Here is a 144,179-nt window from a genome sequence, read left to right as displayed (position 1 = left end):
TGGCAAGTGGTTGTGATCTTCCTAAGGTTTTCTCCATGAATAATTGCAACCGTCTCTACAATCCATCATTATGCATTGCTTCATTTCTTGCATATTTATCCTCCACAATCGATTTTGTGGCTGGCTCTTAATCTTCCTACTTTATTATTCTTGACTTCACACAAGTTGATCCACTCCACAATCAGTAAATGATTGTGTTTCCTATTTGCTTCTAAATTTATTCTCAACCAGGAACTGAATTTTGCATTAAACTGTTTTTTTTTTGTTTTGCCATGAGTTCTGCATCAGACGATTTGTCTTATCGCATCCTCTCTTCTTGTTTGACACGATCTAGCCTTATTTTCTTGTCTCGTTCAAGTAGCTTTTGATTACCTTGTTCAAAATTATTTTTATTCAAGAGTGTCATGGATAGGATCAGAACATCAATATCTCTCTCTCTCTTTTTCTTTCTCTCAACCAATCAGATATGATATTCTTAAGACCAAAAAAACGAAGCACTTTTTCTAGCCTTTTCATTGAAGTTTTTTTCTTTATATAAAAAATGAATAGGTAAGAAGGATGGACTGCATAAATGAACACCTTGGAGTGTTATTCCGGTACCAAATGATGAGTCTCTCCCGAGAATCAGCAATCTAAGTTTAGAAAAATGTTAGACCTTCAATCGATAGAATAGATCAAACGATGGTGGAACGAAGGATCACACAAAGGCTGGAAAACACCTTTGATCACCCGCTCCAAAGTCTCTGGATATGATGCAGCAAAAAACTTAAGGAATAAAGGATTCGACAAATTCAAGAGAATTTTTTTTATAAGAAGTTGTATGGTTTTACACAATGATAGCCTAGGATATTCATAGTACAAAATATGTATAAAAACTGGATAGAATGTGGTATATCCTTGGACTTAGAAAAAATAAATGTGACTAAACTTTTTAACTCAAATTTAAGCTTATTTCGAATGACTCTTTGGCTGTCAACCATTGACAATCTGCCATGAATTTAAGTTTGAAGAGTGGGGAATATGCCTCAACATCGGGAAATGCATTTGTCTTTAAACATGATTGAATTTGATATTTTCTTCAGCATCAGTCTTGTCGGGTTTTTTCTTTGTCACCTAAATAAGTCGAATCGTGGATCTATTTCCAAACCCTAAGGCCCAAAGTTTATTTGAACATCTTGGTGACTAATCATCTTTGTTTGTATGGATTGATCATTGGTCAATCAAAAATAAGTATGGCCGCTTGTAGATTCTTTAGTGTCTGAACTAGTTCACTTTGGTAAAATAGAGCTGATACTACCATCACTAGTTCTAACTCGGTTTAAGGACATTTTTTCACAACTTAAATCTTTCTCATGGTAGTTTTTTTGAGTGAAAACACTTCTTACTAATTTGAAATTGGATCCATTCAGTTACTGGCTCATAAAGGCTTTGATCTGGCCTTCCGCCACTACAAGAAAACAGGGGGATTCTGATGGCCGAAATCGTCGGAAATTCGTCGGAATAGACCGATTCCGACGAATTTCCGACGAACCTGTCCGTCGGTATCGTTTTGTCGGAAAAAAAAATTCGTCGGAATTTCGTCAGAACTTCCGACGACTTTCTGACGAATACCGAGAAACGTCATTCTGACGAACTTCCGACGATATTACGATGCGGACATAGGAGACCAGAGTTCATCGAAAAAACTATGTACCGACGGAGAACGTTCCTCGGACAATTCCGACGTAGTGGATTCCTCGGTGTATTCCGACGAACTTTGGGCGTCGGTATATTCCGACGGACAATGGTCGTCGGAATATACCGACGGATATTTGTTCGTCGGTATATTCCGACGAAAATTGGTTCGTCGGTACATTCCGACGGATATTTGTCCGTCGGTATATTCCGACGACCATTGTCCGTCGGAATATACCGAATTATATAAATTTTAAAAACGAATTAATTTTACATTTTTATATATTTTTTTATATTAATAAATTAAAAAATCAGAAATTTAAAACTAATAATATTATATAATTTAAATTCATTCAAACCGAAATAGAAAAAAAACATTCAGAAAGTTTAAAATTCATACAAACCGAAATAGAAAAAAAAAAATTCCGAAAGTTTTAAAAAGCCGAAAAAAACTAAGATGAACTCGAAGACATCAAGCGATCTAGCTTCTGCATTATCTCGGTGTTGAACTTCTTCTGGGATGCCAACTCAGCAAGGATAGTGGCATTCTCCGAACGGATAGTGGCATTCTCCGAAAGGATAGTGGTGTTCTGCTCCTCCAATGCCCCAATCCGTTCATCTTTGTCATGTAGCTCCTCGAGAATCATGGGATCGGCATACGGAGCTTGCGAAGAAGATGCCGGATACGAAGAAGCACGGCGGGCCAACCCAACTAAACGGCCTCCTTTCCTTTTAGGAACCGCCTACAAAAATATTTAAAGTAAGTAAATAGGGACAAGTTAGTAATCGACATTATAAAAAAAATATATTAATAAAAAAAATTACCTTTTCAACCATCTCATTTATTTGCAATAGAGACAAGTTGGTTGAAGCTCCCGTAGAGTCGCCGTCATCAGAGAGAGGCTGAGATTGAGATACTATTTCAGCTTCCACCAAATCAACGACACCTTTGATCACGGGGTCCTGAATTTGACCCGTCGTCTTGTTAGTGTGAGCCACCTTAATGAGTTGGAGACGATCAACGGGATTACCGTCATTTGCTTCGATCTAAAAAAACCGCCATTATTAGCCAAGGAATATATAAAATATTTATTTAAAAAATATAAAGATAAATAATAATAAAAAACTTACAAGTTCATCCTTCTTAGTAGACATAGAGCAAGCGCCGAGGTTGTGAACATACATACCTTTCCCGCCACGATCGCTCTTCCGGTTCTTGGAGTTCCTAGAAGACGTCTCTGCAGTTTCTTCCTTCTCCCAATGAGCTATCAACTGCTTCCACACCGTCCCGTTGATGAACTGTGGCCTCTTGTTCTTCTGCCAAACTGTCTTCCACGCGTTTATCTGCTTTGTATAAGAGTCTATGGCCTTTTCGTTGAATTTCTTACGGACTGTTTCCGTAAGATCGGAGTGCCAGTTGAACTCTTGCTACAAAACAAACACAATTTAATAAGTAAATATATTAAAAAAAATGTAAAAATTAAAAAAATAAAGAGTTACTATACCGCAAACTGACGAAACCACAACTCTCGTTCGTCGGAAGGGATCACACTCCACTTTGGATATCCAAAACGGAGCATGGAGTACATCATCTGGTTGATGCTCCGGCTAATGCCATTTTTCGACTTGGTGAACCTTTAAAAGAAATACAAGTTAGCAAGTTAATTAAAGGAAAAAAACATAACGGTAAAAATAAAAAAAATACTAACCAAGTGCTATGGCCTCGTCGTGGGTTGGGTTGGAAAACCGGGAGATGCTCTCGACCTGGTTGTTGAACCAATAGATGAACCGGCATGACCCCTGGATCCTGTTGAGCAGCAGCGTGAGGGGCAGCGGGAGCTGGAGCGGGAATATATGCGGGAACCGAGTCATGAGACGATCCCGATGCACGGGAACTGCTCACCGAACTACGTCGAAGACGGGCTGCGGGCGGGGTTCATCCTCGGCCCTAAAAAAAAAAATTAATACATCAAACATATTTTCAAATCATTTCTATTTTTAATGTTTTCATTTATATATTTACAAAAGGTTTTATAAACGTTTAAAAAAAAACTATTAAACCTTTTATTATACATAGTTTATTACTAGAAACTTATAAAAAATAATAGAAAAATTTTAAATTTTTTATTATACATTATTTATATATATATATATATATATATATATATATGTATACACAATTATAAAAAATTTATAAATGAAGAAAAATGTTGTTAAATATTTATAAATTTTTTTAAAAAATGTTTTATTATACATAGTTTATTAGTGGAAACTTATAAAAAATTATAAAAAAAATTAAAATTTTTATTATACATGATTTATATATATATATATATATATGTATGCAAAATTATAAAATTTTTATAAATATAGAAAAATGTTGTTAAATATTTTTTAAAAATTTTAAAAACGTTTTATTATATATATTTCATTACTGGAAACTTGAAAAACGTTTTTAAAAATAAATAAAAAAACGTTTTAAAAAATCAAAAAACGTTTTTAAAAATCAAAAAACATTTTTAAAAATCAAAAAATGTTCCAAAAAAAAACTAAAACTACAATCCAAACAACAATCCTAACTTATATATCCTAAACTATCCATTCAATCCTAAAATTTTCAATCAAACAACCTAAAATCCGAGATCTAACTTCCAAAACCCTAAACAATTGATATAAAAGAAGGTTTGAGATGATTCTTACATGATTTGGGGCTTGGGGAAGAGATATGAGGGTGAGAAGAGGATTCGCCGGTGAAGAGAGGTGGAGAAGGGCCAGAATCGCCGGAGAGATGGAGAAATCGCCGGAGAGAGTTCGTTTTGAGAGAGGCGGAGATAACGAAGAAGGAACAATGAGGGTTATTATATCTGAAGATTCCGACGGACACGGGTTCGTCGGTATTCCGTCGGTATAATTAAAATATACCAAATGCCGATTCGCGAAAATTTTCAAGCGGTTTGGTTCTCCCGGGCAAATTTAATTTCCGACGGAATGTGTCCGTCAGTATATTCCGACGGAATTCCGACGACATAGTGTTTAGGATGTTGATTTCAAGTTTCTAAATGCAAAATCCAAATCTTTGATAATATATATAGTATTTGCATAAATATTTAACAATAAAAATGTTTTATAACACGATTTTACACATCAAATTTTTTTGTAGTGTAAGCTTATATATGAATATGATTGTATAAGTATATAATGTTAAGATGAGATGTTATGAAAACAATGATATGCATACATAAATATTTTATGAGTTGTTATATTTGAACGGTTGCGATCTAATACTATACTAAACACTTATTATGTGTTATTTTCATAGTTTTGGCATCTAAATTTATAGATTTTTATGATTTGAAATTGTTTAGAAACACATGTCGTCGGTAATTCGTCGGAATATACCGACGACATTCCGACGAACTTGTCCAGTTCGTCGGAATGTCGTCGGTATATTCCGATTAATTACCGACGACCTTTCTAAATTTCAATGAAACCCAATTTTGTCGCTATGTCGTTGGTATATTGCGAGGGATTTCCGACGGACCAATAAAAAAAAAAAAAAAAACTAATCAGGATCTTCTGAATCTTCATCAAACTCCCTAACCTCGGCTTCTGGCTCTGAATGTACGACAGCATCATGTCCAAACACAGTCAAATTCTCAACGAGTTGAACATTTTCCAAATCTTCAACTGCCTGGGCGTTGCTGGTAGACTCTGGTTGCAATGGTTCATCATCATCAGAAGTTCCATCCACTTGTCCTCTTGGGTTGATTTGCGTTACAGTAACCCATGGATCGTCTCTGTACGTCACCCGAGGGTAACTGATGTAGCACACCTATACATATCAATTATACAAGTATTAGTAAAATATATAACATTAATTAATTATATTGGTAAAAAATTATGAATTGATTGACATACCTGATCAGCTTGCGAACCAAGAATGAAGGGATCATAATATTGAAGTTTCCGCCGCGAATGAACTGATGTAACACCAAACGCATCAATCTTCACTCCTCTATCTGGGGTGGTGTCATACCAATCACAATAGAATACTACACAATGCAATCCAACCATTCCAGGAAATTGGATTTCCAATATTTCTTTTATGTTGCCGTAGTAGACATCGTCACCAGAAGAACATGAAACACCAGCATCATATGTTGTCTTAGAATGACCTTTCCTTGTGAATGCATATCCTCGCGTACAAAATTTAGGATATGATTTGACCACATAGTTTGGTCCCTGCATAAATTCGCGTATCCAATCATCGAACACAAGACCTCTGGCCAAACCATCATTCACCTATAAATTAAAAACATATATGATTGAAAAGTTAATTAGTTTATATATATTAAATTTAAACTAATCATTTGCATAGGGTAATATGATATATGACTCACATAACTACGAAGCCACGCAGCAAATCCGTTATCTCTAAGTTGTCGAAGCTCATCTTCTGTTGCATGCCTGTGAGTCATACGCAACTCCGCCATATATACACTATATACAAAACTATTATCAATATGAAATAAATTTATTGAATATTAATCTAACAATAAATAAATAAATATTTTTACCTCTCATATTGTAGAACATCTTCACAGTTGGTGAGCAAATATGTTTGCAAATGAGCGTGCTCAGTGTCCGTAAGTCTCCGCTTCGTGAATTTTCCACTAAGGCGTCCTATTTCCTTGAACATGCTTGGGACAGTAACATGATATGTTGCTCTCTCCCCTCTATCATCATGCCCAGCAGGTCTTCGGTGTTTTGTATGCACTTCTGATGGAAAATAATTTTCAGCAAAGATTGCAGTTTCTTCATTGATCACCTGTGCCACTATAGATCCTTCCACCCTGCTTTGATTTTTGACCATCTTCTTCAGATGATGCATATAACGCTCAAAAATATACATCCATCTGTACTGCACAGGACCACCAAGTTCCAATTCTCTTGCGAGATGAATAGCAAGATGTTTCATTACATCAAAGAATGATGGAGGAAATATCTTCTCAAGGTTGCACATGCTGACTGGTGCGTTTGTCTTCAAATTATTAATACCCTCTTCAGTCACTACTCTGCTGCATAAGTCGCGGAAGAAAACACTAATCCCTACATAGATAAAAGACAAAATTTTTGTAAGTATTAAGTTTTTATAAGCATAATTGTTAAATATAAAAATAAATTAAATTGTAAAAATATAATATACCTGCAATTGCTTCATGAACATTACGTGGCAATAATGCTGAAAAAGCAAACGGAAGGAGGCGCTGCATAATTACATAACAATCATGACTCTTCAAGCCAGTAAACTTTCCTTCGCTTCTATCAACGCAGTTCCCCAAATTTGATGCATATCCGTCAGGAAATTTCACTTTATCTGTAATCCAATCAAATAACTCTTCTTTTCTAGCACCATCCAGCCGATAAATGGGAAAAGGGGCCGTACCGTTCTCATCAACGTGAAGTTCAGAACGATCACAAATATCGACTAAATCCAACCTTGACTTCAAATTATCCTTCGTTTTACCTTGGATGTTAAGGATTGTGTTCATCAGATTATCGAAGAAGTTCTTCTCAATATGCATGACATCTAAATTATGCCGCAATAGATGACTCTCCCAATATTGCAGATCCCAGAAAATATTCTTTTTGTGCCAGTTATGTAGCTCTCCAACCGCATTGACTTGAATGTTTTCATGTCCACCTACATCTGGCGTCCTTTCTGCATCAAAATACCTAAACTGCTTCAACAAATCTTTCCCACTAACTTCCTCAGGTGGACCATCAAACACCTGCTTGTTCTTCGTAAACGAAGTCTTACTCCTGCGGTATGGATGATCAGGTGGTAGAAATCGTCTGTGACAGTCAAACCAACACGTTTTCCTTCCGTTCTTTAGTTGGAAAGCATCTGTGTCATCTTGACAATATGGACATGATAGCTTCCCATGTGTTGTCCATCCAGATAACATACCATATGCTGGAAAGTCACTTATTGTCCACATAAGTACTGCCCGCATCTGAAAGTTTTCTTTGCACGAAACATCGTATGTCTCAAAACCATGCGCCCATAGTTGTTGCAACTCATATATTAGTGGTTGAAGAAACACATCTAGTGATCTTTTAGGATGATCTGGCCCGGGGACGAGAATTGAGAGAAACAAAAACTCTCGTCGCATGCACAAGCTCGGCCGTAAGTTGTACGGTGTCACAATAACTGGCCATAGAGAATACTGTCTTCCATGCTTTCCAAATGGGCTGAAACCATCAGTAGATAATCCAAGATAAACATTTCTTCTCTCTTCCGCAAATTCTGGATATGTTGACTGGAAATGTTTCCAAGCCTTCGCATCTGAAGGATGTCTAATCTCACCATTTGTGGAATGCTCTGCATGCCATCTCATTGCTTTTGCTGTGCGCTCACACTGATACAACCTCTTCAATCTTTCCGTCAAAGGCAAATACCACATTCTTTTGAATGGGATCGGAACTCTTCCCCTCGTCTCCTGATAACGAGGTTTCCCACAAAATTTGCATACATTCCGTGTCTCATCCGCTCTCCAGTAGATCATGCAGTTGTCAATACATACATCTATCACTTCATACGGTAGTTGAAGACCTGCAACAAGTTTCTGAACCTCGTAGTATGAACCCGGTGCAAGGTTATCCTCAGGTAGAATACCTTTGACAAAATCAGTAATCGCATCCATACATTCTTCAGCCAAATTATAGTCTGTCTTAATACCCATTAATCTAGTTGCAGATGATAAGACTGAATGACCATCTCTACAATTTTGATACAAAGGTTGTTTTCCTGCATCCAACATGTCAAAAAATCTCCTAGATTCGGGATTTGGTTCTTCCCCTCTATAATGATCATGTACCATCTGCTCAGTACCTACACCATAATCTATATCCGTTCTAGATTCTTCTAACCTAATATCAGGCTGAAGTTCACTAACAGGCTGAGGTTCGCTAGTACTACCATATTCATAACCAGTTTCCCCATGAAGGTACCAAACTTTATAATTACGTGAAAACCCTTTCATATACAAATGAGTCCAAACATCAAATTCTTTTATAACCTTATTATTATTGCAAGAAGAGCAGAGACATCTTAACATACCACTTTTTGCATCCGGTTGCTGTTGAACAAGCCTCATGAATTCTCCAATCCCTTGAACGTATTCTTCCGTAAGCAAATTGGTGTTCAGATCCAAATGAGGTTTATCCATCCACGAACGATAATAAACTTCAGAAGACATGATTTTCACGGAATTGTTATGACTAAAGAGAATGAAGAGAGAATGAAGTGTGAATGAGTTGAATGAGGAGGGGTTGTATTTATAGGAAATTGCTTACGGCCCTCCGACGACTTTCCGACGAAATTCCGACGGATGTAAAGCAGTCCGTCGGAATTCCGTCGGTATTGTCCAATCTCAAACGGCTATACAACGGTCATATATATTTGTCGGCAACGGTCACATGGTTCGTCGGAAATTCGTCGGAAAATTCCGACGGAATTACTGTTAATCGGAATGTCGTCGGAAATTCATCGGAATATACCGACGAACTTCCGACGACTACAACGGTTGCATTTTTTATCGGAATGTCGTCGAAAAGTCGTCGGAAAATTCCGACGATCCTTGTTTCGTCGGAATTCCGTCGGAAATGGCCGACAGAATTCCGACGACTTCAATTTTTTGGATTTGGTCGGAAATTGGTCGGTAATCCGTCACAAATGTCTGACGACATTAATGTCCGTCGGAACCTCCGTCGGAACCTCCGTCGGAATTCGGCGTGTTTTCTTGTAGTGCGCATTAAGTGTTGAACTGGTTAGGATCACATCAAGAGATGTCTTGAACAACGATTTATATCAGTCAATTCTGTGAGTTCAACATATATAATATCCTTGTTGCATAAACTGATTCTTTGAAACTAATTTTTGATGTTTTAATCAGATAAATGGATATCGACCTGGGTCTCCCTCATGGTCGATCGTGGAACCAACACCAAATTATCCTCCCAAATGCTTGCGCCCATCTAGAATTATTTTATTGGGATGGGATAGGAAATAAAGAAGACAAACAGCTCATGAGATGCATACTTGCAAACTGAAAGTGGTTAAAGGAAGTGACAATTATTTTGGTATCATTAACCGAATCTAGAAAAAAAGAGAAGACAAAAGGAGTTATATTTATGTATAGAGATGTAACATCCCGGTTTGTGGTATATGGAAAAGTTTAATAGAATTGATTTGACTACCTATGTCAATCAAAGTGCACTTATCTTTACGGGTACACATCCGTTTAGAACTCCAGAGTTAAGCGTGATTAGGCTGGAGTAGTAGAAGGAAGAGTGATCTATCGGGAGTGATTCGCAATACCGTGTGAGTGAGGCCAAGGCACATGGAAATGTCATGTGGTGATTTCAGGGTCAGTATGCAAAACTTTCGAGTATCGAAAAACTAACGCACCGTCTATCGGATGGGTTGGAGCCTATGGGCCGAGTGAGCGTATGTGGGTGGTCCATTATCTGTGGGCGGGCGGAGTGTTACAAGTGATATCAGAGCCAAACCCAGACGAGTGTGGAGTCAGTGAGGGGTCACACTAACATGGATAACGATCTTGGGGCGCAACGAGGACGTTGCGTTCTTTGAGAGGGAATGAATTGTAACATCCCGGTTTATGGTGTATGGAAATACTTAAGAGAATTTTGGCTACCTATATCACCAAAGTGCAATTACCTTTTCGGGTACACATCTGTGCTTGAGCTTGAGTAGTAAAATGATGGGTGACCTATCGGGAAGTGATTCGCGATACCGTGTGGGTGAGGCCAAAGCACAGAAAAATGTCATGTGGTGATTACAGTGTCAATATACAAGACTTTCAAGTTTTTGAAAAATTAACGCACCGTCTGTCGGATGGGATGGAGCCAACGGGCCGAGTGAACGGGCGTGGGTGGCCCATAGTAGACGCGGGGGGAGGGGGCGTTACAAATTTTAACATCCCGGTTTGTGGTATGTGGAAAGGTTCAAGAGAACTGATTTAGCTACCTATGTCACCAAAGTGCACTTACCTTTTCAATCACACATTCGTTAAAAACTCCAGAGTTAAGCATGCTTGAGCTGTAGTAGTAGAAGGATGGATGAACTATCGGAAAGTGATTAGCGATATCATGCAAGTGAGACTAAAGTACGAGAAAAGGTCATGTGGTGATTCCATGGTCAGTAAACAATGATTTAGAGTCTCTAAGAATTAATGAATTGTCTGTTGGATGGGATGGGGCACACGGGAGTTACAAATGGTATTAGAGCCAAACCCAGACAAATGTGGAGTCAGTGCAGGCTCACACTAACATGGGTAACGATCTTGGGTCCAACGAGGGCGTTGCGTTCTTTGAGAGGAGGTGAATTGTAACATCCCGGTTTGTTGTATATGGAAATGCTTAAAAGAATTGATTTGGCTAATTATGTCACCAAAGTGCAATTACCTTTTCCGTTACACATCTGTTTAGAACTTCAGAGTTAAGCGTGCTTGAATATGAGTAGTGCAAGGATGGGTGATCTATAGGAAAGTGATTCACGATATCGTGCGAATTAGGCCAAAGCACGGAAACAATTATGTGGTGATTGAAGGGATAGTAAATAATGATTTCGAACTTTCGAAAAATTAACGCACTGCCCGTCAGATGGAATGGGGCCCACAGAACGAGAGAGCGGACGTGCATGAACCATTAGCCGTGGACGGTAGATTTAACAATGTATCAGCATCTGTAAAAAGCTCATTCTCTTTACCATTCTGTGTCAAGACCATATATACAAATAATTAGTCAACCAATATTATTTCTAGTTAATTGTCTGTATGTCTACAATTGCTAACGAGTACCGACGAAGGAGTCAAAACTTCCTTTCCACCATTTCCTTCTGGATCCAAGTATTCAACATTCCTAACGAGTACCGAAATCCTATGGTAATAGAAGAAACATGTAGAGGACTAGGACAACTAGAGGGTCTCAGAATAGTTGAACCTACTAGAAAAAGTCCGGCTGAAGTTTGGATTAGAGTAAGATTTGATGCCTATCAACCACTTACTTTCTCAAGATACGCTGAACTGGAAGAAAGGAGCAGAGCAGACTCTCCTGCGCTTTGAATACGAAAGACTTAAAGAAATTTTGTCGCACTTGTGGCAGACTAAGACACGGAGAAGCAGTCTGCAATCAAATTATGAATCTTCCTCAACCACCAAATATTATCAATGATATGGAACACCCAGAGGAGCAACAAGATCCGGCTCAAGTTCAGCAGTTAGAGAATGACGAGCCTGTTAATGAGCTGGAAGAACATGAGAATCAGGACAAACTCGAAGCTGACGACCAAATCAGAGTGAACGAATATATACAAGATGTTACTCAGCCTCTCCTCAATCATGGAAATCTCTCCGTACAACATTACGATCCTATCCCAACACCACCATTCTCAGTGTTCGAGATAGGATCCTCATCCAACCAAGACAGAGGTACAAAGCTCAAGACTGATGACATTGAATTGGAGGAATTTAGCCCGTCTTACAGGCAACAAAATACATAAGAGGATCGGGATGGCGTGGTGGTCGCCAGAAGACCACCCATAGATCCATGAGAGTTATTGCACTGGAATTGTCAGGGATTAAAGAGGAACCCCCTGACAATTCCCTATCTCAAAGACATCAGGAAGTCTTCTAAACCTGATGTTTTGTTCCTCACAGAAACTAAAAACGGTGTAAAATATATGTGTTGGGGTCAAAATCGGTCACGACGGAATCAATGTCTGAAAGTCCCCGAAAATTATTTCTCGATTAAAAACAAAAAAAGAAGTCAAGAAAGAACGGAAAAACTATCAAAAAGTCTAAGGATCAGTTCGTCGAAACAAAAAAACTTGATCATCGAACACAGATTCAGCTCGGCTGTTCGCCGAGTTGGACCAGTCCAGTTTGGCGAACAACCGAGCTGGACCCAACACGGATTCAGCTCGGCCGTTCGCCGAGCTGGACCCAACACGGATTCAGATTGGCCGTTCGCCGAGATGGACCCACGACGGATTCAGCTCGGCCGTTCGCCGAGCTGGACCAGTCCAGTTTGGCGATAGCCGAGCTGGGGCCGAGCTGGACCCAACACGGATTCAGCCCGTCCGTTCGCCGAGCAGGATCAACCGCGGATTCAGTTCGGCCGTTCGCCAAGCTGGACCAGTCCAGTTCGGCGAAAGGCCGAGCTAGACCCATGACAGATTCAGCTCGGCCGTTTGCCGAGCTGGACCCAAGACAGATTCAGCTTGGCCGTTCACCGAGCTGGACCAGTCCAGTTCGGCGAACGGCCGATCTGGATCGACCGGAATCCGTCTTCACCTCGTCCTCGTAACTCCTCTCCCAAGATTGCTTCGAATTCACTCTTGCTTTGTCTCGATCGAAGGCATCATCAGAATTTTACGATTTAAAAACCGAAAGAACCCGTTATTTCTAGAAGAACGTTCAGATTGATCGTATAAAACGGCAACGGTTAGCCTAACACCCAAGCTTGCGTACGCTATACGAGGAATTTAAATGTTCTCCGGAATTGACGTCATTTCGGAAGCATTCTTGTTATAAAATCATAAAAGCACCGAAATCGGAAACAGACCAGAAAGGGCCAGAACACTGCAAAGAGCCCACTTATGATTTTATGAAACCAAGCCCAGTTGTTACGACGGGTTATAATTTGTCGCCCAAAAGAAGATAAATGTCAAGTTTCCGAAGATAAATGTAAAGTTTCCAAGGATAAATACAAAAATCAAAGGAAAATCGACTATTTCTGTGAAGCGATAAACTTGACTATGGGCAGAAAGGGAAATAGCAAACCGCCTCTAGGAGGAGTATATAAGGACGTCGCGGTTGAAGAGGCAAAGACACAATTCTTTTAGACATAGAACTCTCTGCATTTAGAAACTTTTAGGTATTATTTTCGACATGCTCTGTTTCTATGACTGGCACCCGATTACCAGACAAACCCGCACAAACAGTTCTATCTCTTGGTTCACTCTTGAACTACGTTTGGCTTGATCCTCCAAAGGGGTACGTAGGCAGCTTTTCATAAGGTTTATTCCGAAATCAAATCAAAACCTTTTTTCATATCTTTTTCGTTTGTTGTTATCGAGCTGTGACTCAACTAGGTTTAAGGTTTTTGGTCGTTAAAACTAGGGAACTCGCTGACAGCTCTTGCGGCCGAAGCTTTTGTAATCTTTTGCAATGATCGCAACCCTCTTACGCGGATTTGAAATAAGATCAACTCTTTCTAAACTCGCTTTATTATCTTTACATATTTTCCGCATTTATTTGGTTACTTGTCGTTGTCTCTCGCAGAGAATCCGAGACCTCTGGGAAAGTTTGGGTTTCTTGACTTTCCTAATTTAAACGGAAATCGACAGTGCGAATTTCGGTTCCCACAGTTTGGCACTAGAGGGGGGGGGGGTACGGATTACTCTAACTCATAGCCGCAAATAGCTTGATCAAAACAATGTCTGGAAATACGAAAGATAAAATCCAAGTTTGCAACAACGCTGGTAAGAAAACTCCCGCCGCCACTGCGCCTTTGGCCAACGCTTACGCAAACGCCACAGTTCTTGAGAAAATAAAAAGCCTAGCCGCGACTTTTCGCCACAGGAAGTGCAATGAAACGAGCTCGCCATTTCTCTTTCTAAACATAAAGGGAAACGATAAATCTTATCAAACCCTGTAATTTTGGCTCATTACCGAACTAAAGAAGTGTCAATGAGTAAGGGTTTTACCAAAACACGTTTTCCAAAAACTTTTCGGAAAAGGAAAACTTCCTCTCCCCAAAACCGCAGAAAATCCCTAGGATAATCGCGGAAAAAGGAAGCACAGCAAATCGGGTACATAACTCACCGCTGCACTTCTTCTGACTATCTTGCGGAAAAACCCTAGGTTAGTCGCGGAAAATAGGAAGCACAACAAATCGGGTACATAACTCGCCGCTGTACTTCTTCCAAATATCTTTCGGAAAAACCCTAGATTTATCGTAGAAAAAGAAAGCGCAGCAAATTGGTTATGAAACCCCCACAGCTGTACTTCTTCCAAATAACTTTCAGAGAAACAAAGTTAATTTCTATTGAATCACTCGAAACCTAAAACGGCTAACGAAGACTAAATAAAGCAAAACGGGAGATCGTATCACCACCGCTAAAACGTTTTCTGAAGCCTAAGGATTCGTAAGAATTCAAGTATCACTTCCATAGTAACAAATTCCACGAGTTGTCGATGTTTGTCACCTAAATCTTACTTCTGAAAAAACTACTCGAAACTTCCACGGATCAATCCCACGGATATGAGAAAAACTTCTGATTAAGTTTGGTTGCAGTAATTAACCTCGTCATGGCTCTCGTACAACCAAAACTTGAAAACTTCTTTACGGAACAAATCTCGTAGAATTATGCTCGACAACTTCTTGTGAAATAACCTTTGCAAAAATTAAGCTCGACAACCTTTTACGAAACAACTTTCGTAAAATTAAAATCGATAACATTTTGCGGAATAACTTTTGTAAAATTAAACTCGATATTATTTTTCGAAAAAACTTTCGTAAAACTAAAGTTGGCAACATTTGACAACCTTCGAAAATCTAACAACAATTGTAGAAAAATAATCTCGGAAAAGGAAAAAGATGGAGAGAAATCCGAGAATCAAAATTCGCCCATCCGCCTCTCTCCACGGTCTCACCATCCTTCCTCTCGCGCCTCGATCTGTCGCCAAAATCTCATCACCTGGAAAGTCTTCCTGATCATCCTTGGCACCTCTTGATCATCCCTGGCTATTCCTAAACGCTAAAAAAAAGTTTTCGACGAGATGCTCACTCATTTTCGTAAATTCAATGATACTAAGATTGAAACATGGATCACGAAAACCACAAATATTGGCAGCAGCCTAAACGCGGCCAGGAAAGCAGAGAAGTCCACGAAGAATCAATATTCTTGCTATTCGAAATGGGTAGACTGACACGAAAAGAGTAAGCGCAAATGAGAAAGGAAAACGGAGAAGAGGCTAACCCGAATCTTCGAGAGAACTAAGGTATTTCCGACTTGAAATCAGGCTTGGAATTTTCGTAAGAAATTACTAAGAAATAAAAACGCTTTTTAGACTGCCGTAGAACTTTAGGGAACCTAAAACCTAGGTGGATAGTCTAGCGAACTAAGTCTTAGGCGATTTTTCCTATCCCGGTATATTGTTCCATGAGTGTTCATGCAGATCTTGCAAACCGATCTAAACTCTCTGAAAATCGAGAAACGATCGCCATGCATTTTCATATCACTTCCTAAAGAAAGAAAGAACTAGAGACACGAATGCCGTCTTAAAACCGATTTGTTTCTAGCGATTTTCTTAAAGCCGACATATCCCAAGTCGTCAACATCCAAATCACAGTCCCAGCATCGTCTTTAAATCGACCAAGACTATCGATCATTCCAATCCTCGGAAGAAAAAACGTACACAACCCTTCAAAGTATCGGTTCAACCGTTTTCTTTCGTAAAACAAAAAGGGGGGAGTAGGTACATATACTATACTCGTATACTCCCAAACTTTAAAAAATTTTGCCTTGTCATCAAGAAAACGCTTTCGTCAAAGCAAACTCTCGCAACAATAGGCAGAAAAACAATTAGGCAATACGATGCCTCCATAAATCGTCCCAAAAAAAGCAAACGACAATCTAAAATTCGTCTAAACGCTAGCAACATATCCAGACGATCATGAACATAATCTCAAAGACTATACAACATTTCTTGTCGCAATCATGCGTATAGAAAACTTGTACCAATATCAAACTAAAACTCGAAGACTAGCCAAAGTCTTGAAGACCTTTCCGGCTTTATAAATCCAGTTTCGTATAAAAATTTCTACAAGAAATCTTCAAGCATCAAAGCATTTCTTTCAGTTTCCGTTGAACCAAGTGAGTCACGGAAAAGCTTTGAAACATTTGTGACGAAGTAAACTCAAGAATAAATGTAGCATTGAGCACATTAAAGGGAACACTTTCTTCCCGGTCGTTGGCTAGATCTACCTCTGGTTGACCAATTCGTTCCAGAAACGAATGTGTCATGAGAATCCTCTCAAAAAACCTATGAAAAATGTTCTGCGACTAGATAGTAGTGAAATAAACTTCGGTAACAATTCATGAGTAACTCCAAGCAACTTTCACCTAAGATCGAAATCACAGCAGAAACGTTTCTCGTAAAACCCACAGAAACAAAACTACTTTCACATGTGTATACATATTACCGATTTACAATCTTCGTAAAACCGGTCCCCATTACTTACACGAAAAATCCTTCGTACAATCATATCAAGTCTTACGAAAAAACTTTTGAAAGTAAACAAAACTGGTTTTACGAAGAAGTATATTTTGTATAGCAAACACAAAGCTGTAAGATCTGACTTTGGATGATCAATATAACTTTTATCTCTTCGCATTACGATCTAATAGATCTCATTTTTTAGCCATGCGGCTCGCTGACTTCTGCCTTTGTTTTCCCTCGGCCATATCCGAGAAGGCAATCCCACAGCTGACTCCGCACTGGTTCTGTATTAAACCTCTTAGGCTTCGTCTTCCTCGGGAAAAAACGAATCAATTTTCATAAGACTATAGGTAACATTATACGAAAAATTCATCGTATAATTCAAAACTAAAGCAGAGTATCATTTTCTATGACTATCGGCCATCTTAACACGAATAACTCTGGCAAACTTGGTCTATCAATCTCGACAAGCGCTCTTTGGCCCTCGGTCAATTACGCCTTCCAGTAAAGGTCCAAACCAGAGTTTGCCATCCCCTTTAAGGACGATCGAAAGTTTGCCATCCCCTTTAAGGACGATCGTAAACTAACACGACCTTAATGTTAAAGTACCATGGTCTAATCCTTGACCTACAACATCCTTGGCTAACTGAGTGAACACATCCTTCAAGCCAAGCCAAACTATTTGAGAAACCATCGCTCCATCACTTAACGGCTAAACGACAATCTACGATTTGTCTAAAAACGTCGTGTGACTATTAAGAGAATAATTATCGTAGCAGTTCACACAGAGTTAGATTACGAGATGACAACTCGTAGTCTTCCCTCTACACCCATATACAATGTCATCGGTAGCAACATGCCTGATAACCTCTACATATAAACTAGACCATAAAGGTCTCACTGGAAAACATGTCATAAGAACCTTAACTCCTAGACGAATTACGAAAGGCTTGATCCCTTCAACAAGGGTACGTAGGCAGCCGTCATAAGGCGCAGCCCCAATCTTATCGCGTTCCACTCTTAGAAGAGCGAGAAGACCACTTACCACATACCTTTTCAACCATTAATTCCGCCTAACTTGCCTAACTTGCCAAGCCACTCGCTAGGGGTTAACTGTTGGGGTCAAAATCGGTCACGACGGAATCAATGTCTGAAATTCCCCGGAAAATATTTCTTGATTAAAAACAAAAAAAGAAGTCAAGAAAGAACGGAAAAACTATCAAAAAGTCTAAGGATGAGTTCGTCGAAACAAACAAACTTGATCATCGAACACGGATTCAGCTCGGCCGTTCGCCGAGCTGGACCCAAGACGGATTCAGCTCGGCCGTTCGCCAAGCTGGACCCAAGACAGATTCAGCTCGGCCGTTCCTTGAGCTGGACCAGTCCAGTTCGGCGAACGGCCAAACTGGATCGACCGGAAGCCGTCTTCACCTCGTCCTCGTAACTCTTCTCTCGAGATTGGATCGAACTCACTCTTGCTTCGTCTCGATCGAAGGCATCGTTGGAACTTTACGATTTAAAAACCGAAAGAACCCGTTCTTTCTCGAAGAACATTTGGATTGATCGTATAAAACAGCAACGGTTAGCCGAACACCCAAGGTTGCCTACGCTATACGAGGAATTTGAATGTTCTCTGGAATTGACGTCATTTCGGAAGCAATCTTGTTATAAAATCATAAAAGCGCCGAAGTCGGAAAAAGGCCCAGAAAGGGCCATAACACGGCAAAGAGCCCACTTATGATTTTATGAAACCAAGCCCAGTTGTTACGACGGTTTATCATTTGTCGCCCAGAAGAAGATAGATGTCAAGTTTCCGAAGATAAATGTCAAGTTTTCGAATATTTCCGCGAAGCGATAAACTCGACCAAGGGCAGAAAGGGAAAGAGCAAACCGCCTCTAGGAGGAGTATATAAGGACGTCGAGGTTGAAGAGGCAAAGACACAATTCTTTTAGACTTGGAACTCTCTGCACTTAGAAACTTTTAGGTATTATTTTTGACATGCTCTGTTTCTATGACTGGCACCCGATTACCAGACGAACGCGCACAAGCAGTTCGATCTCTTGGTTCACTCTTGAACTACGTTCGGCTTGATCCTCGAAATGGGTACATAGGCAGCTTTTCATAAGGTTCAGTCCGAATTCAAATCAAAACCTTTTTTCATATATTTTTCGTTTGTTGTTATCGAGCTGCGACTCAACTAGGTTTAAGGTTTTTGGTCGTTAAAACTAGGGAACTCGCTGACAGCTCTTGCGGCCGAAGCTTTTGTAATCTTTTGCAATGATCGCAACGCTCTTACGAGGATTTGAAATAAGATCAACTCTTTCTAAACTCGCTTTATTATCTTTACATATTTTCCGCATTTATTTGGTTACTTGTCGTTGTCTCTCGCAGAGAATCCGAGACCTCTGGGAAAGTTTGGGTTTCTTGACTTTCCTAATTTAAACGGAAATCGATAGTGCGAATTTCGGTTATCACAATATGCAAGGCGTCGGTAATGATCTAGGCTACGCCCACAATTTTCTTGTACCATCAAATGGGCTTACTGGTGGAATGGCTGTTTTTGGGATAAATGAATCAGCATCAGATTTTTGCAGAACCCGACCCTCCACCACACAGATATGTACATATTGGAACCAGGAAGACCTACATTTTGCCTTACGTATATATATATATATGGAAACCCGAATCAGCAAATGAGGAACAAGCATTGGAAAAGAATGATAGGACTGGCTGAAGCAGGCATTCTCAGTAGCAAGCCAAGAGTAGCCCTTGGAGACTTTAACGACATAAAGAGCAATGAGGAAAGGAACGGAGGTCCAAGAAGAGCAGAATACACTTTCAACACACTCAGAAGAATGCTCAATGCAACAGGCCTCCACGAGCTAAAAACAATAGGAGGTAACTTCACTTGGATAGGTAAAAGAAAAAATCATACAGTTCAATCAAAAATGGATAGAGCTGTCGCAATGGCTGAATGGCAGGATCTATTTCCCAGAGCTTATGTTCAATTACTTGACTGGATTGGATCTGACCACAAACCTCTTATTCTCCATACACGAGAAAAGAAATAGAAAAGGATAAAGCTTTTCAGATATGACAACAGATGGAGGTTCAACAAGGAAATCAAAAAGGAAATCAGCAATCTCTGGGAAAAGAAGTGTATGAGCATTCCAGGACCTCAACTACATATTGCTCTGAAAAGATGTAGGGTCTCCCTTGCTCGGTGGAAATCAAAGACTGCAACGAACTCAGCAAAAAAGATAGAAGAACTGAAGAATCTTCTTGAAAAAGCGTAGAATTCCTATCCCTTAAAACTTTTCCTACATAAATATGTTAAAATCTAAACTTCAAAAAGAATATAAGCTAGAGGAGGAATACTGGAGATCAAAAAGCCGTATCTTGTGGTTGAAAGCTGGAGACAGAAACACCAGATTCTTTCATATGGAGCAAAACAAAGAAGATGTTTCAATCGTATAACAACAATATACGATAACTCTGGCAAGATGTGGAACACAGAAGAAAGAATTAATACAACTTTTGTTGACTATTTCTCTAATCTCTTTTCCTCAAATGTAAACAGAGATGGGGAGGAAATCCTACAGCACACAAGGCCCATAGTCACAGAAGAAATGAATAAAGCTCTGATAAAGCCATTCACGGAAGAAGAGTTGCTCAAAGCTCTCCAACAAATGGATAGAGAAAAGGCTCCAGGGCCAGACGGCTTAAACCCGGGATTCTTCAAAGATCATTGGTCCTCAGTAGGCAAAGGTGTGTTAAAATTTGCCCAATCTTTTTTTGAGTACCATGAAATAAATCCGGACTCAAATCATACACATATATGCCTCATCCCAAAAATAGAATCTCCAACCAGTCCCAAAGACTTTAGGCCCATCAGCCTTTGCAATGTTGCTTATAAACTCATATCTAAGGTGCTAGCTGATCGCCTTAAACCATGGCTCAAGTTTATTATATCAGACAATCAAACAGCTTTTGTCCCTGATAGGTTAATCACAAATAATATACTTATAGCTCACGAACTTCTCCACTCTTTAAACACCAAAAAATCTTTCACAACCATACATGGCTCTAAAGCTGGACATTAGTAAAGCTTTTGATAAAGTATAGTGGAGATTTGTAGAGGCTATTATGAGGAAACTAGGGTTTGCAGATAAATGGTGCAAATGGATAATGAAATGCATAGCTAGTGTCTCTTATTCGATTTTGATAAATGGGAATCCAGTTGGACCCATCCATCCAAAGAGAGGCATTAGACAAGGTGATCCTATATCACCATATATATATCTTTTGTGTACTGAAGGACTCTCTGCTCTCATTCAAAATACTATAAGAACAAGAAAACTTCATGGTTTTAAGGCTAGTAGAAATGGACCACCAATCTCTCATTTGTTGTTTGGAGATGATTCTCTTCTATTCTGTAAAGCTACTGAAGATGAATGTGAGCAGATAATCCAAATCCTGAAGATATATGAAAAAGCTACAGGTCAGACTGTTAATCTTAACAAATCGGCTGTAATTTTTGGAAAGCGATTAGCTTCTGATGTAAAAGAAAATATCTGCAATCGCTTGGGAATTACTAAAAGTACAGGATTTGGTAGATATATAGGCTTGCCTGAATTTATAGGAAGAAATAAATTCAATGCTTTCTCCTATATAACTCAAAAATTGGAGAATAAAGTGTCTAGCTGGTACTCTAAATTATTGTCTCCTGCAGGCAAAGAAACTCTCCTCAAAGCAATCGCAACAGCCATCCCGGCCTATAGCATGTCATGCTTTCTCCTCCCCAAAAGAGCGATTGACCAAATGACCAGAGCCATGAGAAGATTCTGGTGGTCCAGTACAAAGGAAAAACATGGAATCTCTTGGATTGCTTGGCGCAAAATAACAAACTCAAAAAAAACAAGGAGGATTAGGTATAAAAGATTTGAGAGACTTCAATATTGCCCTGGTGGCAAAGCAAAGCTGGAGAATAGTTCAAAATCCACGATCCCTCCTAGAAAGAGTTTTGTGGGAACCGAAATTCACACTGTAGATTTCCGTTTAAATAACGAAACTAGGAAACCACTAATTTCCCAGAGGTCCCAGATATTTGCTAATACCACACGCCAGGGAATCAGAACACAATAATAACAACGATAAAATATAAGAAATCGAAAAAGAGAGCAAAGTATATCTTATTCCGAATTCGCGTTTGAGCGTTACAACAAGGTAAGAGCCTGGGCTACGAGAGCTGTCGGCGAGATTCCTAGTTCTAAAACCCTAAGACGGCAATAACCTAGTTGAGTCGCAGCTCGAATAAAAAAAACGGAAATATGTCTAATTGCTCTAAATGCTAGGTTTGCTCTGAAAAATCTTCCCCCCATGCCTCTCGCCTAGGACCCCTTATATACTGATTCCAAGGTCGGTTTACGCCTTTCCTCTTCTGCCCTTATGCCGCCATAGCATAAAAATGAAGATATTCCATTTTTTCGATCTTTGTAATTATCTTCAAAATTTCGTATTTATCCGCGGAAACTTGACATTTATCTCCCCTTGCGGACCAAGCGTAAACCGACATGCGGTTTACGGGCTGTTGGTTAAGAAATCGTAAGTTGGGCCTCGAGTCGTGTCCTAGGTCCCTTTGGGCCGTCTTTCGACTCGAAGCGTTTATTACGGCTTCTAAAGAATGAACTTTCCGCTGTTTTTACGGTAAAGTTTGATTGATAACTTAGAAATGGCGGGGAACGTGAGATGGGTTCGCTACGGTATTCGGGAGATAGCATCGAAGGGTAGACGAGAATGCATGGACTGATGTCGTATCGACGTTTCGGAAGAGATCGGTCGCTACATAGCGACCGAGCTCCGGCTCGAGCTCGGTCACTATGTAGCGACCGAGCTTCTGCTCGAGCTCGGTCGCTATGTAGCGACCGAGCGGAATGAGCGTCTGGTTGTTATGTAGTGACTGAGCTTTGGCTCGAACTTGGTTGCTACGTAGCGACCGAGCGGAGCACGCGTTTGGTCGCTGCGTAACGATCCTTCTCGAGCTCTTGTCCGATGATTCGCGTTTCTTCCGCAAAGGTTTTTCGTAAAGAAGAATCTATTTTGAAAGTATATTTGTCGAAGAATTTTTCTACGTTTTTTCTTCTTCGGGAATTTGGACGTTAACTTCGTCGTAACCATTTTTGACCCCAACAGTTAACCCCCCAGAACATTGGGAACGTGGATTTCTAGCGAGGTCCCAATGCGTGGTATGACGAGTTTGGACGAGATTGGTGTATTTGGGCGAAGTTCGTGTCCAAAAATCCGCAAGTAAATAGTAATTTCTCATGCCTATAATTATAAGAAGGGAGGTAACTTCTTCATAACCTTCACACTTACTCATTCTCATACTCATTCTCATAGAGAGGTTTTTCTTGAAAAGTTCTTTCTCTTTCTCTCCGTCATTTCCTCCTTGATCTTAAAAAAAAAGAAAAACACGAGATGTCGAGTAAGAAGAGGAGTTCGAAGAAATGGTCTTTGCCCGCGAATGTTTCTGAAGAGCTTCGAGTGCCGAAGATGGAATTCGTTCCTCATTCGGTAGACCCCGCCGAGAATGAGGCATGGTGGGTGGCGTGTTACGGTTCGATCACGCCTCCCTTTGAAAAATCGTTCCCGGTCATGAACCGTCGTCTGGTGGAGGCAGGCGCGCCGAGTAGGAGCACTAGCGGATTTCTCGAGGTCATTCGGTCGTTCTACCATATTTCGGACGCGGTGGAATTCAGGATTCCTTGTCAAGCTCGTCGGTCTCAAGCTTATTCCTGAGTGCCTCGAACTCCTCAAAGTACTCCTCCACAATCTTAGTTCCCTGCGTAAGTTTACGAAAACGTTTTAGCACATCACGCTGGTAGTAAGATGGAATGTACCTCGCGCGAAGCTTGGTCCGCATCTCGGTCCAATTACGCGCTCTCCACACTGGCCCGGACTTAGCAACGTCTCGATCCCAGCACGAAAGAGCATTGTCCGTCAGCTGGGCTGCTGCTAGGGCAACCTTCTTGGCCTCACTATATTGGTAATAGTTGAAGATGTACTCCATGCGCTTCTCCCACACGATGTAGGCATCCGGATCAACCTTGCCGGCAAACGTCGGGGGGGTGAAGCTTAAGCGCCTTGCCTCCCAACCAGGGCTCTTCCTCCTCTCGGTCTCGACCTCCTCTATGGTCGCGGCCTCCTCCTACTTGGGCCCGGGGTCCTCGCGCGTTCCTCCTACCTCCCCGGTTCGGCCTTTCCTCGTCCTGACTGCGCGTATCATCGGTACTGTCCGCGTCCGAGTCAGTGTCATGCGGGTCCGGCTGATGCCTTCCTGGTGGTCGAGGTCCGTTGGGCCTGCCTCCCTGCCGTAGCTGAGCAAGCTTGGCGGTGATAGCCCTAAGGCTCGCCCTCAGCTCTTCATTGTCAGCTAGGAGCTGAGCGTTTATGGCCGCTTGGTCTTGACCTACATCTCCCATAGTTCTCTGAAAAGATACTCAAAGAAAGATTAGAGGCAAGAGGGGATTAAATAGTTGCTTGGGTCGGATACTTGAGTATCGACCAAGACTAGGAGTAAATGCAAAAAAAATTTAAGCTAAAATCGAATCAAGTTTGAAAAAGGAAAGAGGGAATATTTTTTTTTTTTGATTTTCGAAAACTTGGAAAGAAAGTAAAACTTCTTTAATTTTTTTTTTTTTTAAATTGCAAAAATCGAAAACTTGGAGAACAATCCGAAAATTTGAAAAAATAAGGAAAGTAAATATATTTTTTTTTAAATGCAAAAATCGAAAACTTGGAGAACAATCCGAAAGTTTGAAAAATAAGGAAAGTAAATATTTTTTTTTTTGAATTGTGACGGCTAGGGTTCAGAAAGAACTGAGTTTCGCAGGAAACTTCAGCTCTGATACCAAATGTTGCAGGCTGGGATTCGTACTACACGGATGGCTTGACTGAGGTTTGGTTTTGGCTAGGCTTGGACAGATCGGACGGACAGACAGACGGAAGATCGGCTAGACGGGCGCGATGGAGAGGGAGATGGCCGATCTGGTTCCTGAAACGAAAGAGAGTTATTTTTATGAGTTTTTTTATGAATCAAAATGATGACAGAAGAAAACTAAATGTTGAATGAAGAACGGAAGCAAATGTGACTTTTTATGGGTTTTTATATTGAATGGAAAATCTAGAACTATATGATGCAACTGAAACAAAACAAGAGAAGGATAGAAATATGAGGGATGGATCCTTGTTGCTGGATGTGTATCTCTCTCAACAAGAACAGTGGATGGAGGTGGATAGCTATGGGATTTGTCTTGCTGGATGTGTATCACTCTCAAGGCAAATCGATGGATGGAATGGAGGTGAAGAATCGCCACAAGCTTGGTGGTTGAAGCTTGATAAGACTCGGCTGCTCTCTCTTGTTTCTCACAGAAAAAGACTTAGGGTTTTAGGTTTGCAAAGGCAAAATTATTCATAAAAGACCTGAGGCCAAAAATCGCCAACTACAAGGAGTTATATAGGGTTTATCCCTTATGAGACTCAAAGATAAAAAGGCCTTAAACAAGCTGGCCGAAAATTAAGGCTGAAACAATAGCCCAAACCAAATAAATTAAAATAAACCAGACATCTGGTTGTCGGTTTGAGAAGTCCGGATCAGAATTCATAGTATGCTTGCATGTTGCCTCGTTAAAACCTTTCGGGAAAACCCAGTGGGACAAAACCCGATAAGGAAAAAGAGTACAACAACATACTACTCCTTCTGAAGGCGGCTATATCTCTGAACCGGAAGCAAGTTGGTTGGATGGATTGAGGATGAAGGTGGAAATGGTCAAGCCGGCTTCATTCTGGCCAATGGAAGAGAACTGACTTGAATGAATGGAGTCTGGAACCTCTAATGGTTCGCTGGTGTCTTCAAGCTTTAAGTCGGCCAACTTCTGGATCAATAGTTGCTTGAATCCGGTTTGTTCCTGTGCATGCAACTCCTGGATAGCTTTGGCAAATCCAGCTCTTATAACCCTTGAACCGGACCTTGTGGTAGGACCTTTGCGGATGATGGGAACCTCAGTTGTGGGGACTGCAACAGAGGCGAGTCATAGAGAGGCCATGATCTATCTCTTTAAAGCGGAGAAGACGGAAAAAGATCTTGCTCGCATGCGAGACGAGATGTTGGCGCGAGATGCTCAACTCGCTCGTGATCATGCCAGGGCTGTTTGCAGGGCGGAACGGAAGGGCAAGAGGGAAATTGTCGAGGTGATGAAGACTCACGCTTCTCAATTTCAGGTTGAGTACGGGAATCCTAAAGGGGCTTTCAACTCGCTGGGCGACTTCCGTGAGTGTCACGGCTCCGTCGGGAGCCTTTGGAGGACACAGGAAGATGACTACGTCTTCGAGAGGGAGATGGAGTTAATGAAGGGTGGCATGAAGGATCATGCTCACGCTGAGGCGACCATTCCTCTGATCGACGGGAAGATCCAGGGATTCTGGGATCCTATCCCGGTTTCCTCTGATACCGTAGAGACTACGGCTGATTTTGCTGGTGATGATGAGGAAGTGAACTTTCCCGCGGATGCATTCGGGGCTTCCTTGTCCGGGAGTTTTAACTTTGACCTGTGAGTGTTTTGGCGGGAAGGAGTTTTTCCCTTTATCTAGTATTTAGCGGTCGAGTGTGGCCTTTGTTCATATATGTCTGGCCGAGTGTGGCCTTGAACTCCTACCACTATGCGGTTTATATAATGGATATCTGTTTGGGTTTACTTTGTTTAGAGCGGGTTTGAAGTGAACATGAGTTGTCGTCTCATATTTATTTCCGTTGAGGCGTTCAATCTGTTAGTTCGTTCGAGAGGTGAGTTTTCGTAGAAATCACTTACGATTTTTCGGGAACGTTGAGTTATGAACGAAGAGACATGTTTTAGGAATCTCGTATCGTTTAGATATCATGTCTTTGAGATGTTTGAGACCAATGCGATGGGTTTAGGGCAAGACCTAAGTTTACTCTCGGTTTTAAGGTTTGTGCGGTGACTAGCCGGCTATCGGTTTTCCTGTTGCGATTTCTACCTGATTCGTACCGATTTAAAGTCCGCGATAGGTTCTCGGCTTATACGACTTGTATGGTACGAATCGAGCATCTTTCCAGAGACAATTTTTAAGCCAACTGGAAGTGCTAGACCAAAATTTCGGATTTTTTTTTGTAGCGCGCTTTTGTCCTTGTGTTAGACGTTTGAAGATCAAAAGAGTGATCAGGTTGCGTTTGTTTAAGACGGCTGATGTGTTCGTCGGGGCCAATCGAAGAACGGAGTGTAAGGTTTGTAGTGGTCACGTTTGGACAATTTGTTTGTATTATCTCGATTTTTAACTTGCGACGTCTCGCAGTTATTTCGAAGACTATACGTATATTTTTGAAGTGAGATTGTTTTGCGATTTTGTCTTAAAAAGAGTGACGCATATTTTGTAAAAAAATTTGAAATCTCGATAGAATTCGATTACAATAACGCATCTTTTCCTATGTGGGAGTATACGAGTATACGCACCCACTCCCCCCCCCCCTTTTTGGAGAGGGGGATAGCTGAACTCGTCCTTTCGACGAGCTGCCTACGTACCCCTTTCGAGGATCAAGCCATCTCATAGTTCCGTTTTATGCCGCGAGCGTTTTTACTCGGCGGTTGTCGCCGTGCTGACCGCCTTGATCGAGATGATCGTGGCAGGGTCAGCGTTCTCCTCCGGATGTTCCGGTCGAATTGTAGTGTTGGCTTCGGCCTCACGTTGAGTTTCAACGCCCGAAGCGTCTGCGTCAGCAGAGATATGAAATCGTCTTTTCTCGAAACGTTGTTGGTCGAAGATTTATCGATCTTCGTGCGTTTGCGATTTGCCGTTGCAGAGATTGTCATTTGTCTTAACTTGTGTTCTGCAAGGAAGCACAGTCGCGACTGGTTCTGACATCCCCAGATAGCTGCGACTCCATTTGGGGTCGGGAATTTGACGCCCAGGTGGTACATTGATGGAACGGCTTGCATAGTGTTGAGCCACGGGGTTCCCATGATCACGTTGTAGATGGCAGGATGATTGACTACCGCGAACTCTACGATTTTTGTGACCTCCTTGGCCATGACAGGTAGCTGAATTGATCCGAGGGTCATCGATACTTCGCCAGAGAAGCCTGTGAGCGGTTTCGGAGTTGGAGTTACTTCTCCGAATTCAATGCTCATCCGTTTGAGAGTGTCGCGGAAGATTACATTGACCGTGCTCCCCGTGTCAACTCGTATGACGAGGTCTATGACGAGCGGATCGCAGTGAGGCTGATCAATCCCGCTGGCTTCCTCCTTTGTGAAGGTGATTGAGCAGTTCTGATCATCTTTGGTAGGAGACCATGTAGGCCAGTTTTCGCTCGACTCCGCCTTCCGCTGGTAAGCCTTGATGGCGGAGACCGTATCGTTGCAGAATTGCGATCCTCCGATGATCATGTTGACCCTACGACGGTTGTTATCGTTTCCCTTGTCGTCTGGCCTCCTGCCGCGTTTATCCCCGGATTGGTTTCTTTGGGGAGATCTCTCCGCGGGTGGATTTCTGTCCGGCTTCGGGGGGCGATCAGTCTCGAGGATGAGATCTTTCACGCTGGTTGCTTCCGAGAGTTCTCCGGCTAGTAGCTTCGCGGCCAGCCTCGCTCCCAAGACCTTGCAGTTAGTCGTGGAGTGTCCTCGGGATTGGTGGAACTCGCAGAAGGTGTTTTCGTCATATCCTTGGTTGCGAGTCCACGTATTACCCGTGGTTCGGCCCTGGTCTGAGTTGATCGCGTAATTATGTGCTCCTTGGAGTTCTTCCCCCTCGTGATGGACATACTTGTCGTTGCGAGGGTTCTTCTTCCTTGTCTTCGGGTCTATATCTTTCGAGGATGATCTTGCCGACTTATGCATCTGCGATAAGATTTTTTTCTTTCTCGATCATGATGTAGTCTGTTACCTTGTGGAGGGCGTCTTGGATCGTCCGTGGTTTTTCGAGGGATATCCATTTTCTGAATTTCGACTTGTACCAGAGCGCCTTTCTGAGCGCGTCGATGGCCACCTTGTCGCTTATCCCACTGACCTTGGACATCACCAACTTGAACCGGCTGATGAACTCGCGGAGGGGTTCCTCTTCCCTCTGGGACAGACTACAGAGATCGACATCGGAAGTTTCTCTATCTATGAACATAGAGTATTGCTTGAGAAATTCTGATGCGAGCTGTCGGAAACTCCCGATAGAGTTTCGTTTAAGGCGCGCGAACCATTCGAGGGCTGCTCCTTCTAGATTCTTGACAAACAGGCAGCAGTAGCCGGCGTCTCTCTCGCCGTCCTTCAGCCTCGCTCTTCCCATCGTGATGTGAAAGCCTGAAGGTGCGCTCTCGGATCGGTCGTACCATCATACTTCGGTACTTTGATCTTTCCTGGATTGGACACCCTCGTTTCTGAGATGCGAGCGGTGAAAGGGGTTTTCCGAGCCCCTTCCAGCAGTCTGTCAATCTCGGGGGCCGCGCTCGTAGCATGATGGATTTGAGATTTTACGGCTCTTACTTCTGCCGCAGTCTTGGTGATATAGTCGCGAAGATCGCGTATATCCGACGTCTTGTCAGCAGGTTTCTGCGCTTGTCGGCATTTACTGCGAGTGAGCTCGGTTTGTTTTTCAGCCAGCTCTTCCTGTTCGTACCAATAGAGGATTTCCTCCTCTTCTGTCATTGGTTTGTCGAACGGAGAGCTTTCCCGAGTGAATCGGCTTCTGGTCCTTCTTGGATGTCTGTCAGCGTCTTCATCAGTATTGTTGGAGACATCGCTAGGATCCAGGTCGACTTGCTCGACTCTGTTATCCTCCGAAGCCTTCGCGGGAGGCGGAGGGCTTTTGGAGTTTCCCTTTTCGATGGGAGACTTCTCGCTAGGGTTTTGACCCGAAGGTCGTTCCTGGGCGCCTCCAGGCCTGTTGAGTGGGGTCGTAAAGTCGAGTCTTTTCCCGCGGACTTTAGTGGTTCCACGGGGGCGGATTGCTCGAGTCCTTGCCGTTAAAGTTTCAACTTGTTTGGTCAAGGAGCTCACGAGCTTATCCTGTTCTTCCGACCTTTTTTCGTAGGTGGCGAACATCTTTTTAAACTCCTCGAGCGCCGCGGCGTTGGCCGCGGATACGTCCGCTGCGGGAGTGTGGAGATCAGTGCCACTGCTTCCGTTAAGAGGAGTCTGCACGTTATCCGCGTCGTCAGTTGACATGTCTGGTTGAGCATGATGTGGTTGAGAGTTAGATTGATCCGTACCCCCCCCCTCCTTCTAGCGCCAATCTGTGGGAACCGAAATTCACACTGTCGATTTCCGTTTAAATAAGGAAACTAGGAAAACCCTAATTTCCCAGAGGTCCCGGATATCTGCTAATACCACACGCCAGGCAATCAGAACACAATAATGACAACGATAAAATATAAGAAATCGAAAAAGAGAGAAAAGTATATCTTATTCCGAATTCGCGTTTGAGCGTTACAACAAGGTAAGAGCCTGGGCTACGAGAGCTGTCGGCGAGATTCCTAGTTCTAAAACCCTAAGACGGCAATAACCTAGTTGAGTCGCAGCTCGAATAACAAAAACGGAAATATGCCCAATTGCTCTAAATGCTAAGTTTGCTCTGAAAAATCATCCCCCCCATGCCTCTCGCCTAGGACCCCTTATATACTGATTCCAAGGTCGGTTTACGCCTTTCTTCTTCTGCCCTTAAGCCGCCATAGCATAAAAATGGAGATATTCCATTTTTTCCGATCTTCGTAATTATCTTCAAAATTTCGTATTTATCCGCGGAAACTTGACATTTATCTCTCCTTGCGGACCAAGCGTAAACCAAGATGCGGTTTACGGGCTGTTGGTTAAGAAATCGTAAGTTGGGCCTCGAGTCGTGTCCTAGGTCCCTTTGGGCCGTCTTTCGACTCGAAGCGTTTATTACGGCTTCTAAAGAATGAACTTTCCGTTGTTTTTACGGTAAAGTTTGATTGATAACTTAGAAATGGCGGGGAACGTGAGATGAGTTTGCTACGGTATTCGGGAGATAGCATCGAAGGGTAGACGAGAATGCATGGACTGATGTCTTATCGACGTTTCGGAAGAGCTCGGTCGCTACGTAGCGACCGAACTTTGGTTCGAGCTCGGTCGCTACGTAGCGACCGAGCGGAATGAGCGTTTGGTTGTTATGTAGTGACTGAGCTTTGGCTCGAACTTGGTTGCTACGTAGCGACCGAGCGGAGCACGCGTTTGGTCGCTGCGTAACGATCCTTCTCGAGCTCTTGTCCGATGATTTGCGTTTCTTCCGCAAAGGTTTTTCGTAAAGAAGAATCTATTTCAAAAGTATATTTGTCGAAGAATTTTTCTACGTTTTTTCTTCTTCGGGAATTTGGACGTTAACTTCGTCGTAACCGTTTTTGACCCCAACAAGTTTTCAAAGCCAGGTAATTCCCCAAAACAGAGCTGTTTCAAGCCAAAGCAAGGGCCAACTTTAGCCATGCGTATTATCAAAGGTAATGAAATCCTCTCAAAAGGCTTAAAAAGTGATAGGAAGTGGTAACCAAACACTTACGTGGACGGATAACTGGCTTCCGACTAACCCACCAAGACCTCCAAAAGCTCGAGAGAGCAACATAAATTGGAACACCAAAGTGGCTGAATTTATTGATCCTGTTACTTAAAGGTGGGATATTAACAAACTTAATGCTTTTGTAGTTGGTGAAGATCTTGACATTATCAAGACAGTGCGTCCAGCAGTGACGAACGCAAGAGACTTCACCACATGGATTCATACAAAGGATGGATATTACTCAGTAAAATCAGGTTAGAACCTTCTCAGAAACTCTTTCATACAAACTAACTCAAATCCACAGGGTCACGAGAATTGTAACCGGCAAGAAGAAACATTAAAAAACATGTGGAAACTAAATGCTCCTCCAAAATAAAACACTTTTGGTGGAGAGTTATACACAATGCTCTCCATGTTGCAGGAAATTTGCGCAGAAGGAAAATACAGATTGAGGACACCTGCCAAAGCTTCGGAGAGGAATCAGAAACAGTTAACCATATGCTCTTCCACTGTCGAATCAGTAAAGAGATATGGAACCTTGCTCCCACACCAGTGAACTCAGGTCTGTTCTCTCCTCAAAACTCACTTCTAGAAAACATAAATATTCTCCAGAACATTGGAAAAATCCAGGGAGAGGATGTAAGTTTTTTCCCTTTCCTTGGTTGGTGGATATGGAAAATGAGAAATGACCTAGTGTTCAATGGAAAGAAATGGGCTATCCCAGACACCATTGGTAAAGCTTTGATAGACAGAAATCTTTGGATGGAAGCTAACAATACAGAAACACAAGACCCATACCCTCCTATAAACATGCCAAACCACACCATCCAAGAAAATTCATTAGAAAAAGCCAAAGACTCTAATGAAGTGATACGTAACATTGATGGCTTTTGTTGTTTTGTAGATGCATCATGGACTTCCTCAGAAGAAAAGGCGGGAATAGGATGGGCACTGTACAACAAAGACGCAAAACTGGTGTTACATGGCAAGGCAGCTATAGAACCGATTGGCTCACCACTTGAAGCAGACGCCGAAGCATTGCATATGGCCATCTCCCAAATAAAAAGAGTAGGCTTCCACCCAGTAACATTTTGTGGTGGTTCAGCCATGCTCTACAAGCAGCTTCCCCAGCACAAAGAGCTAATTCCTATGGTTCCAAAACCAATGAGTCTATCATGCCCAACATACATCGAATACATTGATAACCTCATCAAAGAAGGAAAAGCTAGCTTCAGCTTTCAAAAAGTCCCTAGATCTTGTAATACTCAAGCTGATAATTTAGCTAGAGAAGGTAGAATGAAAAACTTAAACTATGTGGTTTGTTGGAACCTTTATAAAACTAGACCTATATAAAACCTTTATGATATTATGAATATAAATTAAATGGTTGACAAAAAAAAAATTATAGAAAGGTGTAAAACATCTTCGGTGGGAGATTTTTCAAGTGAATATTTCACTATTTAAAAAATAATAGAAAAGTAAGAAAATAAGTAAAAAGAAAAACTCTTGAGACGTCCATAAGAAAACTCACCAGACAATTGTTTTTCATCAACCAGTGGTAACTTTTAAATTAAATTTTAATTATATAATAATAATATTATAATACAATGGTAACTCATTTGTTTGAGATTTTTTTAGAGGTCCTGGCTGATGGAAAGACCGTAAGTAATGACTTAGAAATTTTTGGAGAATGTTTTTTTTTTTTTTTTTTGGGAGAATGTTGCCAGCTTTAAACGACGACATCTGCTAAAATGTACTTGAAAACTTTAACTCCGATCCAAAATCTTGAGAAGGGATGATATCATTTGGGAATAAACATTTTCAGTAATTGAGTAATTACAGACACTAATATTTTTATTGATATATACTAATGTTTTAGATATTTGGAATTTTTGGTTCGTTCGAGAAGTTTGGTTATTCTTCAAATAAAAGAATTTAGATTCGCTTTATATGTTTGTGTTGGTTATGGCATGGTTTGATATTTTTTTATTTTAGATAGAATTCATATTGGTTATTTGGATCCAAATATATATTTCTTCCGAAGCCTAAAAGAAATTCTTAAAGCTGAATTTTGAAACAAATAAAAACATAGCCTACAATATGAGTGGGAGACATACACTAATTTATAATTTAAATCACTACGCTGCATGTTCCTGTGTCGAATAGCCGGATATTACGATTGCATTACGATTGCATGTTGGAGGGTGTGGATTTACGTCCTCGTTCAAGATCCATTAGAAAATAAATTAGGTTTATTTTACTATAGAACCCTACTTTTTTTTCATGTATAAATAAAGAGATACTTCTCTTTATCTTCTTTCCATTTTAAACCTAGAACACATCTTATAAGGATTTTATACATTTTTTGAATCATTTTACATTAGAAATCATTCTTGTAATGCAATTTTTGATCAATAAAATTTTTGGATGTTCTTTTTTCTCATTTGATTCTTTCAAGATTTTTCATAAAACTCAAAAATCTAATCATTATCTTTAGATTATTCCAACAAACATCACCAGCATAAACACTATTTTTGGATCAAACAGTTGGCGCTAGGACGAGGGGCACAAGGAGAAATATCATCAAAACATATCAAATTTGGGAGAATCCTAGATCTACCTTCACCCAAATTAATTTCTAAAAAAAAGAAAAAAAAGGGGGGCTTTCTCATGAAAGCTTAGCCCACCAAAGAGCCCAAGATTCTCATCATCGTCCCGTCTCGTCAAGGTGAGAACTGGTCGTGATGATCGGATGATTCCGATCTGGGCATCTCGTCTTCATAGATGACGAACTCGTCAATTCGCTTCTCCACCACCACGTCGAGTTCAATCACATGCCGAACTCACCTTGATCCACCGGTGACTGCTCGAGCTTCTTTCCAGTCCGTGAAGAAAACAGTAACGATGAACCAAATCATCTCGTCACTTTGTCGTCTCTTCACCGTGGCAACCGCTCATCTGACTTCAAAACCAAAGAAGAGCTTTCGGGGAGAAGTGGTCTGAGATCTCCATCCCCTGCCTTCACCGAACATCAAGCGAGTGGGTCAGCTCAACATCTCCAGACCAAAGAACTTCAAAGGCACGAGCTTTCTGTTCAAAAAGAGATCTTTCTTGTAGGATTTTAATCGAACACTTGGTGGGCTATAACAAGATGAAGCAACAATGGCCGTTTCTCTCTTTGTCGACTTCAGCCTCGACCTTGCCGACGAAGATCACGAACTCGTCAACTTCGAAGATTTCTGGTTGTGGCCGTGAGGAACAATCAATCATCTCATCACGGCGTCACCTCCTCACGAGGGTTCGATCAGTGAAGCTAGCAGAACGGAGGGTGATGATCAACGCATAATGACAAGCTGACGTCATGCCTTTATCAAGCTCCTAGTTCGCCATTTCGTGAACGTTATAAGAGCACATCAACGAGCTCTGTGGCATTGGACAAGCTCAAGCTCATTTGCCTTCTCTAGGGCAGCTCAAGTGTTTGCAAACATCAGCTCTGTCTATCTCTTCCTTACGATGAGACCACTGTTTCTGCAAAGTGTGATGTTCAGTTGCAGGTTTCTGCAAAAACAAAAGGCTTTGTTGCTTGCGAGCAGGCCTGCCGCAGCCGACTCAATCTTCTCAAGAACAAAACGAGATGGAAATAGTGAGACGCTGCCTACAAGGAAGCTCGGCCTCCTATGCTCCATCAGTGGCGACGTCTTTAAGATCCGCAACACCAAGGAGCCAGAGCTGGACACTCAAACACAGATCCTATCTTATCTTGTTATGACGTAACAAGATCTTGAAACAACGTCGACGGTAACTTCTTCGCAAAGATACAAACCACAACCTCGGACGCTTGTTTCCTCTTCACCGCAAAGATAAGCTTTCTTATTAAATTACCACATGCTTTAATGATTTTTAAATTACGCACATGTGGTAGACATTATAGCTCTGGTTTAAACTAATTAAACAACTCTAAGCTGTTCATTCATCTCATGTTGTGGTTTTACTGTTGGTAGCCTATGATGTTAATAGTTTGATAATTATTTATCATCTGCAACTCGTGAACATTTAAAAACAAGTTCGCTTGCTTATCAATTATACAGTACTTGGCTATATCTTTTGGTCAACACTCATCTGATCATCATATTTTTCTTTGTGAGCCAGAATCAATTAGCATGCTAGACATGTGACACGCTCGGATCAGTCTCTTGTCATTGCGCCACAAATGACAAGCCCAGATTCTGATTCTCACGAAGAGCTTACCGCAACCAGCACAAGCTTAAGACAAGAAGAGTTTGATGAGAACAAGCTCTGGAGTTGACCTGCTGATCTGCTCCTGCTCACGATTAGAGGCTTAGGGATTTCAGTTCCCGACACCACCATCATACATTCTTGCTCTGCCTCTTGCTGCCATTTCATGACTTGGCTTGGGCTTGTGCTTATGAGGATTGGAGCTTGAGCACCCGCTTTGGCATGCTCCAGCCTATTACTGCCCATGTTATGATTCTACTCATCTTCACAAGATCACTACGTGAGACAGCTCACCACTCCCGTTCAAAGTTCGTCGGCGACTCGGCACCAGTTCAACCCCAACAGTCGCGTGAGCGATCACCTATTAACAGATCAGCACAACTTGCTGGTTCCAGTAACTCGGCGAGCATCTTAAAGTTTGGTCTCACGAGCTCGCGATCACATGACAAGTTGATATCACTCAAATTACCCTAAGGAGTGATTTATACTCTCTCAAATAAGAGGTCGAGTTGTAGTACTTAGGGATCGAATTCACAGGGAGCTAGGGAACCAAATAAATCTAATTAGTTTGATTAAGCTAGGCTAATAGGTTTAAAGCAGTAAATAAAGATATGCAAAGCAGTAAACAGTAAACAAGTTGAACAAGACAATTGTTCAGCTTGGCAAAGAGTTGTTTGATGGAAGGATGGTTACTAGACTTAGGGTTTCATTCAGGTTATTAGAACTCTAAACTATAGATTCTAAGGATTGATTCTAGAACTCGATATCTAATGCAAAAGACAACCAGCTCTCGCTGTGAGTCTAATCTATTGACTAAGTTCAGTGTTTCAGCTCTCCATGTTAACACAGTTCGAGCGTCGATCGATGCTATGGTATGAGCGTTGATCGATGCTACGGATTGAGTGTCGATCGATGCTATGGTATAAGCGTCAATCGACACTGCCTTAGGCAAGTGTTATCGATCTGATCGATTATGTTCAACTAGATTCCTAGACCAACTCTCGTATGCACCTAGGTATCTAATCCAGCAGGATTCGGGTTCCGTTAATTGATTGCACTCTCGTGCCTCTCAATTGTCCTATGATTCTAGGTTCAAGCAATTAGTCACACTCTCGTAGTTTTCCAACTACTCTAGATCCTAGTATTACAAGCTATCCTGATGTAGAGATCTTTAGATATCCTAACAATCATAAAATTCAGAAATTCATTCAAAACCCTAGAAATTCCTAAACCTAGCAGGTGGATCTACTCATGCATGATGTTTGTCACAGAAATCGTAGACGAATAGATGAATAACATAAAATATAACTAAAACCAAAATAATGGAGTTCCAAGAGGACTCTGAAGGAGTTCCTCTCTTCTATCCGAACCAAGAACTATGAATAAAATAAAGCTTAGATAGCGTAGCCGTCAACAATGGCTTATAAATAACATAAATAGAATTTTTGGTCGTCCAAGGGTATTCTGGTAATTTTTGGTTGCTTTTGGGCTTCAGTCGGTCATAAAATATGCTCAGCCCATATTATGACATCTCTGTCGACCGACACAAATGTTGTTACATCGATTGACAGTCATTCATCTCCTTGACAGCTTCCTCTCGCGAGGCAGACTGACCACCCTTCAGTAAAACGGGCATAACTTTTGCTACATGATGATGATTGACCTCAAACCGGTGGCATTGGAAAGATAACTCAAAGATCTATCTTGTATCAAACGATTAGCGTAATCTAACGGTCGCAAGGTCTCCAAACATAGCTAGACATCTGACGAGTCTGTGCAGCTCTGCACTCAAAAGGCTCCAAAAGACACCAAAATCACCACATTCCTCCAAATCGTCCTTGAACCTGTAAATACTCTAAATAGACTCTATATAGTAGTAAATATATATTAAAACATTTATAGACCATGGCTAAAAGTGGGTAAAATTCATGGTCTATCACAAGTTCGGATTGAGCTTGGCTTAGGACATGTTCACAAGCCAAGCCCTCTTTTACTCGCCACCATTTCACAAGACGTCATCACCGAATCTGGATAATGCCGGGAACAAGAGCTCTCATGCTCTCTTTGATGCATCGAAGGAACGTTATCATAGCCTGACGAACATACAAGCCAACAACTTGCTCGGCACACACGATCTCAACACGAGACTTCGGGCCGGCAATAGTTCGGTAAACTTGTATTTTAGGCACGAGTTTAAATTGAACTTGCTTGTTATTAGGCACGAGTTTGCAGTCGACTCGCTTATTGTTAAGACACGAGTTTACAAAAACTCGCCTTTGGCTAGGCATGAGTTTACAGAAACTCTCCTTATACTTGGCACGAGTTCTCAGTAAACTCGTCTTTCTCTCAGCGTGAGTCCAGTAAACTCGTCTTTCGTTAAGCACGAGTTTAAAGAAAACTCGCCTTTTACTAGACATAAGTTCAAAGTAAATTCGCCTAAATCGTCATAGACATGAATGTGTCTAGTTGATTGTCTAATAAACCCTATTCGTAAAATTCATAGAGATCGACTTCATCTCTCTCTACGAACTTGGGGGGCTTACTGTTGGGGGTGGATTTACATCCTCTCTCAAGGCTCATTAGACAATAAATTAGGTTCATTTTACTACGGAGCCTTAGCTTCTTCTTTGTATAAATAAAGAGATACATTTCTTTAATCAAGTGATCTTCTTTCCATTTTAGACCTAGAACACATCCTATAAATATTTATACATTCTTTGATTCACTTTACATTAGAAATCATTTTTCTAATACAATCTTTTGATCAATAAAGTCTTTGTTCTTTTTTCTCATTTGATTCTTTCAAGATTTCTGCTAAACCTCAAGAATCTAATTATTATCTTTAAATTTTTTATTGTATGATTCCAACAAACATCAGCAGCATTAGCATCGTTTTTGGGTCAAACATTGATCAATATGAAAACAAATAAAAAGTACCAGTCCCCACACACCACACATCAGTAGAGAGAGAGACCAAACCAAACACAATAAACCACTTAAAGACATGAAAGATCCTTGTTACTCAGTCATTATCTTTTGCTATTTATTTGCCTAGATTAAAAGACAATGAGGGAAGAGAGAGAAACAGGAAATAATGTATTATCATGGCCTCTAATCGGAGAGAAAGAGAAGAAAAGTAGTGTAAAAGAAGAATTGAAGAAGCAGCTATGGCTATCGGGTCCACTAATCGGCGTCAGTCTTCTTCAGTTTTGCCTTCAAGTCATCTCTGTCATGTTCGTCGGCCATCTTGGCCCTCTTCCTCTTTCTGCTGCCTCCATCGCCACCTCTTTTGCCTCCGTCACCGGCTTCAGTTTCCTCGTTAGTTTTTTCACTTTCACTTTACATATATCTCATATTGATTTCTACTTAAGCATGTATCTTTAATTTGTTGAAATTTTATCATAGGAAATTAGCGAATTCTAAACTGATTGGCTAAAGGGTAACTTTATTTCCTTTCTTATGCACCTTTGGATTTTAATCTACCTTTTAAACCATTGATGTATCTCTAAAAATAGAAATAATAATGATTTATACTTATCAAAAAAAAAATAATAATGATTTATACATCATTCATAATATAAATAGAAAATTATATATTATGGACGTATCAGGTCACCTTGTTTGAATATTCAACTTGCGTATGCATCTTTTCTACCACTCCTTTTGAATTTTAATAACAACAAAAACAATTGTCATTTTACGGACAAAAGTGAAAACGCCAAGCTATCAAAGTTCTTCTTAAAACATTGTGCATATATTTTTTCCCCTTTTCCTACTTAAACTTGAAGCCAATATGTCAAGCACTAAAACAGTGAAATGATGTCATTATATCAAAATTTTAATATTCACGTATTTGTTTACAAATTGCGTTAACAGAAACTTGTGAAGCAAGAAAACTACACTAAATCCACCATTTTTCATTTCCTCATGAACAGATGGGAACAGCAAGTGCGTTAGATACCCTTTGTGGCCAATCATTCGGGGCAAAGATGTTTGGAATGTTGGGGATACAAATGCAAAGAGCAATGTTTGTTCTTACACTACTCTCTGTTCCTCTCTCCATCATTTGGTTTAACACAGAACACCTTCTTCTCTTCGTCGGACAAGACAAATCCATTGCTACACTCGCTGGCTCCTACGCAAGATTCATGATCCCAAGCATATTTGCCTATGGTCTACTTCAATGCTTTAACAGGTTTTTGCAGGCACAAAACAATGTGTTTCCTGTGGTCATCTGCTCTGGAATCACCACCTGTCTTCATGTCCTCCTATGTTGGGTCTTGGTTTTGAAATCTGGTTTAGGTTTTAAAGGAGCTGCTGTGGCTAACACTATCTCGTATTGGCTTAATGTCGTACTCTTGTTCTGTTACGTAAAGTTATCGCCTGCTTGCTCACTGACTTGGATCGGTTTCTCTAAGGAGGCTCTACACGACATCCTCCCTTTTATGAGACTTGCTATTCCTTCTGCACTTATGGTCTGGTAAGTTAAAAAATAATAAGAGATAACAAACTTTTATAAATACCCTCAAATAACACTAAAATAACACATTAAAAGTAATTTCTAAAATAACATTTATTAAAAGTTAAAAAGGCTTTTATATAATATTTGGGTTTATGTTTAGTAATCAGGGTTTATGGTTTAGTATTTAAGGGATGGTAGGATTAGAGTTTAGAATTAAGAGTAATTTAGTTTTTCCCCCTAAAAATGAGTGCTATTTTTGAGATTTTGTCTCTTAAATACTAAATTTATGATATTTAAAATGTATTGTATTGGAGAGTTACCCGGAATAACTAGTCTGCTTGCGGTCACGACCGCCTTTTTGTTCACAAGTTTGATTTGTTTGAGTGCAGCTTAGAGATGTGGTCCTTTGAGCTTCTGGTTCTCTTATCAGGACTGCTTCCAAATCCGGTTCTCGAAACTTCTGTTCTCTCAATTTGGTAAGAACAAAACATATAACTGAATATTTTTATCTTCCTAATCCAAGAGTATTTAGTTAAATTTTGGAAGTAACTAAATTTTGTTTACGTGCAGTCTTAATACAGCAGGAACAGTATGGATGATCCCGTTTGGGCTTAGTGGTGCTGCAAGGTAATTAAACATATATAACCCAAATCACGTAACCTTAATATCAAACTCATTATAAAACCATATCGAATTTCCTTTAAAATACTTGCAGCACGAGGGTGTCAAACGAGCTAGGAGCGGGGAATCCAAGAGTGGCTAAGCTTGCGGTGCGTGTGGTCATTTGCATCGCAATCGCAGAAAGTATAGTGATTGGATTGGTTTTGATACTGATAAGGAATATATGGGGAATGGCTTACAGTAGTGAACCGGAAGTAGTCACCTATGTAGCCTCATTGATGCCGATTCTCGCCTTAGGCAATTTTCTTGACAGTCTTCAGTGTGTTCTCTCAGGTTCCTTTTCTTTCTTTGCGTACAAGTAAAGACACTTGGTTAAGTATGGTTATTGCTAATTAATTTTTTCCGGTTTATAAATAGGGGTTGCCAGAGGATGTGGATGGCAGAAGATAGGAGCATTCATAAATCTTGGGTCATATTATTTTGTTGGAGTACCTTCAGGCTTGTTACTTGGTTTTCACTTTCACGTTGGTGGTCGGGTAAATTAAAATTAAATCAACTCAAATTTCATAATCTTTTCTCCAAAATAACCATTAATTTTAACTGTAGTAATCTAAAAGAAAATGTGATAATCATTTTGATATGAAGGGCCTTTGGCTTGGAATCATATGCGCATTGGTTGTTCAAGTTATATGTCTTTCACTTGTCACCGTCTTTACGAATTGGGATGAAGAGGTAAGAATAAAGCTTTGTTGTTCACTTACTGTTTTACCTATAATATATGATAATTCTGTAATTTTAATGGATAGGCCAAGAAAGCAACAGAAAGAGTCGAGTCTTCTTCAGGTGTGAGGGATGCTGCCATCGATAACGGGCCAACTGTTGTATGCTGAGAGATGTTATGAAACTTTATTATAACGCTGGAGAGAATCAAAGTCTGGCAGGCTCTCACAGGACAAAAAATATTCTCATATGCTTTCTTTCCTTTTTTGATTTTATGTACCCAATCACTGTCGAAGTGTTCCTTCATCTTCTTCATCTCCCTTTTGTTCGTTTTCTCCTCCAATGGATCCATAATGCTAATTCGTTAATTAGATCTCGGTTCGTGATGTGAGAGGGTAGAGAGATTCCTAGGAATTGAGAGGATGAAATGAAATGAAATGAACTGGAGAGCAGTTTCAAAAACTTCTATCTCTGTTTTTTCTATTTTCTATCAGTGGTATCAGAGGAGTTCTGTTCTTGTTGACGGCATTCCGCCGAATCAACGTTCAGCAGGAACCAAACTATCCTTGGAGGCATAATCTATGGACCTCTACAACGAGATCTATGGAGCTCCTATCTTTGATGTCTATGACGATGAAGAGCCAAGCTATGATGTCTACGATGATGCGGTTCCGATCAATGGTGATGAAGACTCACCGTTTCTAGGCTTTGCGTATTTTGAAAAAATATTCAAGCCATGGATTCAAAGATTGTTGAGGACTCAAGCTTTACTCCTTTACCGAACAAGGACTTATTCAAAGAATTCATTGATGTGTCCCACATTGAAGCCGTTATCACACGACTTTGGATCCGAAGCGTTGCCCACAAAACATATGGGCGCTCCATTACTGCTCCTACGCATCCAATCCAAAGCCATGAACTGCCGACCTCAAAACCAAAGATGCTCAACGAAGAACAACCAGTTCCTGGTAAACCACCACCGTTACGAGATAATTAAGAAGTTCACACCGTCATGTGTATTCAGAAAAGGGGTTCTAGCTACAAGTCATTCACCTCCACTCCGCCACAATGCGATTCTTCTTATCAAACGCGTCTTCCAAAGTCGGCTTGTGAGACAAGAAAGCGTTTGTTTTCTGAATGTTTTATTATGTGGAAATTATTTGCTCCTCGGAAAGCTACGTGGATTCAGAGAAGATTCCATGTTTTGTGTCAAACCTTGAGGAAAAGGTTGTTTGGAGGAATGGAGTATTGATAAGATACAACTTGGAGAAGAATATGACGTGGCCATCTTCACCATGATCAAATCAATAGTTTCAATAGTTTATCTTTATTTATTTTATGTTTAGTGTATTCGTGTTTCCTTAGTTAGTGGATGTGTTAGTTGCCCACGTTGAAGTGTTGGTTAGTTAATCTATTTTGTATTTAAGATCGGTTCACGTTGAATGAAAGGAAGAAGAGAAAATTTGCAGTAAACTTGTCCCTGAGAACAAAAGTGTTCTTGTTCTTGTGTTCTTGTTTTGATCAACATTGATTGCCCTTGTCAAGGGACCTATCAGTGGTATCAGAGAAAACTCTCTTAGCTCTAAGGAGGAGCTTAATTGGCATCAAAGTATGTTTTGTTTTTGATCCGGACCACCCTATGGTATCAAAAACTTCTATATGTGTTTTTTCTATTTAAAAAAAAAAAAAGAAAAAAAAAATTGTTGTGATATAAGTGTGTGTGAGGAGAGAGAGAGAGAGAGAGAGAGATATGAGATGAGATGAGGGGAAATGCTGTTGGGAGGATCGTGAAAATGAGAAAACCCTAAAATAGTTGTTATACTTTACAACAGAATTACATGATTTGGGGGTGTTTAGAAAATGGGAGGCAAAACTGGGCGGAAATATAATAAAAACAAATTTCAAAGTTGAAATTTTACTTTTCTATTATTTTCATTTTTTCTAAGTTTTACTGTACTCAAGAGACTTATATTCAATTTCTTATAATCAAATCTCATGTAACCATCTAATAAAATACTTAATTTCATGAAATATATAAGTTTGTAATATCATAATTTCATTTAATTTAATTTTTATTCTACAAATTCACTATCAGGTTCAACTAATACTAAGTTACTAGGATATGATAAATTTATATGAAAATTATTTAAAAAATATCGTATAGAAAAATAAAATTTATATTCTTGATCGGATTAATATTTTTGGCTCTTAAACAATTTTTCAAAAAAAAAATTGTTAACTACATAATTAGTTTATTGATGAGATGATCTTATTTTTTAAAATATTTTAGTCAAAAAGTCACTTATCGCATAAGAACCTAACGTTTAGGCCGAAGAATCTCAGGCCTACTATTTGGTTAGAATGAAACTATGTCAGCTCGGTTTTATATCATGATTTAGAAATTTAAAATTTAATTATGGTCATGAGAAGTTTACGTTCACGTTCCAATCATGTCTATCTTCAATATTTTTCTCATTTTTGTGTCGTTTTTTTTTCATTTTGGTTAATGCTCAATATAAATATTGATTTTTGAGTTTATTCTCATTTTGTTATTTTGTTTTGGCCTGAGATTTAGAAAATATTTAAGATTTCAAATTATTAAAAAGATACATACTTAGGTTAAGATATGCGCCTTGTGCAGAATAGCTATTTTATATTTATTACTTATTTTATATTTTTTTGCATATAATAAAATAATAAAATAATAATTATATATTAAATAACTAAGAAATTAGTTACTACTATGTAATAAATTGGCGTGCGCATATAAATCAAATGACGGCTCTTGTTTATTCGCAATCATTTTAGGGTAAATTAGTCAAAACAATCAATCTTATCTATCGTATATGATATATAATTAAATTTAAATGATATTAACATAGATATATAGTATACTTTTAATATGAATATTTATTAAACGAGGTTTCTACTCATATAATTTTATGATTATTTGCATATTTGTGTAACAAATTTTACACCAAAGATTTTTTTAATGTAGAATGTTTAGTGGTTTCAATAATTTATAATCACTTAAAAAAATTAGCAGGATTTCAAAATTAAAATATTACCTTTTCAATATATGTTCAACGCATATATCAAAATATAAATATGTGTTTTCATATGATGTATAGTTTAATTTAAACGATATGAAATATATATATATATATATATGTATTAACATAAACACCTATTAAAATAAAATTATTTATTCATATGATTTTATAATCATTGTATATTATTATAGAAAAAAATTTAACATTGATCACAAATGTTTATGTGAGAGTTTTAACAGTTTTAATAATTTATACTCGTTTTGAAATTTTCAAAATACAACATATACAAAAAAAAATCTAAATTTTTATTATATGATTAATGTAATTTTGTAATTATTTTAATAATAAATAATTAAAAATGATAGAAAGTATACAAATTGTTAGCAAATATTTATTATTTAAAATCATTAATTGACATATATATCTTAACCACATTAGGTAATTCCGTAGGTTTTATTTAAGTAAAGAATATATAATAATTTCAAATTGATAAATGAATGGTCCATAATGGACATACTATATAATATAACATTACCTAGAAATTTAATTTTAGACTAACAAAATTCTCAATTGATTTTCAAGCCGCCACATAAGCAAAATTAGCATTTTAATTACGTGACAAGTCAGTACGACACTTTTTTAATTAGTACAAACTACATGTTATAACTTTTTAAATGTTTCTTTATTAATATGTAGGGGATACCAGTTGTACCAATATAGTTGTGCCAAGTTATACAATTTTATACCATTATTGATGGGTACGAATTGAATCAATTGGGAAACATCTAGTGCTTAATGTAGCGTTGGATACACATGTAGTGTCACTTATATTCACTTTATTATAATCAATTATCATCTAACCATCTAATAAAATACTTAATTTCATGAAATATATAGGTTTTGTAATATCATAATTTTATTTCATTTTTTTTTCTACAGTTTCACTAATCTAGTTATACAAGTTATACGATTTTATGGTTCAACTAATACTAAGTTATACCAGTTGTACCAATATAGTTTTGTCAAGTTAATAAAAAGTTATACCATTAGTGTTGGATACAAGTTGAATCAATCGGGAAACATGTAGTTCTTAAAGTAGTGTTGGGTACACATGTAGTGCTTAATGTAGTTCTGGGTATGAATGTACACTTATAATTTGTCAAATTTGCTTACTGTAGGGTTGGGTATGAATTGAATCAAATGTAAAAAAAGTCCGAAACAATGGTGCTCGAGAAAAGAGAAAAAGAACAGGCCGAATAGGAGAGGAGAGGGAAGAGGAGGGACGAGAAATAAATAAAACAAAAACACCCGACTGATTAAATAAAATAAGGGCATAATTGACTTTAACCACATTTCTTAAGAGTATAGATTAAATGAAGAGTATGATAGATTCATTAAGAATATGTGAGATTATTTTTTTGTCTTTAAGAGCACATGAGACTCTTACCCCGTTAGAGATCATAACTTATACATTTTGATTATTTTCAGTAAAAGAAAGAAAAAACTTTTCTGAACAAATGTAGTCCAAGTTTGGTTGTCATCAATGTTTTTAAAATTAGATCAAACCAGCGGCCGAACCAAGTTAAACCGTAAACTGTCAACATATTCTGATTGGATAAATATATTAGTGAATAAAAATGAATCTGTTTATTATGGTAGAATTGCTAAAACTAACATAAATATTCATGTCAAACCTAAAAGTATACCCCACTTTCAGTCAAATGCAAAACCAACCTAAAGGGGTAGTAAAAATACTATGTAACCCTTATGACCAAACAAAAAAAACAGAAATGTATTTTACAATTATTTCCTTAGTAAGTCTACACGTAATAAAAAGAAGTCTACATATATGTAGACCTCCTAAGAAGTCTATTGTGTAGACTTATTATGTAGTCTACATCGTAATTTGATCTATAAATAATTATGTTTTTGAAATGTATAAAAATAATTATTGTGATATTGTTAATTAATCATCAATATAATGATCAATATGAAGTAAATAAATTAAAATTTTATATAGCTAAACAATTTTAAAGAATATACTCTAATTTGGTAACCATGTGTTAGACAATATGGTTTAGAAACAAAAGGTTATAACATGTTATGTATTCTAGTGGTAGACTTCTTAGGGTTAGATTTATATTTAGATTTTTTTTTTTCTGTTTTATTGACTTAAATTTGTATATTAATGTTTAGTAGTTTATATTTTGTATAATTTGATATTTGACACAATAATTAATACTTTTTATTATAAAGAAAAAAATTTAGGGTTTGAGATTTGTGGTTTAGGGTTTCGTAGACCTACAATAAAGTCTATTTATCTGGTGACGTCTTTTTCAGTCTACATTTTTCAACTTTTTTTTTACAAAAAAGTCATTATATTTAAACTAATTAGTTGAGTTCCTTAAGAGTAAAAAAGTGAAATCATATACTATAACTATTAAAAAATAAAGAAATAAATTTAGTAAATCATATATTAATATTATTAAAATAATAAAGAATAAACAACAATAATGAAATTATTATAGTAGACTTCCAAAAAAGTCTACTATGTTACAGTAAAAATCTACTCCAACATTTTAATTTTAGTAGACTTCAAAAGAAATCCACAATGTCGTAAATTTTAACCTAGTTATATTTTGTCTCCCTATATAAATAAAATTTATACACTCCCTCTCTAAAGTGGCTGCACAAATTTTATTAAACTCTCTCACTTCTCTTCAAAACTCTCTCCCTTCTCTCTAAAATTCTTTCCTTTCTCTCTAAAACTTTTTCATTTCTCTTATTTCTCTTTAAAATTTTCTCAAGTCTTTCTCACAATATTATCTTGTCATTTTAGGTATTATCATTCATGGTTTTCATCTTCTCCTTTAAAAAATGTAAGTTTAGATCTATAGATGTTAAATGTGTATTTTTATGTTATTTACTTCTCACAATATTATCTTTTTTTTTGTAGGTATTATCACTCATGGATTTCATCTTCTGCTCTAAAAATGTAAGATTTAGATTAATAGATTTTAAATATGTATTTATATGTTTATATTCAAATAAATTTATAGATCAAGCTCTGTGCATTAACTTGCTACTATTTTATCTTATTAATTCTATATTGTGAAATATTATCAGATTTAAAATTATTTTCACATTTCAAAAAGTATATATTTTTTCAGATTTGAAAATTATCAGACAGTGTAGACTTCTAAAGAAGTCTGCTTATAAACTAAAGCTAGTAGATTTCATATGAAGTTTACTAAACCCACAAAGTTTAAGGAATCTACAAAAATATGACTTTAATTTTATTTTCTATGTTTTTTAATAATTTTATCTTATTTTGCAGGAATTTTCTTCCATGGTTGTTCTCTTCTCCTCCCAAAATGTAAGGTTTACATCTATAGATTTTAAATATGCATGTGTTCTAGTATTTATTGCATATTCAAATTTTATGTCTTTAATTTATTACTATTTTATCTATTAAATTATATTTTTTAAAGTTTTTTAGATTTAAACTTATTTCATATTTTCAATGTATATATTTTTCAGATCTAATTTCTTTTTGATAGAGTAGACTTCAACTTAAAAGTTAGGGCTGAAGTCTACTAGCCTTGACTTTTAAGCATATTTCATTAGAAGTTTACTCAAATATGATTTTAATTTTTATCTTATTTTTCATAATTTTATTTTATTTTGCAGATATTCTCTTCCAAAGTTTTAAAATCATCTTCCCAAAAATATAAGTTTTACATATATTCATTATAAAATATTTTGTGTTTATATTGAACTAAATTTATAGATTCATACTTTATGTTTTTGCTTTGTTACAAGGTTGACAAAAAAAACTATTTTAAAATATTTTTCAGAACAAAGTATTTTCAAATCTTCTAAATTTACACTTTTAGATATGAAAATTTTCCGTTAGTGTAGACTTCAACTAAAGTCTACTAAATAATCAATTTATATCGACTTTATAAAAAGTCTACTAAAATATGATTTCATTTTTATCTTATGTTTTCTCATAACTTTATCTTATTTTGCATGTACTCTTTTTCAAGACTTTATTTGAGGCATCAAGATTATTAAAAATCAAACACACTCAAGAATACTTTTTAATATATTGCTCTGTAATAATTTTTCATAATAAAATATTAATTTTTAGTATTAATTTTTAGTTGTGTTTCAATTGTATGATATTATTAATTTTTTGTTAGATATCATTTTTTTCACAAGATCTAATCAACCAAACAAGTAAAACCACCTTAAGCTAAAATAATAACTAACACACATGTGAGAAGAGGAAATTCTATACAAAATTCTTAAGAAGTTTCAAGAGTAAAACTAATCACAAATTTTTGCAATAAGCTTCAAGTGTATAATTATAACACATTAACTTTTCAAATTCATCCAAGACCATTAAAATTTTACTAACATACACTGTAAAATAAATAAATCGTGAAAAAAATATGATGACTAATACACAAATGCACTTTTAATAGAATTTACGACGTAGACTTCAACTGCAGTATACATTTGTAGATTTACAAAGATGTCTACACTTATTATCTAACATATAGTCAATCCAAAAATTTCTAGTGTAGTTGGCGCTGACTTGATACACAAAGGCGTACAAAATGAGTCTTAGATAACTCGATCAAGTTCTGCACTTGTTGATCATTCGTGACAGGCATAAGAGGAGTATTCGCCTATTCAGAGTCATTTGTTGTAAAATAACGTCTGCTAAGGAAAATGTTAGCACCATCTTCTCGATTTTCTTGTCCAAATCATAATCTTCTTGTGCCATTTCAAGAAGTTCACCATGTGTACAGCCATCATGCACAAGGAACATTCTTCCTCCTTTCCGATTATTGACCACAAACTCTCACAAAGAGTCTTTCACCACTCATTCTCCGTATACAACAGGTAACAGAGCTATTTTCGGAAAAATACAGTTTACATAATTAGCGGAGAAATATTTCATGTTTCATAAAACTATAAAGGTAGACTTACAAATACGTCTACAATTACTAGCTAACAACATAGTCAAATTAAAAGTATTATACTTTCATAATTATAACAGATTTTCTTTTCAAAATCACTCGAACCCGTTAGGATTAACTAATACACACTGTCAAACAAAAAAAGTCTTGAAAAAACTTAATGAATAATACACAAATTCACTTTTAATATATTTTCAATGTAGACTCCATATTCAATCAACGAAGATGTAGACGTTATTTTCAGTTTACTAATGTAGACTATCAAATAGGTCTACTCTTTGGGTTAGTTTTTGCAATTGAAAATTTTACGGGTTACTTTCTATATTTGAAAAAAAGTTGTGATTTTACACATGTAGACTTCCATTTCAGTCTACACTTCAAAATGATTAGTTTTTTCAATTGACCAAAATTTACCCATGATTTGACTTCCGGGAGTTGACTTCATATGCAGTCAACATTTTTGAGGTTTTTTGAAAGATGTTAGTTCTACGAGTAAATGGAAACGAACATCTACATATTTTTAGACTTCGTTTGAAGTCTACTATCAAATTCGACGGGTTAGTTTTTCATTTGACCAAAATAAAATAGTAGACTTCACATGTAGTCTACCTTTTTTTTTAAGATAAGAAGACTGCATATGAAGTCTACGATTTAATAAAATTTTAATTAATTTTTCAACTTTTTAGTAAACACAAAATTAACATATTCAACGAAGTCAAAGTTTTGGTCAAATGCAAAACCGACCTTTTGCAAACTTCTCAGGCAGTCTACACTTCGTAGACTTCCGTTGAAGTCTACAATAAAAAGTAAAAGTTCAGTCAAATGTAAAACTAACCTCTTTTACGTAGATGTCTTAGTAAGTCTACCTAAATTTTTGTTTTTGTTGTCAAAGATAAAGACGAAGACTGCTGGGGAAGTCTGCGGTACAAAAAAAAACTTGTTTGGTCAAATACAAAACTGACATGTGCGTTGACAAGTAAACTGCATCGTACGTCTGCATATAGGCGTAGACATACAAAACAGTCTACTATCTCGACACAGATCTGAAAAATGATGAAAACCATGTAAATAGTTATCTTTTTCTGATGTAAAGCTCGTTTCCAACCTTCTCAACCGTTCAAACTCCAAATATGAACAAAAATAACCGCCTTTAACTATTCACTAATGAAGAAACTCAAAAATATGAAATTTGTGTTTATGAAATTGAAAGTTATGAGAGTGTTTTAGATGGAAATGTAGAGGAAATGAGAGGAAATGAAGATTTGTTGGTTTAAAATGAGAAAAAAAGTGGTTGAAAATTGAATTCTAGAGCTTTAAGAGCTCAAAAATGGTGGTTTATGATGGTTGGAAAAATTGATGATAATGGTGTTATTGTAAATAAAAAGAAATGGTGTGGGTGTATTTGGTTTTTCAGTGAATTTCGAAATTAATAAAAAAATAAATAATAATGGCAATTTTGTAAATAATTCAAAAACATAGGGATAATATAAAAAATTCATTGATGAATAGTAATGACAAAAAAAGGTTGGTTTTGAGTTTGACTTGAAAAGATGAGTTAGTTTTGAAAAACTCCTGTTTATTATCTACTACTATAAACAAAATTTATTAATTAGTTTTTCTTCTTAATTTCCTTTAAACAATCATAATTAAAATTTTGAAATAACACTGTCACAAATATTTTTTTCATTTTTATTATCTTTGTTTTAATTTTACAACTCACAACTATGTATCTATAATGTTAAGATATTGATTTTTATAATTATTTTCATTTGATGTATTTTAATTTTATTTCATGATTATGTCTACTGGAAATATTAATAAATAAATTTAACTAAGTTTGTATAAAATATGCAGAAGAAAAGCAGAAAACTTATATATCTACTTCTGATTTTAATTTTAGGTTTAAACTCAATTGAATCAGGTTATGTTCAAAGTTTCACTTTCCTTTTTTCAAATTTCTTAGTTGTAACTCAAGAGAATTATTTTAAGGTTATATCACTTATATTCAGTTTTATACAATCATTTCTCATCTAACCATGTAATAATATAGTTAATTTCATGAAGTATATTTTTATGGATCCACAAAAAGCCAATATTAAGAGAAAAGTCACAAAGTATAAGGTAATACTTGTAAACAATCAAAAAGAATCACAATTTTTAATAGAATTATTATTTTGAATTTAAATCTAAAATATGTTTAAAATTATTACTACAATATGTGCATACTTGTAAACAAGCAAACAAGTTTAGAATTTTATCTCCATTACTTTTTTTTTGGATTTTTAGCAGTTTTACTAAGTTTCGCTCAGTTATACAACCGTAAAAACACAAACATTAAAATGTATATCATGAACTGCTATGTGTTTTTCTCTCGAAGCTGTAGAGGAAAACAATTATACACAAACTTTTCTTTGAACAAGAGTGATGAGAGTTTTAGGATTTGGGATTTCCATGTGGAGTTTTCTACAATCATTTCTCAACTAGCCATATAATATTAGAGTTAATTTTATGAAATATATAAATTTTAAAATACCGATGGACAATATTAAGAATTTGATCCTCAAAGTTGTTCACAATTATTAGAATAATACGTGTATACTTTTGTAAACAACAACCAAGTTTATAATTTTATCTTCAAAGCTGTAGAGTAAGTCATTGCATTAACTTGATAGAAGTTCAAATTACTTGTAATACCAAATCCCTAGAACTATGACAACATGGATTAAACAACAACCTACAACTATCCTTCCATTATTGGTTCCTTCAGTTCTTGTGGTCGCTTTGAGAAGTTGAAGTTCTTCTTCTAGCACACGAACTTGGTAGTCCAAATGTTGCATCTCATACTTGAATGCCTCATCGACCCATCTGAAGACACGATTGTCGTTCATAAGCTACAAAATAGAGTAATTAATGGCGGTTTATAGAAAATTTGAAACACTAATAACTAAAGTTAAATGGTTTTACTTTCCTTTGAGCCGCATGGAAACATCGATAATTAATGGCGGTTTATAGAAAATATGAAACACTAATAACTAAAGTTAAATGGTTTTACTTTCCTTTGAGCCGCATGGAAACATCGATAATATCGGCGGAAAGGGTTTGGACCAGATTTGGAGATGAGCTCGATGACACCTGAACTGCAGTAACCTGATAGGGATCCCCTGACTTCTGACTCTTGTCCAGCCACCACTCGTGGAAGAGGAACCCGACCGATTGCTCATTATGCAAAGAGAGAGAAAGAGAGATGAGATGATGGAAAATGTGATTGAGAGGATTGGGAGGATTGTAGAAACAGAAAAAGCCTAAAAATAGTTGTATGCTTTACAAAAGAATTACATATGACTTCGGGGTGTTTAGAAAATGGGAGGCAAAACTGGGCGGAAATATAATAAAAACAAATTTCAAAGTTCAAATTTTACTTTTCTATTATTTTCATTTTTTTCTTAGTTTTACTGTACTCAAGAGACTTATATGCATTTTCTTATAATCAATTCTCATCTAACCATCTAATAAAATACTTAATTTCATGAAATATATAAGTTTTGTAATATCATAATTTCATTTAATTTCATTTTCTTCTACAAATTCACTATCAAGGTTAACAAGTTTTACTATTCAACTAATACTAAGTTTTACCAGTTGTACCAATATAGTTGTGCCAAGTTATACAAATTTATACCATTACTGATGGGTACGAATTGAATCAGTTGGGAAACATGTAATGCTTAATGTAGTGTTGGATACCCATGTTGTGTTACTTATATTCAGTTTATTATAATCAATTCTCATCTAACCATCTAATAAAATACTTAATTTCATGAAATATATAAGTTTTGTAATATCATAATTTCATTTCATTTCTTTTTTTTCTACAGTTTCACTAATCTAGTTATTCAAGGTATAGGATTTTATGGTTCAACTAATAATAAGTTATACCAGTTGTACCAATATAGTTGTGTCAAGTTATACAAAGTTATACCATTAGTGTTGAGTACAAATTGAATCAATGTACACTTATAATTCGTCAAAATTGCTTACCGTAGGGTTGGGTATGAATTGAATCAAATGTAAAACAAGTTCGACCTAAACAATGGTGCTCGAGAAAAGAAAAAAAGAGCAGGCCGAATAGGAGAGGAGAGGGAAGAGGAGGGACGAGAAATAAATAAAACAAAAACATCCGATTGATTAGATAAAATCAGGGAATAATTGACTTTAACCACATTTCTTAAGAGTATAGATTAAAAGAAGAGTTTGATAGATTCATTAAGAATATGTGAGATTACTATTTTGTCTTTAAGAGCACATGGACTCTTACTCCGTTAGAGATCACTACTTATACATTTTGATTACTTTAAATAAAAGGAAAAAAAAAACTTTTCTGAACAAATGTAGTCCAAGTTTGGTTGTCATCAATGTTTTTAAAATTAGATCAAACCAGCGGTTGAACCAAATTAAACCGTAAACTGACAGCATATTCGGATTGGATAAATATATGAGTGAATAAAAATGAATCTGTTTATAATCTACTACTATAAACCAAATTTATTAATTATTTTTTTTTCTTTTTAATTTCCTTTAAACTATTATAATATAATTTTTGAAATAATACTGTCACAAATATTTTTTATATTTAAATTATATTTGTTTATAATTTTATAACTCACAACTATAGATCTATAATGTTAAGATATTGATTTTTATAATTATATGTATTTAAATTTTATTTCATTATTATGTCTACTGGAAGTATTAATAACTAAATTTAACTAAGTTTGTATAAAATATGCAGAAGAAAACCAGCAAATCATATATATTTGGTTCTGATTTTAATTTTATGTTTAAAACCACTCGAGTCAGGTTAAATTCCTACTTTTCCTCATGGTCAGAACCGTTCTTATGATCAGAGCCGTTCTTCTGATTTGCAGAACCTTTTTTAAGGACTGTAGTCAACAAAAACCTTTATGTAGAAATCTGCAGTAGTTTTCAATTGATTTATCTTCTGCAGTTTTTAGAGTGTTAAATCTAAGAACAATTTCTCTCGGTTGTTTAGAAAGAACTCACAATGCAAAGGTTTGGCACCGACAAAGAGATAAGACATTGAAACAAAACTTTCTTTGTGAATGTGAAAAGTGGGTAGAAGGCCAATGAATTTTTTTTCCGGAAAAAATAGATGGTATTTGTTTCATGTTTATAGTCCACGACGATCCATATTGTATATTTATTAAGTACCAAAATTTTTATGATAAAAAATGGGTCAATTGTTTAATTTAAATTATTCTTGCTTTATAAAATTAGCAAAATTCAGTACTTATTTTTTCGTAACTTTCACGCACTATTTTTAATGTTTCTGACTGAATAATGTATTTGTTTAAAAAAAATATCAATATAAAATTTTAGTAAGGATATTCAACTTTTAATCCGAATATTAATATTATAATTACATAAAACCAACAAACTTGAAACTTCTACATTTTACACTTTGATTTTACTTTACCAAGTAGAATCAATAAAGCACTATAAATGAGAAAACACACTCTCATAGTTTATAAATGGACGCTAAACACATCGAACAGGACACAACATTGTCAAAAATTATGAATATATAACTAGAATATAAACAATTATGTTTACGACATTTTTAAAAGTTGCAATTATAAACAAACATATGCACGGGCGCGCGGGTTAAAACTAGCTTTTTTATTATAGGATCAGGTTTCCGTGAATATTACCTCCAAGATATGAGGTTATCCAAATAGGAAATAACATTGTGTATCATTCAATAAAGCTTATCAATTTATCATACAGAATTGTTTGGTCTTTATTAAATGATACAAACACTTTATTTGCACACAGGGGCAGACCTAGGTGAATACTAGGTGTGGCAAGTGCAACATACAAAATTTTAAACTTCCGTTAGTTGTCGTGAAATATTTTTTTTTTTGGTAAATTTGTTTTTTGAGTTGTCGTGAAAATTGAGGAACTCAAATGGCTTAATCTCCTATGTCCCATGCCCTTTTGATTGAAAATTTTGTTTTTATTATGGTGTGGCCCATGTTGCAATGCTTGCTAGATCCGCCCCTGTTTACCCAGTTTGATTTCTTAGTTGATTTATTTGTTGTTTTGGTGTATGAGTTCTGTATATTGAGGTTCATAACTTTTCTCATTAAAAATAAATAAATTTATTAATTAAAAGGATTTAGTTTCCATTTTCTACTCTTTTCTGTCAACTTAAATTTGTTTCATGTTATTCAAGTTTACTAAGATTTGTGATGTTAGTTAAACAATTACTTTTGTAACATGTTTGTTGTGGATGTAATAAAATAGAGATACAACTTCTATCTTAGAATATAACCAAATCTAAAATAATATTAAAAACAATATTATCTTGGTTATTTCTAAATAATTTATATATCGATATAAATTATTAGTTTATAAAATTAATATAGCCGTATTTATTTACACAAAGATTATATATATATATATATATATGTATTTGTTATCGTATTATTTCATTGAGTTATTTTATTTTTTTACCAATCTAAACTAAAATAATATTTTATTTTTATTTAATTATATTTATTATTTTCCCAAATATTGATATATGGAAGTTTAAAATATAGTAAAATCCATATATATTATACACGTAAACTAATAAAAGTCTTAAAAATAAATTATGGCTGATTCAAATTATAATTAGTGTAAAATTGGCAAAATTTGATAATTATAATATTTTAAGAAAAGCAGGTATACAAATATATAGTCACAATAAATAAATAATTACTATATATAATATCAGAGATTCATAATTCACATAAATATATGCATATATATTGTCAATAATAAACTAAAATTTACTATAGTTTTATTTGTTTTACTTAGAGTAGAGATGTCATTAGTGCTTATCTCTAATTTTACTTATTGCATAGAAAATATTTAGTTTTGGGTTTTATACATGATTTATAAGGACTCATAATTTGTAACATGAGCAACATGAGACTCATTTACATTCGTATCTAGGTTGCACGGGAAGCTCTTTCAGATGTATGCTTTCCGCTTCGAAATCAGAATCGGAATCGGAATCAAAAATTTGTAGGAGCTTTCGAAATCTCGTTTCTAAAATTTCTTTAAGAACAGGCTAGAAGCTTATGCTTGTATTTTAGAATCTCGCTTCCGTTTTAATAAATCCTAAGTTATAAATACGTAAAAACTATAAAATTATGTTTTTAATTTATATAAAATATAAAAATCAATAGTATTGAAATAGAGAGAATAAATATACTAATATATTAAACTAATATTATAAATTATCTTGTGCACGATATTTGTTATACATTATCTAACATATATCTTTACTCATAAGTTTACAAAATTATTATTATATTTTGAATAAATATATACACTTTCAACATATTTCCGCTTTTAGTTTCTTACAAAAATTTTGCTTCTATGCCTTTATATGATTTCGTTTCCACGTACCCAGTTCTGATTTCATGTAATATAAATTCATACTTTAGCTCTAAAAAATAGAATTTAAGTTAGATTTAAGTCATCTAACGAAAATGTAAGAAGAACAAGAGAAAGTGAGTAGAATTGTTTTCTTTATTGAGTTAAAAGGAGAAAAAAAATGGAAAAGGTAAGAAAAGAGAGGTAAGGAGTTCTTTTTTTGTCTAAATTTTTTTAATTCAATATTGTTTATCGAACACAATAACATAAAATTTGATATGATGCACTACATCAATAGAGCCAAAACAAATTCTTGAAAAACAATCTAACCCGTTAGAAAATATGAACTGACAAATACGACAAAAAAAATCAATGATGAAGTCCAAAACGAAATTTTTGGATGTTGCCAATACATTGATATCAAAATGATCTTGTTCCGCGCTTTTTAACAATTGAAATTGTTTTCCGCTTCACAACAGACTGTAATCACTTTCATTACCTACACGATAAAAGTTATTTAGATGAAAATAGATCTTTTTATTTGGTTAAAATTGTTCTGGACTAGATCTTTTCCAAAAAAAGATTCTCTGGATATCAGCGAACAATCTTGGTACCCGTCGAACAATCTGCGATAATCATTACAACGAAGATCGGAGCAAAAAATATATATATCTGATTAACAAAACCGGAAAATATTCCAAAAATTTTAGAAAAACACAACCAGAATGAAGTCATCCTTTATATACTAAATCACAAGTCACTTGACCAATTATATTTTGCCACATATTTAATGTTTAAGTTTTTAAGAGAATCAATTATTAAAAAAAAAAATGAAACGAATCAATTCATTTCTTTTCCACGTAAAATAAAAAAAAATTGGTTTTAACTGCCTTAACCACTACAAGCACGATCTCCACCTCCTCTATTACATCAACTATAAATGAACTCTCAAACCACTTCGACAACAAATCTGTTTATAAAATTATTCCAAACTGCTTAATATTTTTCCACAAAGTAACCTTTGCTTTTATCTTTCATATAATTTCTTTTCCTCTTAAAAACGTTTTGAAGTTGCAGACACAATCGATATTGTGCACAAAATGATTTTGAAAAGGATGAAGCAAATTGATAGATGGCTTTCAGAAATTCGCAGGTGTACATTGGTTAGTGGTGTAGACAGTTTATATGATAGTTTTTTTTTTTTGTGGTAAATAGTTCATATAATAGTTGTTTAGCAAGAAAATAAGTAATAAAGTTTTAAGTGATAGATGACATTTAGTTATCTTCCGCTATGCAGTTTTGAGTTCTTTTTAACTTTTTTTTGCAGAGGGATAGTTGTTACCACGTCATCATGTGATGAAATTCTTTCTCGAACCAAATGTGCTTGACTCAAAATATATCTATGTTACTATGTATCAGATTGAAACCACAGAAGAGTGAAATGATGTGAAGAAGAATAATCTTCAAACTTACAAGGAGATTTTCTACTTAATAAAAAATGTCGACGATGGTTAAAGAAGAATGAAACAGAAGGAGATTCTCAACCCATGCGTTGCTCATATTTTGATTGCTAGGTCAGATCTATAATATTGTATTCGAAGGGGTATATAACAAAACCTTTATCAATAATTTTTTTTCTCTTTAATAATTATGGCTGAAAATATTTTATGCTTGAAAATTTCTTAAATCTTGAATTTGTACAACCCCTAAAAGATAATTCCCAACAGTAGTTAATATAACAAATATCAGAAGCTTAGCATATTGTATGTCTTGATATTCTTGAGGTCATTTGAATTTAGTAAAACAGAAATAAATTAAAATTAAATTAAGTAATGAGTTAAATATGTTTACATCTGTTAAATTATTAGTATACTATCTCATAATTTGGTCAACCAAATCTAAATTATGCAATATCACTAGTAAAAAACAGGGCCACAGCCACGTTAATTTTCGTGGGTATGACCAAATTTTCGTGGCTATACGGAGCAGAAGCCACGAAATGCTACGAAACGCAAAACGTACGTATACGAGCGTAGCAAAAACAGCGCGTGTCAAAAAACGTAGCAAAATGCCACGTATTGCCACGAAAATTTTCGTAGCAACTTTGCTACGATTTGAGACGAAACATGCGTGGCAATGTGCTACGGTTTGACACGGATGGTAATGTAGCAATAAGCTACGGTTTGCTACGATTGTTTTCGTGGGTAGTTTTAATAATTATAAAAAAAAATTAAAAACAATTATAAAGCACCAATTTGAAATTTTTATAAAATGCAAAATGCGAATTAAAAGCTAAAATATCATAGAAACTAAAATATATTACATAAAAGTTGCAGTTTTAAACATTCAAAAGATAATACAACTTGAAACAAAGTACACAAAAGATTGAAGCTTAATATATCAACTGACCAAACCTTACATACCAAGGTCTTGGCACCACCTATCTAACTCAGATGGGTTATTGATCGTGAGATGTTGTGGTAGAGCCATAGACTGACCTTGAGCTTGTGGCTGATGTTGAGATTGAATTGGAGCTTGGGGCTGACCTTGAGGTTGTGACTGAGCTTGAGGCTGAGATGGTTGTGCAGTTGAGGCAGGAGTGGAAGCTTGAGATTGGAGAGTTTGCAGAATAATGTTGAGAGTTGCTTGGCTAGTTGACATCCCCCCTGTTACTTGAGTCTTGAAAGCATTGATTTCTGCCTTCAAAGCACTGAAATCTTCCTTGACTCCAGCAATGTCTTCCTTGACTTCAGAAATAGTGGTCTCAAAGCCAGACATGCGCATATCAACGTCTAGGTTGCGCTGCAGTGAGACAGGAATTGGCACAGATGGACTGCTGTTCTTGTACTGAACACTGCCAAGGCCGTAGATTGTACCATTTTTTGTCTTTCCTCTCTGCAAAAAGACAGGAAAATAATCATAAGCATTCATTCCAATCACAAGCACCATAACTAAGATAGTATCAATTCCAATAATTAACTTAGACAATCACAAGCATCTTAACTAACTGAGACAGTCTCCAGTTCAATAATTAACTTAGACAATCACAAGCACCATAACTAACATAGACAGTCTCAATTCCAATAATTAAGTAAGAGTCTCAATTTCAATAATTAACTTAGACAACTAGTAAGCTGAAATAAATAAGAAGAGATGACCTTGATGTATTCTTGGTTGAGAAGATAGCGCTTTGCATTTGAAGCAGCAGTGGAGTCAGTTTGACTGTCTCCAAGTGGAGATCCATCTTGTAACATCTCTTCAACGGCTTCCTCAACCTCCATCACCAGTTCCTCAGTACGTTCGTCTAGGAAGGAACCATCTTTACCCGTGTGAGTCTTCCTTGCAAGGGCTGTGTATGAAGGTGGTTCATCCAAACCTTCATCAACCATCTACAAGAAAGGAAACAGATGGAAGTTAGACAACACTTAAGGCAAAAAAAATTATGAAAAAAAGGCAAAACTGACCATTTGATACGCAATGTTCAGGAAACAGCGTGGGCCTGCACCGTGCTTGTGCATCTTCTTCCCAACTGGAGCAGACTTACGAGATCTTGCAGCTTTTGCACTCTTCCTTTTTGCTTGCTCAGTGTTGTACTTCTCAACCATTGTTGCCCAGTGAGCGTCTAACATGTAAGAAGGTTGCCTATTATCTCTCCTGTTCTGGCTGATGCGGCCACAGACGGTAACCTGAGTTTGTTTCTTCCACTTCAAGTAGATTTCATCATGGAATTGGTCATCCCAGTAGTAGTTTTGCTACAAAAGAATATAAGACAGAGTTAAACATTATAGCTTCCTAATAGTTGAGAAAGGGAAAAGGAAAGGGAAACAAGCACTTACAATGAACGCATGCCACCACTGATCCTTCTTCTCAGGTGGAACGAAGTTCCAGCTTGCCCACGACCCCCAGTAGTTTCCCTGCCATGTTGCTCGGATAAAAGCATGGACTTCAGGATCAATACCAAACCTGAGACAAGACAATGGCAAACATCAAATAAAAATCAAATATTAAACTCTACACTTAATCTTCTAATACACGGTTCAACTAGTATTGACAAAATCAAATATTATACTCTACACTTCGTCTACTAATACAAGGTTCAACTAATACCACAACACAATATTTTTTATTTTGTATTTAAACAGAACAAACCTACTTTAAACTTACTCTAACAGAACATAACTACTTAACAGAGCTAGTATTAAACTTACCACAAAGCTCCATTGGTCTTGTCAGGGTAGAGGTGTGGCTGGTTACGTCTGGATGGCGCACGTAGCAGAGCATCTTCTCTTCTCCTGACATAAGGGGCAGGAGCCACAGGCACAGCACTTGAAGACCCGACAGATGCGTGAGGAACAGCTCCAGGAGGTACAGCTCCAGGAGGTACAACTCCAGGAGGAGAAAAAGATGGGGCCATGGCAGAAGGATCCGATAAGGTCATTTGTGGTCTCCCTTGCCGCATACCTGTAGACAGACAGAGAGTATTAAGAGGAATCAAAACTTTAAAGGGAGACAAAACCGAAAAACAAAAACTTGAAATCAAAACCGTAAGAAGTCTAAATCGAAACCCTAAGAAGTCTAAATCAAAACCCTAAGAAGTCTAGATGGAAGAGGAATCGAGACAGAGACGAGGGGCTCACTAACCTGGGAGCTGTAATTCGGTAGGGCGAGGGCGACGACGTGATTCGTTGGGGATTCCAGTCGAAGGAGCCATCGTTGAGAGAGAGAGAGAGGAGTCTGTGAGAGAGTATGAGAAAGAATGAGAGAGGCGGTGAAGGTTTGAGAGAGAGAGGAGGCTGTGAGAGTCTCGTGAGAATGGGAGAACGGCGAAGGTTTCAGAGAGAGAGAGAGAGACACGACAATTTTTAGGTTTAGAGGAAAAAAATTGGTTAAGTATAGAAATTGGGCTTTAGTTAAGTGGGAAAATTTTGGGTTTGGAGGCAATTGGGTTTTGGGTTTAGGAGGGAAATTTTTTGGGTTAATTATGTGGTGGGAAATGGGTTTAGGGTATAGATAGGGTTTAGGGTTTTACAAGAATGTAATTTTTTAAAAAAAATCTTAAAACTATTAATTAGAATTTAAGAATATAAGAAACTAAATTTAAAAATTTCATATAAAAATTAAGAATTTAAGAATTTAAGAATTTAAACTATATATTACAAATTTAAAAATTTCAAATAAAATTAAAAATTAAGAATTTAAGAATTTAAGAATTTAAACTATATATTACAAATTTAAAAATTTCATAACTTACAAGTTACTAATTGTTTAACTTATTTATATTACAAATTTTTTAAACTTCATAAATTACACATTACTAAGTGATTACTTATTCATATTACAATTTTAAAAAACTTCATAAACTACAAACTTACTAAGAACTTGAATCAGATTCCGAATCCGAATCAGTACAAGCCACATCTAATTCATCTTCTGAAATGTATTCGTCATTAGGAGGAACAACTGGTGTAGATTCATAATCTGAATCATCTTCGACAACATACGTCTCAATGCGCAGCATCACGCTCTGTGCAACAACTTGGTTGTGTGTATCATCTTGTAATGCAACAAGAGCATCCTCGGAGGTTTCTCGAACCCCTCTAGGCATAACTTTTGTACATGCCCACCAATCGTTGGCTGATGTATGTCGTATCCGCGGATAAGGAATAAAACAAACTTGATCACAATTACCAGATAAGATAAATGGATCATATTTCTCATACTGCCAACGCGGAGACACATCAACGATTCCTGATTTATGTTTTCGAATTCCCCGTCCTTCAGTTGTATCAAACCACTTTCATTTAAAAACCATGGCCTTCAGTCCAACGGAGCCAAAATACTCAACCATTATTATCTCCTCGATCAAACCGTAATAGTCAGTATCTGTGGTTCCACGAACTTGGACGCCGTAATGTTGGGTTTTCTTATCTTGGCCATGGCTATGTGTGTGGAAGCAGTATCCACGTGAATGGTAAATCGGCCAAGATTTATACTTACGTTGCGGACCTTTTACAAAATCTAACATCCACATCGGAAACTCATATGTGTTACTCGCTTGCACAACCTGTCAATTAAATTTATATTTATAATTGATAAGTTTCTAATTCAAATTAAAAATCAAATAATATCATAAACTCACATAGTTTTTCACCCATTCAGCAAAATGTTGGTTTTTCAGTATTTGTAGATCATTAGTAGACATATATGGGTTTCTCTCTGTCATAAACTCCTCGAACATCCTGTTATTTTTAAAAGAGATTATGATTTCAGGTATCCTGAAAAATAACAAAAAAATAAAGTAATTGAAGTACCTTTCGTAGGGTTCGAATGTATCACAATTGAGCATCAGAAAAGTCTGGAGGACAGTGTAGTCTTCATCGGTTAGCCATTTCTCTTCAGATTTTCCACTAACCCGACCTTCGTGATAAAACAAGTTAGGCACATCTGGATATTGATATGTAAACCAAACTTCCCCGGGAAGTGGAACCTCAGGTACCACATGTGGATTACCAAAGAAGTTTGCAGAAGCGGTAGATATTTCTTCATTCACATATTGTGCAACGATGGAACCTCCAATGTGTGCCTTATTTTTAACTTTCTTTTTCAGATGGTACATGTATCGCTCGAAAGGATACATCCATCTATATTGCACTGGACCACCTAAAGCAGCTTCGTCTGCTAAATGTACGGCCAAATGTTCCATAACATCAAAGAACGACGGTGGAAAAATCTTCTCCAAATTACAAAGCTTCACCGCAATGTTTTCTTTCAAAATAGCAACATCTTCGTGCTTAAGTATCTTCGCAGAGATATCACGAAAGAAAAGTGCTATCTCTACAAAAAAAAATTATAAGGAGTTAGTCAATAATAACATGTATCAAACCAATTGTTAAGATTATGTACCTGAAATGGCAATGTGAACACTTTTGGGAAGTAATTCCTTAAACGCAAATGGGAGAAGTCGCTGCATAATGACGTGACAATCATGACTTTTGAGACCTGAAATCTTGCTATTCGTCTCGTCTATACACCTACTAAACTTTGAAGCATACCCATCTGGAAATTTTATATCATTTTTCAACCATCGCAGAAATTCTTTTTTTTCTTCCTTCGACAACCGGAAAATCGGGACAGGCATCGTTCCATCAGCCTTCATATGTAACTCAGACCTTCTGCACAAATCAGGTAGATCCATCCTCGACTTTGCATTATCTTTTGTCTTCCCGGGAACATTAAGCACCGTGTTGATAAGATTATCAAATAAATTTTTCTCAACGTGCATGAAGTCCACGTTGTGGCGAAGAAGAAGGTTTTGCCAATACGGCAACTCCCAAAAGATACTTTTCTTCACCCAATTGTGGTCTTTACCGTAGCCGTTTATAATGCTCGCAGGTTTCTCGTGTCCATTTCCTCCACAATCGACAGTTTTCTTCAATCCTTCGATGTTGTTGATTCTTTCGCGAAGAATTTCTTCTCCCGTCAACCATGGTGGAGGATCATCAGTTACTGTCTGCCCCTTTCGAAAAGCTTGGACATTTCTTCTGTAAGGATGCTCCTTAGGCAGGAACATTCTATGGCAGTCAAACCAGCTATGCTTCCTTCCATGTTGCAACCAAAAAGACTTTGTATCATCAAGACAATATGGACAAGCTAACCGGCCATGAGTCATCCATCCGGACATCATGCCGTAAGCGGGAAAGTCATTAATTGTCCACATTAGTGCAGCTCGCATCGAAAATTTTTGCTTCTTCGAGACATCATATGCTTCAACTCCATCGCTCCACAAACTTTTTAGTTCTTCAATTAACGGCTGCAGATAAATATCAATGCTCTTCTTTGGATGCCTTGGCCCAGGAACTAGTACTGATAAAAAGAAATATTCTCTTTTCATACACATACCAGGAGGTAGGTTATACGGGGTTACGATGACGGGCCAGACCGAGTGGGCTTCTCCACTCATACCCACTGGATTAAATCCATCTGTTGCTAATCCTAGATAAACATTTCGACTTTCCTCCGCAAAATCAGGATATACCTTGTTAAAATGCTTCCATGCTGCAGCATCTGAAGGGTGGTGCATTTCTCCTTCTGGCGACTCATGTTCTGCGTGCCATCGCATTTGTGATGCAGTAGACTCTTGTTGGTACAGACGCTTCAACCTCTCTGTAATAGACAAATAGAACATTCTCTGTTTTGGACGTCTCTTTCCCTTTCCATGGTTCTTGTGATATCTATCTTTCCCACAAAACCGACACGCCAACAGCCCGCTATCTTCTTTCCAAAATAACATGCAATTATCCTCACAAATATCGATCTTGACAACAGGGAGACCAAGCGACTTCGTCAGCTTCTTCATCTCATAATATGACTCAGGAGCTATATTTGGTTGTGGCAAAACATCTCTAAAAGTTTGTGATATCTCATCCATACATGACTCCGCCAAATTATGATCAGTTTTTACTTTCATTAAACGAGATGCCAAATATAGTTGAGAAATACCTTCAACACATCCATCATATAGTGGTTGATTGGCGGCTTCAAAATCTTCAAACACTCTTTCTTCATATTGCTCTTCATTGGGTTCTTCCATCAAATTTTCCGGTATTTCAGTTGACCCAAAGTCTCCTCCAAGAATGGTCTCTTCATATGGGCCGTCTTCTACATAACTTGCTTCATTTCCCATACCCATAAATTGACCTTCTGTCGATGATTCTCCAGCGTCGTAGTTGCTTTCTCCATGGCTTGACCATACATAATAATTACTTTTGAAGCCAACTCGGTAAAGATGGCGAGATACGGTTCTTACATCACGTTGCTTTCGGTTTCCACATGTTACACAAGGACATAACATGGTTTTTCGTTCCAAAAAAGAATTTTGACTTGAGGCAAAGGCGATAAAAACTTCAACACCTTCGCTAAACTCTCTTGAAACATGATTAGTACTTGGATCAATGTGTCGATCCATCCACTCTCGATTTTGAAAATAATAAGACATTGAAAACTCTCTTTTTTTTCTTTTTTTTTAGACAAATCGTCTGATCTCACATTTGAATTGTGAATTGTTATGGTAGTTGGTTGCAATGTGAATGAACTCTCATGTGTTTGCTTATATAGGAAAAACATTGCCACGTTTTTGCTACGAAATGCCACGAAAATTGCTACATTTTTTGCTACGAAATGCCACGAAAATTGCTACGATTTTGCTACGTTTCTTTTCGTGGCAACCTATCAGAATCTTTCCTGCACCCAATCAGACCGATGTGATTAAACTGAAAAAACCTGCCACGAAATTTCCCACGAATGATTTTCGTGGCTTCATTTTTTGTATTTATCCCTGCCATATGTGCAAGATGTGATTGGGGTGATTTTTTTCGGTGGGCTTGCCACGGTTTGCTACGATAAAATTCGTGGCAATCACTTTATTTGTTTTTTCTGGCCGACTAAGATATATTAATATTATAAATTTCGATAGCCACGGTTAAAACGTAGCAAAACGTAGGAGTGTTTGCTACGAATTGCATACCCACGATTATTAAGTGGCAATTTCGTGGCTAAGACTGGCCACGAATATATCCGTAACAATTTCGTAGCAACGTCTGCTACGTAAGTTTACGATTTGCCACGTTTTTCTTTCTCGTAGCATTTCGTAGGTAGAACGTAGCTTTTGCTTTTTTGCCACGAAATACGCGTGGCATTTTCGTGGCTATGGCCCTGTTTTTTAGTAGTGTATGGTTTAACTATTTTTTACTAATAGATAAACTGCAATATCATGTTATCATCAATCCTTTATATGCTATTGTTTTGTTAATATAACTCCAGAAAGTAACGCTTAGCTATAATTATTTTTTTCAATATAACTCCAGAAAGTAACGCTTAGCTATAATTGGTTTAGTAAATGTAACTTTAAGTTTTACTATGTATGTAAATATAATTGATTTGTTTCTTAAAAAAGCACTTGATTTTACATTGCAACTAGTTGATGTCCCGCACCGTGTGCGGATTAATATATCTGTACATCTAACACTTTTTAATTTTTAATTTCTTTTTTATAAAATAATAATAATTAAATTAGATACAAATTTTAAATTATTATAAATTATAAAATTTCAGTATTCATATTGGTAATCAATGTATTAAATTGTATTATTTTGTTTCTTTTAGTACCACATGATTAATATGTGATTTCTTTTCAGTCCAAATTTCAGTATACAAATATAAAACATTAACAAACCATTCAAAATCAAACCAAACCGAAATAGAGAAAATAGTATATATGGATTTCGAAGTACCGAGGATGTTATTTTTAGAAAAAAAAAGTATATGAATATGGATCAGTATATTAAGGGATCAAACCGAATAAACAAAAGAAACCAATTAATTCCGATATATTAGTATACTTATATATAAATTTTATAATAATCTGTATTTGATCAATATTTTCAGTAAAAATCAGAGAAATTGGCTATAATATTAGTCATTAAAATTATAAAATAAGAGAAAAGTAATGATGATATTATCGGTAGATATTGTTAATATCTATTTATTAATTCTTAAATATCATGATAATTATATATTAAAATATGTTTTTAAAAATATTAGTATATATATTGGTAAAATAGTTTAATGTTTATTAATTATTTTAAATATCATGATAAATATATCGACATCAAAATAAATAAATACATTAAATAATAATATTAATTAAACTAATGATTTATCCTAAAATTATGGAAAAGATGAAAAATAAGCAAATTAACCAAAGAAACTGATTAATTCAGATATACTAGTATACTTATATATAACTTTTATAACAATTTGCATTTGATCAATATTTTCAGTAAAAATCAGAGAAATTAGCTATAATATTAGTCATTAAAATTATAAAATGAGAGAAAAATAGGGAGAATTGCCAAGTGTGACTCAAAACTTGGAGTCAAACCCAAAACAATACCCCAACTTGGGTCAAAGGCAAAAGTAACCTAAAAGGCTATTGAAATTACAACTATCCCCTTGTGACCAAACAAGAAAACGGAATTTTTTTTACGTTTCTACCCCTCGCAAGTCGTCTGTTTAGACGACTTGAAAATAAGTCGTCCAGACGACTTAACTGAAAGTCGTCTGGACAGTTAGTCTTAAACATAATTTAAAAATTTTGTAAAAAATATTTTGATAAGTGAAAAATGGGAATTATGTAATTAACATATGTCTTAGGAGGTATAAATTAAGATATAACAAATTTCAATTGTTTTCAGCATAGATGAGTGAAAGTAGTGAGTCATGATATTCTTAAGTTTATGTTTCATCAACATATGTTGTAGTATTGTATGTGTTCTTAGGGTTAGATTTTGGAAAGCATTAAAACCGTTTTTGAAAATTTTTAAAATTACTTATGCGTGTTCATTTCTGTGTATAGTAAACACTATTTAAGTATAATTTGATTTTATAACGTGGTTAGTTAGTTAATCTAGTCATTTTAGTTTAGGGGTTCATTTTAGGGTCTAGGACGACTTAATATTTTGTCGTCTGAAAACAGACGACTAAATATTAAGTCGTCTGTTGTACATTATCAGCCAGAATAAGTCGTCTAAACCGGACCAAACCTTAAAGTTTACCAATGTACTTTTAAAGCTAACCGGATTATTTACCCAATATATAAGGTGATTTTTTTTTTTTGTTTCATTTTTCGCGAAATTCAGAAACCCTAACAGTTCTCTCTCAAAGGCGATTTCGAATTCCCACGATTTCCGAACAAACCATCGTTCTCAACGTCGGCTATCTATCTCACTTGTCGCTGCAGCTTCTTCTAACCCTAGCGCCGCCGATTCTCTAACCCTAGCGCCGCCGATTCCTCTAAACCCTAGCGCCGCCGCTTCCTCTAAACCCTAGCGCCGCCGCTTCCACTATTTCCGAACAAACCGTCGCCCTCGCCACCGTGGTCACCAACGTTCTCACCGCCGCTTCCTCTAAACACTAGCGCCGCCGCTTCTTCTAAACCCTAGCGCCGCCGCTTCTTCTCTGTAAACCTTAGCGCCGTTTCTCTGTAAACCCTAACGCCGCTAAGTCATCAATCTCGAGGAAAAGATGAACATAAAACGTTGTCTCTATCAATTTACTCATTCTCACCGTTTCACGTTTATTTTTTCAGATCTATAACCGCAATGACGAGTACTCCAACTCCTTCTGCGACTGGAAGACTTGTAAGTAATTTAAGTCGTCTGGAAAGTCTTCCAACTGGACGACTTAGTAGATGACTTAAATATAAGTCGTCCATTTGGAAGACTTTCCAGACGACTTAATTATAAGTCGTCTACTAAGTCGTCTGGACTTATATTGTTGTCTTTGATTATTTTGCAGACAAAAAGGATGGATATTCCAGAACTCCCCCGTAGGTTATACACATCAGGGGAAGAGCCAGAAGCCCACAATAGCATTTCGTATCATACGGATAACAGCAAGTTGCATACTGCTCTTAGGAAAGCTCTTACTGATGACGAATTTGAAGAGCTCAAGGAGTCGAGTTTGGGAGTTTTCATCAAGTTCAAGGAGCAGGGATTTGGTTGGGCTTCAAGGCTGGTTCACTACATGCTCAGTTTCAAGCTGGACATTAAGAAGAAGTATGAGATGTGGTCTCTCGTTGGTCCAGAACCTTTGAGGTTTTCACTGTTAGAGTTTGAAAACCTCACTGGTCTAAACTGCGAGTACATCGAGGACCTTGAGACACCAAAATGTGACGTTACCCCAGAGATGGTTTCTTTCTGGGGGATGCTGGGAGTTCATCTGGAAGCTGGGCCAACTACTGATCAGATAATAGCAGCACTGAAGAGATGCGGGGATTGGTCCAGGGAAGATCGCAAGCGGCTCGCGTACCTCTCCATCTTCACTGGATTCATTGAAGGGAGAAAGTTTTCAACCGCTACACGATCTACTCTGGCAAGGCTAGTGATGGATTTAGAACGGTTTGAGAATTATCCATGGGGGAGAGTCGCGTTTAAGGTGCTGATGGACTCTTTGTGGAACAAAGAAATTGCTGGCTGTTACACCGTGGATGGGTTTATACAAGTTCTTCAGGTCTGGACGTACACAGCTATGCCGGAATTGGGTGCTAGTATTGGTGGTCCCAGAGCAGACAGTCCGTCTCCACCGATACTGGCTTACGAGGGCAGCAGAGGCCGCAGATCAATGAAAGCTGCTATCTTGAGTCAGGTATTTACTTCAATCCAAAAGACTGCGCAGACGACTTATTATAAGTCGTCTGGAAGGTCGTCCAGCTGGACGACTTATCGGACGACTTATAATAAGTCGTCTGGAAAGTCTTCCCAGCTGGACGACTTATCGGACGACTTAATTAAGTCGTCTGGAAAGTCTTCCATCTGGACGACTTATTAGACGACTTATTATAAGTCGTCTGGAAGGTCTTCCAGCTGGACGACTTAGTAGACGACTTATAATTAAGTCGTCTATTTAGTATTTTTTTTCAAATATCTAACTCGATTCTTCTATTTACTGCAGACCCGCGTGATCAACTTTGTTGAGAAGGACATTAGTGAAATGTGGCCAAAATGGGACTCTGAGGTTGAGGACCTGCCCGCGGAGAACATCATTAAAGTCATGTATGAGCGGAGACCGTGGAAGTGGACCATGGATTGCTGGGAAGTCACTGGTACTAAGGTCAATACAAAACCTAAGGTTGTGACTCCATCGAAGAAGGCCAAAGAGATGGTTGTGTTGGAGGAGGAGGAGGAGGAGGAGGAAGACAATCCAAGACCTCGGAAGAAAGCTCGTAAAGAGGCTCCTAAAGTGGCTAGTGAAGAGGCTAGAGAAGAGGCTAGAGAAGAGGCTAGAGGGGTGACCAGAGAGGAGTTGGAAATTATGTTCAAGGGCGTAGCTGACTGCATGAAAAAAGGGTTTAATAAGTGCATGAGGGAGTTTAGGAAGTTGTCCGATAGATTGGAAGCTGTGGAGAAGAAGGTTGGTGTCACCAATCAGGCTACCCCTCCACCTCTAACCAATCAGGCTACCCCTCAAGATAAACAGCCTACCCCTCTTGCCAAAGAAACCGGGGGTAGAAACAAACAGGCTACCCCTCATGCCAATGAAACCGTGGTTAGTAACCAGCCTCCTCCTCATCAAACCAAACAGCAGCCTCCTCCTCCTCAAAAGAAACAGCAGCAGCCTCCTCCTCCTCAAAAGAAACAGCCTCCTCCTCAAAAGAAACAGCCTCCTCAAATCAAAGAGGTTAGTATCAAATCCAGGGTTAACTAGTTGTCCAGACGACTGTAAAAGTTGTCTGGACGACTAGTTGACCCTGGACGACTTAAACGTAAGTTGTCTGGACGACTAGTTGACCACGGAAGACTTAATTTTAAGTCGTCCAGGGTCAACTAGTCGTCCAGACAACTTTTATTTAAGTCGTCCAGAGTTAACTTGTGTGCAACTTTTATTGCAGAGATGGTTGCCGGAGGATACAGCAACCGAGGCGAACTCGGTAAATAAGATCTTGCCGGAGGATAAAGCTTCCACCGAGCCAAGCGATCCAGTTTCAGAACCGAGCCTGGTTGTATTGGACAAGCGTGCAAAGAGTAAACGAGCGAAGAAACCTGCTCTCACTGTGAGATCTCCTTATACGGCAGAGAAAAAAAAAGATAAAGTGGCAGCCTATAATCCATTTCCGCCAGTAAACAAAGATAAGTTGAAGGAACTCGCTGATTGGTTGAAAACTGATCCGTAAGTGATTGCTTTACCCATAATAGCTTGATTTAGTCGTCCAAAACTGATTGCTTTTTTGTTTGCAGTCATTATTTAACTAAGACCGAGGACAAACCACGTACATCACCAACAAGGTGGTACCACTTCCTCCGGACAGCCAGAGGATGGCTGGAAGACTGCGTAAGTCTTCTGCACACGATTTAAGTCGTCTACAAAGTCGTCCAAGTAGACTACTTTCCAGACGACTTAAAGATAAATCGTCTGGAAAGTCGTCTACTTGGACGACCACGTAGACGACTTATATTTAAGTCGTCTGGTAACTTCTAACTTGTTATATTTAATATGCAGCATATAGATGCTTGGATTAATGTGCTAAGGCAGAGGTATCAGGAGAACCCACAAGCTTTCAGGAGCGAGCGAATGTGCTTCCTGGATCACAACTTTTCCCAGTCTTGGAGAGAGCAGTATCAGCTCTTCAAAACATCGGAACCTGATCACAAAGGTTTAGGAAGAGTTCTACCTGGTGGGGCGTCGAATTTTTATGACGGATCAATACCTTCATTTTGCCAATCAAACAAGAAGTGGGGGGAGGACATTGATGATATCTATGCGCCAGTGAACTTGGACGACAAGCATTGGGTTGCTATTTGGATATCGATCCCTAAGAGGCACATAGTCGTCTGGGACAGCATACCTTCATCTAGTGTACCAGACGCATGGGATGCGATAATGGAGCCTTTTCTCCAGATGGTCCCTTATCTGCTTGTTGAGTGCGCAGCCACCGACGAAATACGGGTCAAATACGGGTTGGAGCCATACACATATGAGAGACCGCTGAAAGGTGTACCCACGGCCAACAATGGTGATTGTGGCGTGTACGCTGTAAAGTACATTGAATGTCATGCTCTTGGGGTCTCCTTTGACCCTAAAGACTTTGCTAGGTGCAACGCGAAGAAAATGAGGGATAATATGGCGGTGGATATATGGAAGGAGCTTGTTGATCAGCATCTGAAAGAAAATGTGGATGGTGATAAGTTCGTGGGCATGTATGATTAGATTTGAACATGATTTTTTAACAAGCGAAGTATTTGTATTTCAGCTTGTCTTTGTATAGATTTGTAAATATATAAGTTGTCTGGAAGAAATAAGTCGTCTGGAAGGTTTTCCAACTGGACGACTTACAAATAAGTCGTCTAGAAGGTTTGGACGACTTATTATAAGTCGTCTGGAAGGTTTTCCAACTGGACGACTTACAAATAAGTCGTCTAGAAGGTTTGGACGACTTATTATAAGTCGTCTGGAAGGTTTTCCAACTGGACGACTTACAAATAAGTCGTCTAGAAGGTTTGGACGACTTATTATAAGTCGTCTGGAAGGTTTTCCAACTGGACGACTTACAAATAAGTCGTCTAGAAGGTTTGGACGACTTGAAGGGATAGTAGAAGGTAGTCTAAAAATAAAATACACTTGAAGGGATAGTAGAAGGTCGTCTAAAAATAAAATACACTGGACGACTTAGTAGAAGGTCGTCTAAAAATAAAATACACTGGACGACTTAGTAGAAGGTCGTCTAAAAATAAAATACACTGGACGACTAAAAATTTAGTCGTCTGGACGGGTAATCAAGACTGGACGACTTAAATTTAGGTCGTCTGGACAACTAGTCAACTGGTTGTGTACATTGTGGTTTCGTATGGCCAGTTTCCTTGCAGTTTGAGCATCTCCGTGCCCTGTGTTTCTTCCTGGGTTTGTGTCCTCTCATCCTAGATAGCTCCAACCAAGATTGCCATCTTGATTTCTTCGGTCTCCCCCGACCACGCTTTAGTTCTGGAGGAAAGCATTCTCGTTCCTCAATATGTTGTGACACGATAGGATATATATTCTCTGAGTATCCTGCATACAGATAATTCTTTGAGTACAGTGGACATACAAGTGTGGAGATATGCAAACCAGCATGTATTCCAGCAGCTATAGCATGAGAGCAAGGTATTTTCTCCACTCCATAGACACCACAATCACACTTTGCATGTTCCAAATCAACCACACAGTCCATTTTGCCACCTTTGACAAAGAAATGCCATCCATCAATTGGTTCGACCGTCATCGTACCCGCTATCTCTTCTCGAACAGCAAGCAAGTATTCAACACCCCCGCTATGTTCAGTTGTGAGACTCAAAGCATCTTGTCTCCTTTTCCAATACCATTTTCCTAACTTCTGCCTTATGAACTCCAGCAGGAACGTAATCGGAAATCCTCTTGCTCGCTTCAGTGCGGAATTAATAGATTCAGCAATGTTGCTTGTTTTTATGTTGAACCTGTTCCCCTTACAATAAACCCTTGACCATAGCCTGACGTCGGCTTTCTCCAAATACGTTGCAAGTTCCGGGTTTGCACTCCGTATCTCAGCCATGTACCGGTCAAAATCGTAAACCGTGTGAGCATAAGCAGCCCCTTTCACCAAGTACATGAGATGTTTCCCTTTAAACTTTTTGACAATGTTATCTTGAAGGTGATAATAACATATTCCTCGGGTTGCCCAAGGAAACACCTTATCACACGCACTTTTAATGGCCTTGTGCCGGTCGGAGACTATCACCAGAGGCTTGTCATGAGATATACAACTAGCCAATTTTGTGAAAAACCATTCCCAAGAAGGTATATCTTCCTCATCCACGATCCCAAAAGCCAATGGGAATATCTGAAAATTGCCATCTTGTGCGGCTGCAACTAACATAGTTCCTCCATACTTTCCACTTAGGTGAGTTCCATCCACCACAATGACCCTTCTCTGATACTTAAAACCTTTGATAGAAGCTCCAAAAGAGAGAAATAGATACTTAAATCTTTTCATAGAATCAAGTTCTATCGCCGTGATAGAATCAGGATTTGCAATGGAGATTTGCTCGAGATATGATGCCAGACGCGAATACCCTTCTTCTGCTGATCCTCTCACCAATCTTTGTGCATATAACAGTGCTCTGTATGAAGTGGTGTAATCAAGCGCCATGCCAAACATGTTCCTCATTGCATCAGTGATATGCTGCGGAGTTATCCCATCAATGATTCCAACACGATCAATGAAAAGACTACCTACATACTTCGGAGTACAGTGTCTCCGCTGAGCGATTCGGTCTCCCGCTGAGCATAAATGTTTTTCCACATACTTTGTTACCCAAAACGTGTTTGTCCCATGTTTGACACTCGCTCTGACCTTCCATCCACAATAGCTAACCGGACATGTTGCCACAACGAGAGTTTTCGTTGATTTGTATAATCTGAAAGAAAACTTACCCCTCACTGCTGCCAACCGCAGCTCTGAAAGCAGTGCACCCTTGCTAACAAAACTCTGGTTGACATAGATACTGGTACCATTCGATTTTCCTCCTTCAATAGCATTTGTCTTAGCATATGTCTTTTGGATTTCTTCAAAACAAATATTATCATCATCTTCCTCGTCCTCATCTGGAACCTTTCCATAAAGACTGTAATCCCCACCATTCTGATCCGTTTCACCAACAATAGAATTATCAGCATCCTCCTCCCCATTTTCCTCCTCCCCATCTTGATTTTCATCTTCAACAAACTCATTATCACCAACATCTTCAAAACATTCATCAGCTTCATCATCATCACCAACATCTTCTTCCCATTCACCAGCTTCATCATTATCACCAACATCTTTTTCCCATTCACCAGCTTCATCAATATCCCTTTTCTCTGAAACCGTTTCGACCTTGCTGCGGCTTGATACACAAAGACATACTCTATGGGTTTTGAGTATCTCCAGCAAGTTTCGAACTTGTCTATCACTTGTAACATGAATGGGAAGACTGCCTGGAGCCATCATCATTTCTGCTGGTAATGAGTAGCTAATCTCCACACTCACTGTTCTCATGTCCAGGTTATAATCTTCTTGAGCCATTGCAACAAGTTCAGCATGTGTTGAATCTTCATTCAATAAAAACAATCTTGCTCCTTTGAGATCATCAACCACAAAATCCCAACGGAAATCTCTCAACAACCATTCTCCATACACTGCATGTAACTGAAAAATCATCTGCAAATATTCAAAATAAAACACATTAGTAAACATAGAGAAAATGAAGAAGTTCAATAAACATTGCCGCAGACGACTTAGCATTAAGTCGTCCAGAAGACTTAAAGGTAAGTCGTCTAAAGAGGTCACTTTTGCAATTGAAAATTAAAAGGGACGACTTAATTCTAAGTCGTCCGGCTTTGTTTGTTAAAAAAAAAACTTCAGACGACTTATATATAAGTCGTCTACGAGAAACGGGCTAGTTTTGCATTTGACCGAATCGTGTCAGATCTTTGACTATTTCTGGACGACTTATAATTCAGTCGTCTCTGGGAAAGTTAAAATTTCAATATTTTATGAAAACTTGACGACTTACGTGTAAGTCGTCCTAGGTTAGTTTTGTAATTGAAAAATAAAACTTGAAATTTAACTTTCTCCAGACGACTTAGATGAAAGTCGTCCAGCTAAACGACTTAATTTAAGGTCGTCCGGGATAAGCAAGGTTTGACCAGAAAATTGGGAAAAATTCTGGACGACTTTGCTTTCCCCGGACGACTTTAAATTAAGTCTTCTGGAGGGACGACTTTATATTAAGTCGTCTGGTTAAAGTTAAATTATGAAGTTTTATTTTTCAATTACAAAACTAACCTAGGACGACTTACACGTAAGTCGTCAAGTTTTCATAAAATATTGAAATTTTAACTTTCCCAGAGACGACTGAATTATAAGTCGTCCAGAAATAGTCAAAGATCTGACACGATTCGGTCAAATGCAAAACTAGCCCGTTTCTCGTAGACGACGTATATATAAGTCGTCTGGAGTGTTTTTTTTTAACAAACAAAGCTGGACGACTTAATTTAAGTCGTCCGTTTGACCAGAAGACTCATCAGTAAGTCTTCTACATACAGATGACTTACTAGTAAGTCTTCTACGCGAACAGATCTTGAAAAAAAATTCAAATTCGTACCTTAAACTAGGTGAGATGACTTCGTTTGCACACAGGGTCTTCTCCAACCACCCAGAACCTCAAACGAAAGCAACCGTAAGTCAAAACGAAAGAAATATGGCTCTGTCAACCATAGCCCATATTTTGAATCAAAAGCTTGAGTTTTTTGGATGAATATAGAGAGAAAGTGAAAGAAATGTTGTTTTTAGTTCATAACAATTGAAACAGAGAGAGTGTAAAGAGATTTACGTGCATTAAAGGGCATTAAAAGCTCCAAACAGTTCGTACAAGGTTGTTGCCACTATTCATTGCAGTGGCAATATTGTAAATACTTGAAGAAGATGAGGTTGAGACAGTAAAGAAGCCATTTTCGAAAAAAAAAAAAAAATGTTAATGGCATTTTCGTAGATAAACTGCAGGTGTGGGGTTAAAATCTCAAAAAAAAAGGAGTCAAAAGAAAAGGTTAGTTTTTTGTTTGACTCCAAGTTTTGAGTCACTTTTGCAAAAAGCCCAGAAAAATAATGATGATATTATCGGTATATATTATTAATATCTATTTATTAATTAAATTTCCTAAATGTCATGTTTATTATATATTAAAATATAGTTTTTTTAAAATATTATTATATATATCGGTAAAATAGGTTCATGTTTATCATGATTTTAAATATCATGATAAATATATAGATATCAAAAAAAAAATATATATTAATTAAACTATTGATTTATCCTAAAATCATGGAAAATATGACAAGTAAGCAAATTAACTAAAATCATGGAGAATATGACAAATAAGCCAAATCAATTCATAAATAATAGTATAGATATGCATTAAAAACAAGTCAATCCCCGCGATAGCGCGGAAAATATCTAGTAGTAATAAAATAACAAAAAAAAAACTATTAAACGAATTCTAGCGCCGGTACTACAAAAGCCATTGGCGCGGACAAAATAAATCTTTCGTCCTGGTATTATTAAAATCTAGGGAAAATTGTTTTTTTAGAGCAAAAAAATGATAACTATGTCCATTTAGACTAATTTTATATATTTTATGTCTCATTAGGCTAATTATTTTCAAAAAGGCCATAATGCCCTTAAAATTGTAATTTTTAAATATAATAAATAATGGATTCGATCTAGCGGGATCGATCGATCCGAAATTACAAGGTCGAACGGATCGATCGATCTTGATCATTATGCAGAACAAAAAAACGCGGAGCATATACTGATCGACCTGGTCCATTTCACTCGATCGGCAAAGGTAGATTTCATACAGATCGACCGATCTCGAATTATAGACCGATCGATCTCTTGCCCAGGTAAGTATTCCAAATCGATTTCCTGGTTTTCTTCGGTTATATCCGGTTTGATTCACACTTTATTTGATCTGACCAAACACGATTTCAACTCTTTAAACTCGATTTTTTTGAGATGAAACCCATAATTTCTCATCTCCTTCACGAACAAAGGGGGAGAAAATCAAAGTCTCAAGTTCATAAACCCTAACTCACTCAATTTCACGTTTATTTGGTAGAAATAATGTGAAATTTTGTGAACAATCAATGGAATATAGAAGACGGCGTGAGAAGAAGGTTACCACGTTTTTTTTCGTTTTTGTTTTGTTTTTTTTTTAAATTGGTTTTTTTCAAAATATGAAAGTGAATATTCCCAAATATTTTGTTTCCATATTTTTAGGAAACGATTTCTTATCCGTAGAATACAACTAATTTGTAGAAACCGATTTCTACAGGTTTTTAGAATTATAGTAATGTGTAGATTTTGATTTCTACATGTTTTAGATTTACAGTAAATCTGTAGATGTCGATTTCTACGTGTTTTAGATTTATATTAAAGTGTAGATTTTGATTTCTAAAGATTTTAGATCGGTAGGTTAAGCGCGGAATGTGTATTATAAATATTTTTAGAATACTCTTATTTACGTAGATCATGTATTCTAAACATTGTAGATTCAATGAAAAAAGTGGATTTTGTTTTCTACTTCGTAGAATGTCATTTCAATTTTATTTAGAAAAAAATCTAAAAATTATGATTTAAATATTTTTAGAACTGAAAAATACCACTAAGTTCATATAGGTATTTTATCAATAGTTACTATTTTTCTAATTTTTTTGTTTGTAAAACTATTTATTAAATTTATTTTCAAAAATATTAAAAAGTATTATAGAAAAAAATAACACAAAATAGATATTAGTTTAAAATGACATAGTTATCATTTTTTTCTCTAAAAAAACAATTTTCCCTAAAATCTATTAATATAAAAAGAGTTTCACACACAAAATGGTGTGCGCACGTGCGGTTATTTATTTTTTATTTTTTTATCCGGCCTTTCTCTTTCATATATCTAAGTTATTTTTCCATTGACTATAAACAAAAGTTCATCAGACCATAAAAACACTAATATACTGTGAACTAAAAAGTAAAGTTTAGAAACAGTTGACAAGAAAACTGCAATTCAAAATTATTTTTTTCTCCGCGTGAAATAATGCAACAGACGTTAAAATGAAGAATAAGAAACACAAATTTAGATGAGTCACATGGGAGTTCCAATGATGATCGGCTATAATCGGTCCCCATCCCAAATGGCATATGCAGTTCATAAGGCTTGGTCAACTCTTGGCACAGTAATATTTTCTTCTTTTTTTACTGTATATTCATCCATATGAAAGGTTTACATTAAGAATTTAACTAATAAAGAAACTAAAAATAGCCACTAGACAACGTTATTAAAGTTCTAGAAATATACTTACATTTTATTTCTAATTGAACAAATACAACTAAATTATGTTGTCGTTGTTGTCAATAATTAAGATTTACTAGCGGCAATTTGTTAGTAATTGCAAGTTATTAAAAAACGAAAATGGACCAATAGTTACTTGTAACCAAAACTCAACAATACAAATTCTGCAAATTAATTTTTGATAAATTAATACATTTATTGGTTAAATTGGACTGAGTTAAAATATGAAACAGTTCAATAAATAAATAAAATAATTTTATTTTTTTTATACATTATTAAAATATAAACTAGTGATTAATATATTCAAACTTTATATAAATTTAATTAAATTAAATTTTTTTCTTTTATTTACATTAATTTTTGAAATTTAAAAATATTTTAGTATTATATATCAGATTATATCTAAAACATATTTACATTCCATTGTATATATGTTTTTATAACTCCAAATATTTACTTTAAAACAAAAAGAATTTTTTGAAAAATTATTTAATTATAAATATAAATAATTAAATTGAATTTTTGAATATATTAAATTGAATTTTTTATAAATTAATAAAAAGTATTTATCGAGATTGTGCACAATGATGGAAAAATGATAAATCATTTTTACATAAAAATAAGAAAGGGAAAAAGGAAAGCGCGTGGGATGGAACTGTGTATACTGATGACGTGGCAAGAGCATGTGGAAAATTGAATGAAAGCTGGACAAGATAACGACGGGAGAGAAAGAGTGGGACCCTTTCGGGAGAGATGAGAGAGCGACTCCCAAATCTCATATCATTCATTATACACAAACACTTTGCTTTTGATTTACCTTTTTTTCTTTTTTTTTCCCTTTCTAGTTTAATTTTTCTTTCGAGATCCAAGTAGAGTAGCAGCGGTGTGTGAGTAGAGTAAATCTTAATGTGATTGTGGGTGAATCTGAGTCGAAGATGAGAAACAGCGTTGAGACTGTGAACGCAGCCGCTACCGCCATCGTCACCGCCGAGTCTCGTGTTCAGCCCTCGTCTGTTCAGGTATTCTTCTTCTTTTATTGATTTTCTGAGTTCGAAATGTGTCTAATACAGATCACTAGTGTTGTCCGAAACTCTCAGATCGTGATTCCGAGATCTGTAGCTTTTTGATTGAAAATGATTTGCACAGACTAAGATCATGATTGTAGATCAGAGCGGGTAAGATTCAGTTTGCGTGATTTACCTTTTTATATTCTTGGTGTCACGACTTTGATGATGATCTTTTACTACTTTATATCCTCGTAAAGGTAAAAAAAAAAAAAGACACTTGTTTGGTTGCTTGATAAAGGTAAATTATTGGCCTTTTTCAATCTGATTGGCTTTACAAGGTCATAATAGCATTCAGTTCATGATTACAAAGGTCAATAATAAAGAGATGTACTTTGTAAAGTCATGTTCATAATAGTTATGTTCTCTCTTTATTTCAAACTACTTTGGTGAAACAGTAGGGGGAATCTAATTTCTTGGTGTTTGACTTTTACAGAAGAGAAGGTGGGGAAACTGCTGGAGCTTAAACTCCTGTTTTGGATCTCAAAAGAACAACACACGGATTGGTAACGCCGTCCTAGTACCTGAACCCATTGCATCTGGAGCTCCGGCGATTTCAATCCAAAACTCAACCACTTCGATAGCACCTCCGTCATCTCCAGCTTCGTTTCTTCAGTCTGATTCCTCATCTGTCTCTCATACCCCTGTTGGTCCACTCTCTCTTACAAGCAATACATTCTCCCCTAAGGAACCTCAGTCCGTCTTCTCTGCTGGACCATATGCTAACGAAACTCAACCCGTCACTCCTCCGGTCTTCTCCGCATTGATAACCGAACCATCCACTGCCTCATTCACTCCACCTCCGGAATCATCACTCCATATAACCACGCCTTCTTCCCCTGAAGTTCCCTTTGCTCAGTTGCTTACATCTTCCTTGGAGCTTACTCGGAGGGATAGCAGCGGGACGAATCAAAAGTTCTCGTCTTCACATTACGAGTTTCGGTCTAACCAAGTGTGTCCGGGGAGTCCTGGTGGCGGTAACTTAATCTCCCCTGGCTCAGTGGTTTCAAACTCCGGTACATCTTCTCCTTACCCCGGTAAATCGCCCATGGTTGAGTTTCGTATCGGTGAGCCTCCAAAGTTCCTTGGTTTTGAGCATTTCACTGCTCGTAAATGGGGATCCAGGTTTGGTTCTGGATCAATCACTCCTGTTGGCCACGGTTCAGGGATGGGTTCAGGCGCATTGACACCAAATGGTCCTGGGATGGTTTCTGGAAACAACACTGCATGGCCACAGATCTCTGAGGTCGAGTCTCTGGCTAATTCGGATCACGGGTCTGAAGTCATTGTAGCGGATCACAGAGTCTCGTTTGAGTTAACAGGTGAGGACGTTGCACGTTGTCTTGCTAGCAAGCTGAACAGATCACATGACAGAATGAACAACAATGACCGGATTGAGATAGATGAGAGAAGAAGCATAGAGAGATTGTCAGATATAGATAGATTGACCGAGCAGCAGAGGATTCATCAGCTCAGTTCCTCGTCGGTTGGATCTAGCAAAGAATTCAAATTTGATAACACGAAGGAAGAGAATAGTGAGAAAGTCGCAGGAAACAGCTGGAGTTTCTTCCCGGGGTTACGATCTTAAGTCGGCTAACAAAAGTAGCTTCTTTTACATTACCAAAGACTATATATATAAAAGAACCTATATAACAAAACAAAACCATTGAACATGGCTCAGTGAGATGGTGAAGACAAAGGTAAGAGAGTGGGTTCTGACAACTTATATTATACACTGAATAAGTGAATAAGTAAGCTAGTTAGCTTTGGTTTTGCAATTGTTGTAAGAACAACCTCTGTACTGATGTAATTAGGAACCTTGGAATATTATTTCATCTCGTTACATTGATATATCGATCGTTGTGAAATAAAAATTATATTTCGTTTCTTTTATGTTAGTATCCCTACGGAAGTATTTTGAACTGAGATGGTGATTGCTCTATAAAAAGAACTCTGACAAAAACAAGAATCACTGAAACTGAATTCATAAAAGATTGTAAAAGAGGAAAGATAACAAAAGCTGGGTGATTAAACCGGCTAATACATTATTCTAAAGCTACCAGGAGATAAACCGGTATCACATAACCAAAGAGATTGAACAACAAAACCCTTGAGTTCACTTTTAGATCACGGTTAATCCTACAACCGAACCGGACTAATTAAACAACAAAAGCTGGAATTGGTCTTTTAACCAGACTCAATTCTCCTTGCTGGAGCCGTAATACCTTTTGAAAGCTCTCGGTAGATAAACCGGGATCAGAACACCAAAGAGATTAAACGACCAAACCCCTAAGTTCACCGCCGACAAAACTTTCCCGGCAAACATACGCCGCTCCGAAACCGTCCCCACCCCCGTGGCAGACGCCGGAGATTCCCTTGAGAACTCGTCCATAATCCACTCCACGAGAGTAAGGACCCTCCTAGCGTTGTAAACGATCGGTACGAGGATCCGAGCCGGAGAAGAGAAGCCAAACGTGGCCGCTAATCCCTCCATGAAAACCTGACTCGCCAGAAGGAACACGTGCGGAGCAGCTGCGCTCACACCGCGTTTATCGTCCTCTAGGAGTCCTTCGAAGATGTAGCAGATGGGAAGTAAGAGCCCGACGATCCCCGCGCAAGCTACATAGAAACGGAAAAACTTGTTGGTGGAGCTTGTGAGAGGCGCGTCTCGGTTCGGATTCTCGTGTGGAGGGAAGACTACTTTGGCGATGAAGAAGAAGTAGATGAAGGTGAGGAGTGCGAATAGAAAATCTATTATTGTGACGAGACCGCTTGCGGAGAGGACGAGGATTATTGCAAGGACGTTTAGTTGCCGGAACGAAAAGAATCCGGTGGTTTTTCCGACAGCGTGATGGTATTCGTCTTTTGGCAAGGCTATGTCGTTATAAGTCGGACCGACACCTCCAGACATGGTTTCGGGGTTTGCGTAAGGTCCTTTCTGAGAAGACAAGATGCGTTTTGGTTTTCTTTTGCTCGGGAAAATGTGGCAAGTGAACAGTTTTGAGCGTCGAGGGAAGATAAAAGAGAGGAAAGAAATGGACACGTGGAGGATGAGTGGAAGAGGTTTAGATACGTGGAGGATCGCGCAGAACCGGTGGGTTTGTTCTCTATTGTCTATTTTAAAATGTTAACTGATGAGAGACTAACAACGTCTGCAGCAGCGGCATACTCTAATCAACCTCTCATCTTTATTTCCTCCAATTGATAACATTGATAACATGTAACATTAGCTTTGAGCTATCATAAATATAATTCAATATATTTTTTTTATTTGAATGACATAAAAAATTAATTCATATGCATAATGTCCAACTTTGCTTTGTATTTACCAAATTTTACAATGAAAATATAATTATTATATTTTTATTGTGTGCATATATATTTTAAATACTATTGTTAGTTCTCTTAAATGCATATCGAATAGTATAATATCTAGATTTAGATCTTAATCATAATAAATATTTTGATAAAATTTAAATAATATTAAATATTTTTGTTAGATATAAGAAAGGGGAAATATATATATATATATATATATAAAATTTTAAGAAAAATTTCTTAGGATATCATTTTTAAAGTTTTTGTCACAAAAATAGCCTTCAATGAAGAAAATGACCAAAATAAATTTTATTAATTAATTTAGATTTAGGTTTAGAGTTAAGGGGTGGTGAGATTTTAGAGATAGGGTTTCAAATTTTAAAAATTAAAAATAAAAATTAAAAATTTCAAACTAAAAATGGGTTATTTTGGTCATTTTCTTTCTTGAGTGCCATTTTTGTGACAAAAACTTAAAAAGAGTTATTTAAGATAATTTTCCTAATTTTAAACTAAACATTAAGTAATATTTTATTCAGTAATATAAAATATATTCTACTTGATCTAGAATAGTAGATACATATTCAACTTGATCTAGTTACATCTAATTTATTAAAATAGAATCCCATTTTTTATCTATCATTGAAAGTTGTCATTAACTTTTGGACCTTTTCTAGAGTGTTACAATAATATTACATACACGCTACTTAATGATTTAACCAAAATATTTTTAAATCAGACCAACACCGGGTTATAGAACAAAACCGGTGTTGTAAGTCTAAATTAAATTATTAATGAACCGTTGGTTGTATATTAAAATTAATATACAGTACAGAACTCTTATCTATAGATTACATCTTACGTACATAAGTGAAGCAAACCTGGTGTCTAGACTATCTTGCTGTCCAAGAAAAGTCTGTACGTAAGATGTAACATAACAAATTCTTCTGTGTTTGCTTCTGTTCAGATCATTAACTGCAACATAACACATTCAAATTAATTCATATATTGTCTATCTCAATCTTACTAAACAACCAAACATTTGATACACTTTTTCATGATAGGGCTGTTCGTTTGGTTGCCGCAGGTACCGGCGGCAGCGGCAGCGTCAACATTCTGCGTCAACTCTTGTTCGTTTCGTTGACGCAGGAAACTGCGTCTGACGCCGCGTCCGAACGCCGTGTCCTGCGGCTGACGCCGATAAAATCTGCGGTCGCGATATAGTATGCGGCAGCGGCAGCGGCAGCATCAGCGTCTGCAAAACGAACAACAACTGTCCTCATTGACGCTGCCGCTGACGCCGAAACCTGCGGCAACCAAACGAACAGGACTTATATCTATCGTACATTTGTATCTGTAATATGGCATACGATCTGAAATCACTTTATTATATTATAAACTTTCAGAAACCTGCAATTATGAACACAATATTGTCCTCCCATTATGAACACAATATTGTCAAGCATATAAGCTTTTATAATATGGAGATTAGAACCGTTTCACCATTATAGATTAGATAAGTTTTGTCTTTTGATTATCATACCTAAACGTAGAAATCATACACGTATATGTAGAGATATTAATATGTTCATTTATATATTAGCTTTTAAATAAATAGTTGTATATGTATATGTATATCTAATTATATCTATTTAAAAAACTTAACTCGGTTACTATATTTTCCTTATTCTTTTATATTTGAAAACTGAATATATTTTTATACGATTTTCTTCCTTACCAACAAGCTCCCTTTTTTTTGATCAAACCAACAAGCTCCCTATTAATCAGCTTCCCATCTACATTCATTAGATTTCATATCTTAACTTCATATAACGGTTCCTAAAAAATATGCAAATCAAATATAGCTAACAAGTCAATAGATTATGGAAATCGGAATATATCTTTCGATCCTCATTATACCTAACATTTAGTACCAAATCACTATAAATAATCTTCCGTCACCTAAACATTTCTCTACACCTCACAAAAAAAGCAAAGAGAGACTGATATGGCTATGGTTACATCCAATGAAATCACTGGCTTGAACAATGTCAAGCCATTTGAACAATGTCAAGCCGTTTGAACAATGTCAAGCCATTTAAAATTATTTGGAAGGTTGAAGTCAAAGTTCTTCATTCATGGACACAAAACTCAAATTATTCGGGTGGAGACTCTTTTGAGTTCATACTCGCAGATAAAATTGTATGTGTGTTTGATAAGTTCGTACAGATAAGTTCGTACTAACTACTAACCTTTGGTATCTGAAATTCTCTTTTTTCTCTGTTTCTTCGAGATATCCATATATGACACAACAATCTCTCAAAGAGATTTGTATGAAGCTGGCCGAAACAGATTTAAAAAAAGGTCAATTAGCTTAAGTATAAGAAATTTAAAATCTTTTCCGGTACAAACAGATAAAACGTGGAGTGTATAAATTATTTCTGTCACAGTTATCTATTTTCAAAGACTCCAAAGTATGACTTTCGGTCAAAATGTCTGACCAGCCGTTGGTGATGGTCGAACCAGAAAAAATCATGTCTTCAAAGATGATAATGATGGTCGATCTAGAAGTATAGGTGAGAGATCTATCAACATGAGAAAAATATCGAATCTAATTGTTGGTAAAAATTTGTAATCGTTTACAAAGAAGGTTTACAAACAAAAATAAAGAGTCTAACCTTAAAGTACTTAGATCGATTGACTTTGGTGATAGAGTGAACAATTTGATTTAGACTCAAACGATTTTTTTTTATGTTTATCAAGGAGAACGATTTACTCCAGAACCACCGAAAGAGAAGACAAAGAAAATAAAGTTTTTAAACTTTCGAGGTTACACGTTACAACTTACAAATAGTTGACCTTGCCGGAAAAAAAAATCTTTAATTTTATTTTGATCAAACTATAATGTTTTTAATTAATGGGTCAATTTCATAGACGAAAAGTATTGTTACTTTGAAAATTAATGGGTCTTAACGTCTATCAATTATTTTTGATCCAGGCCATATTTGTTTAAATTTTGGGTTTTAACAAACAAACATCCAATATATTATATAAACGTCAAAAACAAAATAATAGTATATTGTATCCACGTCTTATATTATAAACAAAATATATATAGAAAAAAATATAGTCCCAAAAATCATGATTTCTAAAGATTATATTTTCTAATCTCAATAACAATTAGGAAGATTTGTCAAAAATATCCGCGCACAGCGCGGATTAGTATCTAGTTATATATTATGCCGAGACTATTATGTTTTATTAATTCAGATGTACTTTTTTCTAATTGTTAAAAGTTTGTCAAAATTTTTTTTTTTCAGTTTTTGATTAATATTCTTAGATAATATATTCTTAATTGACGAATGTAGAATAAATATTCTCTTTCTTTTTTGTTGTTGCTGGGGATTATATTTTAATGTCAATATATAAAAAATATTAAAATTTTTAACTAATTTGTTTGGAGCATACATAGATTTTATGTTTTCGTATATTTTATTAGAATTGTTCATCAACTATCTTTTTTTAATGGAACTCATGTGAGATCATTTTTAATATTGTATGTTATGTTGATTGCTTTAATAAAGTTTTATAAGAATGGATCATTAGATTAAAAGCTTATGAAGAATCATCATGTATTTTGGTTTACTGTGTGTAACTTTATTTGAAAAAATCTTGTAGATTATAATTTTTTTAAAGTTTGTTTCATGAAAGCCTATTTGATAAGTTTACTGATGATTTGAATTACAATTTTCTAAAAACATTGTGTTAAAACATAATATAATACTGTTATTAAAATTTTAATTGTCTATGAGTAAATATTTCATTTTATTGATAAAAAGCAGTTCGAAAACACATTAAAACAAACAAGACACAAACCCCAAAATAACCCAATCTCTTCACAAAATTGATTGACAAACTTGTATGATAACAAAAAAATACAAACATATAACAAAAACTAATCTATTTGCTTTTCAAAGAAATTAACCACAATTTAAGAACATGTAAAGAAGAATGAAAACAAAATTTCGACGAACATATATCCGGTAAGTTTCTAAGCTTTTAACAAGTAGGCAAAACAATGATATTATTAAACATGAGATCTCAAAGTATGAAAAACGAAATAGGAAGGAAAGAATCGATGTTCCTTTCAATTTAGACATGATAAGAAGATGTTATGCCGGAGAAGAAGAGGCTTACGATGTAGAAAACCCGATTTATGACGGAGTGGAAGTGATTTACGTTGGAAAAGAAGAGATTTTTGTCAGTGTCTTCGTTGCCCCACTGAGAGAGAAGTTTTCTTTGTCGTTCACAGAGAGAGAGATGCAGAGATAACAAGAGACTAAATAAACTAGGGTTAGAAAAATTGATTCAGAGATATTTTATAAGATATTGTTAATTGTAATTGGTTTATTTATATTATACTAGGGTTGGCCCGCCCTACGGGTGGGATATGCCTTACTTGTGTGTTTTCAAAAAATAGTTTGTAAGTCAAACCTTATTCCTTAAATGACATTGAACAGTTTTAGAGAAAGGAAAAAAAGAACATTTACCAATGTTTGTGCTGTATTAATATCGCTTTTTTTTAACTTTTGAAGGTATTAGTTTCATATAGTTGTTTACTTAGCCAACCTAATCTGAATTATGTAAATCCATTATGGTGAAACACTTTTGTCACCAAAAAAAGTTATGATAAATGATAAGTACATTTTAAAAATGCATAGTTTACAAATCTATTTGCATTGAAACACAACACAATGTGATGTTTTAGATGTAGGATCAAGCAGCATGAAAGAATCACTACACACAATATAAAGTACATACAACACTTTTGAAACTTGTGATTGGGCGGTTCGGATTCTTGAGCCCAACACATGCACGTTGGATCACCCATATAATAGCTTTAACAGCTGTCTTGGCCAATAACTCGTGTGAAGGCTCTACGCAATATTGGGAAGACAACTAAATTTATCATACAATACTTTCTCTACCAGTATTCCTGTCTAGGTGGAGATGATGTGTAAGACCCGATCCCGGCCTACTAGGCCGCGGTCGATGCCTCACGTTGCTCAGTCCATACCAGGACCGAACCTCTAAAAATTTTTGCCCTTTAATTAAAACATCGCCCATAGGCGAGGGCTAACTCAGATCTTAGCTCAAGACTACCTTAGTCATTCCCTAGCTTAGATCATTTCAACTTATGCACAGCGAAATAGTATCTACTTAACCATTGGTCTAAAACCAATCTAACACTTGTCTGGTCAGATCACCTCAACTACTGGTCAGTAAACGCAACTGCCAGCTAGCTCCAAGGTCAATCCTGAACCTAGACCAAGTCATACAATCAGAGGTTCCGTTCCCCTAAGCCATTCTATCTAGATCTATGCAACATTGACATATCATACCTTTGCCACATCCACGGAGCTTGTTAGCTCATCGGCCCAGCTACACTAGCTGAATGAACTCATAAACCAGCTGATCGAGCTGCGAGGTAGCCTTGCCCAGCTCCCCGTCCACTCGTCCAACTCCCTTATACCTGCATAAACTCTTCCCTTGGGTACTTAGTCATTCAGCCAACCATCCCCACAGACATAAGTAACCCTTGAGAAGTCTTCAAACAGCTAAGGACATGCATCTGGCCCTTACCGGCTCATGCACTGTCCCACATCCTTTTTGCCATATCAACTTATGATACCAAGTCCAGCTCATGGACTAACAATGCCCATCAGATCCTGAGTCAATCAACCAACCACCCCACATGACTCAGAACTGATGAGTCTTCATACTTCCTAATCAGTCATGGAACTATGTCCCACTGAACCTGATTAGTGTCGCTCTTACCACCGGTGCATCCTTCGATCAATCAGATCAGACACCTTGATCCATCATCCAAGGATCAGGTCGTCTATCCTTGCCCATGATCAGATCACACACGGCCTGCCTTACCAACACCAAGGTTGATAACCAGCAATTCCTTATGATCAATATCATAAGTGACAATATGTTCCAGCACACAAACATATGATCAGATATCCTAACACAAGGATCTGACCCCAATATGCCCTCAGGTGCAATTTCGACCGCAAGCAAACCTGCTCCAAAAACATAGCCAATGCTTTGCACATAGTTTACCAACCCAAGGTTGATAACTAACATTCCTTATGATCAATAATCATAAGTGACAAACATTTCACAATACACAAGCATATGATCCGATAACCTAACACAAGGATCTATCATTGCATGGCTGGTTCCATAACTAATCGATCATTTTCTCATTAAACCCAAATCTGGCCGATTTCAAATGTGATCCAAAAACTAAATAAAATTCATGTAAATTCATGATAATTCCCAACTAAGAGAATGCCATAATCAGAATTTGCAGAACCGGCCTCGATCCTAGAGATCTCGGCCACGAACAGCCAAACCGGCCACACTGACCATCTCTAAATCAATTCGATAAAACCCAATAAAAAACATGATAATTCATTATAAATACCCACTAAGAAGAATCAATCATCAGATCCCCTGAAGTCCTTCAGGAACTATGAGATCTGATAATACCTTCCAAACCAAGACCATGGAGGATTTCTCCTAACCGGCCAAGGCCATGGTTTAGTGTCATCAAGTCTGATCCAACAGACTACACCATAATCATTCATAATATATATATTCCTCAAGGACGTGCCATACTTGGCCATGATCAATTCCTCAGTCAACAGAATTGGAATTCAAAAGGTAATCATAAAACCGGTTACCTTATACATGATCTGATTAGATCATGTGTCACTCCTTATTATGTTCGGCCATGCTCCTCCAGTGCACGCCTCTATCAATCCTTATCATATACTTCCAGTATTGATAAGTTCCATTCATGGGTCGCACCCATCAGTCATTCCATGGAACTTCCATGAAACCACTTTCTACACTGCATCTACCTTCAAGGCTGTCTTGGCCTGTAAGAGTGGAGTCTGGCCTTCTCCCTTCTCTCCTGGTTAAATGCGTGTGTTCCCAAGACACAGAGGAAGCCCAGGATGTGATCATCCATGATCAAACATCATCACAGGGTCGACCATCACTTCCCCCTTCAGTGCCCATGAAACTGCCTTTCTACACACATCTGCCCTTAAGGCTGTTCATGCCATTGAGAGTGGAGTCCGGCCTTCTCCCTTCCCTCCTGACCATTTGAGTGTGTTCCCAGGGCACAGAGGAAGCCTAGGACATGATCATCCATGATCAATCACCATCAAAGGGTCGTTCTCAACTCCCCTTGTGATTGCCCACAAAACTGCCTCTTTGCTGCCTTCACACCACTCTTGATCTTGGATGGAGCAATCCGACTCTCTCTCTCTTTTTCTCTGGTTTTCTTTGTGTTTCAGGGTGTAGAAGGAAGTCCTGGTGTGCCTGGAAAGGCACGGACTTGCCTGCCTTTTATAGAAGAAGGGGTGGTTACTTTTTGGTGGTTACTTTTTAACCATTGCATCCCTTCGGTTTCAATCCTGGCCATTGATTTAATCAATGGTCCAGATCACACCCTTTTGCCTCTGGCAGTTACCACACGCCCTGGAACTGCCAATCCACTCCTGTACAAGGCCAAACAAGGCCCAGACTGATTGCCCACGCCCCTGGCTCAATCCCAAGAGCCCACCAGCCCATCGGCACACACGGGTCACCCACATGGCCCGGCCACTGTCCAGACCCGGCCCAACTGCCGATGACTTGAACACTCAGTCCAGCTGAGTTGAGCTGATCCCCAACTGTCCCAGCTGAGTGAGCTAGTCCATCTAGCTCAGGGAGCTGACACACTCTTCAGTGAGCTACACTGAGCTGCACTACACTTCACCTAGCTGGTCGAGCTTGCTTACTGCATCGCCCAGCTGTTATACACTGTGTCCAACTTGTTTCCTTTATCTTCTTCAATCCTTCTAAGTCCCTTGGTCAATTTCCAGACCTAGACTTAGTTTTTCCATGATCCATTCTGATCACTCACTTCATCGAGCTTCACCTGGATCTTGTCCAGCTACCAGCTTGCTTGTCCAGCTCCTTTGAGCTTGTCTCCTTCTTGGATTAGCTATGCCTTAGCTTCCTGATGCCCTTAACCTTACTTCCAGGCTATGACACGCTTGTCTTTGGGCCATATGACCATACTGGTGCATTTCCACGCACCGCAGTCCGTCCGGACAATCCTATCCAGAATCGGGGACATTACATGATGTGTTGGATGTCGGATTCAGTGACAGTAGGTCCTGCTTTTCCAGCTTCAGTCTCAGCTTTGCTCACTTCTTTGCCTTTGACTAAAACAACAGCTATCTCGTCACTAAGTTCTAGTTCTGGTCATACTTTCAGCCTGTTGGAAAAGAACTCATGGAATTGTAAACATTAATGTTGGGTTTATAGATAGTCAGACAAACTCGAAGACAATACCTTCTCAAATTCTTGGCCTCGCACAGCTTCATTCTTCTCCTTAGTGGGTTGTCTGAGTTGCTTTTCAAGCTCTCTAGCTTCCTCAGTGATCTAAACAAACAAAACTTCCATTCTGAATTAACTCAAATTGATAGAAAAATACATTTTCTGATAAGAACAGAGGAAAACATAAAACATCTAGTCTCCCCTGTTGGGCCTATTGTATGGTTCTTATCCAAGAGTGGCATTAGTAAGAACAGAAAAAACATAGAACATTTAGATATATGTAAAATAACAATAAAAGAAAGAAAGAAACTCACGTTATAGTTTTCGTTGGCGTCTTACATGTGAGAACTCTATATTCTTCGTGGCAGCAAAATCTCATGAACTACGACTCTATGATAATATTCAATACTTCTCTTCTAAGCTGCACAATAAAAATAGACATATGCCCATTATATATCTTCAAGATCTAGCCCATAATATTTTTCTCAGATTCATTTAAATTGAAGGAAGCTACTCTACTTTAAAACCATATACATACCATCATTGTCGCGATCAATTCCATGATAGATTCCAAAGATCATCAAACCCTTATAAGCAGAACATTCATATTCGAATATGTGTTTATTTATATGCAGTGTTTTAAATATTATTGAAACCTGAATTAATCTACCGGCCTTGACCACGAAAAACATTAAGCATGTGCATGTCGGTGAAGCTAATGCACATGCACGGTGCTGGCGCAGGTTCAAAATCCAATCTGTACAACATAAAAATGTCAGATTTGTTAAGTAGTTTAGGTTAAGCAAGGAACCTTATAGAACTCATCAGCTTTGAGATGAGAGCAACCAAAAGGTTTTCAAAGGTGAAATGCGAGTATGATCTATACATATGACTTGAAATCTTTAAGCCTCAGCTTGTAATCTTCTTTGTAATCTTCTTTCTATTCATCAAAAACATCAATTCTACATGTAACTTCAGCCATAAAAAAAACACCTTTCATCTGGATTTTAACATGCTAGTTTGAATCTCATCAAAATAAGAAACTCCAACTCTTTCAAATCTCTATCTCTAATCCACATATTTTTGCGAAATATGAATCTCTATAATTCCTAAAAACATATAGGAAAGCAGTATTACGATTGGATGATCATACCAGGGATTTAACGGTAATTAACGATCTGGGTTTTGCCACCGCAGGCGGATGAAATGAAGACGACGCCGTCAATTCTCTCCTGACTCCTCTGTTTCCCTTAAAACGACTTTCTCTGTTTGAAGAAACTTCATGAATTATCTTGAGCACCTTGACACCATATATATGCAGTAGCTCTGGTTGATGAGGGGAGGTGAGAAATCTTGATTGATGAGGAAAAAGGTGGGATGAATTGATTGACTACATTGGTCACTGGACTGAATTGAGGGAAAGAGGTTATGCTTTATACCCAGTCAACCATACTTTGTATGTGGGCCTGAACTAAAAGAGTTTTTATGGCTTGTCGACTAAAGCTTCACATGAAAGTATCGAAATCAGAAAGAAACCCAACGAAGAGATTCTTCACGTCGACTTCAGCATCTCAAGCTCTTGAATGTCGGAGATTAATAGTGGGAGATAGAAGAAGAAGATAAGGGTTTCTCTATATGGGTATAGCCGCTTGTGTAATATATAAAGCCCACAAAACGAAGCCCAAAAAATGACAATCACCTATAAATTAAACGCAATGTTTAGGAAAGGTGACACATGTCGTCTTTTGGTGCTTCTATTTTCTGACGTGGCAGATTTTAGAGTGAGAGAATCTATTCTTTAGAGTAATAGATGTTAGTCTCTAAGTTATATTTTTGAATTATTGAGTTTCTTTAGAGTAATAGATGTTAGTCTCTAAGTTATATTTTTGAATTATTGAGTTTTTCTATATCATTGGTCGAATAGAACAATTATAGACTGAGATTATCCCATTAAGTTGAGGAATGTGAATTTTTGGCCTAAAAACAATTTTTTTTTTTTTTTTTTTTGGGTATAGTTCCTTTTGAAACGAACCGAAGAAACAACGACAACAAAACAAAAATATTCCGCATGTACACGCCGTCGTACTAAAAATCTCCCACCTCATTTTGGTGGCGACAAACGAAAATCGTATTAAAAATCTAAAAGGCGTACAAATTTCTTATATGTATACGCGATATTTGGACCCATTATGATTGGGCTGCGTAAAGCGAAGCCTGCGCTAGAAACCTCTGCGTCTTTCACCGACTCTATCGTCGCCGGTTGAAATTAATCGGCTTCCTCTCTCTCTCTCTCTCTCTCTCTGCTGAATTGAACAATGGTGAGGCGAAGGCAAAGACTTGCGCGGAAGCGATACAAGGAAGCTCACCCGGAGCAGTTTCCAAAACCAGAACCAACGCCGCCAAAGGATCCCGACAAGAAGAAGAAGAAGAGCTTGTTCAAGAAAAAGAAACCTGGTCCCATGAGAAAAGGCTCCTCCACGAGGCATCCTCTCCGAGTTCCTGGTATGAAACCTGGCGAAGGCTGTTATATCTGCAAGTCCAAAACCCATATTGCTAAGCTCTGTCCTGAAAAATCTGAGTGGGAGAGAAATAAGGTTTGCTTTGCTCTCTTCTTGATTGTTATCTTTGGTTTATGCTTAGGTTTTTTTTAGCTCCGATAGATTCTCGTGTGTATATGGTTCAGACAGCTCTTGTCTGAATCAGTCAAGGGTTTAGTTGAGTTTGGAGATATGGTTTTGTTGTGTCTGTGGCATAACTGCGAGTGCTTTATCACCAACTTTTGGTTTAGGATAAGAGCCTTCTCATGGTTAAGTTTCTTGAGTTTCTCTATGTGGGCAAGAAGCTGAATGTTGATACTTTGATTGATCACTTCATTTTAGGGCATAGTCTTAAGAACTGTCCGGACAAGAACGATGATAGTAGCTTCGAGAAGAAGTTGTGTTACAACTGTGTAGATACTGCCCATTCACTTTCTCATTGTCCTCAACCTTTGGAAGATGGTAAGTCTGTGTCTGGTTAGCTATACCATGTGTTGTTGTAACTGTGGCTCTACTATATTCAATTGTCACTAAGGTTACTGTTTTGATTTGTAGGAGGGACGAAGTTTGCAAGTTGTTTCATATGCAAAGAACACGGGCATATAAGCAAGAACTGTCCTCAAAACAAGCATGGAGTCTACCCAATGGTACAATGCCCAGTTCCTGTTTTGGTTCATGACATGTTAAACAAATATGATTTGATGAACATTCTTTTACAGGGCGGTTGTTGCATAGGGTGTGGGAGTGTGGCGCATCTCGTCAAAGACTGCCCCGATAAACTCAACAGAGATTCAGCTCCAACAAAGAGCTCAAGTAACATTTTCTTTTTTAAGTGATTAAAGAGACGGTAAATGCAATTTCTTTGACCTTATAAAAGCCTTGTACCTTTATCTCCCTGACAGGATTCGATGCTACACCAAGAGGGAAACTCACCAAGTTCAGTGGGGATGATCTTGAGGACGATTTCTATGAAGAGCCTAAAAGTAGCAAGAAGATCAAGACTTCTGATGATGTTATTACACCTGATAATTTAGATGAGAAGAGCATCCTTAAAAAGAAACCAAAGATTGTCAATTTCTTTGGATGATCACAAATCAGCTAAAAGGGCTGTCAGTTTTGTAGGAAAGATCTATTTTTTTTGTTCTCTATCTGCCTGCCTCTTACAGTCATGTAATGACAAATTGATTGCTATTTAAAAGGTTCAGAACAATGTTATGTAATGGGAACCATACAACAGCCAATTCTGTTTTAGATCATCCTTAAGCCGGTCAAACCGATAATTAGATCCTCTTAACCAAAAAATGATGTGTTCGATATCTGCACAATTCTGTTTTGAACCTCTGAACAATGATTCTGATGCACTGCTAAGACAAAACCCAAAAGAAAGAAGAAAACATAATACTTTCATCCCATTTTTGAGTATTTTTTTGTTAATTTTTTTAGTTTAAAAAAAAAAAAATTTTGGACGATTTTAAACATTAGTTATAATCCGATTCAAACCAAACCGAATCCAAACCGATAATTAGTAAAATCCGAATGGGACCTATGAGCATAATATCGAAAATCCGACAGCCTCCCCATCGCCTATGCGTACTCTGAACAATGGTTCTGAATTCTGATGCATTGTTCAGACAAAACCCAAAAGAAAGAAGCAAACATAATACTTTCATGATTCATCCCATAGTTAGTTTGCAAGATCTTGAACCCCTTGACATTTGAAGCTTGCGCTCCCACTCGAATAAATCAGGGTAGTAGATAGTTGCAGTCACTAATCGGCTCGCATTCTTCAAGATATAAATCGCCATTTCTTTCTCTACTTCGTCTGTTCCGTCATAGTCTCTCCACTTAAAGGTTTCGAGATGGTACAACAAGCATTGAGGAACACAACTTGGCTGAGTCCAGAAAACTTTACGATCCTCAGTCACCGAATGGTTCTGCAATCAATGGTAAATGTGCATTAGACTTTTTTAAAGCGGAAACCAAAACACGATAGATAGATAGATTTGGGTTAGGAAAGAAAGTACCAGTGCAAGCTTGAGAACTTTTAGTTTAGGTGAATGTTGGAGCACACTCATAAGCATATTCATCCAATTACTTTCACATGAACAAATCTTTAAAAACACAAGCTGAGATAAAACAATACCAGTAGGGTACTGCACCTAACAAGACACAAGCAAACAAAAGTTTCCGATTTTTTTCGGTACCAAGAAAAATCTAAAAGAGGAAGAAAAGCAGACTCTACCTCTTCAGGTAAGCATAAAGATATACCCTTGAGACGGGAGAAAGATTCAAGAACCTTAGCATGGCAGGACACAGATAAGAGATTTGCCTCGACAAGCTGGGGCGTATTATTACCAAACAACTTTAGTTCACCGAAGTAGTCCACGATTGTTAACTGCTTCAATGAATGGTAATGTACCACAAACACATCGTTCTCAGTCTCCAAGTCTTGCAATGTATTCCTGATGGAAAACTTCTCCAGGGAAGGCACATTTATAGTAAAAGTCACCACATTGTCATCGTGACAAGTTTCTACAACCAAGTCTTCGAGAACAGGGCAATCTGATATAAGCCTCACGAAAGATTCTTTGTCTGCATACTTTACAAACAGCAGACGAAACGTCTTAAGAGATTGAAAGCTAACTTGAGAAGGAACTTCCGAAATAACCACCTTCCGAAGTTCCAAAGTCTCTAGTGTTGCGCATCTAAATAGTGTACTAGGCAATCTTATAATCCCGTATTTAGGGAAAAACCGTATCTTCAAATCCCGCACGAAACGATCAACTGCAATTCTAATCCATAAATCAATCTCGGAAGCACTGCATCCTGAAACACGGTTGAGATGAAAACGTTCGAGAACCGGGGCTTTATGTAGTAGCAAAGTTCCAACAAACTGCGAGCAGCAGTGATCATTCTCACTAGCCTTTGCATCCTCATCTTCCCTATCATCATCTTCCTCTGGGTAATCACCAAAGATTAGTCTTGGCACTAGTGTCCAAAGAGACATCCATCGCTAAGACAAAACTCTCATGGCAACTGCCTCTTTTGTTGGGACTAGTGACAATATTTTTATGAGCAAATCATCTGGTAATTGACTTATCTTGTCCATATATTATAAGAACAAGTACAAACAACTCCCGAAACTTGCACTTTTTTCAACTTTCACTTGTCGTCCGGAATCAAAGATCGAAAAGATCAAGACTTTTCGATCTAATGCTAACCTGGAAACAAACCCAAATACGAAAGAACTGTAAATTTCAAAAGGAAATCGATTTTTCAAGCAGATTCAAATTTCTCATGAGAGAAACACAGTAGCAATAGAAAGACGAAACGACAAAGAAAGTGAAATTAAAACATAGATATACCCTTTGTAAGTGTAACTAGAACCTCTCCTCTCAACCGTTGATCATTTGAGAACTGAGATAAAAGGGATAAACCCTAAACCTGAATTGTTTTTTTCCTGTGAAAACGGATACTCAATATTGGATCAAACCCTAAGGTTAATGTGTTAGTGAATTTAAGACAAAAGAACTCAACTTTTTATTTGTAGTTTGTCTTGTTGGAGTTTTCTTTTCTTTTTTTCACCAGCTGCCCAAGTGTCAGACGAACCGATTCTCCAAGGAGCACCTCCGTCTGGCCGAGTTTGATCTATATGGAAAAAATAGTCTCTGGTTCTTCCTTATTTTGCTAATGCGTTGTCCGTCTGGCCATTTCTATTTCGAGAAATATGAGACATGCTCACATTCTCAAAATCCTCCTGTAATTTCTGGAACACTTCGATCTCTGTCGCAAATGTTGGCCAGTCTATCGGAATCTTGTCGGAGTTTAAAGTTTGCGTCTTTGGCTTTGTTAACTTTTTCTATCCGTCATCTCCAAATCCAATCAAATGATCCATCTGAATATTATTGGCATTGTTCTTTTCTAAATCGAAATGGTTCATTGGATGGATTTTCTGGCTTTGATAAGCTATCGAAATGGCTTAGATAGCATCGGAGCTAGTCTCCACTCCTCTCGTCCCTTGTTATTCTTTGGTGTTAGATGTGCATGGATCGTCTGGCTTTCATCTCTTAATAGTTAGAGTGTAGCGTTTTGTTGCTCCTATGGAATTAGGAGAGACTCAGACTCTCCGATCTGGTCATCTTCTATCTTGCACTAATGTCGGAGCTCCCGATCCTTTCGATCGACGATAGATTTTGTTGGTTTCTCTGATTTTATGTGTTTCAAGCGGGGATCATGTTGTCGTTCTATTTATCTGTCTGTTTAGTTTGTTTGCTGGTTCTTCATGCTAGTTGTCTGCATAATATTTTTCTCGAACAATTTGTTGGTTTATCGGATTTTTTGTTGGGTTTAGTGATGACGAAGTTTCTTTACAGTGGTTTCTTGTTTATCATGCAAGCTATTCCTCATGTGCGGTATGCTCCCAAAATTGGTGTTATAGAGTAAGTTTTGTTATTGGAGACCGATGCTTCTGCGAGGAGATTTTTAGTTTCTTTGATCTGAATGAGTAAGGATTCATTATTTAGAGTTGTACTTTTGATCATACGACACTCTTCTCAAGCCGCTATTGTGGATAAAAGCAGAGTTTGTAGTTCTTAGAGTTCTAATTTTGGATTTCCATTAATTCCTTAAGTTCAAATTAAGCATCTTACAGCCTCCCTCCCTATGGTACTCTTTCTCTTCAGATCCTCCAGGATCTGAAGGTCATTGAAGATTCTGTGAGAGAAGAACCTGGCTGTGTCATCTGTTTCAGCGAGTGTTAAGACTTTTGTACGCAGTTGTATGTTGCTTCAGAAGATCCTTTTTGACTCCACCATATGGTTGTTCAGAAAGCAACGATCTAAACCCATCTCTGGGATATGTGGTACCATTGCCATACTCTTACCACAGTCTGCAATGGAATGGCCTACTTTTTTTTCTCTCCTTTGGTGAGACGTTCCGCAATGCTCTGCCTATTGGTAGTGTCTTGCTTGTTTTTTCCTATGTTGTTCTCATCATCTTTTTCTCTACGAGCAGTGTCTTAACCGACCTTTTGGTCCGGTTTATTTGCTCCTATCATGGGTGGTAAACACTGAAATTTTCTTTGAATGAATGAAAATCCAGCGTTAAAAAAATATGGATCATCCAAATGAAATTCCGTCCGTTTGTTCATATTTATTTTCATCTAGAATACTTTAGTACACAAATGACTTATTTATCTTTTTTTATTTAATCCTATTTTATGTTTATTTAACTATATTAATTATTCAAAATATAATTATTTTAAATTATAGTTTTTGTGGGAAATATAATTTTGAGATTTTTCTACTAACGAGAGATAGCAGATCGGGATGAATGGCATGTTACTACTAATGGGATATACACGGTTAAATCTGAATATCAAGTAGAACGAGTGTATCTAGATAGAGACAAGACGGTACCAGAGTATGGTCCTTTGGTAATTCCATTGAAGGCTTACTGCTGGAAGGTCTCCACCTAAGATAAAACATTTTTATGGCAACTGGTATTAGGATGTATTGCGGTTAAGAAAAATTTAAAAGCAAGAGGAATACAATGGGATACAACCTGTGCACAATGTGGAGCACCCGAGGAATACATAAATCATGTATTTCTTTTAATGTCCACCAGCGGTTCAGGTTTGGGCACTCTCATGAATTCAATAGAACCCATACATCTTTCTCACTGAATCACTTTTTGCAAACATGAATCATTTCTTTTGGAGGGTTTATCCAGAATTATAAGATCATCAATTTGCCTGGATTTTATGGTACATATGGAAAGGAAGAAACAATAAAGTTTTTAGAAATTTGGATATTGATCCTACATATACTCTCAAATTGACGGAAAAAAAGTCTTTACTCTGGGCTGAGGCACATAATTCACTTACACATGGAATCGATCAAACTTGATTTCCAGTAGAAGAAAGAGACCGTCTATCTCAGGTAGAAGGTGTTTTACGGATGGATCATAGAAAAATCAGGAAATTTATTCAGGACAAGAGGGGGTATAGAACTCTGGAAGGTTTTGATGGTTTAATGAGAACGAGAAATACAAGAGCGAGTCAGTCGCCACTGCACTCGGAGATAGATGCTCTCATTTGGACAATGGAAATAGTTTTTTGTTACTTTTGCAACGGATTGTTCTCAGTTGGTGAAGATGGTTTCGGAACCAAAAGAATGGTCAGTCTTTGCATGTTATTTGGAAGACATACAAATCTTGAAGAGAAGTTCAACAGCTCAGAGCTCATTCATATACCACAAACGCAAAATTCAAGGACATACAGTCTCGCACGCAGTGCAAGAAAACAACTGTCGTTTGTTGTTCATATAGATGCGGAGCTACCAGTGTGGTTTGCATAGTCTATGGGGGTGATTGGTAAGTGTTGTGAGTGCTTTTCACAACTCATTTTTTTCTACATCCACTTTAGTTTACCAATCATGCTTTAAGAAATTTTTTAAAGCTACAACCATAAAAACAAAAATAGGAAACAAAATAGCTTTGGAAATCAATTTTTCTAGAGCTTTATATTTAGTGTTCTAGAAATAAATAATCTACAGATACATCAATAAAATATACATCTATTATTCTAAAGCCAAAAAATAAAAGCCATAGCTCTTACCAATCATCCTCTATACGAGCCTGTTTATGTTGTTGACAAAATAAAATAATAATAATAATAATAATAATAATAATAATAATAATAATAATAATAATAATAATAATAATAATAATAATAATAATAATTTTGAGGCTTTAGAGAAAAACTTAATTTTTTATTTTGGCGAAAATAAATTTTGCAGTTTCAGTGAGAAAGTATGATTTTTGTGGCTTTGATTGAAAACGTGATTTTGCGATTTTGGTGGGAAAAATATATTTTTGTGGTTATAGCGGAAAATATGTTTTACGGTGTTGAGGGGAAATGTGTTTTGCGGTTCTGCCGGAAAAATGTGGTTTGCGGTTTTGCCGGAAAATGCATTTTGGGCGGGAAAATGCGTTTTTGCGGTTTTGGCAAGAAAAAACGTTTTGTGATTTTGGGAAAATACGTTTTTGGAGTTTTAGTGGGAAAATATGTTTTTGCGGTTTTGACGAAAAAGCGTTTTTGCAGTTTAGCGAAGAAATGCGTCTTTTGCAGTTTTGGCAGTAATGTGTTTTGCGGGTTAGGCAGAAAAATGCGTTAATATCTCAATAAGAAAATCATGTGACAGTTGACTTGTATTGTCCAAAATTTCAAAAACTTTCTTTTTTCTTTCAAGTTGTACCTCTCAGTACCAGAAACTATAAACCAATGACAGAAAGATCAAACTATCCGAATTATTTTGATCCTGGAAACGACATCATTACAAAAAGAACAGTGAAATTTCAAAAGGGCATCAGTTTAAGGGATTAAGGGAAAAGCCTGAAGCAATAGAAAACGAAAAATGCAAATCAAAGTCAGAGACATACCCTTGTAAATTATCGTCACATTCTAAGAAGCAAAGTCCACTTTCACATATTTCATTTGAGAATTGAGATGATAAAATCCTGTCTTCATGTGGGTCATAACAAAACGGAATTGAACCACCACCCCTATATCATTGGACCAAACATTTTAAAATCGGACAAGTAACAAAGTCATACTTTTATCATTAGCGTAGAGCATCTCGTTAGAATAGTTATTTTGTTCAAAACACTCTTAGAAAATGAAGCAAATCATGTTCTCTAATGATTTGCTTACCTTTTTATTCGTAAAAGAAATATTTTAAGCATGGTATCTTTTTATTTATTATTAAGAGATAATTACTCAATTAGTATAGAAAGTTATGATATAACTAGAATAGCGTACATCTAAAATTACTCAAATGTTGGTTACCCCTAGTGAATTACAATAAACACTCTTGGTTAGTTTTTTTAAACTGTGACTATTTATAATCAAAATGATTAAAATTATTATCAAATCCACATCACTAATAACTGTAATCCACGTCACTAATAACTGTGATCTCAATTAAAAGACGTTTAACTTAAAAATTCCATTGATAAAAAAACTTAAAATTTCTTTCGTCGATTAAACCCTCACCGCCCTTTGAGTCGACATTGTCTTCTCCGCAATCGTCTGAAATCGGCTTCTCCGGTATGATTCGATACTTTACTTTGAATTTTTCGAGTTTGTGGCTGAGTTTTATTTATGTTGCGAGTTAGTTTTTTGTTGCGGCTGATTTATATATGCAGTTGTGGCTGAGTTACTTCTTGTCGATCTCTGAAAACCTAGCTCTATAAGTAGTTTGCGTTCCGAGGAGAAAAGACATATACATTCCAAAAACACCCAAATTGGCGATTGTGGGGGTGTATTCATTGACTTTTGTCGAGTGTATGATGGACAGTCCTTACTTTGTTGGAAGAAACAAGATTCTCGGTGGTGGGTTATGATGAATATTGGATATTTGATGAAGGGCTACATGAGAAGAAGAAGATACGATTGAGGTATGTCTCTTACTCTCTTTCAGATTTTGTATTGTTTGTGATTTATACCCATATTTGGATAATCCAATTTTTTTTCCAGATCTGAGTGACAGAGAAGCTTGAACGAGAAGAGAATGGAGTAGATGGAAATAAGTGACATATTCAACAGAGACGACACATATGAGTTCAATGAAGCTTGGAGACAGGGATGAGTTATCACCAGAGTGGTGCAGCAAAACCTGTATTTTGTGTTTTCCTTGTAAGAAACATAACTCAGCCGTGTATTTTGTGTTTGACTTATGTTATGTTTACACAATTCAGCCGTATTGTTTATATATCTCAGCCGTGTCGTTTATATAACTCAGACATACCTCAAACATACTCTAAAATTAGAAATAGTGTATATAACTCAGTCGTGTCGTTTAGATAACTCAGCCGACACATTCAACAGAGTGGTGCAGCAAAACCTGTATTTTGTGTTTTACTTGTAAGAAACATAACTCAGCCGTGTATGTTGTGTTTGACTTATATATGTTATGTTTACACAATTCAGCCGTATTGTTTATATATCTCAGCCGTGTCGTTTATATAACTCAGACATACCTCAAACATACTCTAAAATTAGAAATAGTGTATATAACTCAGCCGTGTCGTTTAGATAACTCAGCCGTGGCGTTTATATAATTCATTCATACCTTAAACATACCCTAAAATCAGAAAATGGAATTGAAGTACTTTAAAATTTATATTGAAGCTCTTCTTAAAAATATCAAGTGAATATAAATCAACTGAACATGTATAGTTTCTTGAATTTTCAAGTTGAGACTCTAACTTGATCTTGATAAATATATGTTCTCTTACAATTACTTATACAATTACTTACAAGACTCTAACTTTATCTTGAACCCTAAATCATATAAAGTAAACCATATACAATGTAGTTTTATGTGAATGTGTGTACTTTCTTATATTTCTTAGTGGACATACTTAAAAACCCTATATCCTAAATCATATAACTTAAACTCTAGACCCTATCTGCACGGTATAAGTCTAGTATATATTTCATGAAATTAAATGTTTTATTAGATGGTTAGATGATAATTGATTATAGGAAACTGAATACAAGTAGCAATACATATGTACCCAACACTAAATTTAATTAATTATAAACTCCAAAACATAAATTTTATATTCTAAAACTAACCTCTAACACTACATTCAAACCCTAAACTCTAAACCTAAACTCTATATTCAAATCATAATTTTGATATTAATCTAATATTTTCATACTTAAACACCATTTCTTAAAATAAATATCAATTTGTTAAAATTAAAAAATAAAACGAGAAAAAGAAAGACAAAATTTTCTGGTCAATCAGATTCAAATACATGGATCACACTTTTGAGCTATTGAATTAACTTAGATCTAAAGGTTAAGATTAATTCATTTTATTTTTGGCCCCCCCCCTCTCTCTCTCTCTCTCTCTCTCTCTCTCTCTCTCTCTCTCTCTCTCATATCTCTCATCTCTACCATCTCTCTCCACGCTTACTGATTTTCTCTCAGCTCTCCCATCTCTCTCCTACCTCGTCTCACTCGTCACTACCGTTACTCTCCATCAAGGCAAGAAGGTACCTGTTACGCTCGCCTTCCCACAATCACCATGGTTCCAAACCCTGGTGTGAGTGTCTTTGTTGACATAACAATTGTTACGTGGCTTAAATTTTTACACACCCTCTCGCAGGCGATCCTGGATATTCTTTGAGAAGGATAAGTTAATGAGTGGGGCCGACTTACTGCTTCATTCTTGATCATTTTCAAAAGTCATGACTGTTCAACATGAAAGACATATCTATCAAAACTCAGACAATAATTATATATTACTCTACCATCTCTCTCCACGCTTACTGATTTTATCTCAGCTCTCCCATCTCTCTCCTACCTCGTCTCCTCCTCGTCTCACTCGTCACTACTGTTACTCTCCATCAAGGCAAGAAGGTACCTGTTACGCTCGCCTTCCCACAATCACCACGGTTTCAAACCCTGGTGTGAGTGTCTTTGTTGACATAAAAATTGTTAAGTGGTTTAAATTTTTACACACCCTCTTGCAGGCGATCCTGGATATTCTTCGAGAAGAATAAGTTAATGAGTGGGGCCGACTTACCGCTTCATTCTTGATCATTTTCAAAAGTCATGACTGTTCAACATGAAAGACATATCTATCAAAACTCAGACAATAATTATACATTACTCAGCCGAAACACAAATTTTATTCACTGATAACTCAGCCAATTCATTGGCATAACTCAGACATTTCTTATACATTACTCAGCCAAAACACGAATTTTAATCACTGATAACTTAGCCAATTCATTGGTATAACTCATACATTTTTTACATAACTTAGCCAAACCATGAATTAGTTATTCTTATGACTATTGATTATCATTCTCATCGACATCCCAAATTAGACAGTTGTAAATATAATTTATATTGGTGTATTCATCGAAAATATAACTCATGCGTAAAATACGTATTGGTAACTGATATCTCATCCAATTCGTTGGCATAACTTCAATCTTAGAACCTACTGATTCCTTTTCGATCCGCTCATCAAAATGTTTTGAGGTCTCTTCTTAGGAGGTAGCGTTGGTGAATCCTTGTCTTGTGTTGAAGACTCACCGTATAAACTAAAATTATCATCTTCAGGTGAGGCACCATCTGAGTCGTCGAACATATGAAATTGGCTTTTAAATTCATCATCTTCTTCGTCTACTTCGTCTTCTTCGCCTACTTCGTCTTTTTCTCCTTCCTTTAAACTAGCTCAATATATGTCTTTGTCGTTGCAAAAATAATAATTACCAGATTCATAAGATTTTAGAGAAAGATGAATGAAAAAAATAATAAGGAGGAAAGAAGAGTAAATGAAGAAGAAGAAGAAGGTAGAAGAAGAAGAAGAAACACGGCGTCTACAACATAAAATCCTAATTTGACTGTTGTTACATTAATAATGACTTGAAAAGTAAGAGTTGATGACATGGAACATCGGTAAGACAACCACCAAACGAACACATAACTCAATCCAAATAGATCAGCCATAACTACAAATATAAGTCAGTCGCAATGTGAATACTATTTCAATAATTAATCTTTCGCTATTAAATCAGCCACAATTCGGCTAGAAATTATTAAGTTAGAGTATCGTCAAATAACTCAGCCGTCAAATGACTGCTATTCTAGTAATTAATCTTTCGCTAATAGGTCAGCGTAATTAAACTGAGTTTACTGTTAATCTAGCTCATCATGGCTGATTATACGTAAACCAGCTGTAACTACTTCCCATAAGTCAGCCATAAATTTATTAACTCAGCAAGCCGATGATCACTAAATCAGATGGAGAAACATAACTCAACCATGTCTTATTTACAACTCAACCAAAATTTTGACAAATCAGCCTGCCGATGTATAAATCAGCTGTAACTTGTTTTTACAGTAGCCGTTATCTAATAAATCACCCATATTTATGCAAATCAACCATAACTTGCGGCTGATTTATGCACGGGAGGCAGCCCATATCTCATAAGTCAGCCGTGTTGTTTAAATCAGCCGCAATGTAATCATAACTCAGTCGTCAATACCATCGTAGCGTTTTACCGCTGAGTTCATTAATACACGTCAGCGATTCCGACGTGACATCAAAAAATAATGGCATTCTTGTAATTACGTTTTTTATCACAACGTAATAAAAGGACACACTGGGTATTTATGAAATGGTAGTAATTAAATAAGTTTTACATGGTTCTGGTCATTTCACCTAATTTGTGTGCTGATTAAATTAACTTTCGTATTATTAATTATTAGTAAAAAATTTCATTTTTGTTAGTCTACTAATTTTATCCATTTTTAAACACTATTAATTTTATCCAATTTGTTTGTTTTAACAATACCTCAGTTAATCGAGCCAAAAACCAGTATTAACGGTTTACAAGGTTCTCAACTCGAGGGAAAATTTATTTTCCACTAAGTTTTTGAACGTAAAAAAAGACAGTAAATACATGAGATTTCTGTTTTAAGGGATACAACCAAGTGTATCTTGTAAAAAAGTCTACAAAAATAACATAGTACCTAAAACCATCGTTTGAAATAATTGGTGATGTCCAAACATCAGAAAATATGATATCAAGCGGTTGAGATGATTGTAAAGTAGATGTAGTGAAAGGTAACTTATGCATTTTGTTGATATAGAAAGCATTGCATGGCTGAACCATCAAAATGTTTGAAATAAACATGTAACCCAGATTGTGAAACAACTTTTTGTAAAATTGAAATAGAAAGGTGGTCTAGACGAAAATGCCAATCAGAAAAGGTGGTTTCTGCTGTGGATGCAAACGCAAGAGATGAAGGTCAGGCAGCGGATAGTTTTGGCCACTCGTATGTACAGTCCTTAGGCTTCCATCTAGGCAAAGATCCCCCGTGTCTAAATCCCTGACCTGAAAGGACGTAGGTGTAAACGTAACAGAAACATCATTATTTTTACATAGCTGAAAATATATATTAAATTCTTATCTACAGACTGTACACAACATTGTTACAAAAAAAAGAAAAATACATGAGGGTGAAGAAAAAGAACCAAATTAGTGATGAATCAGCACCAAGAAGAACTTCGTATCCTCCACCACATGGATGATGAATAGAGAGGTTGAGCAGGTGATTGAGGGATGAGAGAAACAATCGGAAACGGTGGCTGTCACGTTCAGGTTCTGAAATAATTTCTGAAATTTGTAAAATAGAGTTTGACGAGAACGAAAAACAGTTTCGTGAAAACCATGTCGCGATGAAAACTTATAAAACCCTAACCGTCCACGGCTAATAGTTTTTTTTACACACCCCACTCAACATGTAGGTTCCATTCTGTGTGACACGCGGTGCGTTAATTTTTTGGAGGTTCGAAATACTAGTTTGGTAACCCTTAAATCACCACACTACATATCTCCGTGCTTTAGCCTCACTTGCATGATATCGCGAATCAATTTCCGATAGATCACATATCATTTCAGTACTCCAGTTCAAGCACACTTAATTCTGAACTGTTAGATGTGTAACCGAAAAGCTAAGTGCACTTTGGTGACATAGATACTCAAATAAATTTTATTAATTTTTTTACCATATACCACAAACATGGATGTTACAATTTACCCTCTTTCAATCGTCCCTCGTGTTAGTGTGAACCTACACATGACTCTACAATTGTCTGGGTTTGGCTCTGATACGACTTATAACACCCTAACCTTTCATGACTAATGAGTCTTCTACGCCTGCTCACTCAATTATGGCCCCCATCTTGTTTGACAGTTGATGCATTAATTTTTTGGAGGCTCATAAGATTTGTTTACTGACTCTGCAATCACCACACAAAATTTTTTCCATGTTTTGTCTGCACTTGCATTATATCGCGAATCACTTCTCGATAGGTCATCTGATATACCATTTATTTTACCCATTTTTAGCCATTGTATAGAGGTGTTTTAGGAACTAATTATTATGTTTTGGAGTCTTTTTAGTATATTTACAGGTTCATGAGTGTTTTAGAGGAAAGTGGTGATTTTGGTGCATTTTGGAGATAAAATGAGAAGAAGCCCGTAGCTGACCATCGAACCAGACCGAAGGTCGACATTCAGAGATAAACATCAATCGATGCACATCCTGTGCCGTCGATTGACAGCGAAGCGCGTAAGACCCAACTAGGTTTACAGCCGACTTAATTTCCAAGTCACACACATTTACAGAAATACCCCTGGCCGATTTTAACCTAATATTTATGTGCTCTGCCGTTGTTTTAGGCAACACACGCTTTCATACTTTCTACTTTTCACAGCAAACAATACGTAGGGTTTTTATTAGTTTGGAGAGAAGATCCAAGACTCTTTCAGAGATTTATATTGGAACTCCAATATTTCTAACTCTATTCTATTTATTCATTTTATTCAGTTTATGTTTATGATTTACTTTCCTATGTCTGAGTAATTCATCTATTAGATTTAAGGTTCAAATAGGTTATGAGGGATTAGCCTAAAGTATAGAATTTCTAAGGTGATAAATATCCTTCAAAGAATTGTTGATAATGCATGTGTTCTAGAGTAGCTAACTAGAACTTTGAACTTAGGATTGTGGACAACTACGACGGTAGGTTCTGCACCAGAATTAATTCCTTTGAGCTAGTATTGCTAGAAACAAGCGAAAGCTTTTATAGAAAATACTAGTGAACCTATCGATCAACTCGTTAAAGCATGTCTAAGAGAACATCGATCAACGTTCTTACCATAACATCGATCGACATTCGATCCATATCAGCAAACAACAACTGAGATATTTGACTTAATCAAAACATAAGAATCACGTGCGAATGCTGGATATCTTTACACTGCAAATTGAGTTCTAGGATTGAAAACCTAAGTATTCTATACCTCTATAATCCTAATTACCTGAATAAAAACCCTAGATCTAGCGCTTTCATTTAATTTTTTACAAACCTCAAAACCAATCAACTGAAAAACTGCCTTGTTTGCTTTGCTTGCTATTTACTGTTTTCATAATTTACCTAGCTTAATCACTGCTGATTAGGATCTATTGTGTGCCCTATCTCCTTTTGGATTTGATCCCTAGGTACTACAATTGAACCTGTTAGTTGAGAGAGTAAAATCACTCCTTAGGGTAATTTGAGTGATATCAAATTTGGCGCGTTCCCGGGGAGATTTGATCGCCATTAGATCTTATCTAGTTAGATTTAGTCAAGGTTTTTCTACTGTTCAAGAAAACTGATAAAATGTTTTCTTAATTTCTTTTAGGTGCATGCCTAGTACCAGAAACCCTTGATATATGGTGCTTTTGACATCATTGTGTATATGCTTTCTAACTTGTTTTCATTGTTTTATCGAGTTAGTCTAGTCTTTTTAGAGTCATTTCAGGTCTGGAGAAGATTGAAGAGCTAAAGGAAGAGGCATGAAGAAAGGAGAAAGAATTGGAGATTTCTCCCAAAGAACAATCCGCGGAGCAGTCTGACGGTCGATCCTACCAGGAACAGCCAGACGATTCTTCTCGATAATTATGGAAGTTTCCATATCCTCCAAAGATTTTCCCTAGTTGCCGATTCTCGACTTTGAAGTCTAGGGGCGCCTCTATATAAAAGCGGCCCCTATCTATTTTATTTGATGACGCTAGTTCTTACAAGAGACCTAGACCTTATTCTTGGATATTGCTATTGTAAGGGAGACGGCTCCTCTTCTTGACAGAGAAGATCATCCTGAACCCCATTGTTTTACCTTTGATTTACATGCAGTATTATTCAGTTATCATGTCTTGTTCGTCTTGTGTTATGGCTGAGTAGTCGGCTAGCTTGTCTAGGGTTCTAGGGTGTTAATCGCGAGGCTAAACATAAATAAGCAACTCTTTTGTTTCTTCGTTTATCCTAGTTCTTAATGCTAGTCCTAACCTGATCACTTACTGCTAGATCTTAGGCTCAATCACTCACTAACCGTGTAGTAGTTTACCTGATATCGAATGAATGAGCTGAGCATCTCGAGTCAGCGAAAGTAGATACTAGAGTGTTCAGTGAACCCATCGGACTTGATCTCTATAGCTTGCGATCAACCCTTGATCCAAAAGACAGTTTAGGCGTCAAGGTCGAACCACAAAGGGAACAATGCCACGAGAGTGGGTTGTTCTACTAAGAGTGATCCATGTTCTACATCATGTCTCAACGAGCTTGAATAAATGTTTGGCTAAGTTTTAACACCCGATGAGAAACCCTAGACCGGCTTATCTTTAATATCGAATCTAAACCTTTTAAAATCTTTTACTTTACTTGCAAGTCACTACTTAATTCAAAATCCCAATTTTAGTTTTAGCTAAGTTGAAAGCTCATAAGAATAAAATGTAGACTGGTCCTCTGGAATGAATCTAAATTACTACAATTATCACTGTTAACTTGACAGTAGGAAAATTTAAGTTTTAGTGTATCAAGTTTTGGCGCCGTTGCGACGGGGACCAGATATTTTACCTTTGTTATTCAGTTCTATACTTAGTCTAAAGTATCTAACTTGCTTTTCTCTCTTTGTTCCAGCTGATGATCCAGGTGCATGACCAGTAGACATACTCGGAGAAACGCACAAGGACCATTATTCACGCTAAGTAACGAGGAGCTCGCAAGATTAGAAAGACAGAACAGACAACAACCGCGGCCTACTAACAACAAAATGGTTGATCACAGAGGCCAAGACGATCTCACTGCTGCAATGGCGCTCAGATGCAGCAGATGCAACAGACAATCAACGCACAAGAGGTTGCTCGCCAAGCAGCCGCCGACCTCGCTGCTTAGCAAGTCGAGCAACAAGGCGCTCCCATCGGAGAGCGGAACCTTCCGCGAAACTTCCCCACCACTCGCTCCACAATCAATCGGCCTCCCTGCACTAGACAGGACTATGAAATCAAACCCGCTTTGATCAGCTTGGTGCAGAAGAAAACGTTCAACGGTCTCGAAGCTGAAATCCCTTTGGACCACATTGAGAATTTCAAGAGAGTCTGCAACTTCTCTCGCACGAATGGAGTGCCACCAGATTACATCAAGTGCACGCTGTTCCCATTCTCCTTAGAAGGGAAAGCAGCTGGCTGGCTCGACTCGCTCCCAACCGGTACGCTCACTACCTGGGAACAAGTCAGAGCGCCGTTCTTGAGCCACTTCTATATGAAGTCCAAAACTGCAGCTCTAAGGCATGAGATCTCGAATTTCAAGCAAAAGACCGACGGACCTTTCTATGATGCTTGGGAACGTTACAAGGAATACCGAAAGGAGTGCCCTCATCATGGGTTTGAGGATGACTATATTCTGGAAGTGTTCTATGATGGAGTGCTATGAATTTCGCAATGCTCTGAATTCCTCGAGCAATGGGGATTTCATGACACAAAGAACACCAGGCGCATTCGCACTGATCAAAAATATGGCGTCCAGCTTCCTCAACAAGAACAAGGAACATGATCGCTCCAAAAGCGTAAACAACATAGACGACCTTGCGGCTAAGGTTGACCAGCTGTTGTAAGGTGATCAGAGCCAAGTGTTCATCATGGAGGAAGCTGCATCAGAGAACAATGTTTCAGACACTAAAACTGAGGGAGACAACACCGTGGATGATCAGCAAGAAGTGAGATACATCAATGGACAAGGATGGCAATACAAGAACTACCACCCGAACCCTAACGTTAGGAACAATCCTCACCTCTTTTTATATTCCAAGGGAAGAACAGCGGCTAACAGAAACGATATCAGGGAAGATCATATGTCCTGAGCCAAGCACAACATAACCAGTTCCAGAACCAGAAACAGCAAACTGCTCAACCGACCACTCCTTCGCCTACAATTGCTCCGCAAGACAAAATAAAGGGTCTAGCGACGATGATGCCTGCTCCAGGGTCAACGATTCAAGGGAAAGCGTTGAATCAAGTCACCACAGACATCAACTCCAGGATGAACCACATGTTCAATGACCTGAGTACCAAATATGATAACGTAGCCAGCCATATGCGCCAGATGGATGTTCAGATCACACAGATAGATGAGTGCGTCAAGAGGCAGCAAGGTACTCTATCTGGAAAGACCAACAAGAATCCTAAGGAATGCAATGCTGTAGCACTAAGGAGTGGAAGAAACCTACCGGATACAATTCCCAAGAAGTTGTCAACAGCGGAAAAGGGTAAGCAGAAAGAGGGTGAGCAACCAAGATCTGAAGCACTTCCTTTATCTAACGAGGAACCATAACAGTCTTCTGAGACTGATCCGACACCTGTCGCTCCACCAGTTGAGCATGTTCCTCCGCGCGAATACACCCCCAAGGTTCCATATCCTGTTCCAGCAAAGACGTCTCGCAAGGATCGGGAGGAGACCAAGTGTAAAAAGATGCTGGAAGATCTAACTATCAAATTACCTCTTGTAGATGCGATACAAATGATCCCTTCTATGCGAAGCTTAATGAAAGGGTTCTGGTAAGGTGACTGGAGACAGTGAGCTACTGATGGTTTCAAAAGAGTGCACTGCGGTACTTCAGAACAAGCCGATAAAGAAATTGAATGATCCAGGCAAGTTTGTTCTCTCCATACAAATCAGGAGAACTGTATTCGCCTGGTCTCTATGCGATATGGGTTCCAGCGTTAATCTCATGCCTTACTCTGTGGTAAAACGACTGGGCTTCACAAACTTCAAACTGACAAGACTCTCTGTGGGAACCGAAATTCGCACTGTCGACTTCCGTTTAAATTAGGAAACTAGGAAAACCCTAATTTCCCAGAGATCCCGGATATCTGCTAATACCACGCACCAAGCAATCAGAACACGAGATAACAATAAAGTATAAGGAATCGTAAAAAGAGAGCAAAGAGAAGTCTTATTCCAAATTTGCGTATGAGCGTTTACAACAAGGTATTAGCCTGGGCTCGAGAGCTGTCAGCGAGATTCCTAGTTCTAAAAACCCTAAGGCGGCTAAACCTAATTGAGTCGCAGCTCGAAATAACAAAAACGGAAAGTTGCCTTGCTCTAAGTGCTAAGTTTGTTCTCCAAAAACTTCCCTTTTGTGCCTCTCACCTAGGACTCCTTATATACTCGCTCCTAGGTCAGTTTACGCTTTTCCTGTTTTGCCCTTAAGCTGTCATAGCTTAAAAATGGAGATATTCTATTTTTCCCGATCTTCTTAATTATCTTCAAAAACTTTGATTTATCCGCGGAAACTTGACATTTATCTTTCCTTGCGAACCAAGCATAAACCGTCCTACGGTTTATGGGCTTTTGGTTAAGAAATCGTAAGTGGGTTTCGAGTCACGTCTTAGGTCTTTTTGGTCCGTCTTTTGACCCAAAACGTTTTTACAGCTTCTTTTGATAAAAACGAACTTTCTGCGATTTTTATCGTAAAGTTCGATTGATGACTTCAAATGAGGAGAAACATTAATGAGTTTGCTACGGTCTTCGGGAGATAGCAGTAAAGAGTAGACGAGAATGCCTGGATTCGTGTCGTATCGATGTTTTAAGAAAGCTTGATTGCTTCGTAACGATCAAAACGTGCACGTGCTTGGTCACTACGTAGCGACCAAGCTTGGCTTGAGCTCGGTCGCTACGTAGCGACCGAGCGGTACGCGTACTCGGTCGCTACGTAGCTACCAAGTTTGGCTCGAGCTCGGTTGCTTCGTAGCGACCGAGCGGTACGCGTGATCGGTCGCTACGTAGCGATCGATCTTGGCTCGAGCTCGGTCGCTACATAGCAACCGAGCTTGGGTCGAGCTCGGTCGCTACGTACCAACCGAGCAGTGTATATGCTTGGTCGCTGCGTAGGGATCGTGATTGGCTTGTCTGTGGTCCGATTTCCATACTCGAGCTTGTCCGTGGCTGGTTTGGATACGTGTCCGTTGCCTTGGGACAGCCGGTATTTGATTCAATCGAGATTTGAACAAAATTTTACCGCAAGATTCCTTGTAGAGATTCTTTTTACGATGAGTATCTTCGCTAAAAATATTTACGCCGATTCTTTGCGGAGATTTGGACATTAACTTTGTCATAACCGTTTTCGACCCCAACACTCTCCCTGGTGTTAGCCGACAGATAAGTCAAGTCACCGGTGGGTATTCTGGAAGATCTTCATGTCCGAGTGGGGAAAACTTTTGTTCCGACATATTTTGTGGTTCTGGAAGTTGAAGAAGAACCGAGAGATCCACTCATCCTTGGAAGTCCCTTCTTGTGCACAGCTGGTGTGATCATTGATGTTCGGCAAGGTAGGATTGATCTTCACCTAGGAGACATTGCGATGAAGTTCGAAATGAACAAATGCGATGCTAGATGCGCATACATACACCGTTGAGGATAACAATCAGGCGCTACTCCCTCAAGAAGGGATGATCGAGGAGATCCTTACCGATGATCCGCTCGAGCTAGCTCTGATCCGCTCTGTGATAGAGCACAATGTCATGAGCGTGGACGCGGACGGCTACGACAAGATGCTTGACTCAGCCAAAAGCATGGAGAGACTTGTAACCTATCTAAATCTGGGGGAGAGAGACGAGAGCAATCAGAGCAATACCTCTGGAGCAGTCGCTTCGAAAGGTGCTACTAAGCTGAGCACGCCTCGCGACGATCCATGAAGCGAACTGAAAGCTCCAAATATCGAGCTCAAATCCCTCCCTACGTGGCTCAGGTACGCGTTCTTAGGGCCAAATTCTACTTATCCTGTTATTGTGAATTCTGAACTGAACAATGTGGAAACAACTAAACTCCTGTGTGAGCTGAGAAAATACCGTAAGGCATTAGGTTATTCACTAGCTGACATTCATGGCATTTCACCTGATCTTTGCATGCATAAAAAACACCTAGAAGATGAATCGATGACTTCATAGAGGATCAGAGGAGGTTAAATCCAAATCTTAAAGATGTTGTAAAGAAAGAGATAATGAAACTTCTTGAGGCTGGTGTGATTTATGTCATCTCTGATAGTAACGGGGTTAGCCCTGTTCATGTAGTTCCTAAGAAGGGTGGAATAACTGTCATAACAAATGAGAAGAATGAACTGATCCCTACTCGAAGAGTAACTGGACATCGCATGTGCATAGATTTTCGCAAATTGAATGCTGCGACTCGCAAGGATCACCTTCCATTACCTTTCATTGATCAGATGCTTGAACGATTAGCTAACCACCCATAATATTGCTTTTTAGATGGTTATTCAGGTTTCTTTCAGATCCCTATCCACCCGGATGATCAGGAGAAGACGACGTTCGCGTGCCCATACGACACGTTTGCATACCGAAGAATGCCATTCGGCTTGTGCAATGCTCCTGCGACATTTCAACGTTGCATGATGTCTATTTTCACTGACCTGATTGAGGATATAATGGAGGTTTTCATGGACGATTTCAGTGTCTATGGAAGCTCTTTTACTGTTTGTTTAAAAAACTTGTGCAGGGTACTGCAGCGCTGCGAGGAGAAGGATCTAGTGCTGAGGGAGAAGTGCCGCTTCATGGTTATGGATGGGATTGTCGTTGGGCACAAGATCTCTGAGATGGGGATCGAGGTCGACAAGGCAAAGATTGAAGTCATGATGAGTTTGCAGCCACCAACATCAGTCAAGGGAATAAGAAGCTTCCTGGGGCACGCAGATTTTTACAGGAGATTCATCAAAGATTTCTCAATGATCGCAAGACCACTCACGAGGCTGCTCTACAAGGATACTAGATTCGAGTTTGACAGCAAATATTAAACGACATTCCACACGATCAAAGGAGCCTTGATCAGTGCACCAGTCGTTCAGCCTCCGGACTGGGACTTACCCTTCGAAATCATGACAGATGCTAGTGATTTCACGGTAGGAGCAGTGCTGGGACAGAGAAAGGATAAAAAACTGCATGTGATCTACTACGCGAGCAGGAAGATGAATGAAGCCCAATGCCGATATGCGACAACGGAGAAGGAGCTTCTGGCCATATTCTACGCCTTCGAGAAATTTAGCTCCTACCTAGTAGGATCTAAAGTGATAGTGCACACAGAACATGCAGCTCTGAAATACTTGCTGACGAAGAAAGATGCCAAACCGCGCCTGCTCTGATGGATCCTCCTACTCCAGGAATTCGACCTTGAGATCAAAGACAAAAAAGAGATTGAGAGTGGAGTCGCCGACCATTTGTCTAGAATGAAGATCGACGACGAGACTGTTCTTGATGATAGTCTCCCTGAAGAAGAAGTCTACTCGATTGGTCTGTATGCCGAGAACAGCCCAGATACTCACGCCACGGACTGTTCCGCGGTAAGCTTCTCTGATTGTTCTGTGGATTGTTCCGCCGACCAGGAACACTTTGTTGCGGCTATAAAAAAGAGGTACTCCCACCTACCGTGATTCGCTGAGATAGCCAATTTCTTAGCAGCAGAGAAAGAACCGGTTGAGTTTACTGGGAATGAGAAGCGAAAATTTCTAAGGGATGCAAAACTCTACTTTTAGGATGAACCGTTCTTGTATCGACACTGCAAAGATGGAGTGTTCCGACGCTGTGTTCCGGAAACTGAAATTCTGGAAATCTTGCTTCATAGCCATGGTTCTTCTTATGCCGGTCACTTTGCAGCATTCAAGACCGTCTCCAAGATCTTGCAAGCTGGTTTTTGGTGGCCAACAATGTTCCGAGATGCCCAAGCTTTCATCTCCAAGTGCAGTTCATGCCAAAGACAAGGGAACATTAGCAAGCGGAACGAGATGCCCCAGAACTTCACACTCGAGATCGAAGTGTTCGACTGTTGGGGGATCGACTTCATGGGACCTTTCCCACCATCGTGCAAGAACGAGTACATTTTAGTGGCAGTGGATTACGTTTCCAAGTGGGTAGAGGCAATCTCCAGTCCCACTAATGACGCGTGGGTTGTAACCAAAATGTTTAAAACCATCATTTTTCCTCTGTTTGGAGTACCTCGAGTGATCATAAGCGACGGAGGCACACACTTCATCAAAAAGGTCTTCCAAGGGCTCTTGAAGAAGAACGGTGTCAGGCACAAAGTTGCTACGTCATACCACCCCCAAACAAGTGGCCAAGTGGACGTGTCTAATAGGGAGATCAAGAGCATCCTGCAGAAAATGGTTAGAACTACACGCAAGGACTGGTCTTTAAAGTTAGATGATGCGCTATGGGCCTACAGAACAGCCTACAAACACCATTAGGGGCCACTCCATATCATCTGGTCTATGGAAAAGCCTGTCACCTCCCTGTGGAACTCGAGTACAAGGCGGCATGGGCTGTCAAAATACTCAACTTCGATATCAAATCAGCCAAGGAGAGGCGTTCCATTCAGATTCACGAACTTGAAGAGATCAGGAACCTGGTTTATGAAAGCACAAAGATCTACAAGGAAAAGACCAAAGCCTATCATGACAAGCGGATCATCTGCAGAAGCTTCGAACCAAATGATCGAGTCTTGCTTTTCAACTCCAGGCTGAAGCTCTTCCATGGGAAGCTGAAATCCAGGTTGTCCAGACCGTTTACTGTCAAGGAGGTCAGACCATGTGGAGCCGTGGTCCTACTGGATCCGAATGGAGGGGAGTTCGTCGTAAATGGTCAGCATCTTAAGCCATACCTAGCTGATGCGACAATCGCAGCAGGGGAAGAATTTCCCTTAGGCGATCCATCCCCAGCTCAATAGGTTGATCAAAGTCAAGCTAGTGACTTAAATCGAGCGCTTGGTGGGAGGCAACCCACTGGTAAGTGTAAATATGTTTTTCTTTTCATATTTTGTTCCATTTTGTTTTTATATCTGTTATAGGAAAAATAAAATCGAAGACTCCCGGAGGAACAGTCCATGGACTCCTCTCGCTGGAGAACAGCTGCTCCTCCAGGTAAGTTTTCGACACTTAAAAAAATATATAAAAAAGAGAAGAGGAAGCGGTTAGGGTATGCCTATTTAAGGTAACTACCCAACTTCCCCACTTAGCCCCATATCGCCGCATACCTCCTCCCCATAAGTTTAGAACCCTAAAATCGAAAACCTTAAATTCTCAACCTTTTCTCAATCGATTTTGGTTCTAACCCCTTGGGATTTCGAACTTAATTTATTTTTCTAGCACTCTCTCAACCGAACAAGGTAAAACTCAAACTCTCTCCAATCGTAAATTGGGGTTCTCTCATATTCCTCTTAACCAATTGAATAGTTTTTATGGCATTATACTTTGATAAGTTCATCTTAAGATTGCTAGGAAGATAGAAAATTCATAGTAAAATAATGAGAACCGCCTTGTTTCGAAATTGAATTGAGAATTGCGACTGTTCATGATGTTGATTGTTGGTTGATGCGGGTAGAATTTAAGTTATATAAGGGTTGTTGTTCTTCATGTTGTGATTTGGGTTGTTCGAAAATTGAATGGACTTGGATTTAACTGAGAAATGGTGAAGTTCCATCGTTTTCTACACAACCCACGAACATTACTAATGCATAATTTATCGTTCTATTTTGTAGATGGCTCCGAGAACAAAGCAAAAGGCGATGAAAACCCCGAAGATCACCCGCGAGAACTACGTCTCACCTGTGGGCCACAATGCCCCAACCTCTTACCCATGGCCGCGCGTTGGAATGGAGGGTCAGCCGATAGATCTCGACGACCCAATGCTCTTCACCTTCAACTGCGAAGGATGGGACAAGGAGTCTGCGCAAAAATACAACACGCTTCTCAACACCGAGATCTTGCCAACTCGATTCGGTCACACCGAGACCCTCGCTGCTCTTGGGCTTGACACAGACGTGTTCGAGACACTCAATGCAATGGGGATTTCTCCCCTCTGTTACCAGACGCACGAAATCTATCCGGACCTAGTGAGGCAAGCGCTCGCTACAGCTCATATCGGCTACGACAACCCTCAGGTATCCACGTATGAGAACTGTTCTTTCTCATTCATGGCCGATGGCAAGTTCTGCTCCCTATCGCTTGACCAGCTCAATGAGATATACGAGATCTCGGACGAGCGAAAGGATGTGGCAGTGGAGAACAAGTTCACTCCAACGGAGCGGTTTTGGGACCTCATAGCAACCGGAAGCGGATCATTCGCCTCTAGGAAGGCGTATCATTCGCCTCTAGGAAGGCGTATCAGTCCCATATCAGAAACCCAACGCTGAGGGTAATCGCAAAGATGGTCTTCAACCTCCTTTTTGCAAAGGATCAGACCTCAAAGGTCTCCAAAAGAGAACTGCAAATGCTGTACTCGGGTCTTAAGGATGAGATCCGCAGGTCGCGAGCTGGAATCCCATTTCAGCATGTGCAGACGAACCCTGGCTTCCATCTCATCTGGATGTTCTGCACACGGAAAGACTTCATGCTCAGGACCGACAACAAAAAGGATCGCTGTGGCAGCTTGCTCACTCCGTTGTTCAAACACTTCAGGATCAACCTCAAATCCTACGCGGTCAACTACAACATTGAGTATGTGGACACTCCCTATCTGATCCCGTGCCACATCCTCCGCGACGAGACCACATACAGATTCACAGATAAGGAGGGAAACGTGTTGTTCATCAAGCTGCCCCAACCACACCTCACGAACTTCAGTTCGATAGAGAACATCTGTTTCTTACCTGACCCAGAGTTCCTCTGTGCCGACCCGCAAGCACCACCTCCTGATGATGATATGGATGAGCCAAAGGACATCACACCGAATGAGGAAACGGCCTATGACTTAGGCCCACTCGACGATGATGCGGACGAGGCAGAACCGTCGCAAGATGGTTGATTCGCAGCAGAAGAACAACAGCCTCATGAAGAGGATCCTCAAGGCGATCATGGGGGGATGTTTCGGCGGTCAAGAGCCGCGATCATCCGCAGCTGAGCAGACTCCACAGCAGTCCCATCGCGCAGGCAAGGAACCGGCCGGATCTTCCGCTGGAGCAGATCATCTTCCGAGGAACCGAAGGACGGCTGGCCGCTCCGAGAGCGGGGAGTCAGACTAATCCCACCTTTTCACCCTATCTCATTGTCTTATCCATCTGAACAATTTATTATCTTGCTTTTTATTTGCTTGTTTTGTTTGTTTTTAGCCTACCTCAAATTTATTTTCACAACCAGGGATGGTGTGAACTAAGTCTGGGGGAGGTGATTGTGTGAAACTAATCTCTTTCGTTTTTTATGTTTGAGTCAGTCTTTGCGTTTCATTGAGTCAGTCCAAACTCTTGTGGGAATTAGGACCCTATTTTGTGATGATCTTTTAACCACCTCGTGCTCTAACATTCTTATTCAGTGACCCACACTTAGACCTGGAACAGCCCTGACTTATCTCACCTGACTCTCCAGAAGTTTTCAACCGATCAGGTTACACTGGGCCGACTTAACTCCATCTAACTTGAACCTAATTTTGACTACAAATTCCTCTTGTTATTGGCATTAGATCAGGGAAACGAGACTTACACTCTAGAGTTCTTACTCTTTTTACCAATCTTGCTGATCCTGAGTGGCTAGTTCATTTTTAGCTAGTACCCACCTTGTACCTAAGCCTTTATTTCGGCTTCATGCATTCTATTCTTCAGTTTCATATGTGCAGATATGTGCAAAAAAGTTGGAGAGGAAAGGATCGACGCAACCTCTTACTTGTAATCGCTGCAGGAACAATCAGAACAATCAGGAACAACCAGCTCCAAAACAATCAGAAGAACCGTCAGTCGAGAACAAAGGAGAACGGCCATAGGGCACCGATCATTCCGTGTATTATCTCCTTCTTTGTCACTTCATCATCTATGATCTCATCAGTTATACAATTACAAAAAAAAAGATATATATATATATATATATATATATATATATATTTACCATTTTATATGAGATCATCGATAGAGAAGGAGGACTAAGTCGGCCAGATGCTCTTTTGAGTTGACTCGGTCAGAACTAGAACAAGGAGAGTTGGTACCAATAATAGGGAGCAGAAGAACAGTCAAAGCGATAGCTCCAGAAGTCAGCAAAACGTGTGAGGGGGTTGTGGACGTCAATATATCCATCATCTCTTGCTATTTTGCGCGATATCCTGCATCCACTACAAAAAATTTGGTAAACCCTAAACACTCTTTTGACTCACTATAAATTAGCATGTTCATACCTAGCTCGTCTACCCTGAATGATGTCTATGACAAGAGGATCACAACACTTTAAAACGAATATAGGGAGTTATGTATAGAAAGTGTGCCTTTTTCAGGATTGAGATATAGAGTATGGTGCCGATCTTTGAACAGTGATCAGCGAAAGTTCTAGTAAAAGTGTGTGGTCCTAGTCGGTTGCTTATATGGTTCAGAGATTTGAGGTTAAGGTATGGTTATTGAGGATTAGGAGAGTTCCCACACTTTCAAACCTTTTCCCTGTTCTTGATACTTGCCTTGTTCGAGGACAAACAAGGATCTAAGTCTGGGGGAATTGATATATGGTGTTTTTGACATCATTGTGTATATGCTTTCTAACTTGTTTTCATTGTTTTATCGAGTTAGTCTAGTCTTTTTAGAGTCATTTTAGGTCTGGAGAAGATTGAAGAGCTAAAGGAAGAGGCATGAAGAAAGGAGCAAGAATTGGAGATTTCTCTCGAAGAACAATCCGCGGAGCAGTCTGACGGTCGATCCTACCAGGAACAGCCAGACGATTGTTCTCGATAATTATGCAATTTTCCATATCCTCCAAAGATTTGCCCTAGTTGCCAATTCTCGACTTTGAAGTCTAGGGGCGCCTCCATATAAAAGCGGCCCCTATCTATTTTATTTGATGACGCTAGTTTTTGCAAGAGACCTAGACCTTATTCTTGGATATTGCTATTGTAAGGGAGACGGCTCCTCTTCTTGACAGTGAAGATCATCCTGAACCCCATTGTTTTACCTTCGATTTACATGCAGTATTATTCAGTTATCATGTCTTGTTCGTCTTGTGTTATGGCTGAGTAGTCGACTAGCTTGTCTAGGGTTCTAGGGTGTTAATCGCGAGGCTAAACATAAATAAGGAACTCTTTTGTTTCTTCGTTCATTCTAGTTCTTAATGCTAGTCCTAACCTGATCACTTACTGCTAGATCTTAGGCTCAATCACTCACTAACCGTGTAGTAGTTTACCTGATATCGAATGAATGAGCTGAGCATCTCTAGTCAGCGAAAGTAGATACTAGAGTGTTTAGTGAACCCATTGGACTTGATCTCTATAGCTTGCGATCTACCCTTGATCCAAACGACAGTTTAGGCGTCAAGGTCGAACCGCAAAGGGAACAACACCACGACAGTGGGTTGTTCTACTAAGAGTGATCCGTGTTCTAGATCATGTCTCAACGAGCTTGAATAAATGTTTGGCTAAGTTTTAACACCCGATGGGAAACCCTAGATTGGCTTATCTTTAATATCAAATCTAAACCTTTTAAAATCTTTTACTTTACTTGCAAGTCACTACTTAATTCAAAACCCCATTTTTAGTTTTAGCTAAGTTGAAAGCTTATAAGAATGAAGTGTAGACTGGTCCTCTGGAATGAATCTAAATTACTACAATTATCACTGTTAACTTGACAGTAGGAAAGGTTCAGTTTTAGTGTATCAACCCTACAACAGTAACTTCAACAACAACAACTTCCAAACGTATGGAAATTTTTCCTATAAGAACATACCACCACAAACTCGAGAGAACAAGATAGAAGGAATGATTGATCAAGTTTTTGAGGGCCAGTAGAAGCTGATGGTGAATGTCAATGGAAAGATAGATGCTGTCTACACCGAGCTGAATGAATAGTTTGAAACTTTGAATACACATGTGAAGAAGTTGGAGACACTAGTGGTTCAGACATGAAATGTTGTTAAGAGGCAATAGACCTTCATCAAGGGTACAAGAGAAGCACTGAAGTACCACATGAATGCCATTGATATCACTCAAATTACCCTAAGGAGTGATTTACTCTCTCAAATAAGAGGTCGAGTTGTAGTACTTAGTGATCGAATTCACAGGGATCTAAGCCACACAATAGATCTATCTAGTTATGTAGTAAAGCTAGGTTGAATGGTTTAAATGTAAATTACCAGGGGTGAACAAGTAATTGTTCAATTGATTGATTGGGTTTTAAGACAAATATGGGAAACGTTAGACTTATGGTTTCTATTCAGACAATCAAGATTATAGAGATATAGACTACTAAGCATATATGGATATTCTAGAACTCAAACAAATAAGAATAGTCGATCAACTTCCATATATTTAGACTATCTATCGCCGGATCTAGGAGTTCAGCTCTCGCTTGTTGGTTTTAAGAAAGTGTCGATCGATTTCAACAACGGCGTGTCGATCGATACACCTTTCATGCCGTCAATCGATGCAACGAATGAGTTGTCAATCGACGTTCCTTCCAGGGAGCGTTATGCACGAGTTTGACGTGTTCACTAGGTTAAACTAATTCAGTTTCTACTTGTTTCTAGCAATCATAGCACAACCTAAATATTTCAGACAAATAACCAATCTTCCGAATGCGCCCTAATGTCTATAGGAAAGATCGTAGTTAGCTACTCTAGGACACATGCATTAAGAACAGTTTAGTTGATTAATATCCTTACACTCAGCAATTCTATATTTTGGGCTAATCCCTCATGAATATCTGAACCCTAAATCTAACAAGATGAACTACTCAGACATGGCTAAGCAATTCATAACAACAAGATAAGAAAACTGCATAAAATATAATAGAGTAAAGAAACTGGAGTTCCAATCACAAATCTCTGAAGGAGTTCTTGGATCTTCTCTCCAAACCTAAGACTCTAAGTATTTTTCTGTATGATAAGTAGAAAGTATGTAAGCGTGTGTTGCCTAGAACAATGGCAGGGCACATAAATATTAGGTTAGAACTCGTCAGGGGTAATCTGGTAATTCCTGTGGGACTTGGGCTTTAAGTCGGCTGGAACCCAGTCTGGCTTCCATGCGCTTCACTGTCGATCGACACCACATGGTGTATGTCGATCGATTGTTGCCTTCACCCATCGATCGATAGTCATGGTCGATGGTCAACTTCGGGCCTTTGTCATTTTCTCTCCAAAATGCACCAAAATCACCACTTTCCTCCATATCACTCCAAAACCTGAAAACATACTAAAAAGACTCCAAAACAGCTATAATGTATTTAAAAACACCTATATACCATAGTATATCAGCCATCATAAAGGATGATTTCTGGCAAGTGGTTAAGGAGGAAAAGCTTCAGGAGGGAGATTTCGAAGTTGAGAGCTCTATGAGTTTTGAAAGTTCACATTGGGGTCGACCGACGCTGAGAGAGGAACATCGACCTGCTGCCCATCATCTATCGACTGTTTATACGGAATCAGTTGCATCATCCGAGAAAGTAAGAATCATGACCCATGAAGAGTTCGCAGCTAAGCACCCTCATCCACCCAAACCCTATCGCGTAACCACGAAAGACATCGATCAGCACCATGAGCCAGCCGCCAATCGACAGAGAGATTCAATCGGCGATCGACAGTCACCTCCTAGCAACGATCAACGACCACCTCTCACCTACTAAGTGCAACTACCCAAAATCGATGTAGCGCGATTGAATGCAATTAGAAACCCATCTCAACCTTCAGAGACATCAACATACAACATCAGTGAGCAATCTGAATATGCACCAGAGCCAATGCAAGTTGATCATTCTACTGTAGGAAGGACCTTAAGGAAGAGGAAGGAAAAGTTCCTAAGCATCTGAAGAGAGGAGCTAATGATAAGGAGATGGATAGTTTCACAAAGATGATTCTAAGGATCCCAAAAGATAAGCCATTTGAGGATGTTTACTTTACCCACAGGTTGTGGATGTTCTTCAGAGACACCAATGAGACTGAAGAAGACATTAGGAGAATGTTCCACCAGGTCAGAGAGAAGATGAGACAGAGGATTACATTGAAGAAGAAGAGTGGTCCGGGAAAGTTTGTAGTACCATGCTTGATAGGAGGCATTGATTACCATAGTGCGCTCTGCGACACAGGTTCTTCAGTCAGCATTCTACCAAAGCTGATGGCAAGCCACCTAGGTCTGAGACCATCTCCAATAATAGACAGTAAATTTTTCTATATTGCACTCTGAAATAGAGTAACTCTATTATAAAGTCAGATTTTCTCCAATGGTTCACTCTATAATAGTGTTACTCTTTAATAGAGTGGAATACATAATAATGTTGCTTTTTAACTATATTATATAGTTAACTCTATTATAGAGTGAACCATTAGAGCAAATCCAACTTATAATAGAGTTACTATATTTTAGAGTGAAATATAGAAAAAAATATTGTGTACCATTGGAGATTCCTTGAAGATAGAGCCTTCAGAGGATTCATTCATTTTTGTGGATTGTTCTCAGAGGAACTTAGGAGGAATCATTAGAAACCTTGAGTTGCAGATTGGTAATGTCCTAGTTCTAGTAGACTTCTATGTCCTGGACATCAAAGCTCAATTGGAACTCTTCTTTATTACTTGGGAGAGCCTTCATGGCTACTGTAGGAGCAGTTTGCGACATGCAGACCAACAAGTTGTGCATGACACTTATAGAACCTACTGTCTACTATGATCCAGTGAGAGTATTCAAGCAACAAACGGGATACATGGAGATTGGAGATGATCCAGGATTCATTGCAGTTTGTTACTGCGACCATGGAGCTGAAGTGAAATTGCAGAATGAAGCATCGATCGACACTCAACCTGAAGTATCGATCGACGAGAAGTCTGAAGCGACATCGACAAACCATTGGAAGCACCGATCGACAGTGGCCCTGAAAATTAGCTAGACGAATTCCCAGGATGATCTATCAGCAGTTAGAAGAATGATTACTACCAACCTAGCTTCGCAATTCAGACTGCTACACCTTCAAAGAGGAAGATCAGTGCAATGGAGCCTCATGAGTATTATGAGGACTACAAAGAAGAAGAGAACATTGAGTACCTTCGCCTTGCCATGGAAGAAGCATGAGTTCTCAAGATTTCCCATGAGACCAGGGGGAAACATCGATCGACGGAAACCTTAAAACATCGATCGATACTCATCACGAGACAGAGTCAGATACAAGAACAGAAGATATAGCAGATTTTGGTTATCTCAGAGCCGATGATTTTGTTATTTTGAGTGATTCAGAAGGACAAGCACGTGCTTCGGATGTACGAGTTATACACATCTATAAAGACGTCGAAGAAATTATTGCAAAGGCTAGAGAATCAGGAAACCTTCTCAGCCAGCAAAACAAAACAAAGGATCTAGCATCGATCGATAGGAGAGGTCAACCATCGATCGATGGCCACTATGAGTTTCGAAAGAGAGCTTATTATTACATCAGCATCAAAAAAATTCAGTGGGAAACAAGAGATGAATACGGCATATACAGAGACGAGCATGGATATGCACGAGCTGTAGATGGCAGAATCATTCATGTGTCTAGGAAAGACATCATGGAGATTATGGAAAGAGCTGCAATGGATGGACATCACTCATATCTGTTTACCAGATAATGCAGAGAAAGTCACCAGAACCATGCCAGTGCCAGACACTTACAACATAATAGAGATTGATGACATGGTACATGGGATCTACATAGCCTACGAGATGTCACTGGATGACTCCTACAAAAGGGTCGATGATGTCTACTACCCGATCAACGACATCATTGACAGGATGACTGTACGCACGGATGAGCTGAAAAAAGAGATATACATGATTCAGAGACAAACTGCGATTTCCGTAATCGGAGGAAAGTCAAGAAACCCTAACTTTCCCTGAGGTCCCAGATTCTTTGCGGGAGCCAATGCCAAGTGACCATATAAATACGGAAAATATGAAAAGATAACAAAACAAATTTATAAAAAAGGTAGATCTTATTTCGAATCCGCGTAAGTGCGTTGCGATCATTACAAAAAATTATAAAAGCTTCGGCCGCAAGAGCTGTCAGCAAATTGCCTAGTTCTAGCAACCTAAAACCTTAAACCTAGTTGAGTCACAGCTCGATAACAGAAGACAAAAAGATAGGAAAAAGGTTTTGATTGATTTCGGACTGAACCTTATGAAAGGCTGCCTACGTACCCCTTTCGAGGATCAAACCGAACGTAGTTCGATTGAAAGAGTAGAACAAGAGAACGAACCTCCTTTGCGAGTTCGTCTAGTAATCGAGTGCCAGTCATAGAAACAGAACATGTCGAGAATAATGCCTAAAGTTTCTAAGTGCAGAGAGTTCTTAGAGTAAAAATAATTCATCTTTGCCTCTTCAACCTCGACGTCCTTATATACTCCTCTTAGAGGCGGTTTTCTCTTTCCCTTTCTGCCCTCAATCGTGTTTATCGCTTCGCAGAAATATTCCACTTTCCTTAGATCTTCGTGTTTATCTTTGGAAACTTCACATATATCCCCTGAACTTGACATTTATCTTCTCCTGCAAAATAAAAGGTAAACCGTCATAACGACTGGGCTTTATTTTGTATAATATCGTGAGTGGGCTTCTAGCCGCGTTCTGGACCCTTTCGGACAGTTTTTCCGACTTAAGCGTTTTTAGGATTTATCGAAAGAGCGCTTCCGAAACGACATCGATTCAGAAGAAAATTTGAAATTCTCGTATAGTGGAGGCAGTTTAAGGTGTTTAGCTAACTGTTGCCATTTTATATGACCAATTCGAATTTCGTACGAGAAAACGAGTCTTGCGGTTTTTAGATCGTAGAGTTCCAATGATAACTCCGATCGAGATGAAACAAGATCAGGTTCGATCTGATCTCGAAAGAGGGAGCTACGAGGACGGAATGAAGGCAGACTAGTTGATCCAACTCTCTGAATGGGCGAGTTAGACTGTTTATTCGGTCCAAGTCGCCGAACAGGCGAGTTAGACGACTTGCTCGTTCCAACTCGCCGAATGGGCGAGTTGGACGTCTTGTTCGGTCCAACTTGTCGAACGGGCGAGCTGGACGACTTGCTCGATCCAACTCGCCCGTTCGGCGAGTTGGATGTCTTGTTCGGTCCAACTCGCTGAACGGGCGAGTTGGGCGACTTGCTCATTCCAACTTGCCCGTTTGGCGAGTTGGACGTCTTGTTCGGTCCAACTCGCCCGTTCGGCAAGTTGGACGGTGCATTTGGTACAACTCGCTGAACGGGCGAGTCGGACGGTGTGTTCGGTCTAACTGGCCTCTTCGGCCAGTTGGACGATAGTGCCTTATAGTTGTTTCGTTGTTTGGGATCTGTTTGTGCGAGGCCTAGAGTAAACTTTCTCGAAGACTTATCGTGTGAATCATTTTCGGAGTTGTTACGAAAATCGATTTAGGTTTTCCCGCTTTTCTTTTCTTTTAACAATTATATCTTTCTTAAAGAGAGACATTTTCTTGAGAACTTTCTGACATTGATTATGTCGTGACCTATTTTGATCCCAATAGTTACACTAGACCAATGATCGACACTAGTCACACATCTTTAAGAGGAAGGCATGTAACAGTGAAGCTATTAGAAGACAAGCTTGATGAGATTAATTTTGTTCAAGACTCGACGAAGGAGGATTTTTCCCAGAAATTGGAGGACATCGTGGAAACAACACATGCCAGACTTAGGATGCAGCAAGGTTGTATTAGACATCTTAAGAAAAGGATGCATCTTAGTAATGTTGATAAGGAGATAATAAAAAACCAGTGGACCAGAGGAGATGAAGCCATAAGTTTCAGATGAGCAAATAAGATGTACACACTTGTTTTCCAGAAAGTAGTCACTCACCTCCATACTAGCCAACCAACATTCAAAAGTCAAGCTAAATGATTAAAAATAAGTGCTGAGTGAGAGACAACCCACTATTAGGTAAGTTTTACTTAGTTTTATTTTGAATTTGTTACTGATTTTTGTATTTAATTTATTGCAGGTCTAAAAAAAACAACAAAAAAGATCCGAGGAGATGATTGCTCAGTATCGACCGATCAGACTTGGTCAACATCGATCGACAGTTAAACCAAAAACGATCGATAGACACTTAATTGTGCCGATCGACAATAACATCATTGAGCAGGTGTATAGTTCTTCCTTGTTATATTGTGTACTTATGATTTATGTTTTCACCAAACTTCGACTAGATATACACTGGGGACAGTGCAATTTAAGTCTAGGGAGAGGTTTACTGATATTTAGTTTATTTATGAGTTTTATAAAATGTTTTAAGAAGTTTTTATTGAGTCAAGACGGGGACAATGAACTTTTTCAATTTTCACTTATTATCTAACCACTCTGTAGCACCACTCTTAGATCTATTGACTGCAGAGTGTATTAGAGATACTAAAGTGGATCACCTGTAAGTTATCCCCACTTGCTAAGAATGTTTGAAGGAACCAAAGCTGATCTCAAACCTAACTAAGCTTAATCTGTTTGTTTTGGGGCTTGGTATACATTAGATTAGATTCCTCCTGCAAGTCTAGAAGGTTAAAGTATGTGCGTTTCTGATTTCCTTCTATCTCTCTCTCTTCAGCATCCATAAGAATAAAAGATTGAAATGATTTCCTGCAGTTTAGAGGGGTGGGAGTGTCTCCTGCGACCCCATTATTCTACTCTAATGGAATGATCACACATCGTTGGAAACGAGGGATAGGAGTGTCTCTTGTGACCCCATTATTCGCCTACGCTTTGCAAAGAAACTTTTTTAAAAAGAAGAGAAAAATAAAAAAAACGTAAAGAAGCGAATAAGATGGACTGTATCATCATCATTGTTCATTGGAATTGAGAGTCAGAGAAGAGAGAAAGAGGGAAGAAATGGATCAGATAAGACTACATGTGTGTTCAGAAACTTGTTTGAGTAAGAGTTCATGTGTGTTTTGATCGATGCTCCCAAGGTAAATCCTACAATTTTATATATGTAACAAAAGAGGTCAGTAGAGGGGTTAGTCAGACAGTATTGGCTAAGTTGTTGGTTAGATGGATTTGGTTGCTAAGCTGATATATATAATACCTCTAAAGTTGGAATTAATTTGATGTGGCTTGGAACATTGCAGAGGTGATGATAGTGAGTTCTTAAATTATGTGAGTCTCTGCTGTTTTCAAACCTCTTTTACAAAGCATACTCTTTGTTTTGTTTGAGGACAAGCAAAATGGAAGTCTGGGGGAATTGATATACTATGGATTTTATCCATTTTTAGCCATGGTATATAGGTGTTTTAGGATTATTTATTATGTTTTGGAGTCCTTTTAGTATATTTACAGGTTCAAGAGTATTTTGGAGTCCTTTTAGTATATTTACAGGTTCAAGAGTATTTTGGAGGAAAGTGGTTATTTTGCTGCATTTTGGAGATAAAATGAGAAGAAGCCCGTAGCTGACCATCGAACCAGTCCGAAGGTCGACATTCAGAGATAAACATCGATCGACGCACATCATGTGCCGTCGATCGACAGCAAAGCTCGCAAGACCCGACTAGGTTTCCCGCTGACTTAATTCCCAAGTCACACCCATTTACAGAAATACCCCTGACCGATTTTAACCTAATATTTATGTGCTCTGCCGTTGTTCTAGGCAACACACTTTCATACTTCTACTGTTCACAACAAGCAATACTTAGGGTTTTTAGTAGTTTGGAGAGAAGATCCAAGACTCCTTCACAAATTTGTATTAAAACTCCAGTATTTCTAACTCTATTATATTTATGCATTTAATTCAATTTATGTTTATGATTTACTTTCCTATGTCTGAGTAATTCATCTGTTAAATTTAGGGTTCAAATAGGTTATAAGGGATTAGCCCAAAATATTGAATTGCTAATGTAATAAATATCCTTCAAAGAATTGTTGATAATGCATGTGTTCCAGAGTAGCTAACTAGAACCTTGAACTTAGGATTGTGGACAACAACTACGGTAGGTTCTGCACCAGAATTAATTCCTTTGAGCTAGTATTGCAAGAAACAAGCGAAATATGATTTAGACAATACTAGTGAACCTATCGATCAACTCGTTAAAGCATGTCTAAGAGAACATTGATCAACGTTCTTACCATAACAAAGATCAATGTTCGATCCGTATCAATAAACGACAGCTGAGATATTGGACTTAGTCAATATAAGAATCACATGCGAAAGCTGGATATCTATACACTAGAAATCGAGTTCTACGATAGACAACCTAAGTATTCTATACCTCTCTAATCCTAATTACCTGAATAGAAACCCTAGATCTATAGCTCTTTTATTTAATTGTTTACAAAGCTCAAAACTGATCTCACTCTAATTACCCAAAGGAGTGAATTACTCTCTCAAATAAGAGGTTCAATTGTAGTACTTAGGGATTAAATCCACAAGGAGCTAGGGAACCTAATAAATCTTATCAGAGTGATTAAGCTAGGTGGATTATGTTTAAATGTAAATAGCAAGTTGTGAGTAAGGTAGTTGCTCGGTTGGTTTGATTGGGTTTTTGACACTAAAATGAAATAGCTAGACTTAGTGATTCTATTCTGGTAATCATGATTATAATCCTACTGATGCTTAACAGTTGTATGCATGATATTATAGAGTTCAATCACTTGAGAACAAACCGATCTGCGTTCGCTTTCTAGGTTTGTCTATTGACCAGATCTAATGGTCTTAACAGTAGGTCAGACCAGAGCTTTGGTGAGAGCTCGGTCGCTACGTAGCGATCGAGCACGTACACGGCTCGGTCGCTACGTAGCAACCGAGCACTTACACGGCTCGGTCGCTACGTAGCGACCGAGCACTTACACGGCTCGGTTGCTACGTGGCGACCGAGCTCTCCCTGAAGCTCGGTCGCTACGTAGCGACCGAGCACGTACACGGCTCGGTCGCTACGTAGCGACTGAGCTCTCACCAAAGCTCGGTCGCTAGCAAGTACACGGCTCGGTCGCTACGTAGCGACTGAGCTCTCCCCGAAGCTCGGTTGCTATGTAGCGACCGAGCACGCACACGACTCAGTCGCTACGTAGCGACCGTGCTTTCTTAAAAATCGATACAACACGAATGCATGCATTCTCGTCTACCGAAGACCGTAGCCAACCCAATTCATTTTTCTCGTCATTTGAAGTCATCAATCGAACTTTACGATAAAAACCGCGAAAAGTTTGTTTTTATCGAAAGAAGCCATAATAAATGTTTCGAGTCAAACAACGGCCCAAAGAGTCCTAAGACGTGACTCGAAACCCACTTACGATTTCTTAACCAAAAGCCCATAAACCGTAGGACGGTTTATACTTGGTTCTCAAGGAATGATAAATGTCAAGTTTCCGCGGATAAATATGAAGTATTCGAAGATAATTAGAAAGATCGGGAAAAATGGAATATCTCCATTTTTAAGTTATGACGGCTTAATGGCAGAAGAGGAAAAAGCGTAAACCGACCTAGGAGAGAGTATATAAGGAATCCTAGGCGAGAGGCACGTGGGACGACTTTTTAGACTCAGAACTCTCGGCACTTAGAAACTCTGAGGCATTATTCTCGACATGCTCTGTTTCCATGACTGGCACCCAATTACCAGACGAACGCGCACAAGAAGTTCGATCTCTTGGTTCACTCTTGAACTACGTTCGGCTTGATCCTCGAAAGGGGTACGTAGGCAGCCTTTCATAAGGTTCAGTCCGAAATCAATCAAAAAACCTTTTCTGTATTTTCTTCGTCTTTTGTTATCGAGCTACGACTCAACTAGGTTTGAGCTTTTAGGCCGCTAGAACTAGGTTACTCGCTGACAGCCTTTGCGGCCAAAGCTTTTATGATCTCTTGTAATGATCGCAACGCTCTTACCCAGACTCGAAATAAGATCTACTGTTTTCTCTAAACTCGTTTGTTATCTTTTCATGATTTCCGCATATATTTGGTCACTTGCCGTTGGCTCTCGCAGAGATCCGGGACCTTTGGGAAATTATGGTTTTCCTAGTTTCCTAATTTAAACGTAAATCGACAGTGCGAATTTCGGTTCCCACAGTTTGGCGCTAGAAGGAGGGGGAGTACGGATTACTCTAACTCATAGCCGCAAAATGCTTGATCAAAACAATCTCTGGAAATACGAAAGAGAAAATCGCAGTTCGCAACAACGCTTGTAAGAAAACTCCAGCCGCCACTGCGCCTATGGCCAACGCCTATGCAAACGCCACAGTTCCTGAGAAAATCGAAAACCTTGCTGCGACTTTTTGCCACAGGAAGTGCAATGAAATGAGCTCGCGATTTCTCTTTTTAAGCATAAAGGGAAACGATAAATCTTATCAAACCCCGTAAGTTTGGCTCATTACCGAACAAAAGAAATCTCAATGCGTAAGGGTTTTACCAAAACACGTTTTCCGAAAACATTTCGGAAGGGTAAAACTTGTTCTCCCAAAAACCGCAGAAAACCCCTACGTTAATCAAGGAAAAAGGAAGCGCAACAAATCGATTACACAGCTCGGTCGCTATGTAGCGACCGAGCAAGCACACGGCTCGGTTGCTACGTAGCAACCGAGCTCAAGCCAACTCTCCACTCGCTACGTAGCCACCTGTCAGGCCTAAAAAGGTTCCTCCTTTGCGTTCTCTTTTGAATCCTCAACGTAATGCTTTTCGTTTTGTCTCAATCAGAGTTTCCGTTGAGATTTTACGACGAAAACATGTAGGACTCTTCTTGGCTTGCTTCCACTCGCTACGTAGCGACCTGTCAGACCTCCACTCGCTACATAGCGACCTGCCAGGCCTCAGAAAAGTCCTCCTTTGCGTTCTCTTTTGAATCCTCATCCAAACGCTTTTCATTTCGTCTCAATCGGAGTTTCCGTTGAGATTTTACGTCGAAAACAAGTAGGACTCTTCTTGGCTTACTTCTACAAGCTACATAGCGACCTGTCAGACCTCCAGCTCGCTCTATAGCGACCTTTCAGGCCTCAAAAATCTCCTCCTTTGTGTTTTCTTTTGAATCCCGATCGAAACTCTTTTCGTTTCGTCTCAATCGGAGTTTCCGTTGAGATTTTACGACGAAAACAAGTAAGACTCGTCTAAGCTCCTTCGCTTGCTTCTACTCGCCCTTACCTCCATCTTTATGTTCTCCTTCAAATCTCGATCGAAACGTCTCTTGTCTCGTCTCGATTGGAGTTACCATTGAAACTTTGCGCTAAAAAAAAAAAAAAAACCCCGCAAAGACTAGTTTTCTCGCGTGGATTCAGATTAATCGTATAATACGGCAATGGTTAACCTAACACCTTAGCCGCCTCAACTATAGGATTACGTTGAATCTTTTTATTGACTTGGTATCAGTCAAGTTCGAAAGATAAATGTCAAGTTTCAAAGGATAAACACCAATATCGAAAAAGGCGAACATACACAAGAAGAGGAAGGGGAAATGAGCAAGCAAAACTGAAAAGAGACAAAACTGCATCTTCGAGAGAACTAAGGTATTTGCAACTTGAAATTTTTGAAATCAGACTTGGAGTTTTCGTAGGAAATTACTAAGAAATAAAAACGCCTTTGAGACTGCCAAAAAACTATAGGGAACGTAAAACCTAGGTGGATAGTCTAGCGTACTAAGTCTTAGGTGACTTTTCCTGTCTCGATATATTGTCCCATAACTGTTCGTCCAGATCTTGCAAACCGATTTAAACTCTCCAAAAATTGAGAAACGATCGCCACGCATATCAAGCTCGATTCCTAAGGAGAGAAAAAACTAGAGACATGAACGTCGTCTTAAAACTGATTCGTTTCTGGCAATTCTCTCGGAACCGACATATTCCAAGTCTTCAACCTGGAAACAACCAAATCACAGTCCAAGTGTCGTCTTCAAACCGACTCGGACTGTCGATCATTCTATTCCTCGAGAAAAAAAGGGACGGAGTAGGTTTGTATACTATACTCGTATACTCCCATACTTCAAAAACATATTCAAACAATGCGATGTCTCGTCAAGATCAAGAAAATGCTTTTGACAAGAAAACGCTTTCGACAAAGCAAACTCTCGTAGAAATATGCGGAGAAATATTCATACAATGCGATGTCTTGTCAAGATCATCCTAAAAGCAAACGACAATCTGAGATAAATCTTATCAAACCCCGTAAGTTTGGCTCATTACCGAACAAAAGAAATCTCAATGCGTAAGGGTTTTACCAAAACACGTTTTCCGAAAACATTTCGGAAGGGTAAAACTTGTTCTCCCAAAAACCGCAGAAAACCCCTACGTTAATCAAGGAAAAAGGAAGCGCAACAAATCGATTACACAGCTCGGTCGCTATGTAGCGACCGAGCAAGCACACGGCTCGGTTGCTACGTAGCAACCGAGCTCAAGCCAACTCTCCACTCGCTACGTAGCCACCTGTCAGGCCTAAAAAGGTTCCTCCTTTGCGTTCTCTTTTGAATCCTCAACGTAATGCTTTTCGTTTTGTCTCAATCAGAGTTTCCGTTGAGATTTTACGACGAAAACATGTAGGACTCTTCTTGGCTTGCTTCCACTCGCTACGTAGCGACCTGTCAGACCTCCACTCGCTACATAGCGACCTGCCAGGCCTCAGAAAAGTCCTCCTTTGCGTTCTCTTTTGAATCCTCATCCAAACGCTTTTCATTTCGTCTCAATCGGAGTTTCCGTTGAGATTTTACGTCGAAAACAAGTAGGACTCTTCTTGGCTTACTTCTACAAGCTACATAGCGACCTGTCAGACCTCCAGCTCGCTCTATAGCGACCTGTCAGGCCTCAAAAAGCTCCTCCTTTGTGTTTTCTTTTGAATCCCGATCGAAACTCTTTTCGTTTCGTCTCAATCGGAGTTTCCGTTGAGATTTTACGACGAAAACAAGTAAGACTCGTCCAAGCTCCTTCGCTTGCTTCTACTCGCCCTTACCTCCATCTTTATGTTCTCCTTCAAATCTCGATCGAAACGTCTCTTGTCTCGTCTCGATTGGAGTTACCATTGAAACTTTGCGCTAAAAAAAAAAAAAAACCCCCGCAAAGACTAGTTTTTTCGCGTGGATTCAGATTAATCGTATAATACGGCAATGGTTAACCTAACACCTTAGCCGCCTCAACTATAGGATTACGTTGAATCTTTTTATTGACTTGGTATCAGTCAGGTTCGAAAGATAAATGTCAAGTTTCAAAGGATAAACACCAATATCGAAAAAGGCGAACATACACAAGAAGAGGAAGGGGAAATGAGCAAGCAAAACTGAAAAGAGACAAAACTGCATCTTCGAGAGAACTAAGGTATTTGCAACTTGAAATTTTTGAAATCAGACTTGGAGTTTTCGTAGGAAATTACTAAGAAATAAAAACGCCTTTGAGACTGCCAAAAAACTATAGGGAACGTAAAACCTAGGTGGATAGTCTAGCGTACTAAGTCTTAGGTGACTTTTCCTGTCTCGATATATTGTCCCATAACTGTTCGTCCAGATCTTGCAAACCGATTTAAACTCTCCAAAAATTGAGAAACGATCGCCACGCATATCAAGCTCGATTCCTAAGGAGAGAAAAAACTAGAGACATGAACGTCGTCTTAAAACTGATTCGTTTCTGGCAATTCTCTCGGAACCGACATATTCCAAGTCTTCAACCTGGAAACAACCAAATCACAGTCCAAGTGTCGTCTTCAAACCGACTCGGACTGTCGATCATTCTATTCCTCGAGAAAAAAAGGGACGGAGTAGGTTTGTATACTATACTCGTATACTCCCATACTTCAAAAACATATTCAAACAATGCGATGTCTCGTCAAGATCAAGAAAATGCTTTTGACAAGAAAACGCTTTCGACAAAGCAAACTCTCGTAGAAATATGCGGAGAAATATTCATACAATGCGATGTCTTGTCAAGATCATCCTAAAAGCAAACGACAATCTGAGATAAATCTTATCAAACCCCGTAAGTTTGGCTCATTACCGAACAAAAGAAATCTCAATGCGTAAGGGTTTTACCAAAACACGTTTTCCGAAAACATTTCGGAAGGGTAAAACTTGTTCTCCCAAAAACCGCAGAAAACCCCTACGTTAATCAAGGAAAAAGGAAGCGCAACAAATCGATTACACAGCTCGGTCGCTATGTAGCGACCGAGCAAGCACACGGCTCGGTTGCTACGTAGCAACCGAGCTCAAGCCAACTCTCCACTCGCTACGTAGCCACCTGTCAGGCCTAAAAAGGTTCCTCCTTTGCGTTCTCTTTTGAATCCTCAACGTAATGCTTTTCGTTTTGTCTCAATCAGAGTTTCCGTTGAGATTTTACGACGAAAACATGTAGGACTCTTCTTGGCTTGCTTCCACTCGCTACGTAGCGACCTGTCAGACCTCCACTCGCTACATAGCGACCTGCCAGGCCTCAGAAAAGTCCTCCTTTGCGTTCTCTTTTGAATCCTCATCCAAACGCTTTTCATTTCGTCTCAATCGGAGTTTCCGTTGAGATTTTACGTCGAAAACAAGTAGGACTCTTCTTGGCTTACTTCTACAAGCTACATAGCGACCTGTCAGACCTCCAGCTCGCTCTATAGCGACCTGTCAGGCCTCAAAAAGCTCCTCCTTTGTGTTTTCTTTTGAATCCCGATCGAAACTCTTTTCGTTTCGTCTCAATCGGAGTTTCCGTTGAGATTTTACGACGAAAACAAGTAAGACTCGTCTAAGCTCCTTCGCTTGCTTCTACTCGCCCTTACCTCCATCTTTATGTTCTCCTTCAAATCTCGATCGAAACGTCTCTTGTCTCGTCTCGATTGGAGTTACCATTGAAACTTTGCGCTAAAAAAAAAAAAAAACCCCCGCAAAGACTAGTTTTCTCGCGTGGATTCAGATTAATCGTATAATACGGCAATGGTTAACCTAACACCTTAGCCGCCTCAACTATAGGATTACGTTGAATCTTTTTATTGACTTGGTATCAGTCAAGTTCGAAAGATAAATGTCAAGTTTCAAAGGATAAACACCAATATCGAAAAAGGCGAACATACACAAGAAGAGGAAGGGGAAATGAGCAAGCAAAACTGAAAAGAGACAAAACTGCATCTTCGAGAGAACTAAGGTATTTGCAACTTGAAATTTTTGAAATCAGACTTGGAGTTTTCGTAGGAAATTACTAAGAAATAAAAACGCCTTTGAGACTGCCAAAAACTATAGGGAACGTAAAACCTAGGTGGATAGTCTAGCGTACTAAGTCTTAGGTGACTTTTCCTGTCTCGATATATTGTCCCATAACTGTTCGTCCAGATCTTGCAAACCGATTTAAACTCTCCAAAAATTGAGAAACGATCGCCACGCATATCAAGCTCGATTCCTAAGGAGAGAAAAAACTAGAGACATGAACGTCGTCTTAAAACTGATTCGTTTCTGGCAATTCTCTCGGAACCGACATATTCCAAGTCTTCAACCTGGAAACAACCAAATCACAGTCCAAGTGTCGTCTTCAAACCGACTCGGACTGTCGATCATTCTATTCCTCGAGAAAAAAAGGGACGGAGTAGGTGTGTATACTATACTCGTATACTCCCATACTTCAAAAACATATTCAAACAATGCGATGTCTCGTCAAGATCAAGAAAATGCTTTTGACAAGAAAACGCTTTCGACAAAGCAAACTCTCGTAGAAATATGCGGAGAAATATTCATACAATGCGATGTCTTGTCAAGATCATCCTAAAAGCAAACGACAATCTGAGATTCGTCTAAACACTAGGAACTGATCCAAACCATGTTGGAAAAATTCTCAAAGACTATACAGCATCTATCATCGCAATCATTGGTTTAGAAAACCTCTGCCAAACTTCAGAATGAAAGTCGATGATTTGCTGAAGTCATAAAGATCTTTTCCGATTTGATAAAATGAGTTTCGTATAAGAATCATTATACGAGAAATCTTCAGGCATCAAAGCATCACTCTCATTTTCCGTTGAACCAGCTGACTCACGGAAAAACATGAACAAAAGTAACAGAAAATACGACAAAGAGAACACGTCCTCCCCGCTCGTCGACTAAGTCTATCGCTATTTAACTGATTCATTCAAGAAACCTGCAAAAACGTTTCGCGACTAGATCTCGGTGAAATAACCTTTGGTAAAACTCCATGAGTGACTCAGAGAAACTTTCACCGAAGAATAAAAACAAAAACGAAAACGTTTCTCAAAAATCTGCAGAAACAACGTTATTTTGACATCTCATATGTCGCGTCAATTTAATAAATTCGTAAAAACCGGTAGCCCATTACTTACGCAAATAATCCTTCGTATAATCAGATCATGTCATACGAAGTAACTTTCGAAAGTAAATGTAACAGGTTTTACGAAAAAGTACTTTCCATATAGCAAAAAACCAAGTTGTATGACCCGACATTGGACGTCCAATATAAACTTTACTTCCTCGCACCACGATCTGAAAGGTCTCATTCGTTAGCCCCGCGACTCACTGGCATCCGCTCTCATTCCGCTTGGTCACGTCCGAGCAGGAAATCAACCCGCAACTGACTCTGCATGGGATCTGTATCGAGCTTCTTAGGCTTTATCTCCCTCGGAAACAAAGGAAACAACTTCCATACGAATAAAGGAAACATTATACGAAACTTTCATCGTATAAATTAACCCTAAAGTGGAAAAACGTTTTCTACCACCATGGACATACTCGGCCTATCAATCTCGATAAACGCCATTCGTCACTCGCCCAATTACGCCTTTCCTTCGAAGCCGAACTAGGTTACAGCATCCCCTTTAAGGACGATTCTAACCGACTTGACCTTATTGACAGCACAAAAGTGTCATGGTCTAATCCTTTGGCAACAACGTCCCTGGCTATAAAGCTGAGCACAGCCTTCATGGAAAGCCAAAACAATTGAGCAACCACCGCTCCAATAACTTGACAGCTAAACGGTAATCCGGAATTTGTCTTGAAACGCCAAGTAACCATTACACAAACAATTATCGTACCACCCAAAAACGGGAATCATACGGTAAATCCGTCATAACAAATGTTGGGGTCAAAATCGGTCACGACGGAATCAATGTCTGAAAGTCCGTAAAAATTGGCAAGAACATTTTTACGGAAAATAAATCTTAGAAAAAGATTTATTTTTACGAAGAATCTTGTGGAGAAAACACATTCACAAAAAATCGGAGAAAGACTCGAACAAGGTTGCCGCGTAGCAACCAGCGCAAAAGCTGGTCAGTACGTAGCGACCAAGCACGTACACGACTCGGTCGCTGACCGAGCTCTCACCGAAGCTCGGTCGCTATGTAGCAACCGAGCACGTACACGGCTCGGTCCCTATGTAGCGACCGTGCTTTCTTAAAAATCGATACGACATGAATCCATGCATTCTCGTCCACTCTTTAATGCTATCTCCCGAAGACCGTAGCCAACCCATTTCATGTTTCTCGTCATTTGAAGTCATAAATCGAACTTTATGATAAAAACCGAGGAAAGTTCATTTTTATCGAAAGAAGCCGTAATAAACGTTTCGAGTCAAACAACGGCTCAAAGAGACCTAAGACGTGACTCGAAACCCACTTACGCTTTCTTAACCAAAAGCCCATAAACCGTAGGACGGTTTATGCTTGGTTCACAAGGAAAGATAAATGTCAAGTTTCCGCGGATAAATACGAAATTTTGAAGATAATTACGAAGATCGGAAAAAATAGAATATCTCCATTTTTATGCTATGACGGCTTAAGGGCAGAAGAGGAAAAACGTAAACCGGCCTAGGAGCCAGTATATAAGGAGTCCTAGGCGAGAGTCATAAGAAAAAAACTCTCTCAGAGCAAACTTAGCACTTAGGGCATTTAGGCAACTTTCCGTTTTTGTAATTCGAGCTGCGACTCAATTAGGTTTAGCCGTCTTATGGTTGTTAGAACTAGGAATCTCGCCGACAGCTCTCGAGCCCATGCTTATACCTTGTTATAAACGCTCATACGCAAATTCAGAATAAGACTTCTCTTTGCTCTTTTTTTACGATTTCATATAATTTATCATTGTTATCTCGTGTTCTGATTGCTTAGCGTGTGGTATTAGCAGATATCCGAGACCTCTAGAAAACTAGGGTTCTCCTACTTTCCTTATTTAAACAGAAATCGACAGTGCGAATTTTGGTTCCCACAGTTTGGCGCTAGAAGGAGGGGGGTACAGATCAATCTAACTCTCAGCCACAAAACGCTTGATCAAAACAATGTCTGGAAACACGAAAGACAAAACCGCAGTTCGCAACAACGCTGGTAAGACAACCCCAGCCGCCACTGAGCATATAGCCAACGATTACGCAAACGCTATAGTGCCTAAAAAAAAATAAAAAAAAAACCTAGCCGCGACTTTTCGCCAACAGGAAGTGCTACGAGACGAGCTTGCGATTTCTCTGTCTAAACATAAAGAAAAATGATAAATTTTATAAAATCCCGTAAGTTTGGCTCATTTCCGAGCTAAAGAAGTTTCAATGCGTAAGGGTTTTACCAAAACACGTTTTCTGAAAACTTTTCGGAAGGTAAAACTTGTTCTCCCAAAAACCGCAGAAAACCTCTAGGTTAATCGCGGAAAAAGGAAGCGCAGCAAATCGATTACACAACTCAGTCGCTACGTAGCGATCGAGCTCTAGCCAAGCTCGGTCGCTACAAAGTGACCGAGCACGCACAAGGCTAGGTCCCTACGTAGCAACCGAGCATGCACACAGCTCGGTCGCTACGTAGCAACCGAGCACGCACACAGCTTGGTCGCTACGTAGCGACCAAGAACACACACAGCTCAGTGGCTACGTAGCGGCCGAGCACGCACACAGCTCGGTCGCTATGTAGCAACCGAGCACACACACAGCTCGTTCGCTGCGTAGCGACCGAGCACGCACACAGCTCGGTCGCTACGTAGCGACCGAGCACGCACACAGCTCGGTCGCTACGTAGCGACCGAGCACTCACACGGCTCGGTCGCTACGTAGCGACCGAGCTCAAGCCAACTCTCCACTCGCTACGTAGCGACCTGCAAGGCCTCAGAAAGGTCCTCCTTTACGTTTTCGTTTGAATCCTCATCGAAACGCTTTTCGTTTCGTCTCAATCGGAGTTTCCGTTGAGATTTTACGTCGAAAACAAGTAGGACTCTTCTTGGCTTGCTTCCACTCGATATGTAGCGACCTGTCAGACATTCACTCGCTACATAGCGACCTTTCAGGCCTCAGAAAGGTCCTCCTTTAGGTTCTCTTTTGAATCCTCATCGAAACGCTTTTCGTTTTGTCTCAATCGGAGTTTCCGTTGAGATTTTACGACAAAAATAAGTAGGACTCTTCTTGGCTTGCTTCTACTCGCTATGTAGCGACCTGTTAGACCTTCACTCGCTACATAGCGACCTGTCAGGCCTCAGAAAGGTCCTCCTTTAGGTTCTCTTTTGAATCCTCATCGAAACGCTTTTCGTTTCGTCTCAATCGGAGTTTCCGTTGAGATTTTACGACGAAAACAAGTAGGACTCTTCTTGGCTTGCTTCCACTCGCTACGTAGCGACCTGTCAGACCTTCACTCGCTACATAGCGACCTGTCAGGCCTCAGAAAGGTCCTCCTTTGCGTTCTCGTTTGAATCCTCATAGAAACGCTTTTCGTTTCGTCTCAATCGGAGTTTCCGTTGAGATTTTACGACGAAAATAAGTAGGACTCTTCTTGGCTTGCTTCAACTCGCTATGTAGCGACCTGTCAGACCTTCACTCGCTACATAGCGACCTGTCAGGCCTCAGAAAGGTCCTCCTTTAGGTTCTCTTTTGAATCCTCATCGAAACGCTTTTCGTTTCGTCTCAATCGGAGTTTCCGTTGAGATTTTACGACGAAAACAAGTAGGACTCTTCTTGGCTTGCTTCCACTCGCTACGTAGCGACCTGTCAGACCTTCACTCGCTACATAGCGACCTGTCAGGCATCAGAAAGGTCCTCCTTTAGGTTCTCTTTTGAATCCTCATCGAAACGCTTTTCGTTTCGTCTCAATCGGAGTTTCCGTTGAGATTTTACGACAAAAACAAGTAAGACTCGTCTAAACTCCTTCGCTTGCTCCTACTCGCCCTTACCTCCATCTTTGTGTTCTCCTTCAAAATCTCGATCGAAACGTCTCTTGTTTTGTCTTGATTGGAGTTACCATTGAAACTTTACTATAAAAAAAAAAAACCGCAAAGACATGTTTTCTCGCTTGAATTCAGATTAATCGTATAAAACGGCAACGGTTAACTTAACACCTTAGCCGCCTCAACTATACGATCACGTTGAACCTTTTTATAAAACTTGACGTCGTATCTAAGGAGAAGATAACAGCCAAGTTCGAAAGATAAATGTCAAGTTTAAAGGATAAAGACCAATATCAAAAATGGCGAACATACACGAGAAGAGGAAGGGGAAATAAGCAAGCAAAACTGAGAAGAGACAAAACTGCGTCTTCGAGAGAACTAAGGTATTTCCGACTTGAAATTTTTGAAAACAGACTCGGAATTTTAGTAGGAAATTACTAAGAAATAAAAACGCCTTTGAGACTGCC

General features: G+C 38.3%; 6 protein-coding genes, 1 long non-coding RNA gene and 1 other non-coding gene across 8 annotated transcripts; 3 read left to right on the top strand and 5 right to left on the bottom strand.

Moving 5' to 3' along the window:
- The first annotated feature begins 34,015 nt into the window (after nucleotides 1–34,015).
- LOC106392081 (protein DETOXIFICATION 16) lies at nucleotides 34,016–41,976 on the top strand. Its single transcript, XM_013832856.3, has 8 exons — nucleotides 34,016–39,105; nucleotides 39,723–40,267; nucleotides 40,639–40,725; nucleotides 40,820–40,876; nucleotides 40,965–41,203; nucleotides 41,288–41,406; nucleotides 41,516–41,602; nucleotides 41,677–41,976. The coding sequence occupies exons 1-8, from the start codon at nucleotides 38,854–38,856 to the stop codon at nucleotides 41,758–41,760; spliced, it is 1,470 nt and encodes a 489-aa protein (XP_013688310.1). The 5' UTR covers nucleotides 34,016–38,853; the 3' UTR covers nucleotides 41,761–41,976.
- A 17,386-nt stretch (nucleotides 41,977–59,362) lies between these two features.
- On the bottom strand, nucleotides 59,363–62,867 carry LOC111198297. Its single transcript, XM_048769862.1, has 6 exons — nucleotides 61,719–62,867; nucleotides 61,286–61,538; nucleotides 60,914–61,040; nucleotides 60,542–60,829; nucleotides 60,236–60,466; nucleotides 59,363–59,972 (listed from the first exon to the last, which is right to left on the bottom strand). The coding sequence occupies exons 1-6, from the start codon at nucleotides 61,786–61,788 to the stop codon at nucleotides 59,493–59,495; spliced, it is 1,449 nt and encodes a 482-aa protein (XP_048625819.1). The 5' UTR covers nucleotides 61,789–62,867; the 3' UTR covers nucleotides 59,363–59,492.
- Nucleotides 62,868–80,259: 17,392 nt separating this feature from the next.
- On the top strand, nucleotides 80,260–82,475 carry LOC106392079. Its single transcript, XM_013832854.3, has 2 exons — nucleotides 80,260–80,542; nucleotides 81,024–82,475. Exons 1-2 carry the CDS (start codon nucleotides 80,459–80,461, stop codon nucleotides 82,173–82,175), a joined length of 1,236 nt encoding a protein of 411 aa, XP_013688308.1. The 5' UTR covers nucleotides 80,260–80,458; the 3' UTR covers nucleotides 82,176–82,475.
- An 81-nt stretch (nucleotides 82,476–82,556) lies between these two features.
- Nucleotides 82,557–83,878, bottom strand: LOC106392080. Its single transcript, XM_013832855.3, has one exon. It carries the CDS (start codon nucleotides 83,496–83,498, stop codon nucleotides 82,785–82,787), a length of 714 nt encoding a protein of 237 aa, XP_013688309.1. The 5' UTR covers nucleotides 83,499–83,878; the 3' UTR covers nucleotides 82,557–82,784.
- Nucleotides 83,879–91,941: 8,063 nt separating this feature from the next.
- LOC125593020 lies at nucleotides 91,942–94,082 on the bottom strand. Its single transcript, XR_007328917.1, has 3 exons — nucleotides 92,623–94,082; nucleotides 92,324–92,413; nucleotides 91,942–92,246 (listed from the first exon to the last, which is right to left on the bottom strand). It is a non-coding gene; the product is annotated as an uncharacterized LOC125593020 (long non-coding RNA).
- Nucleotides 94,083–94,389: 307 nt separating this feature from the next.
- On the top strand, nucleotides 94,390–96,055 carry LOC106394638 (uncharacterized protein C683.02c). The gene is made up of 5 exons (XM_013835210.3): nucleotides 94,390–94,936; nucleotides 95,188–95,307; nucleotides 95,401–95,492; nucleotides 95,565–95,658; nucleotides 95,748–96,055. The coding sequence occupies exons 1-5, from the start codon at nucleotides 94,624–94,626 to the stop codon at nucleotides 95,930–95,932; spliced, it is 804 nt and encodes a 267-aa protein (XP_013690664.1). The 5' UTR covers nucleotides 94,390–94,623; the 3' UTR covers nucleotides 95,933–96,055.
- Nucleotides 96,056–96,224: 169 nt separating this feature from the next.
- LOC106395100 (F-box/FBD/LRR-repeat protein At5g56420) lies at nucleotides 96,225–98,884 on the bottom strand. The gene is made up of 4 exons (XM_013835626.3): nucleotides 98,211–98,884; nucleotides 97,088–98,066; nucleotides 96,870–97,004; nucleotides 96,225–96,779 (listed from the first exon to the last, which is right to left on the bottom strand). Exons 2-4 carry the CDS (start codon nucleotides 97,850–97,852, stop codon nucleotides 96,519–96,521), a joined length of 1,161 nt encoding a protein of 386 aa, XP_013691080.1. The 5' UTR covers nucleotides 97,853–98,066; nucleotides 98,211–98,884; the 3' UTR covers nucleotides 96,225–96,518.
- Nucleotides 98,885–112,037: 13,153 nt separating this feature from the next.
- Nucleotides 112,038–112,144, bottom strand: LOC125593618. The gene has a single exon (XR_007329518.1). It is a non-coding gene; the product is annotated as a small nucleolar RNA R71 (small nucleolar RNA).
- Nucleotides 112,145–144,179: the final 32,035 nt, after the last annotated feature.

Source organism: Brassica napus, chromosome C9, assembly GCF_020379485.1.
Source record: "Brassica napus cultivar Da-Ae chromosome C9, Da-Ae, whole genome shotgun sequence".
In the NCBI taxonomy this organism is placed as follows: domain Eukaryota; kingdom Viridiplantae; phylum Streptophyta; class Magnoliopsida; order Brassicales; family Brassicaceae; genus Brassica; species Brassica napus.
The sequence above is the reverse complement of the archived record's forward strand: the minus strand, read 5'-3'. Positions and strand labels throughout refer to the sequence as shown.

What these genes read in the sequence shown, in the direction of transcription:
- LOC106395100 (XM_013835626.3), bottom strand. Translation starts at nt 97,852, where the DNA reads ATGTCTCTTTGGACACTAGTGCCAAGACTAATCTTTGGTGATTACCCA. An exon ending in CTTTATGCTTACCTGAAGAG is followed by an intron (nt 97,005 to 97,087) that starts GTAGAGTCTGCT and finishes GTGTCTTGTTAG; the next exon opens with GTGCAGTACCCTACTGGTAT. An exon ending in AAGTTCTCAAGCTTGCACTG is followed by an intron (nt 96,780 to 96,869) that starts GTACTTTCTTTC and finishes CATTGATTGCAG; the next exon opens with AACCATTCGGTGACTGAGGA.
- LOC106392080 (XM_013832855.3), bottom strand. Translation starts at nt 83,498, where the DNA reads ATGTCTGGAGGTGTCGGTCCGACTTATAACGACATAGCCTTGCCAAAA.
- LOC106392081 (XM_013832856.3), top strand. Translation starts at nt 38,854, where the DNA reads ATGAGGGAAGAGAGAGAAACAGGAAATAATGTATTATCATGGCCTCTA. An exon ending in TCACCGGCTTCAGTTTCCTC is followed by an intron (nt 39,106 to 39,722) that starts GTTAGTTTTTTC and finishes CCTCATGAACAG; the next exon opens with ATGGGAACAGCAAGTGCGTT. An exon ending in ACTTCTGTTCTCTCAATTTG is followed by an intron (nt 40,726 to 40,819) that starts GTAAGAACAAAA and finishes GTTTACGTGCAG; the next exon opens with TCTTAATACAGCAGGAACAG.
- LOC106392079 (XM_013832854.3), top strand. Translation starts at nt 80,459, where the DNA reads ATGAGAAACAGCGTTGAGACTGTGAACGCAGCCGCTACCGCCATCGTC. An exon ending in TTCAGCCCTCGTCTGTTCAG is followed by an intron (nt 80,543 to 81,023) that starts GTATTCTTCTTC and finishes TGACTTTTACAG; the next exon opens with AAGAGAAGGTGGGGAAACTG.
- LOC111198297 (XM_048769862.1), bottom strand. Translation starts at nt 61,788, where the DNA reads ATGGCTCCTTCGACTGGAATCCCCAACGAATCACGTCGTCGCCCTCGC. An exon ending in TACCGAATTACAGCTCCCAG is followed by an intron (nt 61,539 to 61,718) that starts GTTAGTGAGCCC and finishes GTCTGTCTACAG; the next exon opens with GTATGCGGCAAGGGAGACCA. An exon ending in AAGACCAATGGAGCTTTGTG is followed by an intron (nt 61,041 to 61,285) that starts GTAAGTTTAATA and finishes GTCTTGTCTCAG; the next exon opens with GTTTGGTATTGATCCTGAAG.
- LOC106394638 (XM_013835210.3), top strand. Translation starts at nt 94,624, where the DNA reads ATGGTGAGGCGAAGGCAAAGACTTGCGCGGAAGCGATACAAGGAAGCT. An exon ending in TCCTCAACCTTTGGAAGATG is followed by an intron (nt 95,308 to 95,400) that starts GTAAGTCTGTGT and finishes TTTGATTTGTAG; the next exon opens with GAGGGACGAAGTTTGCAAGT. An exon ending in AGCATGGAGTCTACCCAATG is followed by an intron (nt 95,493 to 95,564) that starts GTACAATGCCCA and finishes ATTCTTTTACAG; the next exon opens with GGCGGTTGTTGCATAGGGTG.